Below are 144,179 nucleotides of genomic sequence, written 5' to 3'. Positions count from 1 at the left end.
TGAGCCAGTTACTATAGTACTTAATCGATAAGTTTACATTTTAAATATTTTTGTACTAACTGTGACAATGTTTCACACTGAATTCGGTGGTGGCTCGTAGCCAAACAATCAGAAGTCTCTCACAAACTATATTTTTAGGATCCCTTACCACTGGAGCGCTATTTCTTCTCCTGTCGTATAGTTCCACACGTAGCAGTTTTCGCTGTTTTTATTATACACCTTCTTTATATGGCGCACGAATTGTGGATGTGATCAGTTTGATGACGATTAATTAGATCATCTTCGTGCCTTACGTGCATGTCCAGAGAGTTTATTTTATTTATTGTGGGTCGTAGTCGTGACATACTCAGTGCAGTACATGCGGCTTCAATTCATTTGTGAGAAGGTCATTATTTATTCGAAACGAAAGTGTAAGACAATCAAACAGATATACACCGCTGTTCTTTAAAATAACAACTTGTTGTGGTATAGAGCGCAGCAGCAAGAATACATAATAAAATCTTTAGCTGACTTGGGAGTATACAACTTGCGATATTTGGTGCACAGAGATATCGCCTCGATAGTACCATCCCGATCGATTCAACCCTAAGCCAAAATCCGTCAACCGTAGCGGATGGCGAGAGGTCGCATGTTTGTCTATGAACAACCCATGACCCGGTGTTTTCAGTGGGTGAACGTCCTAGTCAGGCCTACTCTCCGGCTTTCACTGTACTGATGCAAGTCACGACAGCACGGTCAACATGAGGTCAACAAGGTGTCTTATTGAAAGATAACGTCACGGAGCCCACTAATTAGGGCGACATGCAGAAATGTAACGACTGTCACAATTATCGATTATGCGAAAAGCATTGTTGTGTAGTCGATGGCACCCCGTAGTAACATGCTAGGCCCCTACCATGATGATGAATGAAATATTCCGAAATACGTTCTAATCGGAGCTTCCACACACGGATATGTCAATCGTGATGCCGTAAAGGTAGTTTCGTTGGATAAGTTGAATCTAAGTCCAAGATCTTCATTCTTGTCGGAGCTACAGTCTTGTAAAACCGGATGTTTGTTTTTGAAACCCCACAAATTATCGCTGAATGCTCATGTATAAACCTGCCAGACAATAAACTTGCTTTACCTATGTGTATCTATAGTCTCATACTCACAGATAGAAGTAAAATTGCTATTGTGCCCAAAAAGCTTCAATGGCATCCGTAACTTTTGACATCAGCTTTATCAAATGGCATTTCTAGTTGCATAGCTTTGTACGTCTTACGCACCCGTTTCGGTTTCAATATCATTATCCACGTATTATCATGTATTTGTCCGTAACAGGACTCTTATTGTTGCTATTCTATCTCACCATTTTCAGCTGTCCTGTCCAAGTAGCTCACACAATGAAATATGTTGTACTAAAGCTCGGCAGTACACTCACATGGAGACAGCACTAAGTCCGCAAGAAACGGAAGCTAATGAGCTTGCATCACACTTCACACCAGCAAAATCTCAGTTCTTCCTAACGCTAATGTCTGGAATTTCAGTCCACCAAAGTTCTACTATTATCTCCGAATTCTCTGACACTGTGGCCTCCAAGTCTCCCTCGCTCCTCATCTGCTGCTCACTTCCTGTAGCACAGTCCAGTAAACCGAAAGACTTCTGCCAGCCCAATCTGCGTAGATTTATAGTTAAGCTGCCCACGTCGCAAAAATCTCACACAGCAGGTGACGAATAACTTTATTGATCCGAAAGTACGCATGATGCGTTTCGGAATTACTATTTCCATCTTCAGAAATCTAACCCAGTGCATTGGTAGCACAGGGACAAGAGTGTTCCAAGTTGTGTGTCTAGCATAAGATGGCAGGCTACTAATAGTCTGGCCTGCTCGTTCCGCCGACTGAGATCCCATTGAGCACGATTTTTTTTTTCGGGAAATGTGGTGCAGTATGTCCACATACACAAAAGACCATCCGCAAATTGTCAGCCGCACTGCTGTAGGAGTGGATACCCTACCATATGAACCTTGTAACCAGTACGTAAGCCCGTTGAAGAAAATGCATTTACGCCCGTGGTGATCACACAACCTCTTAAGAACCACGTCCCGCCTTTTGTAATGGGCAGTGAACCATCATAAAGCGCGACGCCTTCAATGCGATTATTGTCTTTGAACGAAAGTGCCATCTCTGTCAGTCTCATTGCGGAGTTCTTTCAGTTACGTTCTGTACTCTACTGTACTATACTGTAGCAGTTCTTTTTGTGTACTATCCAAGTTTCATCAAGCTATGTTACTTGGCAGTGTCAGATCATCCAAGTTACTTTCGTCCTTACGTTTTACTGCTTACACAATGCTAAAGTCAGTTCTTCAAAAGCATAGCATTGGGGGGAAAAATACTTGGCTCGCAAATATATGCCAGTCTTGGATAATAGGTTTCACGAGCGCAGAAAACACCCAGATGACGAACTAAGTGTTTCCAGAGGAAACAAGTTGAGTCATAGTATAAATTATGTTACTTGTAAAATTTATGCGACCAATAACTGTTGTTAACGAAAGAATAGTGTACTGGCTTTTTTTCAAGGACTTATTCGAGTGCAGCTTCAATAATTCTTTTACGAGTGCTTGGGATAGCCTCATAACACTTGCGAGCCAATTTATATGCTCTGACCTGCGGCTTGGAAGCTATTCTCTAGCGTCATCTCATAACCGGGAATTTTGGCAGACTTGACTCTCATATCTAGAGCTGCCAGTTCGGATAAATCGTTCACAGGGAGTGGGAAGCAGCATTCGTATGCTTGGAGACTCCTACAGTACATAAAAATTTCGCCTGCAGTAAATTACTTTCTTCAGAAGATTTCTTGCAAGCACCAGTAATTACAGCAACTAGTCACTGACAACCTGCCGTCGATATCTTGTGGTGAACAACATCCAAAAATCATTGATTTATCTCCATAGAATTAGTCGTTCTGTAAACTACTCCGAGCTGGATACTCTTCTTTTCCCTTGTTTATTTTTTCAGGGTTCTGTCCCTCGCCGGCCGGAGTGGCCGCGCGGTTCTAGGCGCTACAGTCTGGAACCACGCGACCGCTACGGTCGCAGGTTCGAATCCTGCCTCGGGCATGGATGTGTATGATGTCCTTGGGTTAGTTAAGTTTAAGTAGTTCTATGTTCTAGGGGACTGATGACCTCAGAAGTTAAGTTCTATAGTGCTCAGAGCCATTTCAACCATTTTCTGTCCCTCAACTTGTATAAGCTGAAGTTTTGTTGATTGTCTGTCTGTCTGTCCGCGTGTTAAGAACCCTCTTTCTCAGGGACAGGTATACGTTTCAAAATCGACGTTATGTCGTATATTAATGGCTATGGCCCCTTGACGGCGTAGAAGTTGTAAGCTTCTAAGTCATTTCAATAAAAAGACATGACCACTTACGTCACATATTTCGATACTCGAAAACTACTCGTCGAATCCTATAGCGTACTTCCCTTTGATTAGGGTCATGAATTTCGGCAAGAAGCAAGGTTTCACAGTAGAAGTAAAGTAAAAAATTCTGAAACTCGTTACACTCTAATTATATCAAATAAAAGTATGTTTTTCCCATTTGAATATACAGTGTATTCTTCATCCGTCAAAAGCGTATTTGAGGATCATTACTGCATGCAGACGTAAAATATAAATTGTAGTCATATTTAAGTAAGTAAATAAAGAATGTTTTATTAGTATCATCTCTCTACATACACAAACTGGAGTCCCCTACTCGCTTCTATTTGTATGGTCGGGCTAATAAGAGGAACTACTGTAGAGAGATGCCTACATGACTAATTTATAATTACAGGACAATACGCAGCATTATCTGTACATACTTACTGAATGAAAAGTTTGGTTTAAAGTATTGTGTTTCAGCTGCCTCTTTACTTCCTCAATAATTGTGGTATTATGACATACAGGAAGGATATCAGTATTGTACACTTTTACACTCGTGATCAAATAGCAGTCACTTTTGCCTTGATGACGGTTGCTACCCACTGTAGTATGGACTCAAAGGAACAATGAAAGTGATGGGGAGCCAACCACCACTCGTGCATACTGGAATTTTTCTTTGAGCTTCCGAAGACACTTTGTGTGTTGTATTGTTTCTTAAGTGCTGCTGTTGTGATCTTCAGTCAAAAGAATGGTTTGAAGCCTGCATCGCTCTTGCAGCCTACATGTATTTGTACATATCTACTGTAATCGGATCTTCGCCGCACCTTACATTTTTATTTCACCTCCACCCGCGCTGCACTGCGTTACCAAACTGACGATTCGTTTACGTCTTAGAACGTCTTTTAGTTGGGTGTGCCAAAAATTTCATTTTTTCTCAGTTCCATTAAGTATATCTTCAATAGTTATTCGATCTATCCATTCAATATTCAGAATTCTTCGTTAGCACCACATTTCGAAAGCTTCTGTTTCCTTAATCTCTGCACTGTTTATCGTCCCAATTTCCCTTTCATAATAGGATATGCTGTAGAAGAAACGTTCAAAAAATACTCCTTAATATTGAAACTCGAGAATAACAATTTTCATTCTTTAAAAATGTTTTTCCTGCTGGGTGCCAGTCGCCGTCTTATGACCTGCCTACTTCAGCAATCAACAGTTATCTCGCTGTCAAACAGCATATCTCAGCATTTATTATCTTATTTCATTATCGAGTTTCCACAGCAATCCCTGATTTAATTGGACTACATTTCTTTACCCGTTATTTTATTTGCGTTTTTCTTTGATACTGCCAGGGCACAAAACTGCTTTCCCAAGCCCTTCACTATCTTTGATGGAGCTGCATCGTTAACAGCAAACCTCAACTTCTCCCTGAAGATCAATTACCTTTCCAAATTTCTCCTTAGTTTCTTTTTCAGACTGCTCAGTGTCCAGGTTTAGTAACTTCGGAAACACCCTACTAGTCTGTTTCACTCCCTTCTCGGCTACTGCCTTCCGTCCTTGTGCTTCGTATCTTACAACTGCAATCTGTTTTTTGTACACATTGTGAATATTTTTCATTCCCTGAATTTTATCTATACTCGCTTCAGAATTTTAAGAAGCGCAATCCTATCAACATTATCAAAACTTTCTCTGCAAGTAAAAATGCTATAAATGTAAGTTTGACCTTATTTATCCAATTTCTAATACAATGCCTCGCGAGTTCCCGCATTTCCCCGGATGCCAAACAGATTCTCCCTGCGGTCGGCTCTTACATTCTTTTCTTTTCTTCTCTACAAAATATTGTGTCAGTATTTTCCAGGCACTACTTACAACTTATAATTAGGAGACATTTAAATCTGCCATTTTTGGTGTTGGCATTATTACATTACATTTCCTAACTCATCTTCATTTTCCTTCACTTCTCTATAATGTTGTTTTCAAACACAGTTATCTTCTGATAGTCTCTACATTTTCTGCTTTCCCTTCCTCTCTTAGTACTTCCTTGCCATCTGACGTTCTGGTATTTGTATGTCTGCTTTTCTGGAAATGTCTCATTAAGTATGTCTCTGGCAGTATCAATCTTCCCCCATAGCACATATGATTCTACAGCCTTTCATGTATCATGTGTTGTCAGTTTAACACTTAAATCTGCCACAGTAAACATATTGCTTGTATTTCCATCTTTGAAGTCCTCTTCCGTATATTACGTGAGATAACTGCTCATTTCGAAATCGTGTTAATTCATCACAGCAACTGAAAATCGGATCAACACTCATTCAACCCACAAGTAAGCGACATTAAGGATAAGTCATAAAGATTGACTGCCACTTAGAAAAATAAAGTTACTTAATTAATTTTTCGTATCTCGCAGGTATTTGCATGCAGTTGTGGCAATGGTAGGAGTACGTGCGCCATTGTAGTGCGTCACCCTTCTACTAAGGGGACAAGAGATTGGTAAAGTAGATATGCGCTGCACCATTTTGTTTTAACTCTGCTAGTAGCACAGTACGGTACTTTAACGTCCGAACTGGACGTTACGTTGGGTGGCGGTTGACGGAAGGTCGAAGTCATGATAATGATGACCACGACTAGCGCCTTGGTGAGTGGAAGCCAATTTGACGTTGGCGTTAGTTGAACAGTATTGAAGAACCAAACATTTGTTATTCGACAATACACAAATGATATCATGAGGTCCCAGGTTGCCCACGCAGCAGAAAGAAAACATTGTACGCCCTGCCAGGAATGCGCCGACGCCAGCTCACGGTCTGCTGATGTGGCGAGGCGACTACAGAAGTCATCTGTGGTGGCAGAAGCCTGGTGTTCTGCATGAAGGGCGCAGCAGTAGCGCCTGCCAACAGGAGCGGGAGGCTGGCAGCGAAGACTGCACGCAGTACGATTGCAGAGGAGCAGCTCCGCATTTGAGTACGTAAAGAAGGACACCAAGTAGCCTGATGGTGGAAGGCATCTACGTCCTTCCCCTCGGTCTCACCAAGGATGGCAATGCTGCAGCTAACAGCGTTAAAGTCCAAAGGGAAAGTCTTGCCGTCCCACAGAAGTTCGTACACTGTTAAATGAGCAGATAAAGATCCCTCCTCCAGGCCGGATGGTTGCAGATCTACACTGAAAAATTATATTTACAAGGGTCTGGTTCATGCTTGTAATGCTACCCTATTGTTTTCTGTGGCCCAGCTCGTAACAATGATGAGCCAGCGCATGGGGAAATCAAGCCATCTGAATCGTAGCTGCTCCTTCTTTCTACTTCGTTCATAATGAGGTGCCATGTTGGCCCAGTTTGGCTATGGGCTGAGTTAATCTAGTCGTGGCGCGTCCGTAATACTTGTACTATTAGCAGACTCCCCTCGCTGAAATTCGTCCAGGCTATTATGGCTTCACCCAGTTTCCTTGTTTCTTGCGTTGCCATCGAAATTACCTGCATTTTTGCTTGGCGGGCCCATGTACATTATTTGCATTAAACAGTATCATGATGCTAGGCTTTCATTGTGTACAAGGACTGCTATCATGTACCTAAAAAATAATAAAAAATAAAACCAAATAAAATTATAACAACCTCCTAACTCGGTCCAGTCACATTAATGTAGCCACCCACCTACGTTTTAAGTCCACTTTCAATAACCACTCACATACAGCTGGTAGCAGCACTAGCTATGAAGGGGCTGTAAAGCATGTCAGGGAGACGCGAAAAAACAGTGCAGTCATTGTCGTAATGCGGATAGGGAGCGATTTATCTGACACCCAAAGGGGCATGATCATTGGCTTTCGGGCCGAGGATGGAAGAATTTACGAAACGGCCAAGTTTGTAAACTGTTGCCCGCCGTGGTTACATGGATGGGAAAATGGTGCTATCCAAAGCAGATACCACGGGCCACAGATGACAGAGGTGAACGACGGCTGTGGAGAAGTGCACGGGATAATAGACGGGCAACTGTTGAGAAAGTGACAGCCCAGGTGAGTAACCGACAGCGCCTCATCAACGACCGTCCAGTGAAACGTTGCTGCACACGGACCTTCGCAGAAGGAGCCTTGTTCGGGCACCCATACCGACTACTGTACATTGGCAACGAAGATTGGAATTGCAAACCAATACCGCAACTGGACTTGCACAGGTGGCCACAGGTGGCCTTCTCAGATGAATCACGTTTCATGCTTCATTGAACAGATGGACGTTGTCGTGTACGGCGTGAAACGGTTGAAAGCAAACACCCTGCAACAATCGTCGAAAGAGTCCAGGCCGGACAGCATTCACTGGATAATCCTGTAATTCTAGAAGGCCCGATGCATCAACGCAATTATGCATGTACCTTGGGGATTATATCCCCCTTCATATGTAATAAGCCTTTCCTCGGCATGGTGGCTTCTACCAGCACGACAATGCAACGTGTACACAGTTCGCAGTGTACATGTGTTGTTCGAAACGTACCAGGATGAGTTTGCCGTCCCTCCTTGGGCACCAAACTCCACGGATTTAAACTCAATCGAGAAACTGTCGGACCACCTTTATCCGGCTATTCTTGCCTCAAGCGAAAAACCTAGCGCAGCTGGCGTCGGTACTGGAGTTGACATGGGTCCACATCGTTGTCGGTACCTTCCAAACCGTCACTGGCTCTCTTCCTGTGCATCTTGCAGCGGTCCGCGTTGCAAAAGGTGCTTATTCAGGGTTTTGATAGGTGGTCTCATTAATATGACTAGACATCATCCAGCCTGTTGTTCTATATATGGCTGTGAAACATGGAGTATCCGGAAACAAGACTTCCATAAGCTCCTTGTTTTTGAGAGAAAAGTGCTTCGGAAGATCTTCTGTCCGCTTCTAGATGCAGATACAGGGGAATGGATGATGAGATACAACCAAGAGCTTGAGGAACTATACCAGCAGCCCAACATAGCAGGAACTCTCAGAGCCAAATGAATGCAGTGTGCCGGCCATGTGGCCCGGATGGAGGATCACAGATGACCTCGGAAGCTCCTGGATTTCACACCTACAGGAAAGAGATCGCCAGGGAGACCCAAGAAGAGTTGGAGGGATGGGCTCTATGAAGATTTAAACCAAGTGTCAACAGATGTCAACGGATGGCGGATAGCAGCAATGGACAGGATACAGTGGAGGAAGAAACTTGTAGATGCATGCGGTCCACTGGGCCTGATAACGTAGTAGATATATATGCTTACATGCTTGACATTATGAGCCTTCAGTTAATATTCTTGTCACGACGATTTTTGTACAGTCAGTTCCACTAGAAAGTGTATGCCATAATTTTAAATGTAACGTCAACAGCGGCGCCTCAGGCAGTGGTCTCGAATCTGTATTCAATGAGCTTTAGCACTGTCTATAGATAAAAAGTGTGCGATTTGAATGTTTTGTTTTGGTGGCTGCAGCTTAAATTGAGTGCAAAATATCTGAAGCATCACGAGGCAGTGTTCCTTATAAATCATCCAAAGGTACCAGATCTTTCGTTTTGAGCTGCTGCTAAAATTCTTAGAAAGTCAAAGACATTCGTTGCGAAGTGTGTCGAATGGTATATAGAGGTTGGAAACGAGGATGATTTACTGGAGAGAGGGCTAACGTGCGCGACGTGGCTATTTGATCTCACTTACAGACAATTTAAAAGCTGAAAAATTCCGTTAAGAAACTATTTGGTTCGAACGAGGCAAACTGGTCGCTTCAAGAAGATAACGATCCGAAACATCGCAGCCGTCACTGCACAGCGCGGAAACAAGATAATGAGGTGTCCCCGATGGATTGGCCTGCAATGTCTCCGGATGTAAATCCGATCGGAAATTTTTGATCGTATATTAAGATGAAGATTAAAGGAAAGCCATTATAGTTCGAAGCTGCTGACACATAAAATCAGTACGATATGGAGATCGTTAGTGAGACAATGTGCAGAAAATCTGGTGAAAAGACTGCCAAAAACGTGCCAAGCTCTAATCGATAGCGGCGGCTACTGTATTACCTATTAGTGTTAATAAAATGTATTTTCATGTAAACATACACTACTGGCCATTAAAATTGCTACACCATGAAGATGACGTCATACAGACGCGAAATTTAACCGACAGGAAGAAAATGCTGTGATATGCAAATGATCAGCTTTTCAGAGCATTCACACAAGGTTGGCGCCGGTGGCGACACCTACAACGTGCTGACGTGAGGAAAGTTTCCAACCGATTTCTCATACACAAACAGCAGTTGACCGACGTTGCTTGGTGAAACGTTGTTGTGATGCCTTGTGTAAGAAGGAGAAATGCGCACCATCACGTTTCCGACTTTGATAAAGGTCGCATTGTAGACTATAGCGATTGCGGTTTATCGTATCGCGACATTGCTGCTCGCGTTGGTCGAGATCCAATGGCTGTCAGCAGAATATGGAATCCGTGGGTTCAGGAGGGTAATACGGAACGCCGTGCTGGGTCCAAACTGCCTCGTATCACTAGCAGACGAGATGACATGCATCGTATCCGCATGGCTGTAACGGAACGTGCAGCCACGTCTCGATCCCTGAGTCAACCAACTGATGGGGACGTTTTCAAGACAACAACCATATGCACGAACAGTTCGACGACGTTTGCAGCAGCATGGACTATCAGCTCGGAGACCATGGCTGCGGTTACCCTTGTCGCTGCATCACAGACAGGAGCGCCTGCGATGGTGTACTCAACGACGAACCTGGGTGCACGAATGGCAAAACTTCATTTTTCCGGATGAATCCAGGTTCTGTTTACAGGATCATGATAATCGCATCTGTGTTCAGCGACATCGCGGTGAACGCACATTGGAAGCGAGTATTCGTCATCGTCATACTGGCGAATCACACGGCGTGATGGTATCGGGTGCCATTGGTTACACGTCTCGGTCAAATCTTGTTCGCATTGACGGCACTTTGAACAGTGGATGTTACATTTCAGATGTGTTACAACCTGTTCCTCTACCCTTCATTCGATCCCTGCGAAACCCTACATTTCAGTAGGATAATGCACGGCCGCATGTTGCAGGTCCTGTACGGTCCTTTCTGGATACAGAAAAAATTCGACTGGTGCCGTGGCCAGCACATTCTCCAGGTATCTCACCAATTGAATACGTCTGGTCAGTGGTGGCCGAGCAACTGGCTCGCCACAATCCGTCAGTCACTACTCTTGATGAACTGAGGTGTTGAAACTGCATGGGCAGCTGTACCTGTACACGGCATCCAAGCTCTGTTTGACTCAATGCCCAGGCGTATCAAGGCCGTTATTACGGCCAGAGGTGGTCGTTCTGTGTTCTGATTTCTCCGGATCTATGCACCCAAATTGCGTGAAAATGTAATCACATGTCAGTTCTAGTATAATATAATTGTCCAATGAATACCCGTTAATCATCTGCTTATCTTCTTGGAGTAGCAATTTTAATGACCAGTAGTGCATATTTATGGTGATGTGTCTTATTTCATACAGATAACGGCGTACACTTTCTTGTGGCACTGATTGTATATGTCTTTTTCATTTTCATGGTAATATTCAAACCGTATTAATTCTCTTGAAGTTTCCCCCGTACTGAACGGCCGAGCGCACCTGCCAGAGTGTGGGGCGGTGGTCCTGCTGGTGGGAGCCCTGTATGAGCCCCACGACGGACGCCACCTGTCGCCGCTGCATTTATTTTCGGTGCGCCGCTGAGGCGCGGGGCGTGGCCACGCGGCAGCTCATTAATTCCTGTGTCAGCCGCGGAGTCCCGCGAGCTGCGCGAGTGATTTACGCGACGCGCCGCCGGAGCGCGCGCTGTCCCCACCTGGCGGCCCCTCCCAGCTTCGTCACTTCCGGGACGCCAGCGCACAAATTTCCGCCCTGTCTGAAGTTGCGTGTTCCACCTGTTCCTTCGCCGTTCCATTTCGTAGTTCCATCTCAGCTGGCTGCCACTGCATTACCTTCTGCCACACAGCAAGGATATAATGCATAAAATAGGGTGTAAAAAACATACGTATATAGAATTTTAGGGAGATTAAAGTACTCAAAGAAACACTTTTTCATCATCATCATCGTTTATTGCATTTACAGGCCTTTAAGGTCTACAGCAGAATAAAAAAGAATAAAACCACAATATAAAAAGAATACCACTAACTGTACATTATAAAAATTCGCAAAGGTACACATTGCCAGCCACTGTGGCCGAGCGGTTCTAGGCGCTTCAGTCCTGAACCGCGCTACTGCTGCGGTCGCAGGTTCGAATCCTGCCTCTGGCATGGATGTCTGTGATGTCCTTAGGTTAGTTAGGTTTGAGTAGTCAAAGTCTAGGGCACTGATGACCTCAGATGTTAAGTCCCATAGTGCTCAGTACCATTTGAATCATTTCAAAGGTAGACATTAAAAAAAAAGCACCAGTCAGTCACAAACTAAGAAGAGGAGTCATTTATTGCAGATGGCGGTCCATCGCTGTCGGTCTCCAGCCTCATCTTCTACTCCTATACCAATACCCGATCCTTCCATCACGTCCTCGTTCGTCCCTTTGGGAGTCTCCCAACAGGTTGGGAAAGGAGAACACGATTAGGGACGGATCCACCAGCTCGGAAGATGTGGGCCAACCACTGTAGTCTCTTCTGCCCCAATATTCGGACGATTTGTGGTTTTCCATACCACTGGTAAAGATCTTCTTTTGTCAAAAAAAATGGCTCTGAGCACTATGGGACTCAACATCTTAGGTCATAAGTCCCCTAGAACTTAGAACAACTTAAACCTAACTAACCTAAGGACATCACACACATCCATGCCCGAGGCAGGTTTCGAACCTGCGACCGTGGCAGTCCTGCGGTTCCGGACTGCAGCGCCAGAACCGCTACACCACCGTGGCCGGCTTCTTTTGTCCTTCGTTCCCATTTACCTTCCATGGTATTGTAGACGGGACCATCTGTCCTTCTAAGTAGCTTCCTTTAGGACTTATAAATTACCTTTTCAGTTGTTGCTAGAGTTGCTCAGCACCGGCCGTACTACTGCTATGTACAGCCGAATGTTGTTTTTTATGGATATCAGCCGTGATTTTAATAGATTATTTAGGCTGAAGAAAACGCGACTGGCGTTTGTTATTCGTTGCTGCACCTCTTTCGTCACTTCACTTTTATTGTCAGTATGGATCCCTGGCATTTGAATTCTCTTCTCTTACTAGTTCGAAGGCATGCCTGTCAACAACAGTGGAGGGGAGAGGAGCTTGATGTCGCAAGACAACGAGATAATTTGTTTTACTCTCGTTGACTACCAGCACTATTTGTTTCGCGTTGTTGAGCAATCGTGAAGTGGCAGCACTTACTTGCTAAGTATCACATCGTCAGCAAATGCCAGGAATGTGTCTGTTCCCACCATCTCAATTTCTCTATTTCGACCACTGTCGCGGCTTACTTTATCCAGTCTGCATGCCTGAAGTATTTGTTTTATATCTGACGCTACTTGCGCCGTGATTGCGGTATCTGGCTTTCCCTTTATCAGTGTCTCATCTGAGTGTGACAGACCTCTTTGACCCACAGAAGTTAATTGTTTCAGTTACGTCTTACAGTCCACTGCTACAACTGCCTCAGCCTACTGTGAAAGGGAGGTGTTTACTTCCTCTATCCTTTTTCCTAGCATTTAGACCTTTCGAGGCAACACTTGTTGTGCTTAACCGTTTTGATCATGTGCTCCAGATTTTCAAGTAATTTGGAATCAAAGCTTTTGTGCAGTGATTCCATATATATTACAAATTCGTCGATCAGCCATTGTACTTCATTTTTCAGCCTCTGTTTTTCTGTTTCTGTCCTATACTTCCCTTATATCAGGGTCTACTCTTCTCTGTCTTCTGCTCTCTTTCTAGATTTTCCAGCATCTATCTAACCAAATACCGGACTTCTCCCATATTTCCATAATTGGCGTTATTCTGCATCATGGTCGTTTTAGTCTTGCACGTTGAACCAGCGTCTCTTTGCTCCTAAATTATCGCTGTTTTCTGGATGTTAGTTGACTGCGTATCTGCTTATAAGATTTCAGGGACTAAGTACATGTGAAGCTGTTAACGATTTTGAGCACATCTGCTTTCATAGCTCATTCAGTGTATTTAGTGAGGAGTATGACGGCACGAAAACAAACACAGCATACCAGTGCGCAAACGCCCTGCAGTCACTGGTATTTCAAAGGCGCGCAAGCCGCGCAAACATAATGCAAATTCTTGGTCCAAAAACTGGACCATTCGGAAAATCTCTAGGTGAAATGGGAGTACCAGTCTTGTTCGACAGGTCTAATCCGGAGTCATCAGTAAAGTCACTGGGAACCATGGTGCATCCAGTACTTCTCGGATTTCATTACACTCATCCATGTTATGAATCCACTGTTTCGATGAAACCATCAGGTAATTCTGTGTAGTACAGAAGCTGTTGGAGGACGAACTTTGTACTCGTATTTCACCAACCAGAGATCACTTTACACCGTTCTAAAAATGCAGTTTACATCATTCGGCATAATAATGTCTTGATAAGCTTTTATTGTGGATTCTGTACTTCTTTATAGAGAATGAGACGTCATACGAAATAACGCCAAGAAATTCGCTAGTGTCACAGTTTGTTATTATAATTGCAGAGTTTCGGGCGATAATGTACGACTAAATTACTATAATATTTCAGGACACAAAAGAAGTTATCCTAAAATAAATATCCATCAAAATAACTACGCTGTTTTTCTCCCTGATAGGAGCATTACCACGTAAGAATCAACACGATAAGAAAGTGCTCAAACCAGTACCACACTCAGTAAAAGAGCGAGATGACAGACGTGAGACTCTCGCTCTACCGTTCTGGGAATGCTATGTGGTATATTACTGGCTTCCTCCGAAGTATTATAAATTGTCAATTGTGTATCTGTGTGGTAAGATAGTTGTGATTTTGGCACAGTGTAATCCGGCTAAGGGGACAGGGAATGAAGAGGTCTCATCACTTCAAGTGGAAATTCAGAAAAATTTCAGATTTCGTCATGGACATCACCATAATATCCTAAATGGAATCAGTTCCATTATCATGTTACGCAAGTGCAATGGAGAGGCGTTACAGCTTCATTTGAGCTTGTAGGATCACATAATGTCCGAAAATGGAAACAGTTCCATCATCAACTTACACAAGTACTTTAGTTCATTGATATATCATCAGTATAAAAAAATGAGTCTTGTGCTCACTAAAACCCTGCAACAAATTAATAAAAGGAGTCTACTCACTGTTCGATGGACTGCAGGAGTCTTATTCACTTTATTGCGGAATGCTTTACTGCTTTTAAATAACTTCGTTATGGTTTTGTTTTTAATGTTATGTGACATCATCATCTTTCCATAAGTTAACCTGAAAACATGTAGTTCTTAAAAATTGAAGACACACTGTAGGGAAAGTCACACATAAAAATTCTATTACGTAGATATCATATGATTATGACAGGCGTTGTACAAATATCCTATCTTAGGGCAACTGAAGACTGCAGTTATAGGAAGGAGGAAGGATATGCGATTACCGATTAAAATAGGAGGGACGTTCGTTATGTAACGCAACACAGTTTCTGCCTTGGCCAATTTCTATTGAAAAAATACGGAATTAGTTTCATGAAGTATCGGTAGGTGGTAGCGCTATTCGTAGCTTTCAAAATGGCGTCTGTAACGTTGATGTGTTCCTAGCAGCGAGCTGTCATTGCGTTTCTTTTCTGCGGGATACCAGAGAATCGCACATATTTATAGAAGCTCACAGAATGTCTACGGAGACCTGGCAGTCAACAAAAGCACGTCGGGCTAGGCGTCTCTCATCATCGCAAAAAGGTCACGCAAATCCGGCCGACTTTCTGCGTGTCAGATGGCCGCACATAGAAGTGACTCCTGCAATGTGGGGACGTGCGGACACTCTCATTTGAGATGATTGACGGGTCACGGTCAAACACCACAACTGGATGTCTCTGTTGTTAGTAAAATTTTTGAAAACATTATCAGCGATCTTATGTTAATAAGATAATAAAAAAACAGTCTCGATCGCAAATTTCTTTTAATCGGATTTACCGGTTTCAATCTTTAAGGATCATCTTCAGACTCCAGAACGGCAGGTGGACTTCCACGGAGCAAGCTGCGCCGACCAAGAACGCTGAATTGACTGCTCAGTTCAGCGTCGTACATCGGCGCAGCCTGCTCCATGGAAGTCCATCTGCCGTTGTGGAGTCTGAAGATTATCGTTAAGGATTTAAACCGGTCTCTCCGATTAAAAGAAATATAGTTATCTGTTGTTAGTGGTGACACATGCGATCAGCAGTTGTGGTATTCAAAGGTGTGTGCTCGTTGGGTTCCTTGCCGCCTAACAGAAGACTATGGGGAGCAGCGAAGAACCACTTGTCCGTAATTGCTTGCACGCTACGAGGCTCATCGTAACAATTTGTTTTCGAACATCGTCACAGGCGATGAAATATGAGCTCATCAACTGCAACCGGAAACAAAACGGCAATCCGTGGAGTGGCGCCTCCGAAGAAAAAGTTTAAAACCGCACCCTCAGCCGATAAAGTCACGGCGATGGTCTCTTGGGACGCTGAATGGGATATTCAGTTCGATGTCTCCCATCATAGTGCATCTATCAGCTCTGAAATGTATTGCTCTTCCGCAAGGAAATGGAAGAAATGATGTCAGCATGTTCGGAGCCACAAAAATGCAAGACAACGCAAGGCCTCGCAAATGGCTCCACGCGCTAGAGGAGCTCACAAAATTTCATTGGATGTTCTTCGTCATCCATCCTACACCCCAGATCTGGTACCTTCCGACTTCCATCTGTTTGGCTCAATGAAGGATATCATAAAACCTATTTACAGAGACCTGGAAAATCGTGAATTACTAAAGAAGTGTCTGCACAGTCAGACTCAAAACCCCAATGAGTCGTTCAGTAATCTTATATGGACTCGCTTACCAAAAAATGTTTTTATTGGAGTGAAGACACTAAGGTGGGTGGTCAGTGATGCTGTTATTGCTCTTAATGACGGCAACATTGGTAGGGTGAAAGTGCTACAGCTTATGGGAATTAATCCTGCGGCAAACTGCATCGGAGAACTTGAACGGATGGACAAGGTTCGCACTGAAAAATCAGGGTATGCAGCACAGTTGGCCACTAAGGAGCCCGGAAAGAAGAAAAAACTTGGAAAAATATAAAGAGGCTGATATACAGTACGGTGCAGGGTGCTTCTGAGTGACTAAAAATAAAAAAAAATTATGCATATGTTAAGTGAATTACAGCCTTTTGAAACTTTGGAAGCCGTTCATGAAAATTTACATTTTATGTTAAATTTTTCCCTAAATCTCAGAAACCACTTCGAGTAGAGTATTCAAATTTTCAGAGAGTAATGACACACATATCCTGTCTCTACTGAACTAAAAGGAGAACACAATGTTATGTATAATTAAAATTATTTAGCATTACGTACAAAAAAGTACACAAAATTTTAACCATGTTACTAAAAATTGTATTTCCGAAGGCAGTGGCTGAAATTCAATTATTGTAGTTCAGAAGACTCAGAACATACAGTTTAATGCCCTGTAAAAGATTCATGTCAATGGCTACAGTGGTTCCAGAAATACAGGGAAGCCAAGTCACTAAATTTAACACTGTCAGGATACGGCGTTCCAACTCCCCTTAACGCCGTCTCCGGGAAATGAAAAGGCATCACTTTTTATCATCCGGCAACGGGGTGACAACTTCCGCAGCGTTTCAAGGCGCCGTTTCTATTTCCATAGCAAAATTCGAGTTCCAGCTGAAATCACCCCATCGATGTTTTCTTTCGTATCGTTGCGATAAAAGCAGAGACGATCCATTCAGAAAACGTAGTGAAGGAAAAAACCGCGAGAAAAAAGTGCGCATCCTGTAACGACAAAGTCTCGTTACGTGAACAGCAAAAACCCTTACAAATGGACCGTTATTCACAGAAAGAGAATTTGTGCTTAATCAACCAACTACGTTATGCAGAACGCGGTGGCACTTTTGACAGCTACTCTCAGAGAATATTGAAAAAGCTTCTCGTGAAATGAACACTGATAATCCGTGGCAAATCATTAAAAAATATGGACTCCGAAAACTCGTTGAAACAATCGTAGTACTCACTGATCTGGAGAAGTCCGGTTGCGAAAAAAGTAACGTTCTGCTGCCCTTCTAAAATTTTTGTTGTATGTCTAGGAAAAACTTTTTCCATAGCTAAAAAGATTTTAAGTAAAAGGAAATTTCACTGTTTTCCCAAAAGACTCTCCAGGTTACTTCCAGTCTCGGGAACATGGGAAGAAGACTGCAACAAACGTAACTGAAGTATCTTATCCGAATAAGTATTGATCACACAGTCATTTTATTTGATAACTTAATTTGGCGATCAAAGCTTTACTACAGTTAATTAAGTGGTGAACAGATTTATCGCTGATCTATAATGGGATTTCTTATGTTGCATCTTAGGAAGAATCACATCCCAAAGTCTTTTAAGTTACAACGCATAAGAAAGGGAACAAATATCTCTTTTCATTGTACATTTTGTGATATATCTTACAGTACGAGAATGTAAACTTGAGTGCCAACAGATTCAGAAATTTTACAGAGCATTCTGGTGTTGTTGTAGATATTTCCACTTATATAAAATATTGTAACAGTATGGTTGCGTCGAATAATGGGAAAATACATCTATTAAACGCAGTAATGTTAGGAACATAAAACTTACTGTGTGAGGCAGGAACCGAGCAAGGTGCCGCTGGCAGTTGGCTGGTATTCCCAGGGCATGGGGTCAAAATTCCGGAACGGCGTCCCGTAATTAAGTTTGAGATTGTTACAGTAAATCTATTAAGCTGACTAACAGAACTGTTGCCTTGAAAATTAGATGGGCGACTTCCTGCGACTAGTGAAGAACAGGATGCAACCCGTCGGCTTTGACCAATGACCTCAGAATTTACCAGAGATAACTTATTACACAGATTTAACAGCAAAGACGAGTGTTCATAATTAAATAAATGTAGGAGAGAAAACAGATGTTGGACATGTATCACGTCCATAAATATTTCGAACATAATGTAAAAACAACAAAAAAAACAAAAAAAGGATTAAATGTAACATTAAAATTCAATACCTCAGTTGACATATAAACCTATATGTGTTGTATCTCGCACTTCAGTCGACCTATATAGGTTAACTGCAGTACGGGATACAAATTTAACGTACGTCGATTTCTTCGTTTTCGTTAGCATTAGTTATCCTATTCTTCAGTTGATCTATATTGGTCAATTGAAGTACGGGATACTAATTATACAGGTGTTGCTTCTTTCTCCTCCGCTACTACTAGCATTATGTTCTTACGTAGATAGTATTCCTAGCGAAGGCAAAAAGACCTACATATATAATATTTGTATCCCATATACCTACATAGGTCAACTGAAGACTATGATACTAGTGCTAACGAAAACGAAGAAATGGAGGTACGCAACACTGGCATCCTGTACCTCAGTTGAACTACGCGAAGGCAAAAAAAGCACACACACATAAAATTTGTGCCCCTTACTTCAGTTGAGCTACATAAGTAAAATTAAGAATGGGACAAAATAATTTTACCCTAATAGTATCGACTGAAAATTATCGTCTTGTTAGCGACGACAAGAAAAAGCCGACAACAGTAATATTTGTATCTCCTTCTTCAGTTGAACTATATTAGTCAAATGAAGAATAGGATACTACTAGCGAATGGGAAAATAACGACTTTTATAACATGTGTATCCTGTACTTAGATAGGATACTAGTGGTGGCGAAGGCGAAAAATGGTGACATATGTAATATTTGTATCCTGTTCTTCAGTTGACCTATATAGGTAAAAGATACCAATGTCACATATGTCGCTTTTTTCGTCCAGCTAGCACCAGTATCCCGTAGTTCAGCTGACCTGTATACGTCAACTGGAATACGTGGTACAGTGTTTTCGTATGTCTATCTTTTTTCCGTCAGTAGTACTAATACAGACTCGAAAAAACCGTAGCGATACTAGTAAAGGAGAGGGAAATAGAGCAACAACTGCAAAATTTGTATTTCGTACTGCAGCTGATGAAACCATACTTAACGCTGCACAACATAATACGACATAGAAATACATCAAAATAGACAAATGCAGTACAACATAAAAAAAAAAAATAAACTTACCATACGAAAAGTCCTGCGCAAAAGAAAAACAAAACTCGCCTTGAAAGACGTCAAGAAAAATCACATACCCGCATACACAGAAACACATCATAAAAAGCACACATACATACAAATATATGAACCCAGAAGTTCACATCAACGAAATGAAATCAAATAATATAAAATAAATCCACAGAAGAAAATTACCTAACATAAGAAAATGAAGAATGACGGATTAACCTAAAAAAATACAAATGATTATTTTAACTATCCTGACCAAACCCACTGTCCTTAATTACCAGTTACCCCCCCAACACGCATCCCAACCTGAAATTAACTACCAAATGCTGGAGGATACATTTGCCCAACATGTTTAAGAAACACATAAACGGGCAGTATGTATTGGGTACACTATGCCTCAATGAATATCAATATAAATGGCCATGTAATGCCGAAATGCGTCAGATTTTACGGCTGACCAACAACCTTATATACTATTGGTTCAAGCCCCAGTTGATGGAGATCTGAATTCAATAAGATGATTGACGACAAGATGATGAAAACCCCTATTCCCTAAATCCTTATATGAAGAAAAACCATCAGTAATAACTACAGCGCCCTCTGCAACATGATCTTCAATTAATATCACCAACACTTTCTTTGTTCGATTAGGAACTACTTTAAAAACTACATTATCACATTCGGAAGCTGAAATTACAGCCCCTCAAACCTATAACCCCACCGCACGTTCTCCCCTGTTGTACTTCGTTATGTCCAAATGAGATTCATCGATTTCGATTATAACACCCCCACCCCCCCTCCAAAGTCCTCCATACTTTACACATTCCCCACAAACTTCCCTGAAAAACGAAACCAGTCTAAAACGGTAGGCTCACTCATACGGCTTTCATGCACGCACAACCGCACAGGATACCTCAGACACCAACAGTATATAATTTTTATTAGGCCTATATCCTTCAAGGCCAGCTTAGATTTCTCAAACCATGTTCGTCGTCTAATTGAACGTCACGGTCCATCCTTGCTACACATCCACATAAATAAATCGTTTGCACGGCAACCAGACCAATTATCAAACTCATATGTTAGCTGCAATCATGACATCGAACGTAATCAACAAGATCGGACATTTACAAAAATCTAATGGTTGACATCATGTCTAAGCCCAAGGGGTATAAGTCTTCCATATTAATGGGAATGGATAAATTCATACCTACAAAGGAAAATCAAAAACTAAAAATTTTTCTAAATGAAGAACTATTCTTCCAAATGATCTCCTATTCACTAATAATGAAATTAAGTAACGAATGAATTGGAGAGAACCAATTATTTAAATGCATACTAACAATGTAGGTACCCGTGGTCTACGGGTAGCGTCTTTGATTCATAATCAGAACATCTTCGGTCCCGCGTTCGATCCCCGCCACTACCTAAATATTGATAAATAATCAGCACTGGCGGCCGAAGACTTCCGGCATAAGAAGTCAGCCTCATTCTGCCAACGGCCTTGTCAATGAGGGCGGAGGAGCGAATAGAGGTTCACGGCACCCTCTTGTCCTAGGGGTGGGAAATTGCCCCTAAAGGCGGAAGAATCAGCAATGATCAACAACATGAGGATGCAGAAGGCAATGGAAACAACTGCATTTAAGACACGTAACGTGTATCCACAGGACATGTGGCCTGTATTTGAAGAAGTGTCATGATGATCTCTCCATTGGCAAAAGATTCCGGAATAGTCCCCCCTTCGGATCTCCGGGAGGGGACTGCCAAGGGGGAGGTTACCATGAGAAAAAGATTGATTAATCAACGAAAGGATAACGTTCTACGAGTCGGGGCGTGGAATGTCAGGAGCTTGAGCGTGGTAGGGAAATTAGAAAATCTGAAAAGGGAAATGCAAAGGCTCAGTCTAGATATAGTAGGGGTTAGTGAAGTGAAGTGGAAGGAAGACAAGGATTTCTGGTCAGACGAGTATCGGGTAATATCAACAGCAGCAGAAAATGGTATAAAAGGTGTAGAATTCGTTATGAATAGGAAGATAGGGCAGAGGGTGTGTTACTGTGAACAGTTCAGTGACCGGGTTGTTCTAATCAGAATCGACAGTAGACCAACACCGACAACGATAGTTCAGGTATACATGCCGACGTCGAAAGCTGAAGATGAACAGATAGAGAAAGTGTTTGAGGATACTGAAAGGGTAATGCAGAACGTAAAGGGGGACGAAAATCTAATAGTCATGGGCGAATGGAATGCAGTTGTAGGGGAAGGAGTAGAAGAAAAGGTTACAGGAGAATATGGGCTTGGGACAAGGAATGAAACAGGAGAAAGACTAATTGAGTTCTGTAACAAGTTTCAGCTAGTAATAGCGAATACCCTGTTCAAGAATCACAAGAGGAGGAGGTATACTTGGAAATGGCCGGGAGATACGGGAAGATTTCAATTAGATTACATCATGGTCAGACATATATTCCGAAATCAGATACTGGATTGTAAGGCGTACCCAGGAGCAGATATAGACTCAGATCACAATATAGTAGTGATGAAGAGTAGGCTGAAGTTCAAGACATTAGTCAGGAAGAATCAATACGCAAAGAAGTGGGATACGGAAGTACTAAGGAATGACGAGATACGTTTGAAGTTCTCTAACGCTATAGATACAGCAATAAGGAATGGCGCAGTAGGCAGTACAGTTGAAGAGGAATGGACATCTCTAAAAAGGGCCATCACAGAAGTTGGGAAGGAAAACATAGGTACAAAGTAGGTAGCTGCGAAGAAACCATGGGTAACAGAAGAAATACTTCAGTTGATTGATGAAAGGAGGAAGTACAAACATGCTCCGGGAAAATCAGGAATACAGAAATACAAGTCGCTGAGGAATGAAATAAATAGGAAGTGCAGGGAAGCTGCAGGAAAAATGTGAAGCTGCAGGAAAACTGTGAAGACATCGTAAAAGATTCGATTGTCGGAAGGACAGACTCAGCATACAGGAAAGTCAAAACAACCTTTGGTGACATTAAAAGCAACGCTGGTAACAATAAGAGTGCAACGGAAATTCCACTGTTAAATGCAGAGGAGAGAGCTGATAGGTGGAAAGAATACATTGAAAGCCTCTATGAGGGTGAAGATTTGTCTGATGTGATACAGGAAGAAACAGGAGTCGATTTAGAAGAGATAGGGGATCCAGTATTAGAATCGGAATTTAAAAGAGCTTTGGAGGACATCCGGTCAAATAAGGCAGAAGGGATGGATAACATTCCATCAGAATTTCTAAAATCATTGGGAGAAGTGGCAACAAAACGACTATTAACGTTGGTGTGTAGAATATATATCAGTCTGGCGATGTACCATCTGACTTTCGGAAAAGCATCATCCATACAATTCCTAAGACGGCAAGAGCTGACAAGTGCGAGTATTATCGCACAATCAGCTTAACAGCTCATGCATCGAAGCTGCTTACAAGAATAATATACAGAAGAATGGAAAAGAAAATTGAGAATCCACTAGGTGACGATCAGTTTGGCTTTAGGAAACTTAAAGGGACGAGAGAGGCAATTCTGACGTTACGGCTAATAATGGAAGCAAGGCTAAAGAAAAATCAAGACACTTTCATAGGATTTGTCGACCTGGAAAAATCGTTCGACAATATAAAATGGTGCAGGCTGTTCGAGATTCTGAAAAAAGTGGGGGTAAGCTATAGGGAGAGACGGGTCATATACAATATGTACAACAACCAAGAGGGAATAATAAGAGTGGACGATCAAGAACGAAGTGCCCGTATTAAGAAGGGTGTAAGACAAGGCTGTAGCCTTTCGCCCCTACTCTTCAATCTGTACATCGAGGAAGCAATGATGCAAATAAAAGAAAGGTTCAGGAGAGGAATTAAAATACAAGGTGAAAGGATATCAATGATACGATTCGCTGATGACATTGCTATCCTGAGTGAAAGTGAAGAAGAATTAAATGATCTGCTGAACGGAATGAACAGTCTAATGAGTACACAGTACGGTTTGAGAGTAAATCGGAGAAAGACGAAGGTAATGAGAAGTAGTAGAAATGAGAACAGCGAGAAATTTAACATCAGGATTGATGGTCACGAAGTCAATGAAGTTAAGGAATTCTGTTACCTAGGCAGTAAAATAACCAATGACGGACGGAGCAAGGAGGGCATCAAAAGGAGACTCGCTATGGCAAAAAAGGCATTTCTGGCCAAGAGAAGTCTACTAATATCAAATACCGGCCTTAATTTGAGGAAGAAATTTCTGGGGATGTACGTCTGGAGACAGCATTGTATGGTAGTGAAACATGGACTGTGGGAAAACCGGAACAGAACAGAATCGAAGCATTTGAGATGTGGTGCTATAGACGAATATTGAAAATTAGGTGGACTGATAAGGTAAGGAATGAGGAGGTCCTACGCAGAATCGGAGAGGAAAGGAATATGTGGAAAACACTGATAAGGAGAAGGGACAGGATGATAGGACATCTGCTAAGACATGAGGGAATGACTTCCATGGTACTAGAGGGAGCTGTAGAGGGCAAAACTGTAGAGGAAGACAGAGATAGGAATACGTCAAGCAAATATTTGAGGACGTTGGTTGCAAGTGCTACTCTGAGATGAAGAGGTTAGCACAGGAAAGGAATTCGTGGCGGGCCGCATCAAACCAGTCAGTAGACTGATGACCAAAAAAAGCCTCATACAATGTCTAGCTCTGTGTTTTAAAAACACGTGTATTTATTTCAATTTAAGATGATAGCACATATCCACAGCAGACAACCGATTTATTATCTTTGGCTCGAAAGTAAAGATATTAATATCTATGAGTAACCTACGACGTCTTTGGTCAAAGCCGATAGGTTGTATCCAGTTCTTCAGTTGATCCGACTTCCTTTACTATCCATGTCATATCCGAACTTGCCCCTTTCTAATACCATCAATGCCAATCGTCAGAAAATATTTATCAGTCTTTCGTTAAGTTAAGATGTGTCTAAAGATAATTCTCGCAAGTATTAAAAGTAATTTGCTTCAATGCGGCTGCTGAAATTAACATAGGCCTTGCCTACAGAAGACAGTGGAAACGAAAGTGTACCACGACAACTGCAGAAACTAAACATTCTTGCAAGAACTTCTGCAGGCACGTCGGCGAGAAACCTCGTTTCCCTGTGTTTTCGAAAACTAAGTTTCTTTGGCCAATGATCTCCCTCATGCTTACCAGATGTCGGCGACACTACAATTTCCTTTCTTCTAAGCTTTCTTCATGTCAAATTCCGTGCGCTCTCTACACCTTCCTTGCTCATTTACGTTAGTCACTCTTTGCTTGCTTGTTTTAGTTTATGTTGAGTTCCCAGTTCTCTGCCGCATACTTTATAATCATGTCTACAATTGTTCTCTACTGATGTTATTGGTTTTCATTTTCTCTGGTAGAGTTAAATTTTGGATACTATCGCATAAAATGATAACAATCACAAACTCTTTCTTTGAAAGACTAACCATTTTCAGTTTCCAGACTTGAACAAGAAAAAAATCTACATTACAATTTTAAAATATGTGACAATTTTGCCAATGCGTGAAATTATAGCTACACGTAGTAGGTAGGATTCAGTGAATAAAGAGTCCACATTTTAGAGCTACATTCTTATATTTCAGAATTTGTAGATGCCAATAAATGGCCGCAGCTAATTGTGAATCTTATAATACTCTTTGATGTTGTTGAAACGGAAAGCAGTAAATGATACGATTCTAATTCGTCTGTATTTGAATCACCAATAGTCTTACGTCAACAACAATTTTTATTAGTTCAATAACGTTAGGATTAAATACATTGTGTTCAGTGATGTCCCCTATCGCTGCATTTTTATATTACGAACCGACAATGAAAAATCAAACATGTCTCTCACAAGCCTCTTCTTTGTGTGGAACGGTAACATTGGACAATGTGTACAATTGATATGCTTCGATGCCCAGGAGCATCCATACGGATTCGGCTACAGGGATTTGCATTTGTGCCTTGAAAACGAAAGGTGTGCACCTGCCGAGATGTCTGCGATTGTCGAAGACGTCCTCCGGTTACAATAGTACAAGATGTCTGAATAATTTATACCGCTGAAAGAACTCAGGGTTTCACAAGAGTGGACTTATTCCGTGCTAAGCTGGTGTCAGTATGGTATTGTTCAAACTTTGTATTTACCGGACCAGAAATATGGGAATGATGAGCGCCGAAACGCGTGTATTTTCTCTCCCTTTCTGAGATTTGCTGTAGTTCTTTATACATCGTCATACATGCATATCTTGAAGTGTTCGCCTCCGTAGTGCAGCGGTTGCGTAACCACTTACTGAGCAAGGGGGGCCCAGGTTCGATTCCCGGCAGGGGAGTGGGTGTTACGTGTCCTTTATCATCATTGTCATTACCACAGACACGCAAGTCGCCGAAGTGGCGTCAATTTAAAAGACTTGCAATACAGTGGCCGAACCCCGAAGCGGGTATCCCTGCCAATAAATGCCACTCGATCATTTCATTTCATCTCGGAGTGTACGGCTTTCCAGATTATCGACAACAAGTCTTTGTCCAACACGACGTTTCATTTATTTATTTAATAGAAATAAACTCCAGTTTTAAGGAACATACGCTCTAAAGATCCCAATATCGGCAGCACACGTTTGTTTCGGATCTGTAGACATGATTGCCTTTTAGCTTGGTTCCCCTTGTCCCTCACAATCATCAAAATCACTTCTTCATTAGCTGTGTAGGCTGATATGCCAATCTGTTACGACACATGACAGTTTATGGACATTCCAGTTCACCCACAGCACTGAAGAAGCTTACGCCACTAGTACATATAAACGAATGATGTCTGAATTCTGGTGCGAAGAGTGTGTTGGGGGAATAGAGTGAGAGAGAGAAAGAGATAGAGTGTTACCGCTTAGTTCTTAAGGATCTTGATCAACTTCTGTAAAGAATGGTACACGTAAGACGTAGAACCAGGAAATGATTAACTAGGGGAACGACAGCCTTAGTCATCGTAAATGGAGATCAGAAGGTGATAACTTCTAAGGTTAACTACGGAATGCCTGGAGAAATTTCAGCCAAACTCACTTCCTGGAAATGTGTGATGATGTGAGGTACCGTTAGTACCCACAACAGTGATGAAGAGTGAAGTGGTGGCAGTTGTGTAGTTTGAGACCAAAATAATCGGAAACGAATTATGAAAGTGTTAAGGCTATAGTCATCGGAGTTATTGGGCTGATTCAGCCGCTTGATCATCTTAGAACTGCGTATTGCCCAGCGTACTGTTTTGTGATATCAACATTGACCTTGATATCCCGTTTTCTATTTAATTCTATTGCCTGAAGCCAATCGTAAGAAACAAAGGGATGCTTGGGGAGAAGTAACGTGTGTCTCAGAAATACGATGTGCTGACTTTAGTAGCGCAATTGCAAGCCCGCTTTTTGATAGGATACATTAGAATGTCTGGTCGCCACGTAGTCTCAGACGGAGCGGTACCCGTGTTCGGCACGGCAAGATTGTAAAATAAATTGCAAGGTCAGAGAAGCCTTGGAAAAACCTCGTTAATTACATAAAACTAAGACCCCCTACTTCCGAATAAAAGAACTGGGCCGCAGTCAGTGGGCATGTCGCCCTGTAAGCGTCGCTTGGAGAGGGACTGCCTAGAAGTGTTGCAGGACCGTAGTTTTCTGCAGCCCCATTTGGAATATAGGTGCGTGGACTTCATATATGTTACAAAATTAACGGCATTTCTAGGAATGAAAGTCTGTCATTCTACTACATCGCAGATTTAGTATTGCCGAACACTATGGAAAATAATATGTGTTTGCGAATTTTGCACCTTGTTTCCATGTTCCTACTTCGAAGAATACATTGTGAGCGGTTTTCCTGATTGTTTTTGGTGCTAGCCGCCAAGGTCTTCATAGTTATTTTCTTTTAATGTAACTCAGATTTTTTTATCTTCAGCAATAACCTAACATTATCGGTGTATGGATAAAAATAATTCTTCTGAACAACACGGTGAATACTTTGGACTGATTAATAACAAATATATCAATTTAAATCATTGAATCGGATTAGAGGCATTCATATTAATGATATGTACCTAGCATACAGTAATGAAATACGCTCATTATTTTGGTATCAATCCTAGCCACTTACAAATATTCTGTGTATACCTATCACTCCTTTGAGATATAATTTTTTGTGTCTCCTGGCAGGTTCGGTTCTTTAGGTACTATATCTTCCAAAATTCACCAAACGAGCTATATAAATATGGCACTTTAGAATCTTGCCCTCTTTTTAGATTAATTTCTACAAGCGCCTGTCTGTACCATAACACAGTTGTCATTTCGTCACTGTCCAGAAAGACGCAGCTGTTCTGTACACTATTTTGGAATCTGCAAATTGTATGAATTTTTTGTTTATTTTTGTGAATAACTGTTACAAGTCCAATAACGATCTTTTGAGGTGCTGACGATTTTAATGAGCTGGTCTCCACTCGTAGGCTGTGAATTTGACAGACGGGAGCCTGGCACACTTAATTGCAAAACTGAATCGGACACATGGCCAACATGTAAACTGACGTACATCGATTTGCTTGTGTCATATTTGACTTCAGATCCTCGATCAGTCTGTCTCCAGTACCGGCGCAGATCTCTGTGGACTCACAAGTGTGTTCTTTTAACACAAATAAAGTTACGATGTTACAGACTTCCAGCCAACCAGTTGAAAACAGAATTAAAAATTTTTTAACCAGTTTTCAACGCCAACTAGGGGCGCCTTCTTCAGAAGAAACTTTTACAATTACCTAACAATATCACAGGAAGGTTCATTAATAGCAGGTATGAATAGGACAAATACTTAATTTGAACAAGTTAAGTTCCATAAAAATACTCACATGTGGTTAAAAGGAAAATATGAGCGAAATCTCTCCAGTCAAGACGTTAAAACCACAACTAAAAATTTACCACCTGGGTTCATAACAGAGATAGTCAAAATTTTTAAAAAACGTGTAAACATTCCTCTAAGGGCACTACAGTGGTATAGGCCACGAGTAAGTAACAGAGACTGCGTGAGCAGGTCGTGCCAAATAACGACGTGAACATGATACAGATTGTACCATCGTAGCAGAATTTATAGAAGCTTAACAACATCTGCACGAAATTAGTTTAATAGCGATTAACGGATTAATAAGATGTGAATTATACAAGCAAGGGAGAGGGAAAAAGTATTTAAGGGCTTACAGGGAAACGGGTAAGCAACTTTACCTGTCAAACATCTTTGTAAAAATTTATATTACGCGACTGCAGTTGTTCATTTAACATGAGGTCATCCTTCAGAGGAAAATGATTGAAGATCTGTATCTCTTCCACAATATTTAGTCTCAAACCTTTTCTTTCACAGTGCAAAATTCCGATGTCATGAATCTCCATAGGTTTGTGGCCTGAGATCAACAGGTGGTTGGCAAAGGCTGAGTTACTAATGTAAGAATCAATTTTCCCTAAAAGATGCTCTTTGGCAGAGAAAGCACGACATGTGTCACAACTGATTTTATGGATTCCTGACTTCTGGAGGGGAGACCGTTCTGATTTTAAGTTACATGTAAGGTAAGCCGTTGTTAGTAGAGAAGGCTACATTGCAGTTATATTTGGTCCTGAGTATTCGAATCCTATAAGATATTGGCCCTATATACGGAATGGAAAAATATTTTTTTCTTTTTGTCAGCTTCATTGTTAAGAGAACTGCTGAGAGTAGTAATTCTGGATTTGGTCTTATTTCTGAAAATTTTATCTGCTATAGTCGGCTTATATTCGTTATTAACTGGAATGGTTTTTAACAGATACCAACAACATGACGGACTCGCTATGGGTAATCTGTTAGCAACTGTCCTAGCAGAAATCTTCATAAATTCCTTAGAAGAAAATTTCTTTAAAAATTTTTCAGCTTCGACTTTAGCTATTTTATGTTATTTCCGATGCGTTGATGACATTTTGATTACTTACAAAGGCCCTGAGTCTGGCACTGACCATCTGTTTAAAATCTTTAATGAACTGCACGAAAAAATCACCTTCACATGTGAGCGCGAAAGTGAACATCGTCAGTTAAATTACTTTGATTTAACATTAACTCTAACTGACGATAGAATAGCCTTTAACATTTTTCGCAGAGAGAGGCATACACTGACCAGCCTCTTCAACGCATCCTGAATCCCATAAAAAAAAAAAAACATTTTTTCACTCAGCCATCCATAGAGCTGTTTCCACACCTCTGTCTGCCGGAAATCTTGCAACTGCGATCAATCTGTTAAAAACCATTCCAGTGAATAACGATTATAAGCCGACTATAGTAGATAAAATTTTCAGAAACAAGACCTAAGCCAAAATTACTACTCTCAGCACTTCTCTTAATAATGAAGTTAACAAAATGAAAAAAAAAAAGAAATTTTCCATTCCGTATATTGGGACAGTATCTTATAGGATTCAGCGATTTCTCCGGAACAAATATAACGGAAATGTAGCCTTTTGTACTAACAACAGCTTACCTTATTTGTAATTCAAAATCAGAACGGTCTCCCCTCCAGAAGTCAGGAATCTATAAAATCAGTTGTGACACGTGTAAAGCCTATTACGTAGGCCAAACAGGTCGTGAATTTTCTACCAGATACAAAGATCATCTTTTAGTGAAAAATTGTTCTAACATTCATAACTCAGCCTTTGCCCACCACCTGTTGATTACAGGAAATTCATGACATCGGAATTTTGCACTGCGAAAGAAAGGGTTTGAGACTATATATTGCGGAAGAGTTACAGATTTCCAAACATTTTTCTCTGAAGGATGGCCTCATTTTAAATGAAAAACTGCAGTCCCGTAATATACATTTTTTCAATGGCTTAAAGCCGCAACTAAGAGATGTTTGACAGCTAAATTTGCTTATCCGTTTCCCTGTAAGCCCTTAAATACTATTTTCCTCTCCCGTGCTTGTATAATTCACATATTACTAATCTGTTAGTAACTATTATATTAATTTCGTGTGGATGTTGTTAAGCTTCTATAAATTCTGCTAGCAGATTCCGCCATCTGTACCATGTTCACATCGTTATTTGGCACTGCCTGCCCGCGCAGTTGCTGTTACTAGTGGCCTACACCACTGCAGTGCCCTTAGAGGCCTATTTACACATTGTTTTAAAATTTTGACTATATCTTTTATGAATCCAGGTGGAAACTGTTTTAGTTGTGGTTTTAACGTCTTGACTAGAGCGATGTCGCTCATATTTTCCTTTTAACCTCATGTGAGTATCTTTATGGAACTTAACTTGTAAAACTATAGTATTTGTTCTATGCCTACCTGGTATTAATGTACCTTCCTAAGATATTGTTAGGTAAGTTAAAAATTTCTTCTGAAGAAGGCGCCCCTAGTTGGCGCTGAAAGCTAGTTGAAAAATTTTAGATTCTGTTTGCAACTGGTTGGCTGGAAGTTTGTAACATCGTAATTAATTACGGTTGATGAGTAGAGCTATGTTCAAAACATCACAAACAAAGTGATATTCAGGGTACACTTAATTTTCTAATTAGTACTTTACATATCTAGAAATGTCGATAGGAATGTTTCAAGACATGTACAGTACGTGCCAACTCTTAGCTTGAATTTTGTGACCGGTGAAGTGGGAGGAGGGGGGATGGCTGTGGATACTGAAGAGAGACGACGTGGCGGATTAATCGATTGTACATTAGCTGCAACTTAATATGTGAAATCTTACTGGGGATTCATTATGGGTCTTGCAAGTTTTAATAATAATTGCTGAATCTTTACTATGAGGGAGGGACAGACAGAGAGACAGAGAGAAAGTGTAACATTATGTGATTGCCTTATCATTTTAAATCATTCACTAATCGAGCAGTCGCTCGGTAACAGTTAGCAAATAATGTTGTGAAAATGTAAAAGGTGAACGACCTGTGACGTAACGAGTTTATTGTCGAAGCCCCGTCGCTATTATCCCAAGTCAGAGGGCGAACACGGCGGAGCTACGCAGCCTCACGTAAATTACAACGTAAACATATTTTGAGGGTTAATTCAAACGATTGTAGGCTAAAATCAACCGTACTTAGAATTCTACTGCAATAATTAGAACACATTAACTTGTAGGGAAAATGTTCTTCCTTTTGTATCATATAACGCGCACGATATGCTCGGATGGAGTAATCATTCACGTCTGCAGTAAACTACTCGCCCCAAGCGTAGTACGGTCTAGTTAACAGTTGTGTACTGTTAGTCCATGGCAGTCTCATTCTTTCGTGGTGTCTTATTTTTTATAGTAATGAGAGCAATTTTAAATGATTAATTTAGATTTTCTTTGAACGCAGGATTTAGTGTGTGCTAGCTCACCTCTCTAGTGATGTCGCCACACTGCTCCTCGTACAAGTTCATCAGTCGTGGCGAGGGCTAATAAATCCCCCTTGCTGCGATTAACCTCCTCATCCTCCGGGATTGGTGCCTCGGCTTCCATCAGCCTTTCATCTGTAGGCCTTTGGTGGGAGCCGCTCTATCTGATCGGAAGCAGTGAAAGGCGCCTTTGGAACACAGCGCGAGCCTTGCAAACGGACACACTTGCCGCGAGTCCACAGAGGAATGAGCGACTATTGGAGAGAGAGCGATCCGGTATCGGAAGCCAAGCATGACGCAGATCAAACCGGCGTACATCAGTTTACATGCTGGGCGTACGTCCCATTCAGTTTTGCCATTATGTGTATTACGCATCCATCTGACACATTCACGGCCTGATGTAACTGTATGTGCGACTGGAGACCATTTCATTAAAAGTATCTGCTCTTCAAAATAACATGCCACCTATCGATATATGTATCGATCAATGACACTTTAACTGCAAGAAATCTATTCCCAAAAAACTGAAGGCAGATTATAATTTCTCAGTCTGTGAGTATGAAATCTGTGTAATAAACATTGACGATGTTCTTCAATAGAGCATGCATTACTGATACCACTATTAGAACGGTGCGGAGTTCACTGGTCTTTTGATACCACTCACTCCAAATATATTTACGACAGCTGTCACGACCTTGCACTAAAAGCCTTGTATGTCTGGCGGCAACAATACCCCTATTACAGACATCGAGGTTGACGCCTATTCGCCCACTTTATCTTCAGGTCTCAAGAGAAAAATGAGTGTTTTCATTACACTTAACACGGCAAGGAAAATTACTCTCCATATAGCACCACTAGAGTTCTATGAGCGTCGAGCTCTCTCCCAGACAAGTTCTGTTTCTTACCCTGTAAGTACTAAAATCTGTTTGATAGTGTGGGGGTAAAAAATTCTTAAAACTACTTGCACTCATATCTGCACACATATAACTAAGCCAAAAGTAATTGCGAATATACTTCAATCTTTTCACATAGGTGACAAATCACGTGATATCACCAAATATTGTGTCGGTCCATCTTTCGCCAGGCATAGCGCCACTCGGCGTGGCATGTACTCAACAAGTCGTTGGAAGTCCCCTGCAGAGATATTGAGCCATGCTGCCTCTATAGCGATCCAAATCTGTGAAAGGGTTGCCGTTACTGGATTTTGTACGCGAATTGATCTCTCGATTATGTTCCATAAATGTTCGACGGGACTCAAGTCTGGCGATCTGGGTGGCCGTATCATTCACTCCAAAATGTTCTCCAAACCAATCGCGATCAGCTGAGGCCGGGTGACGTGGCGCATTGTCGTCCTAAAACTTCGACCGTGTTTTGAACATGTTAAGTTTCCAAGCAATCGAACATAGCCATTTCCAGTCAATGATCGGACCAGAGGACCCAGTCCATTCCATGGAACCACAGCCTACATCGTTATGGAGCCAACATCAGCGTGCACAGTGCCTTGTAGACAACTTGGGTCCATGACTTCGTAGGGTCTGCGCCGCTTTCGAACCCTAACATCAGGTCTCCCCAACTGAAATTGGTACACACCTGACCAGGTCATCGCTTTCCAGTCGTCTAGGATCCAACCGATAAGCGCACGAGAAGCGCTGCAAGCGATGTCACGCTCATAGCAAAGGCACTCGCGCCGGTAGTGTCTGCCATAGCCCATTAACACCCAATACTGCCGCACTTTTCTAACTGATACTTCGTCGTGCATTCCACATTGATTTCTGCAGTTATTTCACGCAGTATTGCTTGTCTGTTAGCACTGGCAACTCTACGAAAAAGCCGCCGCTCTTGGTCGGTAAGTTAAGGCCGTCGGCCACTGCGTCCCGTGACGCTGAAATTTGGTACTATCTGCTCTCTCTTGGCACTGTGGTTCTCGGAACAGTGAATTCCCAAACGATTTCCGAAATGGAATGTTCCATGCGTCTAACTACAATTAGCATTCCGCGTTCAAAGTACCTTTTAATTCGATTTGTGCGGCCATAATCACATCGGAATACTTTTCACGTGAATCACCTGACTACAAGTGCCAGCTCCGCCAGTGCTCTGCACCTTCATACCTACTGCAAGTGATACTGCCGCAATCAGTATGTGTGAATCGTTATCCTATGACGTTTGTCACCTCAGGGTACATAGCCTTCCTAGATCCCTTATCGCTGTGGTCGAGCGATTCTAGACGCTTCAGTCCGGAACCACGCGGCTGCGACGGTCGCAGGTTCGAAACCCGCCTCGGGCATGGATGTGTGTGACGTCCTTAGGTTAGTTAGGTTTAAGTAGTGCTAAGTCTAGGGGACTGATGACCTCAGACGTTAAGTCCCATAGTGCTTAGAGCCATTTGAACCATTTCAAGGTCCTTTATGGTCAGATTTTCACACATGCTTTATCGATAACTAAACGTAGTGACACTGTGAAAGTGTGAAACATATAGATAAATTATACTCCCAGTTACGAATGTTGTAAAGTTACTATTCGCTGCAGTAAGAGAGTTTGCTTGCTGCGCCATCAACGCTCTGATGATATGTAAACTCCCGCATTTTGCTGTCAAGTGCTACTGCATGCTATTAATTAAATTATTCTGTATATTAACATGAAAATCACTTCCAATTATTAGCTAAAAGTTATTTGACCAACAATATTCTTATAACTATTTTGCAGTGAGCGAACACGAAAAAAGATACTTCGAACTATATTGTATACAGATGACCATTTATGACAACGTGATTCTGTTTTCAGGCAGATTAATTTTTAAAAACTCCTTACTAAACTACGAACAGTCTCTCTTCACAACTATATTAATTACACAGATATCGGTATCAATTTCGCTTCTTCAAATGGAACAACGCTGTTTCTGCCGCTAGCGTCGCAGTTCTAAAAGAGACGAATTAAATGTCGTTCCACTCTTCAAACCCTGGTTGCTATCTTCAGTGTCATTAATGAGTGCTGTCGACACGGGATCTCGTATCGATTTTATATTCCTAGATTTCCAGAAGGCTTTTGATACCGTTCCTCAAAAGCGACTATCAATCAAATTGCGTGCATACGGAGTGTCGTCTCAGTCGTGTGACTGGATTCGTTATTTCCTCTCAGAGAGGTCACAGTTCGTAGTGACAGGACGGTAAATCTTCGAGTAGAACAGAAGTGATATCTGGCGTTCCGAAAGGTAGTGTCATAGGCCCTCTGCTGTTCCTCATTTACATAAATGATCTAGGTGATAATCTGAGCAGCCCCCTTAAATTGTTTGCAGATGACGCTGTAATTTACCGTCTAGTAAAATCATCAGACGATCAATTCCGATTACAAAATGATCTAGAGAGAATTTCTGTATGGTGCGAAAAGTGGCAATTGGCACTAAACAAAGAAAAGTGCGCGGTCATCCACATGGGTACCAAAACAAATCCGATAAAGTTTGGGTATACGATAAATCGTACAAATCTAAGAGCTGTCAATTCGACTAAATACCTAGGAATTACAATTACGAGCTACTTAAATTGGAAAGACCACATAGATAATATTGTGGGGAAGACGAAACAAAGACTGCGCTTTGCTGGCAGAACACTTAGAAGATGCGACAAACCCACTAAAGAGACAGCCTACATGACACGTCCGTCCTCTGCTACCTTACCAGGTAGGATTGACCGAGGGCATCGAAAAAGTACAAAGTAGGGCAGCTCGTTTTGTGTTATCGCCCAATAGTGGTGAGAGTGTCACTGAAATGATACGCGAGTTGGGGTGGCAGTCACTGAAACAAAGGCGGTTTTCTTTGCGGTGAGATCTATTTACGACATTTCAGTCACCAGTTTTCTTTTCCGAATGCGAAAATATTTTGTTGACACCCATCTACGTAGGGAGAAATGATTATCATAATAAAATAAGAGAAATGAGAGCTCGAACGGAAAGATTTAGGTGTTCCTTCTTCCCACGCGCCATTCGAGAGTGGAATGGTAGAGAAGTAGTATGAAAATGGTTCGACGAACCCTCTGCCATGCAGTTAAGTGTGAATTGCAAAGAAACCATGTAGATGTCGATTACTATCTTTAGCCCTTAGACTTCATCTGTTTTGAACATGGTAGTAGTGGTTAGTTGGTATGGGATCAAACTGCAGAGGTCACCGGTTCCTACGCTTACACACCACATAATCTAACATAAACTAATTTACGCTAAGGACAACACATACGACCATACCCGAGGGAGAACTCGAACCTCCGACGGGGAGAGACGCGCGAACCGTGACAAGGCGTCCAAGACCGCGCGGCTGCCGAGCGCGGCTTTTGAACATGATACCAATTGCTTTCTTATGCGGAAACTCATGATTGCATGCCGAAACAAGGAAATAAGTCGCGTCAAATAAAGAGGAAACAGAATCTGGCAGCGCCACGGTACTGTCACAGATGAAATACAGCTCTCATTCTTTGTGTTGTCCACTTGTGTCGAGTGCTGGGTAGTTTGGGAAAATAAATGTGTTTCACAAAGTAAGAGTAACCAGAAGTGCTGCTTCCTTAGGGAAAATGCAGAAAGAAAGTAAAGATAATAGTTCAGTACTACGCAAAAAACTATCCCGATAGACGGTGTCTAACAACAATGACAACTGAGCGAATGTGCAAAAAATTATTATTGTACGAACAATTGAATACTTCATAGGGAATAAGGTGTAAGCTGAGTGGACAAAATACAGTGTAAACATTAATAAAAGCGAAAAACTGCACCGTCGGATTCCTAACTCAAAAAGGAGGAAAGAAAGGTCCTATAAACATGTGCCTGGAAATGTATCGTTGCCTTAGTAGATGGCGCTGACGAATGGAAGTTACCACTTGCCTTGTCTCTCGTGGGTGCTGCAGGCTGTATAATTGACGCAGCGCACTGTAATTAGCATAATGATCCAGTATTCATGTCGGAAACAAGTCGATATGGTATTTGTGTTCGGTTAAGCAAATGGAAACGGTACAGAGGCAGCACAGCTATACCAAAATAAGTACGGGTCCTTTCAGACAGGAAACGTGGTAGTATGTGCATACACCAGAAGTGGAGGACCGGGTTGTACAAGAAATAGAGACGAACCATAGCACAAGCTCCAGATAAGTGGCCCGCCAACATGGCGTATCCTGCACGACACTCGCTACTATCCGTACTCTGTACATAAGAAAGTTTGAATTTTTTTATTTCCACATAGCCTCACAAGAAAAGAACTCCGGCAAATGTTATTGCTCATATCATTAAATTAATAATAAAATCTTATTCATGGTTGTCAATCAGCAACTGTTAAGCACGCTTTAAGAATAGAGATAATCAGCCGTCAGCTGCACAATTTTTTTGCTAAAGTAACTTTTTCACTAGTTGTGGCAAATTAATTTGCCATCCTCAGGACTGTATACAATTAAGTTTATATCGGAAAGAAATCGTAAAGTAAATTCTGGACGACAGCGTCCTTCGTTAAAAAAGTAATTTATATAGTACCGTCAAGCAGTATTATTATTACGACAGCACGATGATCCACGTAAAAAAGTTTTTTAATGAAGATCCAATTTTTGTTTAACGATTGATTTTCGATGTAGGCTTAATTTTACGATCTTCTGAGGACGGCAAATTAATTTACCGAAAGTGGTCAAGAAGTTAATTTAACAAAAAGTTCGTGCATCTGACGACTGATTTTCTCTGTTCTTAAATTAACAATAACCAGTGATTTTCACGTCAATACACAGAATAGTTGTAGTACTACTAAGAAATAGTGCGTGGCAATAATAAACAAGCACTGATGCCGCGAAGTGAAAACTTTTGAACTGTAGCGATTAGTGGCTTATCAACATACCCAGTTGGCAGCATAATATACATGTATGTTTCATACTTTCTTTCTATTTAATGTTTCTATCACTGGTAATTATCCCAACGGGACAGAGAATGGTGTCTCGTTTCAAAATATTCTCAGTCGGTGAACAGTTATGTAGCTACTTGGGTTACACCATTCAAGGGTAACTATATAGCACGTTATGCAAACACTGAGAGAAAAGGAAACGGGAGTGTATAAAGAAAGTACCTCAGTATAGTCACAGTGAAATCACAAAAATCATGAATCAGTGGGCCTCGCTGGGGTCGAAACGTTTTCTTCTGGCGCAGTAGCTCAGCGCAAGATACTGCATTAGGCAGACATATGAACTTCCTTGGTCCTACCCTTCCAGAACAATCCCTTCAGAGGCGTTCTCGTGCCACTTCGATCGTAAAGATGTTGGCAGACGCTCTGGAGAGAACGCAATGATATTCCAAAATTTCCCTGCAACAAACTTTAGAATTTCTGTTCTAAGCGTGAAGTGGTGCGATTACATCAGCAATTCAGATATTCCCTCAAAGACGGCATCTTCACTACCGAGATGTCTGTTGCATCCAATCAGGATGCCTCATTACCACATTTCGGCGCCTCTGTCTCTCTCTCTCTCTCTCTCTCTCTCTCTCTCTCTGTCGAAGAATTTCTGCGTGTAGACGTGAGGCAGCGTAAGTTTGGCCAAGGAGGTTGTTGCTCCAGGAATACATGTTCCAAGACAGATGCGCACGTGAAGGATGGATTTATCTGCATCAGCGGCTCTAACAGTTACGAGCTGGGAAGAACGGAGTATCGAGTAACATAAAATAGTAATAATAATAATGATAATGATTATGATGATGATGAACACGATAAACGCTTGAAAGTATTACCAAATTAATGTTTGGGAGGAAAGGAAAAGAGCTTTAGAAAAAGACGCTCGTGCAGCGATAATATTTCTAGCATAAAGAGAATTTAGAAAAACGACAACACTTAAATTTATTTGCTTTAAATGACACCGAATAAGCCTTTGACTCATCATTTGGAGTACACTATGGACAAGTGAGGATACCGGATGCATCTTATGAAAGTAATCAGTTGAATGCATGAAGACAGGAAAATAATCATCGACGCTGGAACTTCAAAAAGAGATAAGATAATAACAAATCATTGCGTCAGATTCGACTGTTGCATGTTACCAGCTCTTTTTAACATATGTACTAAAGACTCATAAGAAACTAGAAAAGGAAGACCATGAACGTATGAGGTTGGAAAGGAACTACCATCAGATTATGTAGCTGTGTTGCAAAATATAGCTGTACTAACATATGTACTAAAGACTCATAAGAAACTAGAAAAGGAAGACCATGAACGTATGAGGTTGGAAAGGAACTACCATCAGATTATGTAGCTGTGTTGCAAAATATAGCTGTACTAACATATGTACTAAAGACTCATAAGAAACTAGAAAAGGAAGACCATGAACGTATGAGGTTGGAAAGGAACTACCATCAGATTATGTAGCTGTGTTGCAAAATATAGATGTACACTTACAACACTCTATGTATAAGTTATGTGGTTGGAAGTAAACATTAAATTATAAAAATATCTGCTATTAAAACAAAAGCTATGGCACTATATCGAAAATCCCCAGTTGGATCTAACGCGGTTATCGAAATTAAGGTAACTGAGCAAGACTCTAGTTTCAGTTATTCAGGCAGTGACGTAATTCTGGACGCAGTCAGAGGCATGGAAAAGAAACCAACAAATTTCCACATATATAAAGGAGTGCTCATAAGAGTCTTCAGGCGCATTTTCTCTGGTGCTTCGGCAGATATTCGTTGTTTTGTTTTTGCAATGCATAGCTGGAGTCAGCCCACACAAATACTGCTCATCGTGGCTTCCATGCGACGACCAGTATCAGAGGCATGCCTCGGTTTTCCCAAACTGGTTTTTAAAGTCAAATTTTACGTGCTCGTTCATTGGAGCTGCCCCAAGTTAATCAAGTGACTTATTCGTTAAAAAAAATATGGTTCAAATGGATCTGAGCACAATGCGACTTAACTTCGGAGGTCATCAGTCGCCCAGAACTTAGAACTAATTAAACCTAACTAACCTAAGGACATCACACACATCCATGCCCGAGACAGGATTCGAACCTGCTACCGTAGCGGTCGCTCGGCTCCAGACTGTAGCGCCTAGAACCGCACGGCCACTCCGGCCGGCACTTATTCGTTTCATTGATATACATTAACAGGGACAGTAAAACATGAGGAATGACCAGTACTGCTGCAACGTTACCACCGGCCGCGCGGGGTAGCCGCGCGCTCACAGGTGTCTTGCCTCGGTGTGCGCGGCTTACCCCGTCGGAGGTTCGAGTCCTCCCTCGGGCATGGGTGTGTGTGTTGTCCTTAGCGTAAGTTACTTTAAGTTAGATCAAGTAGTGTGTAAGCCTAGGAACAGATGACCTCAGCAGTTTGGTTACGTGGGACCTTACCACAAATTTCCACTTTCCGTTACCGCCGCCCTGGCCCATGCTGACTGCCGCCGCCATGCAACAGCGCTGTCCTCACCCTGCCTGAGTACTGATTATTCTTCCAGGTTTTTTTGTTCCGGTTAATTAGTACCGTTGAAACGGATTTGGCACTAGATTAATTTGGCAGCGATGTAGCGAATGGGCGTGTAAAATTTTGCTTTCAAATCATTTTGTTTGTAACGGGTCGCAAATCGACGTTTTCCGTCGACAGTGGATGTCGCATGAAGGACGAAATGAGCAGTATTTATTTGGGTTGACTTTCGTTACACATTGAAAAACTAAATTTCAAATATCTACCGAAACACCAGAGAAAATGTACCTTACGGCTCTTATGAGAGACATCCTACGTACACGTGGAATTACAAAGAAACCCTTCTATTAAAGTTAGCAAAGCAATAAAATTGAAATTTTAAGAAATACAGGCAGTGCCTGCGCTACTTTATGACAGTGTATCTTCGACTGAGGGAGAAAGAGATTAAAAAATGCACTGTGAGCAGAAATAAGATGTATGAGAACTTTCAAAAGATGTTCTAGTAGTAACCGCACAAAAAATGATTATGTCAGGGCAGAACAGGGAATATATGACTTAAATGAGAAACATGAAAAATACAGGGAGAAATGGAGACAACACATGCGGATCGATGAAGACAAAATTCCAGTCGTCCTAAATAATGATCAGGAAGAAGAGACGCAGGAAGCCCGAGAGAGAGATGGAGTTAATTACGTGAAACCCCGACAGGCGTAATGACTTAGGCCTGAAGTTCAAGAACAAGAATAACTTACAAGCATCGAAAAAGTGATTGACACAAGTACGTTTGCATGCAGCAGTGGGGATCATGTCACTGCAATGATTACCTACTACAAGCTACAAGCGGTTGCAGGTTTCTGTTACATATCATGCTGCTACAGATCTACCAGTGAGACAGCTGTACACTATCAGGTAAAAGCCAACACACTGTAAATAATTTTTGTTCATTTTTGAAAGAGTAAATCGCCATTTGACTGTGTGTTGCTGTACGTATCTTCTGTCCTAACTAGATTTCAGTTTTAGTGTCATTACCAAGTCCGATGCTAGAAGATGTTAGACCACCGTAACATATTATACACATTTGTTAGTCTTGTTTATCTGCTTTGGACTGCCTTAACATATATGACATGATGATGTACTAACAACTTTTAGCATTGTTCTTGATGATGACATATATCTAGATACTGCACAAGATAAATATAGTAATACAGAGTCAAATGGTAACTCACTCTTTTAAAAACTATACCATGGCTCTGACTGAATATCAATGAAAACTTTTTACACCGTAAATACATTCTAACGACAGGGAAAGAAAACGTCTGGATGGAAATCAGCCAATGTGATGTGTAACAGTTCTGTCACTAAATGTAACTGGGTTTCTCTTTTGATGCTAGTCAGTTTTCAGGATGAGCATTACTGCAAAGGGCATTTGATTCTACAGCATTATGTCAGGGTGAAAATACTAAATAAATTAATTTTACTCTCTTAACAACATGTGGGGAGAGTGGGTTCTTCCTTAGCTCGGGTATGAGGTAGAATGAAACAGCATTTTTACATAAGATAACTTTTATTGCAAGTTTCGTACAACTGTTTCCTTACTCGATGTTCAGGCTCGGAAAACGGCAGCTGTGTCGTTTGCGAAGCCTTCTGCTGCGGCAGATTACGCGTCGCAGTGTGTATCTCGTGTCGCCGTCTCGCCCAGTTCACTGGAGACGCGCAGCGCGAGGTGGCCCATTTAATTATTGCGAGCGAAGTCGTGCATCAGATGGTGATACCTAGGATGTGGCGTCCCAGTGTTTGTCTTCTCTAAGCAGCCGCGTGTGTTGTGCGTCGGCCAGCGGTGCGGCGCGGCCGGGGAAGGCCATTGTCCCAGACTCGAACAACGGACACCCGCTTGCCAGTCTTCGGCTGTCAGATCTTCATCCTAGCTCACAGGTGACTGCTGATGTGAGGCCGTCTCATTCCCGTGCTCACGAGTCACCCGGGTACGTAAAAATCCGTCTTCAAATACCTTTTAACTTCTGTCTTCTGGCGCCGAGGCTGCTGCTTGCTATTCCATTACAGCGGCAGACTTGGTGGGTCTGTGTATGATGTAGTCTCTTCTTGCATGACGGTCTTCAGCACTGAAACTTACTGAAAAATACTGCTCCTCTCTTCTCTTTTCTTCGTCTGTCGGGCCCACTGTGTCTCGCGTATTTATTCACTTCAGTTTACTGGAGGTGAACGACTTCACGGTCATTGCCTCTTCTGTCACGTTGAAAAGCTTCTCAAAGAGGCTTCTTAACGTCGGTCATTGGCTCTTGGAATGTAGGCGAGGGCCTTTGCTCACATGTAACAACTGACAAACACATGAGCCAGTCGGGCGATGCCCTGATGGTTGAATCGACAGCGTCCGCTTATGTGGAACTTGCTGACTTCATTTTCATTGTCTCTTCTGCTCTGCTGTTCCGCCCGCTGTTTGCCAGTGTGTAATTCTTCTAAACTAAACTAAGTTTTTCATTTATATTCTAATTTCTACTTGACTTTGATTTCACTAATTTGTTTACTTAAGTACCACTCAACATTCCTCCATTCTTTGGAGAAATTCGCCCTCGAATTTACCACTCAACATTCCTCACTCTTTACATGGCAAAAGCACTAACACAAGCAATTAAATCTCTCGTCTTAGACGATTACACACGTTTCGCATTAAGTATGTTGAAAATACTTTATCACTTTAATAAAGCAATGGATGCTCATGAATCACATAGTTCACACATAAATCGGTGTAATAAGTGTAACAAATCTTGATGACAATAGATTTTTTACCTAGAAAATTACATAGCAACACCTGTTTAATCTACCCTATATTAATGCAAGAATATCTATTCTACAGTATTGATTATTTTAACATGAGACTGTTTAATAAAGACTGAAGTACAATAAATAAAATTAATACGCTAATGCTCACAAGTAACCACTGAAGTACACCAGTTAAGAGTGTGGTATCCAGTTAATAGGGATTTGATGAAGTGGTATATTATTATTTGGCTTATTTTTTCATCTTAAATAAAAGAAAACTGTAGAAAGCAGAAACACCAACACAAAGGTTCTAGATATACCCGTTCCTAGCATTATAATTTTATTTTTGTGTTCACTTTTTAACTTTAAGACATGTTACATCATAACATTGGCATCAATTTTGCCTTTCTGTAAGTTTATGGACGTATCTAATGACTTCAGAAGGGAACTGTCAAGGGATTCATTGAGGTAGGATAGGTTTTGTGTAGGAAATGCTTGCATGGCGTTTTCTGAAAAAAGTAAACAACATGGTTATGGACCTACCAACAGAGCAAAAACTAAAACAAAGAAAAGAAGGAATACATTGTTAATGAAAATATCTACCTGTTTCTATGTTCACTTGTTTTCTTAAAAAAACCATTATTATTTATTAATTATTTACATTAGTATATTATCCACAGTCTACTAAGATTCAACTAGGACATTCGCACCCTTGGTCGAAGATTGTATGGTGCCATGTCTGTATGTTGTGCTGGTGTGGCCACTCTTTTTCCTTTTCGGACACTTCCTCCACCCTTCGGAAAAGCAGACACTATTGTTGAAGGAATTACATCTGGAGCGCCCTTAAAAGGTTTTAAACGACTTACATGGACAATAGTAGTTCGGGTGGGCAGTTGCAGTTTAACGTTGACTGGTGACGTCATCTCAATAATTTGATAAGGAGCTCTGTAGTTTGTTGCGAATTTCTTCGTTTTTCCTTTCCAATGTATGGAGTTGACAGCATCACCCACTGACCGATTCTGTAATTTGGATAAATTTGTATTAGATTTTTGAACCTTTTTCCATACATCATTCATCATTCGACCGAAATCTTTTACTGTTTCTCCGACTTTTCCGTTTTTCTGCCTGATTACATCAAAAGGGGACGGCATTTTTCTCCCATACACCACTTCATAAGGTGACATGCCAGTTGCTTCATGCGTTTTGGCGTTGTATACCGACACCATTATTGGTAAATACGTATCCCAATTAGAATGTTGTTCGTTAATATAAAAACTAAGCATCTTGTCAAATGTCCGATGAACTCTTTCTGTGCGCCCGTTGCACTGAGGGTGTAACGGAGTTGTGCGTAATTTACGTATTTTTAGTAAGTGGCATAGCTGTTTCATTAATTCAGACATAAAATTAGATCGCTGATCTGTGATAATAGCTTCAGGTACGCCAAATTTAAGTATCCAATTGTTAACTAAAGCTTGGGCAACTGTATTTGCTTGCTGATCTGGGAGACTCACCATAGCTAGATAGCGTGAAAAGTGATCTATAATCGTAAGAACATACTTATTACCAGCAGGTGTTTTATGAAATGGCCCATAGAGATCGACTCCGTAGATTTGAAATGGACATGAAGCCTCGGGGAGCCTCTGTAAGGGTATTTTTAAACGAGAAAGTTCAGTTCGTTGTGCGCACGCAGTGCAATTACGAACGTACTGCGCAACATCCTGCTTTCTGGTTTGCCACCAAAATCGCTCTGCTACACGTATTTCAATTGTCCGCTATCCACCGTGTCCTTCAAGGATATGATCTTGGGTCTCTGCTATTATATCTTGTCTAAGGTGTTGGGGAACAATTATTCGCGGTCCAAGTTTTGTTTTACGGCATAATACACCATCCTCAAAGCAAAATTGTTTTTGAGTTGCGTATTTTTTGCATTCTGTATCCTCATCTTGTGCCTTTCTCCAGTCCTCAGTATCTCGGCCTGTTGCTTCCAAAAGTGCTATTTTCCGACTTAGACAATCTGCATTCGTGTGTTTTTTGCTTGGTTTATGGATAACTTCGAAATCCATTTCGGAAAGACATAGGGCCCAACAGGTAAGACGACTAGATGGATCCTTTAATCCAAGCAACCATTTTAAAGCTGCGTGGTCTGTAATAACCTTGAATTTTCTACCATACAAGTAGCATTTAAAGTATTTGATGCCATAAATAACACTTAACAATTCTTCCTCCGTTGTGGAATAATTTCTTTCTGCCGTTGTTAGTTGTCTCGAAGTGTAGGCTATGGGGTGTTCCGCGCCATTAATATTCTGACTCAAAACAACTCCTACTGAATGACCACTTGCGTCACAGGATAAAGTAAATTCTTTATTATAATCTGGGTAGGCTAATACTGGACTGTGTGTTAACTTATCTTTCAGGGTCTGAAATGCTGATTCACAATCTTCAGACCAATGAAATTTTGCACCCTTTTTCATTAATTGTGTTAAGGGTCGGGCAAATTCAGCAAAATTTTGAACATATTTTCGGTAAAACGATGCGAGACCCATGAAACTTTGTACTTCCTTAACGCGTTGTGGTGTTGAGAAGTACTTAACTGCCGAAATTAATTGAGGATCTGTTTTTAATTTCTTTTTCTCCAATTACATGGCCCAGGTATGTAACCTCTGTCAATGCAAAACAATATTTTTCCATATTTAATGTTAATTTAGCTTTTCTAAGTCTCTGAAAAACATTACGCAAACGCACAGCACGTTCATTAATGTCTTTGGAGAATACAATAATATCGTCTAGATATACACAACATTGCTGAGTTTTGAGTCCTCGCAATACTCCATCAAGTAGTCTTTGAAAAGTTGCTGGTGCATTTTTCAAACCGAAAGGCATTCTTTTAAATTGCCAGTGGCCTCCAGGGGTAGAAAATGCTGTTTTATGCCTATCTTCAGGTGCAACTTCCAATTGATGATATCCGCTACGTAGATCGACTGTTGAAAAGTATTTACTGTTACCCAAACTGTCAATGATATTTGTAATGCTTGGAAGAGGATAAACATCTGAGATAGTTTGTTTGTTAAGGTATCTGTAGTCACAACAAAATCTATATCGTTTCGTACCGCCGGGAGACTTCTTTGGAATAATTACAATATTTGAATTATAAGGCGAATCAGAATATTCTATAATTCCATTTTTTAGATGCTGTTGTAAAAATTCATCCAGTACTGGCTGTAAGTGATGCGGAACTCTATAAGGCTTCCTATATACTAGGGGGCTATTTCCTGTTGGGATCCTATGCTGTGTGATATCTGTTGATGGCAGTGGACCTTCTGCATTAAATAAATCTTGGAACTCAACTAAAACTGCTTCTATCATGTCTATCATTTCCTTTCAAATGCTCAATCTCCTGGCGTAATGCGGTTTCATAGGCGTCTGGTTTCTGACCATCATCAATATTTGACCAAATGAAATCTTCTTCTTCAAAAGTACTGACTGTAGCTACTAATATTCCCTTATGCAACTCTTTGTCCTCCACTCCGAAATTGTCAATATGTACCGATACTTTTCTTTCTCCCTCAACGTCTTGAACCCGTACAACACTTCTACGTACAAAACAATGTGATACATCTAATTCCTCATTTTCCTCTAGTGGCTCTATTAGACACACTGTAACTGTAGGTACATCGGGGTCAACGGTCATCCAGAATAGTTTTCCTGAGCCAAATGGTATCTTATCCGGCGAATCAACCTTCAAGGACGTTGCACGCAGTGTAGTTGATTTCGCCTTCCGGTTGGGGAAATCTTGCGACAGCGGGCCCTTTGCAGCGGTGTCACCTAGCTGAAACACTGCTCCGCTAAGTTCTACAGTTTGCTGTCTGAGGTCGATTTTAGCGTGATGTTTATTCAGGAAATCCAGCACTAGGATCGCGTCGTACCCGTCAGTTACCTTTGTTACCACTTCTACATCTTCTTGAAATTGTACACCGTGAATATAGAAAATCAATGATGTACATCCTAATGACTTTACTGTACCTCCTCCTACCCCACTCAATCTGTACCTTGGAGGGTCATATTTCTTTTCTCCAATGCATTCACTACTCACTATTGATACGTTTGTGCCTGTACCCACCAGTATCCTTGTCTCTTTATCCTGTATGGTAGCAGATAACCAGCATTCCGCCTTCACATTCGCCTTAATGGCATGAAATTGTCTTGGGAACGCCTGGCAGCGGCTCCGACATGTCCGTTGGAGTTTAACTGAATTCTATTTCCTAAAACTTTCTTAGACCGGCATTCCTTGAATGAGTGACCTATTCCTTGACAATTAGTGCATTTAGGTTGTCTGCAATCTTTTGCTATATGGCCCTGTCGATCGCACCTAAAACATCGTACTCCTGCTGAAAATACATTTCGCTTCTCCTTGTATCTGGTGGCAATGTCTAATTCTTCGAAATCCGTCGCCACAGATACAGCTTCCGCTAAATTTTTAGGAAACTCTGCCCTGACACGACGGGACGTTTCAGGAGGTAACCCACGTAAAAATGTATCCAGAGCTCTATCTTACGCCTTTTGTAAAATAACTTTATTAGCTTCAACATTAGTTGTCAACTGATAGGTATTATATTAACTTTTCTTATCCTATCTACAAAGGTTTCTAACGACTCGGTTTGCCTCTGAGTGATAGTGTTTAACTGTTCCCTATAAAATCTACAGCTGTTATGTTTTTGAAAACGTTTAAGCAATCCTTTCTTCAATTCCTCAAATGTTGGAGCATTCCGTAATTCTTCATTGTATAATACGTGTGCTTTAGCCTCTCCTAGCAATCTTAACTTTGTCATTTGTAAGAACTGTTCATCTGACCATGATCCTAACTTTGCAGCTGCTACTAAATCATCAAAAAAGGCTGTTATGTCCTCGCCAGGTTTACCTGCAAAAAGAGTTGCTAAGGCTGCTGCTGAGGAATCTAGGGTGGGAGGGATTGAATTAGTTCGCCTACCCTCACTCAACTGTTTAAATAATGTATTATTATCAAAGCTGTGCTATCTGATTAACTAAGCTCTGAATAGCTTCCTCAGTAGAAACCGCATGTGGTGGTGACTCTGACTTTGTACAGTTTCGTGTCATCATTTTACAAACTGTTAGTTACACAATCTAACTACACTGAATGAAAAAGATGTTTAAATATTTTCGGCAAACTCTTAAAATTGTGAGAGAAAATACACTTCTAAATAAAGAAAATATTACGACTGCTATGCAAATCCCTATCCTTTCTCACATTAAACGATACTAACTGTGGACCTTTAGTGACTGTCATTCACACCTCATGTTGAGCCAAGGATTTTTTCTCTGACACCAAATGTAACAGTTCTGTCACTAAATGTAACTGGGTTTTCTCTTTTGATGATAGTCAATTGTCAGGATGAGCATTACTGCAAAGGGCATTTGATTCTACAGCATTATGTCAGGGTGAAAATACTAAATAAATTAATTTTTCTCTCTTAACAACATGTGGGCAGGGTGGGTTCATCTTTGTCTCGGGTATGAGGTAGAATGAAAGAGCATTTTTACATAAGATAACTTTTATTGCAAGTTTCATACAACTGTTTCCTTACTCGATGTTCTGGCTCAGAGAACGGCAGCTGTGTCGTTTGCGAAGCCTTCTGCTGCGGCAGCGGCGTGTCTGATTACGTGTGGCAGTGTGTATCTCGTGTCGCCGTCTCGCCCAGTTCACTGGAGACGCGCAGCGCGAGGTGGCCCGTTTAATTATTGCGAGCGAAGTCGTGCATCGGATGTGATACCTAGGATGTGGCGTCCCAGTGTTTGTCTTCTCTAAGCAGCCGCGTGTGTTGTGCGTCGGCCAGCGGAGCGGCGCGGCGGGGGAAGGCCAGTGTCCCAGACTTGAACCATGGTCTCCCGCTTGCCAGTCTTCGGTCAGCTGTCAGATCTTCATCCCAACTCACAGGTGACTGCTGATGTGAGGCCGTCTCCTTCCCGTCCAACGATTCACCCGGGTACGTAATAATCAGACTTCAAATACCTTTTAACTTCTGTCTTCTGGCGCCGAGGCTGCTGCTTGCTATTCCATTACAGCGGCGGACTTGGTGCGTCTGTGCATGATGTAGTCTCTTCTTGCATGACGGTCTTCAGCACCAAAACTATCTCAAAACTACTGCTACTCTCTTCCCATTTCTTCGTCTGTCGGGCCCACTGCGTCTCACGTATTTATTCACTTCAGTTTACTGGAGGTGAACGACTTCACGGTCATTGCCTCTTCTGTCACGTTGAAAAGCTTCTCGAAGAATCTTCTTAACATCGGTCATTGGCTCTTGGAATGTAGACGAGGGCTTTTGACCACATGTGACGACTGAGAAACACGTGAGCCAGTCATTGCCTCTTCTGTCACGTTGAAAAGCTTCTCAAAGAGTCTTCTTAACGTCGGTCATTGGCTCTTGGAATGTAGGCGAGGGCCTTTGCTCACATGTGACAACTGAAAAACACGTGAGCCGGTCGGGCGATGCCCTGACGGTTGAATCGACAGCGTCCGCTTATGTGGAACTTCCTGACTTCATGGTCATTGTCTCTTCTGCTCTGCTGTTCTGCCCGCTGTTTGCCAGTGTGTAATTCTTCTAAACTAAACTAAGTTTTTCATTTATATTCTAATTTCTACTTGACTTTGATTTCACTAATTTATTTACTTAAGTACCACTCAACAGATGCACATCTACAGTCAAACAAATGGTTATCGTTTCAGAACAATTGGCTGACTGATTCAAGGGAAACTACTTCACAGACTGAGCAAGTCAATCATACGTTGTTCCATATCTGGCTCTTATGAAAGGAGTTATTCATTTTGGCACTGATTCATTCATAGTGATGTTGTATGCTCTCCTGAGGATATCGTACCGAATTCTGTCCAATTTGCGTGATAGATCATCTAAATCTCGAGATGACTGCAGGGCCCTGCCCACAATGTTCCAAATATACTCAATTTGGGAGTGGTCTGGCCACCTTGCTTGCGAAGGTATGGTTTGGCAGGCATCAAGACAAGCAACAGAAACTATGATCTTCCTGTGATGTAATCCAAGGATGACTTGCTATGAAGAGGAAGAAAACGGAGCGTAAAATATCGTTGATGTGCCGCTGTGATGTAAGTCTGCCGTGGATGAGAACCAATGGAGTCTTACTATGAAATGAAATGGAACCCTAGACCATCGGTTATAGTTGTCAAGCCACAAGGCAGGTTACTAGTTGGTACCCCACTGCATACACGTCTTCGCTGGTCTTATTATTGGTATTGGTATGTTATAAGCTATAAAGTTTTCTTTTTTCAACTTTGGTAACGTCATCGCTAAGAAATAAACTGCGAAGTATCGCGTAACTGGAGTAACCGAGGGAAGCGTGAGAGGAGATTTTTTATTACATACCTCGTTCAGAGTGCTGAAGGAACTAACTGTCTATAGCATTCGTAGGATTGGTTCAAATGACTCTGAGCACTATGTCACTTAACAGCTGAGGTAGCTGAGGTCATCGCTTCCCTAGTACTTAGAACTACTTAAACCTAGCTAACCTAAGGACATCACACACATCCATGCCCGAGGCAGGATTCGAACCTGCGACCGTAGCGGTCGCGCGGTTCCAGACTGAAGCGCCTAGAACCGCTCGGCCACTCTGGCCGGCTTCGTAGGATTGCTGGAAGCGCACCGGACGTAAGGCTGTGGATCACTCAAAAACGTCTTTTCAAGAGAAAAGAGAAGTGGTAGAAAACGGAAATAGAACAGAGTACGTCATACTAAGAAACTGATATATGCACATACACATTCGTTAAAATTTACTTCTAGACACTATGGTACAGAAAAAGTACGACTGACAATGCATCACCTTACTAAACTGTCCAATATCTATTTGTAAACAAAGCAAGTTCCAGGAGACTGTAGATGCGGCATCATTGAACTACCGGAGAAAGACACTCAAACCGAAAGTAGATATTCTAGAGTTCTCACGTTTCTCCTAGAGCCAGGCAAAGTCTTTTGCGACATTCGTCTAAGAAGGACACATGAAGCAGCAGATTGTCTACCACGAGCAGAACACGTTCGATTTCGAAGTGGGAGATAACGGTTCGAACAAACATTCGTTTTGTGAAACGACATAGAACAGCCCGCCTGAATCTACACCTAAACTTCGTTCATTTAAAAAAAATAAAAGTATTTGACAATACCCACCGAGAATCATTGCGGAATATTATAAGCCTACGTCTTATTCATGAATTTTCAGAATCCTGTACAAGATTCGAATTGCTATATGAGAACAGGAGGCGGGAACACCCCTTTCTTCAGGACTCTGACAGGCGTCAGACAAAGATCCTTTTTGTCACCATCCTTTTCACATGAGCCGTAAATCTCATAATGAGGAAAAGAAACTATGGACACCTCCAACATGAGCACACATTTAAATTAACAACATAGCCATACGGACCTGGATTTATCTGGTGACATAGTACTTCTGGAAAAAAACACCACTAATTTTACAACTAATTACTACCAAACAGGATGGAATGGCCAGTTCTGTAGGGCTAAAAATAGACTGTGATAAAACAACAACAATGTCTATAAGAAGTGGAACTGCATCTACTCAAATTATGGTGAAATTAAGACACTACAAGATGTTGACCGACTCCTGTATCTCGGGAGTCTCATTTGTAATAAAAGGGGCTTAGAACCAGACATCGCCAGGGGAAATGGGAAACCTTCTGCATTCTTCCAGCAGACTCTGTAAGTATGTATATAATGCTTCGGCTGTACCCTTCTGTCATCTTACCAGTGGCTACAGCTGCGTGAAAGGCCCAGAAAATATCAGCAAAATCAGCACAGCATCTCAACGTTTTGTCATCAACATAACTGAGGCGAATTTTGAAGATCAGCTAGGGCGACCACGTTTCCAATGATGAAGTACTGAATGGAAGTCATTTACGCAGCCTGCATAAAATCGTTGCTGAAAGAAGCTCAAGGTTGCCGGGCATTTTTCACGAGTGAAAGATGGAAGATTCTCCAAATGAGCAGTATTGTGAAAATTAACGGACGGATACAGACGTAGATGAAGACCTTGTAACAGCTGGAAACGAACTTTTTCAAAGGATCTTCAATGCATGGACGTGAACTGGTACAAAGCTGAATGCCTGGCAGCTGTTCGGGTTCGATGGAGGAAATTTGTTGCCCGATATGCAAACTGGCAGTGTAGAAATGAAGTGTAACAAGGAAGTACACAATCTGTACAGTGATAGTAGATCAATGAGAGTAGAAACTGGATAGCAGTTTACAGCTGTGTTGTGGACCGAGACTCGAACTCGACAACTTCGCCTTTAGCGAGCAAGTGCCATACCAACTTAGCTCAGGAAGTACGATACACTACCCTTCCTCTAAGCTGTACTTCCAAGAGTACCTCGTCTCCTACCTTCCAAACTTCAAAGACGTTCTCCTGCGAAACTTTCGGGACTAGCAGTCCTGGAATAAAGGACATTACAGGGACATGAGGAATAAAGTATATTGCAGGGACATGTGGAACAGAGGATATTGCAGGAACATGGCTTAGTTACAGCCTAGGGGATGTTCCCAGAGTGAAATTTTCACTATGTAGTTAATTTGGTAGAGCAGTTTGCCGTGAAAGGCAAAGGTCCCGAGTTCGAGTCTCGCCTCTGAGCACAGTTCTAATCTGCCAGGAAGTTTCATATCGACGCACACTCCATTACAGAATAAAAATATCAATCTGGCCCTGTGAGCTGCTCTGGGCTTGGAATGGCGGCTTCCATCGCCTGCCATAACCAATCAAGTAACTCGATTTTATGAACGTCTCTACGGCAACACTTAGAAATCATCACAACTCTGAAGGCGACTACTGAATTGGCCATCACTCTTTTGCGCTTCGCATTTTGAACCAGCAGCTGTGCTAGTCGGCATGCGAGTTATAACCATGATGAACTATTTGACGAGACATAGACGCTATCCTGTTTATCTGTATGTGTTTGAGAAAAAATGAAATAATTATCTGCTATTAGTGTCATACTGAAACACTCCACCTCAGCGTTACGCAAAGAAGACACGCTGTATCACAGCACATGTTTGCTCACACCACATCTAGCTAGTCGGGAAGCTTAACGGCAGTGAGGAGGCGCTGTAATCCGTTGAGAGCACTTCTGCGTCTTACCGCCAGGCTAGATCCACGAAATGCTACAGTGTCGAGCCTGATGCCAAATGCAGCCAACGAAGACCATCTAAGTTGAATTAGGATGCAGACCAGAAAGTCAATTGGTGTTCAGCACGTACCTTACAACTTTTGCATCTAAGACACTAATATAGTATTTAAACCATGTTTCTAAAATTTAATAAACAGAAGTACAAACGTGTATATGTATGGTGATGGTTATCGGAAACACTTCACCAAGAAAAGTTGACCTGTGCCCTAAAGTTAATGATGGGTAAAATGCAAGTGCCATGGCAGAGCACATAAAACACTCTATATACAACAGTCAAAGGGCATATTTCCTATCTCTTCCTAAACCTAATTGACAGTATTGGATATAATCATCAAATTCATTCATAAAGAGCTTTAGTCAATGCATTTATTTTTGTATTTTTTTATTATATTTTACATATCTATGTACATTTTTCAACAATTATTGTTGGTCTTAATATATTTCTTACAGTACTGTAACGTTGGGACAGACAGGCATCGCTTTAGTTATCTTTTGTAACAGGTAGCAGAGTGTTGCAGAGGAGCAACACGTGTATAGGTAAAAAAAAGAACATAAGTATCACTGACTGCTTATTTGAGAGAGTCACAGGCTTCGATTAAGTCAAATTAAAACGTAGTGTTACTAACAGGCCGTTTGTTTTAGATAAGTAACTTACTCCCCGCAACTGGCCAGTTTCAGGCGTGTGGATAAACTGTAAACAAGTGCGTATCCATGACATCAGGCTCTTCGTTTTCACCAATGCGCATTGTATAAATCGTGATGTTTTTCTTTAAGTAACCTCCGTTTGTTAATGACGAATTTTCACCAAGTCTGATATTTAAACGTCCGCACGGCATATTGAATCAAATAATAAAGGAAACTTGAAACTACTAGTAAATTACTTACATTTTAAACTGTGAATCAAGCAATGAGCGACTCCCTTTCGAGAAACACGAACCAATACCAGATTATCTCCAACATAAGTATAAATTAATCAAATAATACATGAACAAAAAAATAAATTCCCAGTGGAAGATGGCACAATGTGGGAAATTTGTGTCAAAAGCTTCACTCAGAAACTTCAGGCGATTCTTACATTTCTATGGTGCAGGAAAAAATCCCCACTGAGTGCCGGTTTCCCTTGGTTCTTAACCCACGTACGTAAGAAAGGGAATGAAATCCCTGTTATCAGTTATTAGTGTCAAAATGCGTACTCGAAAAATGAAGCATGAACACTATACCATACACTTGGTGACTATCAGGCCGTGTTTAGGAAAGGCAGGACAGAATCTTTACTGAAAACCACCTCACAAATCCACAAAGGCAGTCACATTGGAATTACCTTTTCAGACTTCAAAAAAAGATCTGATTCGATAGGCACTGTTAGCGAAATAATAAAATAGAAAGGAAAAGAACAGAACTGAACAAATATTCATCAGTTAATACATAAAAATTTAAATTTACAGGCTAAATATCTTAACAATATAGCAGAAATCCATCAAATACATGGATTAATTCCCCTATTACTCAATCTTGTATTGGAAAAAGTTAAGTGGTTGTAGAAAAAAGGGAAATAACGACAGGCAAACTACATTGAGAGAAAATTCATTTGTAGTGTTCACCTTCACAAATGATCTAGAAATTCTCTCAAACATTAGCAAAAGAAACGCGATTCAATCTTCAGAAAATATTCAGGAATATGCTGCCGAATCTGGACTGAAAACCCCACACATGGAAGGAACTGCCCGGTATCTAGTGGGACAACCTGCAGTTACACTTTTGAAAAATATCTGACGTACCTAAATTCAAATACGTAGTGGAAATTGTCCCAATTCCAGGATTAAATCAGGAAGCAAACAGGGAATCTCTAAATTGCAGAATCCTACAGGATCACATGAATCAGATACAGGGTTTGCATGAAAACTAATGAATTACATTGTTTTCGGACGTGACTACACTTCCCGTTCGCTCCATATGGTTTCGATAAATGAAGAAGTCACTCTCAAAAGGCACTTGACGTCATTACACTTACCTGCAGATCGTATCGTCATTTTGGTGTACCCCTGTCTATAGACACAAGCGTAGCCTAAACACAAACCTCCAGAAGTCACTCAGATCGGTTCCAAACGTTGTGTGTCGATAGAGTATCAACCTAAACACAGACTTAGTTCGTGCTATGCGCTATCGTCCAGCAGAACGGGCGTAAACGTTAATCAAAAGTAGCACCACAGCTACGGAGCACAGGAAAGGCGTATCTGTGAATAATTGTTTTGTAGATCTCTCGTAGGTGACTTTGTAGAGTGTGAGATCGTCATGCCAAAATTCCTGCGTTCAAACTCCCCTGCTAACAATTTTTCAAACAGTTGAGCCAAACTGAAAGTATTCAGACATTTATCTCTTTACTTATTCTGATCATCACTAAACTGACACACAATATTTTTAGCGCAACACAATCTGACTTTCAATCATCCACACAAAAGAATGGCCCTCACTAACAATATCATATACCTTTCATGAAACACTTACCTCCCAAAAATCTTCGTTACTCGAACCACTGCAATACAGCGAGCGCCAATACTGCCAGCTAAATAAAAGATTCTAACTTCTGAAGGCACTAACTACTGATAGGTATAGTTAGCAAATGAAAGATTTTAATGGAAAACAAACAATATATTTACCTTAATAATGTTCAAAAGTCATCAATTCATGACATCCATCTTTACAAATTTCCATTTTCTGGCGCACACATGTCCAGATCGTCCGCTTATAGTGACGTTTCAAAACTCTGGCATCTCTGTCTCCACATCCACCACTGCTGGCAGCTCACCTCCAACTGCCCAACGCTCCGCGCTGTTCACATCCAACTGCCCAACACTACAATAGTGAATATGTTATGGCTAAAGTTGTTATATGGTAGAACTTTTCCTGAGATGTAGAAGGATTTTTGGAGTTTGTAGCAATGTTATTTTGACAGTCTGCGTTCGCAAACGTATGTAGTATGTCGAACATGTCCCATAGAACAAACACTACTCGTGATGAAGCGGCTAGTGCATTTATAGTTTCACAGAATCTACGTAAACTGTCGGGACAGTACAATAAAGAAACAACTGCATCACATGTGTGGAAGTATTAATAATAATAATAATAATAATAATAATAACAATAATAATAAAATCTCACAACAAGAAGCAATAGAGCAATTAGACGAAAAAAAGCTGAAATTACAAGCATTGGCCAAACGACTCAGAAGATACAAAAAAAGTGAAAATAGAAGGAAACAAAACCAAACATTCAACACAAACCAAAAGAGATTTTACCAAACGATGGATAACACACACATTAAAATAGACAATCCACCAAACATAACAGACATGGAATACTTCTGGAGCAACATATGGTCAAACCCGGTACAACATAACAGGCATGCACGGTGGATACAAGCAGAAACAGACTCATACAAGGTGATACCACAAATGCCTGAAGTGATAATTTTGCAACATGAAGTCACCCGAGCAATTAATTCTACGCACAATTGGAAAGCCCCTGGAAAATATAAAATAGCAAATTACTGGCTAAAGAAGTTCACCTCAACACATTCACATCTAACTAAATTATTTAACAGTTACATTGCAGACCCATACACATTCCCTGATACACTTTCACATGGAATAACCTATCTGAAACCTAAAGATCAAGCAGACACAGCAAACCCAGCTAAATATCGCCCCATAACATGCCTATCAACAATATACAAAATATTAACTTCAGTCATCACACAGAAATTAATGACACATACAACACAGAACAAAATTATAAATGAAGAACAAAAAGGCTGCTGCAAAGGAGCACGAGGATGTAAAGAGCAACTGATAATAGATACAGAGGTGACATATCAAGCTAAAACTAAACAAAGGTCCTTACACTACGCATACGTTGATTACCAAAAAGCCTTTGATAGTGTACCCCACTCATGGTTACTACAGATATTGGAAATATGCAAAGTAGATCCTAAATTGATACAGTTTCTAAACATAGTAATGAAAAACTGGAAAACTACACTTAATATCCAAACAAATTCAGATAACATCACATCACAGCCAATACAGATTAAGCGTGGAATATACCAAGAAGACTCATTAAGTCCTTTCTGGTTCTGTCTTGCTCTGAATCCACTATCCAACATGCTAAATAATACAAATTATGGATACAATATTACTGGAACATACCCACACAAAATCACACATTTGCTATACATGGATGATCTAAAACTACTGGCAGCAACAAATCAACAACTCAACCAATTACTAAAGATAACAGATGTATTCAGCAATGATATAAATATGGCTTTTGGAACAGACAAATGTAAGAAAAATAGCATAGTCAAGGGAAAACACACTAAACAAGAAGATTACATGTTGGATAACCACAGCGACTGCATAGAAGCGATGGAAAAAACAGATGCCTATAAATATCTAGGATACAGACAAAAAATAGGAATAGATAATACAAATATTAAAGAAGAACTAAAAGAAAAATATAGACAAAGACTAACAAAAATACTGAAAACAGAATTGACAGCAAGAAACAAGACAAAAGCTATAAATACTTATGCTATACCAGTATTGACCTACTCATTTGGAGTAGTGAAATGGAGTGACACAGACCTAGAAGCACTCAATACACTTACACGATCACAATGCCACAAATATAGAATACATCACATACATTCAGCAACAGAAAGATTCACATTAAGCAGAAAGGAAGGTGGAAGGGGATTTATAGATATAAAAAACCTACATTATGGACAGGTAGACAATTTAAGAAAATTCTTTCTAGAGCGAGCAGAAACTAGCAAAATACACAAAGCAATCACTCATATAAATACATCAGCTACACCACTGCAATTTCATAACCACTTCTACAACCCTTTAGATCACATAACATCAACTGATACAAAGAAAGAAAATTGGAAAAAGAAAACACTACATGGCAAGCACCCGTATCATCTAACACAGCCACACATAGATCAAGACGCATCCAACACATGGCTAAGAAAAGGCAATATATACAGTGAGACGGAAGGATTCATGATTGCAATACATGATCAAACAATAAACACCAGATATTACAGCAGCATATTATTAAAGATCCCAATACCACAACAGATAAATGCAGACTTTGCAAACAACAAATAGAAACAGTAGATCACATCACAAGCGGATGTACAATACTAGCAAATACAGAATACCCCAGAAGACATGACAATATAGCAAAAATAATACATCAACAACTTGCCATAAAACATAAACTAATAAAACAACACGTTCCCACATACAAGTACACACCACAAAATGTACTGGAGAATGATGAATACAAATTATACTGGAACAGAACGATTATAACAGATAAAACAACACCACATAACAAACCTGACATCATACTCACCAATAAAAAGAAGACATTAACACAACTAATTGAAATATCCATGCCCAACACAACAAATATACAGAAGAAAACAGGAGAAAAAATTGAAAAATACATCCAACTGGCTGAGGAAGTCAAGGACATATGGCATCAGGATAAAGTCGACATTATACCAATTATACTATCAACTACAGGAGTCATACCTCACAATATCCACCAGTACATCAATGCAATACAGCAACATCCAAACATATATATACAACTACAAAAATCTGTATTTATTGATACATGTTCAATGACTCGAAAGTTCCTAAATGCAATATAACATATACCGTACAGTTAAAAGGAAGTCACGCTTGATCAAGGTCCGCGTCACTGTCCATATTTGACCAGACATAACGTCTGAGAATATAAAGAAATAATAATAATAATAATGGTAATAACTGACTGCAGACGACAGCGCCACCGTACATCAGATGTGGGTGTTGTGGATAGAGTGCCGTGTTTGTTATCCAGTCTTCACGCAATAGGTAGTGTTGCTCTGCGACGTGAATCCGTATAACGTTATTGACACTTTCACTGAATTGTTACATAGCGACTGTTGTCTATGTACAACAAAGGAAATAACTGAAAATGAGAGAAAGTGTGCACCATTCCTACTGGTAATAATTCATCACGCTAAATAGTTGAACAAAATTGTCATCAGCGGAGTTTGAATGTGGTACGTTTGGTACGACGACCTCGCACTCTACAATGTCACCCAAGCGAAGTCTACAAAACAATCACTCACACACAGACTTTTCCTGTGCTCTGTGGTTCTGGTGTTACTTTTAATACACGTTTACGCCCGTCCTGCTTGACTACAGCGCATAGCACGAACTAAATCGGTGTTTTGGCTGATACTCTATCAACGTACAATGTTTGGTACCGATCTGAGTGTCTGCCATCTGAAGGTTAGGGTGTTAGCTAAGGCTTTGAGCTGGCATTAAAATCCAGAAAGAATGAGAGACTGTGGAAAAGTTATTGGCAGAAGTGTGTCAACGACCATGAGTCCTACCTTGAAGAATTTTGTTTGTAGAAGTATCTCCAGTTTGTAATGAAATCATTTCTTTACGGTGATATCTTCAGTTTGTAGTGACACCTTCAAAACATTTTTCCTAAACAGTTGTCATTACGTTTTATAGAAACCCTGTGTTACAGAAAGAACAAAGACACTAAGACTCAGTAATGGAAGTCGCAAGCATTGTACACATCAGAAACTTTGATAACTGGAGCCTCATCACTAATTCAAGACACAGCAGAGCAGGAAAGTAGAAGGCCAGTAAAATTTTGGCCCAGTCTGTTTAAGAGGAATATGAACAGGAAAAAAACATACAGAGAAAATGTTCGGATACTACAGGAAGAGACGATTACAATTTTACGGCCACACTGTCAGAATGAATTAGGACGAACTGACCCAAAATGTTTTCATCCTCTCACATGAACGAAATTTAAGAACTACTGACAACGTAGTAGATATGGTATATGATGGTTCAGAATGCTTGTCTAGAATGATCTAATTTTCAAGTAAACTGAGGACTAGCATCAACGGAAAGCAGACAATGGAAAGAAGGAAAATTTTCAGACAGATGAAGATTTTTTTTGTAGAATTAATTGAACTCATTAGGCTCAGTTTCACATAAGAATATAAATAAAAAATGTTATTTTTTTAAGAAACCTACCTATATGCATGCATTGCATTATTTCATTGCCTGTAGAATATGTCCGACTGTTTATTTCGGTAATCAACCAAGATCTGCCACAAAGGCACTCAGGAGGAAAGCGACCATTGTGGGTAATTTGCGTAGTTTTCAGTTTGCTGAACTGGTCACAGGTGAAGGAATTGTAATGCACAAAGAACTAGAAACCACCATTCATTCATTTATTGATCCATTTTTACGCATTCCGACATTAACAACATCACAATCAGCATATAAAAATGGATACATATGTAATAAAAATGTATGGAGGCACTTAGGACTAACGAATAGCAAAAGGAAGGTACATCAAATAATTACAGATAAAATACTTGTAGCAAAATGAAACCATACTGTACATGAAGACTAGAAACACCCATAATCTTCCAAAAGAATACCTACCCTGGTTCAGATAAAAACCATAGGCTTACATAGTTACACAGCTGACTTGCAATGAACATGAGCTGACTGGCAGAATTCAGATAGTAAGTACAATGAGGTGCAACGGCATGATAACTATTCCGTGAATGTAAAACTGCCAAATTCCGTGATTCACTTTTTTATAATCTTTGTGAACATATTGGGCAGAGCAGTGATCATAAGGAACAATATAAAAATATTTTTAAGAACTGTCTTGATCGCATAAAAACACTTTTGCTCATAAATGGTGACCTGTTTGGACACGATGTCGATCGTCTTCGGACCGTTCTCTGTAATTTAGAGTAAAACAGAACAGAGGGAAACATGTAATGTAATAAACATTAAGTTAAAGTAATTACACGCTGTTATACCCAGTTACGACGTATAGAGACGATGGCACGGAGCAGGATCTGTGGATGTGACTGCTAACACGTGCTGCTGCAGAAGTTGTTGGGACATCTTGGGTTGTCCAGTCTGGAAGATAGAAGTACAAGCCTTGCGGCTACGCCTTCAGTAATAACATATATTGGAAATAAAACACTGGCTTTCCGGTGGACTTATTTTTTTCCTACATTAAAATGATTTCAAGACACTGGCTGGATGTCTTTTTTTTTCAGTCGCACACACATTTACACGATATATACATTGCACGCATTTATACATCTTACGGTAAACACATTCACACACATATTCATTCATTTTTTATTTATTTTTTTATTTTTTATTTCTTTTATTTCAAAAATATATATACACAAGGTGTATGGTCTTGTTATTCTCGTTTGTCGTCTGACCATCTTGTGGAGGGCTGATAGTGGACCCTGTGTCCAAGTTCTCGTACAAGGTTGTTTTCTGAGTTATGCGTTCTTTCGTAGAAGACTTTGGCAGTGGTTCTCAAACGGTCCCTCAGGTAGGACACCCCTGCTAGCTGGTGAAGCTCGTTCGTTGGGAACCGGTGTGGCAGGTGGAGTGCCCTTTTCAGAGAACGGTTTTGAATTCTTTGTAGTTGTTGTATGTGGGTTGGAGCAGCATTGCCCACGCAACAGCAGCGTAGTTTGGGAGTGGCCGCACCGATATAAGGTACGATATCGCCCCCAGTCTTGATGGTAGTGTTGATGAAGGATTTAGTAGTGGGTAAAGCACTACCATTCTTCACCTGTCTTTCTCTCGGATGTTTTCTGTATGAGGGCGCCATGTCAGACGCCTGTTGAGGGTCACACCCATGTATTTCGCTGTTTTTGACCGTGGGACTAGAGTGTCCATTATGTCGGTGGGCTGGAAGTTAGGTGGAAAAGGTCTTCTGCAAATAGCTATTACCTGCGTTTTCGTGGCGTTGAAGGACAATCGCCATTTCGTCGCCCGTTCACTCAGCGTATTGCACGCTTGTTGCAGTCTTGCCTGGAAGTGTGTATCATTCATACTTCGGGAGTAGATGGCAGTGTCATCTACATATAAAAACAGGTGTGTTCTGGCCGTCGAAGGTAGATTAGATGTGTACAATGTATATAACAGTGGTCCCAATACCCTGCCCTGAGGTACTCCTGCTTTGATGAGTGTGGTGGACGATGTACTATCTTTAGTGCAGACATGAAACGTCCGGTTTTAGAGGTAGCTTTTCAGGAGTGTCCCGTGTGACACGAGGATCCCCCCTATCTAGAAGTTTATGCAGGAGGCTTTCGCTCCACACGCAATCAAAGGCGCCTGAGACAACAAGAAATACAGTCGCGAAGAATTCCTTCCTTCCTATAGCGCCGAATGCTAACACGTGGCGGAGTCGAGCTTTTAAATAGCAGAAGTTCCGCCCAGTGGCCTTCACTCTATGTGAACTTCAACTAATAGGATGTAACGTCCGTGCCACATGTCAAACAGCATGAACGTAAATCTTAATACTATGGTAAGTTACACCTATATTACCGATTATGTGTTCTACGGTTAAAATTTTACACTCTGTGATGTGTTAACACGTTAGTGGACTGCCCTCTTCCGGTCTTTGAGTAAACCAAAGATGCACTGCAGGACGCCGCTGGTTACCTAGCGACACAGACGACTTATCGATGGTGATCAAAGATGCTACACTGCTGCCCTACTGCATCCGGTTTGGCCGTGCACGATCTTCATATTTAGGCTCGAACTTGTTTGTCGTCCTTCAGCGTCTAGCGTTAACAGTGCAAGAAGTGTCATATGCTGTAGAAAACTAATGAAACCATCGTTCTGCATCGCCGTAAATATAGATACATTAATAATACGTGCGGAATTCTGTGTAATCTTCGTTTTGAATTTAATTACAAATATTTGTTTTGCAACAGTTTTCTGTGTTGGAGCTAGAATAAATATGTAATAACTTTATATACAAGTGTAAAATATTTCATGAAATTCATGATCGTTAATATGTAGGAAAATATTTCTCATCCAAGTCGTCAAGCAGACAGAAGAAGTATCTTCCTATCTTTTCATTGAGTAATACTGACTGATATTTTTTGTGCTGTGAGAAAATTTCAATTTTTCTGTTATATTTAGCAGTGGACATTCAGGACCTTTGTCTAAAATGTTCATGTTATCTTCTTCTATATTACGGTATATGATCCGAAGATGATACAGATCAGATCGAAATCGATCACCACTCATGATTAAAAGTGCTTTATGCTGTCGACGTAGTTCTGCAGAATATTTTATTGCTTTTTATGTCAGAAAATATAATGATTATTGACAAGCTAAAGTTGTAAACTAGAGAGGAACTTGGTCCTGGAAACATGGGTTTCGAAGGGGGCCTTCAAAAAATTAATCCAGCAACACACACGACTCTCAAATGGATTCATACACTAATATCTCGTAAGTCCTATCACTCTAATTAATACAATCTCCTATAAGAAAAATAATTGTCAGAGCACAGCCTACACCTCTGGAAGCAAAATATAATGTAATTTAACTTAAAGAAGTCATATTTTACAGCCACGTAATTTTTGCGGTATTATCGAGAAATCTACCACCTAAACAATATATAGCACAGAAAATAATTTAATAACGAATGGCTATGATATTTCACTTTATGGAAAGATTTAAAATATTGGATTTTTCTGATACATTCACGTCGCGAAGATCTTTTGAGCGCCGAAGACTGTTCTTCGTGCAGCATGGGGCTACCACATCGCCGGATTCACTGCTCATCTGGTTTCCGGATGGCCACAGAAACAAGAAGATTGACGTCATGCCACGTGTCATGCGGCGAATATGATAACTGAATGAAATAAAGGAATCATAATGAATGTCGTTAATATTGTACGCAGTCTATTTTTGGCCACGACAGCGTCCACTTCTATTTGTTTACAAGAGTTCTTATTTTTATTCCGTTGTATGATCGCCCCTGTAGCCGAATGATTAGCATCACTCCCTCTGGTGTTGAAAGACTCGTGTTCGATTTCTGGTACATTCTCGACCTTTTCTCAGATACAGAAGTGTGATACGCGACCCAGTGAGCTCTTGTGAGGCCAAACGCGGAACTACTTTGATAACGACTGGAGGGACTGGCGACATGATAATCATATGTCTTACAATCATACATAGTACCTCCTGCAACTTTACGTCATGTGGCGTAATGTTGTAAGCTCAGATGCAAATAAACACAGCTGAAGCGAATACTTAAACGTCCATATTTTCTGACGTTCACATTAAGACGTTGGTTTCCAAATTCACTTATCATGATAGTTTTGATCAATTTACTCCGTTGAAGAAAGTATATGTTGCAAGAAGTGATAAGATTAAGAAACGGTATGTGTGATGCTAAAATATTTATACGACACACATTAAAAAAACAGTATTTTGATGATTCAGAGAATGGAATGATCTATTAACTGAATCTGGATGGAAGAAACGTACTCCTATAATCGGAAAAAAGGCCACAACGTACTGGGCGAGGCAGATAAAAGGGGCCCAGACGAGTGGACACGATTGGACGTGAATGTTTGTGTATAGCCACATCCCGTAAGCACATACCACGTATACACCCACCAAGCGATCCACACGGGTTCAGAACGAAGCGCGGACTGTGTCAGTGTGAGCGCAATAGTGCAAAGGGGACGATGGTACTCACAATGGAGCAGCAGCTGTTCGTTGTGGAAAGTTTCGTAATAACACAGTCAGAAAAGTGTGCCACGCAACGCTTAGTCCGAAAATGGCGTCAGACCGGATGTTTGAAAAAGTCAGTAATCATTTCGAAACGTAGCCGCACATCATAAAATGCTTCAGAGTTCTACCAAATCGGCCGGCCGGAGTGACCGAGCGGTTCTAGGCGCTACAGTCTGGAACCGCGCGACCGCTACGGTCGCAGGTTCGAATCCTGCCTCGGGAATGGATCTGTGTGATGTCCTTAGGTTAGTTAGGTTTAAGTAGTTGTAAGTTCTAGGGGACTGATGACCACAGCAGTTAAGTCCCATAGTGCTCAGAGCCATTTTGAACCTACCAAATCAACTGTATTTCTTTTAAGTGTCTGTTTCTACCCTGAAACTCTGTTCTCTGTGCCACTTTTATTTGTCCCATCGTCTATATTAACTTGGAAAACTTATACTTTCAAATTTAACTGAAAGCGCAAAGTCCAAGTTTTCACAGAATTTAGCGGAGGGCCAGGTTAAATATTATCGTACGTTGTCTAATCAACAGCCACATTTAACAACCACATTAGGACGACCTCTTCAAAGAGTCTTAAGATTTTCTTTCTTTACGTAGTAATCCTGGGCCGCACACAGAACTGACTTTAGCACTTGCTGGGTTTCTGTGACGTGAATGTAACAGAAGAAATTATCAAACATTTAGCAGTTTTCCATTATACGAAACGTTACTACGATAAAATATTAAATTATTTATGCACTGTACCACGTGTCGTGTAGGCGGAAAAGTTCTCGGTCTTATGGCACAATTTCTGCATCACTACGTAAGTCACCTGCCAACCTCAAGATATCTCTACATCTGCTTATGTACTCCGCAAGTCAGCGTACGCTACACGGCGGTGGTTACCTTGCACCGCTACTAGCCACTTCCTTTCGTGTTCCACCTGCGAATGCAGTTGCTTCCGTATGAACACTAAGTTCTCTTATCTTCCTGGGCCTTGACTGAAACGTACTTTGGTGGCAGTAGAATCGCCCTGCAGTCAGCGTCAATTGTCGTTCCTCTATATTACCTCAATAGTGTCTCACTAAAAGACGTCTTCTCTCCAGTAATTCCCATTTTACTTCAGGAAGCATCTCCGTAAAACATGCGTGCTGATCGAACCGACAGGCAACAAATCTGGCAGCACGCTTTCCAATTGCTTCGATGTCTTCCTTTGATTCGATCTGGTGCGCTCCACACACTCGGATAGTACCCAAGAACGTTTCGCGCAGCCGTTCTAAGCGCATTCTTCTTTAGAGATGGAATATGCTTTCCTAAAACTCTGCCAACAAACCGAAGTGGATCTTTCGTTTTCGCTGCTACCGTCCTTACGTGCTCGTTCTATTTCGTATCGCTTGCAAAGCTACGCATAGGTACGTAACCGGCGCGACTGTGTCCATCAGTATACTACTAATGCTGTACTCGAGCATTACGTGACTGTTTTCCTTATTCATCTGCGTTAACTTACATTTTTCTACATAAAACCTGCCACTCATCACACGAACTATAAATTCTGGCTAAGTCATCTTGTATCCTCCTGCGGTCGTTTTCGTTCATATACCACAGCATCATCTGCAAAAACGCCGCAGTATGCGGCTCACCCTGTCCATCAGATCATTTATGTACACAGATAACAAGAGCGGTCCTATCGCACTCCCCTGGGCCACTCCTAACGATACCCTTGTCTCTCTAATGAATACCGCCGTCGAACACTTAAGAAATCTTCGAGCCACTCACATATCTGGAACCTATTGCCTATACTCTTCCCTTCGTTCGCAGTCTGCAGAGGGCATCATGGTAAACACGTTCCGGAAATCTAGGCATATAGAACTTGCCTGTAGCCTTACATACATGATTAGTAGGGTGTCAGGCGAGAGAAGGCCAAGTTGAGTTTCGCTTGAGTGATGTTTTCTAAATCCATGCTGATGTGTGGACAGAAGCTTTACTATCTCAAGGAATTTTATTATATTTGAACTGAGAATACGTTCGAGATTTCTGCAGAACACCAATTTAAGGATTGTTGTTGTCGTCTTCAGCCCAGAGACTCGTTTGATGCAGCTGTCCATGCTACTCTGTCTTCTTCTTTGCTTCTTCATCTCTTAGTAACTACTGAAGGCTACATCCTTCAGAATCTGCTTAGTGTATTCATTTTTTGGTCTCCCGCCACGACTTTTACAATCCGCGCTTCCCTCCAGTACTAAATAGGTGATCTCTTCATGCCTCACAACGTGTCCATCAACCGATCCCTTCTTTCAGTCAAGTTGTACTACAAAATTCCTCTTCTCCCCAGTGCTATTCAGTACCTCCTCATTAGTTAAGTGGTCTACCCATCTAATCTTCAGCATTATTCTGTAGCACTACATTTCGAAAACTTCTTTTCTCTTCTTGTCTAAACCATTTAATGTCGATGTTTCACTTCCATACATGGCTGCACTCCACACAAATACTATCAGAAAAGACTTCCTGGCACTTAAATCTATACTGAGAAACGCTTTCCTTAGCGTAACCGGTCTACATTTTATATCCTCTCTACTTCGACCATATCAGTTATTTTGCTCCCCAAGCCTACTACTTTAAGTGTCTCATTTCCTAATCCAATTCCCAAAGTATCGTCTGATTTAATTCGACTACATTTCATTATCCTCGTTTTGCTTTTGTTGATGTTCATCTTACATCCTCCTTTCAAGACACTTTCCATTCCGTTCAACTGCTCTTCCAGGTCCTTTGCTTTCTCTGTCAGAACTACAATGTCGTCGAGAAACCTGAAAGTTTTTGTTTCTTCTCCATGAATTTTAATTCCTACTCCAAATTTTCTTTTGTTTCCTTTACAGCTTGCTCAATATACAGATTGACCCTTATAACTGCCACCTTCAGAATCTGAAAGAGAGAATTCCAGTCGACATTATCGAAATCTTTCTCTAAAAAGTCCACAAACGCTAGAAACGTAGGTTTGCCTTTCGTTAATATATCTTCTAAGATAAATTGTAGAGTGAGTATTGCCTGGCGTGTTTCAACATTTCTACGGAATCCAAACTGATCTTGCTCGAGGTGGACGTGTACCATTCGTATGTAAAGAATTCTTATTAGTATTTTGCAACCGTGACTAATTAAACTGATTGTTTGGTAATTTTCACACCTGTCAACACCTGCATTCTTTGGGATTAGAATTACAATGTTCTTGTAGGAGTCTAAAGGTTTTTCGCCTGTCTCACGCATCTTGCTCACCAATTTATAGAGTTTTGTCATGGCTGGCTCTCCCAAGGCTGTCAGTACTTCTAATGGAATGTTCTCTACTCTGGGGCCTTGTTTCGACTTAGGTCTTTCAGTGCTCCGTCAAATTTTTCATGTGGTATCATATCTCCCATTTCATCTTCATCTACGTCCTCTTCCATAGCCATAATATTGCCGTCAATGCCTCGTCCTTGTAAAGTCGCTCTATATACTCCTCCCACCTTTCTGGTTTCCTTATTTGCTCAGAACTGGTTTTCCATCTGAGCCTTTGATAATCTAACAGGTGCTTCTCTTTTCCTTTTCCTGTAGTCAGTATCTATTTTACCGCTAGCGATATATGCCTCTACATCCTTGTATTTGCCCTCTAGCTATCCCTGCTTTGCCTTTTACCACTTCCTGTCGATTTCATTTTTGAGACGTTTGTGCTCCTTTTCACCTGCTTCATTTGCTACATTTTTATATTTTCTCCTTTCTTAAATTAAATTCAATAGCTCTTCTGTTACCCATGCATGTCTACTAGCTCTTGTCTTGTTATGTACTTGATCCTTTACTGCCTTCACTATTTCCTCTCTCAAAGCTACTCATTCTTCTTCGATTGTATTTCTTTCCCCTATATTTTTCAATTGCTCCCTAATGCTCTCTCTGAAACTCTAGAACATCTGGTTCTTTCAGTTTATCCAGGTTCCATCTCCTTAAATTACTACCTTTTTGCAGTTTCTTCAATTTTAATCTACTGTTGATAACCAATAAATTGTGATCAGAGTCCAGATCTGCCCCTTTCAATTTAATACCTTGTTCCTAAATCTCTGTCTTACCATTATATAATATGTGAAACGTTCATGTGTCTCCAGGTCTCTCAGGTCTCTGCCACGAATACACCCTTCTGTCATGTTACTTAAATCATGTGTTAGCTTTAATTAAGTTGTGGTGTGTGTAAAATTCTACCAGGCGGCTTCCTCTTTCATTCTTTACCCCCCAGTCCATATTCACGTACTACTCTTCCTTTTCATCCTTTCCCTTCTACCGGATTCCAGTCCCCCATGACTATTAAATTTTCGACTTCCTTAACTGTCTGAATAATTTATTTTATTGCATCATACATTTCTTCAGCCCCTTCATCATCTGCGGTACCAGTTGGTATATAAACTTGTACTACAGCGGTAGGCTGTATTCACCTGACCAGAAGTCTTGTTCCTCCTGCCACCGAACGTCACTAATTCCCACTATATCTAACTTTAACCTATCCATTCTCCTTTTTAAATTTTCTAACCTACCTGCCCGATTTAGCTATCTGACATTCCATTCTCCGATCCGTAGAACGCCAGTTCTATGTCTCCTGATAACGACACTCTCCTGAGTAGTCCCCGCCCGGAGACCCGAATGGGGGACTATTTAATCTTCAGAATATTTTACCCAAGTGGAAGCCGTCGTCATTTAACCATAGAGTATAGCGGCCCTCGGGTAAAATTACGGCTATAGTTTCACCTTGCTTTCAGCTGTTCGCAGTACCAGCACAACAAGGCTGTTTTGGTTAACGTTACAAGGCCAGATCAGTCAGTCATGCAGACTGTTGCCCTGAAAAGGCTGCTGCCCCTCTTCAGGAACCACAAGTTTGTCTGGCTTCTCAGTAGATACTTCTCCGTTGTGGTTGCACCTACGGTACGGATATTTATGTATCGCTCAGGCACGCAAGCCTCCCTACCAACGATAAGGTCCATGGTTGATTTGGGGGGGGGGGGGGGTGTCGGTATGTAAGGGATATAGGACTCTAAATTTTTCTACTCAACAATCACCTGCGCTTTCTTCCATTCGCTTGGAACATAAATGCAAGCTAAGTAAAGGGTCAATGTTGCAGCGTAAGCCTAATCTCTGTAAAGGCAAACTGGTGCTTTATTTCTTTTATTTCTTTTTGCTGCCTCTAGTTGTTTCTCGACTCAACGGATGCTTGTTACTGTGTCCTCCATGGGGGAGTTTATATCACGTAAAGCAATGGCATGTTTGTACGACTGCCCTGGATGAATATTTTCTTCAGCGCTAAATTTAAAACTTCGGCTTAATTTTTTGTCTTCCGTCGTCACACCCGACTGGTGGACAAGTGACTGAGCAGAAGCCTTCGATATGAATATAGATGGACTTCTCGGCAAGTTGTTGTCACTGTGGAAGCTGTATGCTTCGTGCGCCGATCTTCTTACAGACGCACGAGTTTCAAATTACTTTAGTCACTCGACATTTTCGAGTTCTTTTTTCAACCGAGAGTGCCACAATTTCCACTTAATCAGCAATTTCTGAGTTTTTTTATTGAACCACGGTCGATCTTTTTCGTCCTTAATCCGTTTACCCGGTACATACTTATCCACTGCGCGATATACAGTCAGTTGAAACTTGGCCCACAGTTCCTCTATCTCCATCATATATGGACTGATTGATGTCCATTCATTTCCTAATTGGGATGCTAACAACCGCTTATGTTCTCTTTCCAGCATATGTTCTTCCCTAGTCCAAGCCTTCTTGTCGGTTTTATTAATTGTAGTACACTGCATATGACTGTAGCCGCCTTGCTGCAAATCTAACAGCCTTAATTATGCTCACGGGCACCCTATTTTGTTCAGCAGCGGACCAGTATAGTTTCATAATATCTGATTCCAAATCTGTTATGGTTCCACAGCTGTTAATTACTGGTAGCACCTTTGCAATAGATTCACCACTTAAATGGCTACTCATGAATACTAATTTTCTCCATGCCAGCCGTGAGTTCGGTCGGCTACCTCACATACTTTCGTATATACACTCCTGGAAATGGAAAAAAGAACACATCGACACCGGTGTGTCAGACCCACCATACTTGCTCCGGACACTGCGAGAGGGGTGTACAAGCAATGATCACACGCACGGCACAGCGGACACACCAGGAACCGCGGTGTTGGCCGTCGAATGGCGCTAGCTGCGCAGCATTTGTGCACCGTCGCCGTCAGTGTCAGCCAGTTTGCCGTGGCATACGGAGCTCCATCGCAGTCTTTAACACTGGTAGCATGCCGCGACAGCGTGGACATGAACCGTATGTGCAGTTGACGGACTTTGAGCGAGGGCGTATAGTGGGCATGCGGGAGGCCGGGTGGACGTACCGCCGAATTGCTCAATACGTGGGGCGTGAGGTCTCCACAGTACATCGATGTTGTCGCCAGTGGTCGGCGGAAGGTGCACGTGCCCGTCGACCTGGGACCGGACCGCAGCGACGCACGGAGGCACACCAAGACCGTAGGATCCTACGCAGTGCCGTAGGGGACCGCACCGCCACTTCCCAGCAAATTAGGGACACTGTTGCTCCTGGGGTATCGGCGAGGACCATTCGCAACCGTTTCCATGAAGCTGGGCTACAGTCCCGCACACCGTTAGGCCGTCTTCCGCTCACGCCCCAACATCGTGCAGCCCGCCTCCAGTGGTGTCGCGACAGGCGTGAATGGAGGGACGAATGGAGACGTTTCGTCTTCAGCGATGAGAGTCGCTTCTGCCTTGGTGCCAATGATGGTCGTATGCGTGTTTGGCGCCGTGCAGGTGAGCGCCACAATCAGGACTGCATACGACCGAGGCACACAGGGCCAACACCCGGCATCATGGTGTGGCGAGCGATCTCCTACACTGGCCATACACCACTGGTGATCGTCGAGGGGACACTGAATAGTGCACGGTACATCCAAACCGTCATCGAACCCATCGTTCTACCATTCCTAGACCGGCAAGGTAACTTGCTGTTCCAACAGGACAATGCACGTCCGCATGTATCCCGTGCCACCTAACGTGCTCTAGATGGTGTAAGTCAACTACCCTGGCCAGCAAAATCTCTGGATCTGTCCCCCATTGAGCATGTTTGGGACTGGATGAAGCGTCGTCTCACGCGGTCTGCACGTCCAGCACGAACGCTGGTCCAACTGAGGCGCCAGGTGGAAATGGCATGGCAAGCCGTTCCACAGGACTACATCCAGCATCTCTACGATCATGTCCATGGGAGAATAGCAGCCTGCATTGCTGCGAAAGGTGGATATACACTGTACTAGTGCCGACATTGTGCATGCTCTGTTGCCTGTGTCTATGTGCCTGTGGTTCTGTCAGTGTGATCATGTGATGTATCTGACCCCAGGAATGTGTCAATAAAGTTTCCCCTTCCTGGGACAATGAATTCACGGTGTTCTTATTTCAATTTCCAGGAGTGTATGTTCTTGCCTACCGTGTAAGTCTGGAATTTTTTCAGAGAGAAAAAGTGTTTTCCGTCTAAGATTCTATCATTTTAGGACACAGATCCCGGTGTTGCACTCGTTTCTTTAACCACAAATCGTTCCGAAACGGTTGCTGGCGCTCCATTACATTACGAACTTTCGTCTGCATTGCTCTCATTTTTGTTCCTCATTTTGTCGGATACTAACAAGAGAATGGCTCCGATCATTGCGGTTGCCCCACATCTTCCCTCAATCTGTCTTTTTCGTTTTTGAGCGAGACGAACTCTTCTGTCTCTGCAACTTGTTCACGTTCAGTGCCGTCTGATATTGGTCGGTCCTCCAGATTATGTACTATTTGCGAGAAACAGATTAGCTAACATCTTCAACCTTCTTTCGCCTTTCTTAAAGAGAGGTATTGGTTTCCTCTACCTTTTCCCGATTAGCTTCGTCCTGTGACAGTCTGGATATACCGGTTTTCATCGTTTACGAAACTTCTTCCACGTTTCCGTCAATTGATTCGAATTTAGATCGACCTTTCGAAGTCTTAGATATGTGGTCAAATTGCTCTCCATTTTCCTCGCTTCTTTCCTATTGTTGTCAGCTTTCCTTTCTGTTTACCGCATCCTTTCATATCTCGTTCAGCTTTTTTCCTATCTTTTTCAGCATCAATTTTTTAATTTCTTTTTATTTTGACGGCAGAGTGGAACGTCTCCCATGTCTCCTATACTTGAACTGCTCTGCCTTTCGTTCGCTTCTGTTTCGCATGTAGTTCTGTCTTCACTCTGCTCAGCTCTGTGTTTTCCTGGGTCCCTGACAAACTACCAGCAGCTGCCGCCTCACACTCGGATGCTTCTGCACCGAAATTCTCTGTATCCACTGGGCTCTGGTGATCTTCCTAGCTTCCCTAACGTGCACTCGATCTGCTCTGTCCATTTTAAATCTCCTCTGTCCATTTTAAACAACATAAACTCGAGATCGTTGTAAACAAGTGCTCTAAACCCACATGGAATATCACAAGCAAAATAAATAAAGCTTCACAGGCAAAGTATCAAATAAAAGAAACCTCCTAACGTACAAATGATTAAGAATACTTCGCGCAAGCAAGGCTGCAACTGCTGAGCAATGGTCTAGCAAACAAGACTAGAGCCGCAAATGGTCGCTACAATAATTTTTTTTTGTTTCTTTAGTTGTCCCTCTTTCTAACTGCGAGATGAGCGATGGGACACAGCGTCTCAGAGGCAGTGATGAATTGGGGATTTTCCCGTACGACCAATCCGGTGAAACATCAAATCTGCCACATCGCTTCGGCCGGAAAAAGATCCCACAGAAACGGAACCAACGACGAATGAAGAGAATCGGTCAACGTGACAACGGTGAAACCCTTCGGCAAACTGCTACAGATTTCAATGCTGGACCATCGAGAAGTGTCAGCGTGCGAATAATTCAAGGAAAAATCATGAATATGGACTTTCGGAGCCGAAGCCCCCACTCCTTTATGACTGCACGACACAAAATTTTACTCCTCGCCTGGGCTCGTCAACACCGACATTTGACTATTGATGACTGGTAACATGTTGCCTGGTCGGACGGGTCTCGTTTCAAATAAACGTGTACGGGTATGGAGACAACCTCGTGAATTCATTCTTCAAGATGGTGGCGGCTATGAAATGGTGAATGGCGTGTACAATTGACATGATATGGGATCCCCGATACGTCTAGAAACGACTCTAATACGTGGTGGGTACGTAAGCACCATGTCTGATCATCTGCGACACGTCACACCCCCAGAACAGCTACAGAGTGGCTCCAGGAAGTTTAAAGGCTTCCGCTGGCCACAAACTCCCCAAACATGAACATTATTGAACATATCTGGGATGCCTTGCAACGTGCTGTCCAGAAGAGATCTGCCCCCCCCCCTCCCCCAGTCTTGCTAGTTTCTTACGGATTTATGGACGGCCCTCCACGACTCATGGCGTCAATTCCCTACAGCACTATTTCAGACATTAGTCTAGTCCATGCCATGTCATGTTGGGGCACTTATGCGTGCTCTCGGGTCCCCTACGCGATATTAGGCAGTAGTATCAGTTTCTTTGGCTTTTCAGTGTAAATATTGTGTGTGGTAACGCAACAGTCAACTTTCAAACTATCATCCCCATGAAGGTAAAACGGACGATTATAATTTTGTGCACTGTCATGATTAGAGCCGTCTGCCTCCCTGGTAGAGTGCCATACTGCCTCAGCTACCATAAGGTGCACGTACACTGAGGTGACAAAAGTCATGGGATACCTCCTAATATCCAGCCTGGAGTAGTGTAGCAACTCGACGTAGTTGGATTCAACAAGTCACTGGAAGTCCCCTGCATAAATATTAAGCCATTCTGCCTCTCTAGCCGACCATAGTCCATCCACCCGTGGGCTAGCGGTAGCACCTTTGATTAATAATCAAAACGTATTTGGTACCGGGTTAGAATACCGCCACTGGTTAAATATTGATTAATAATCAGCATTGGTGGCCAAAGACTTCCTGCATAAAGAGTCACTTTCATTCTGCAAACGACCTTGTCAAAGATGGCGGAGGAGCTGACAGAGGTTCAGGGCACTCTCTTGTCAAAGGGGTGGGAAACTGCCTTTAAAGGCGGAAGAATCAGCAATGATCAACGGCGTGAGGATGCAGAAGAAATAGAAACCACTGCATTAAATACACGTAATATGTATCCACAGGACATGTGACATGGAATTGAAGAAGTGTTATGATGATCTCTCCTTTAGCAAAAGATTCCGGAATAGTCCCCCATTCGGATGTAGAGGGGGATGAAAATATAATAGCCATGGCTGACTGAAATGCAGTTGTAGGGGAAGGAGTAGAAGAAAAGGTTACAGGAGAGTATGGGCTAGGATCAAGGAATTATAGGGGAGATTGATTAATTGGGTTTGGTAACAAGTTTCAGCTAGCAATAACGAATACCTAGGTCAAGAATCACAAGAGGAAGAGGTATACTTGAAAAAGGCTGGATGATACGGGAAGATTTCAGTTAGATTACATCATAGCCAGACAGAGATTCAGAAAACAGATACTGGATTGTAAGGCGTACGCAGGAGTAGATACAGACTCAGATCACAATATAGTAGTGATGAAGAGTAGGCTGAGGTTTAAGACATTGGTCAGGAAGAATCGAAACGCAAAGAAGTTGGATACGGAAATACTAAGGAATGAAGAGATACGCTTGAAGTTCTCTACCGCTATAGATACAGCAATAGCTCAGTAGCTAGTACAGTTGAAGAGCAATGGCCATCTCTAAAAAGAGCCATCATAGCAGTTTGAAAGATATATACAAAGACGGTAACTGCGAAGAAACCATGGGTAACAGGAAAAATACTTCAGTCGATTGATGAAAGGAGGAAGTACAAAAATGTTCCGGGAAACTATACCATCATCCACATTATTCCGAAGACGGCAAGAGCTGACAAATATGAGAATTGTCGTACAATCAGTTTAACAGCACACGCATTCAAGTTGCTTACAAGAATAATATTCAGAAGAATGGAAAAGAAAATTGAGGATACATTACATGACGATCATTTTGGTTTTAGGAAAGCTAAATGCACGGGAGAGGCAATTCTGACGTTTCGGTTAATAATGGAAGCAAGACTAAAGAAAACCAAAGACACGTTCATAGGATTTGCCGCCCTGGAAAAAGCGTTCGACAATATAAAATGCGCAATATGTTCGAAATTCCGAAAAAAGTAGGGGTAAGCTATAGGGAGAGACGAGTCATACACAATATGTATAAGAGTGATAGTATTGGAAAGGGTGTACGACATCTATTGTTCAATCTGTATATCGAGGAAGTAATGATGGATATAAAAAAAGGTTCACGAGTGGAATTGAAATTCAAGGTGAAATGATAGCAATGATACGATACGCTGATGGCATTGTGATCCTGAGTGAAAGTGAAGAAGAATTACACGATCTTCTGAACGGGATGAACGGTCTAATTAGTACACAGTATGGACTGAAAGTAAATCGAAGAAAGACGAAGGGAATGAGAAGTAGTAGAAATGAGAACCGCGATAAGCTTAACGTCAATATGATGGTCACGAAGTAGATGAAGTTAAGGAATTCTGCTACCTAGACAGTAAATTAACCAATGACGGGCGGAGCAAGGAGTACATCAAAAGCAGACTAGCTACGGCAAAAAAGGGCATTCCTGGCCAAGAGAAGTCTACTAATATCAAATATAAGCCTTAGTTTGAGGAAGAAATTTCTGACAATATACGCCTGGAGTGCAGCATTGTATGGTAGTGAAACATGAGCTGTGTGAAAATCGGAGCAGAAGAGAATCGAAGCATTTGAGATATGGTGCTACAGATGAATATTGAAAATTAAGTGTTCTGATAAGGTAAGGAATGAGGAGGTTCTGTGGAGAATCGTAGAGGAAAGGAATGTGTGGAAAACATTGATGAGGCGATGGGACAGGATGATGGGACATCTGTTAATACACGAGGTAATTACTTCCACGGTACGAGAGGCAGTGCAAACGGCAAAAACTGTAGAGGAAGACAGAGATTGGAATACATCCAGCAAATAATTGAGGACGTAAAATGCAGTTGGTACTCTGAGGTGAAGAGGTAAGTACAGGAGAGGAATTCGTGGCGGGTCGCATCAAATCAGTCAGGAGACTGATGACTAAAAAGAAAGCCGTCCATAATTCTGAATGTTGTGCCGGTGCAGGTTTCTGTAAGTGAACTGACCTCTCCATTCTGTCCCGTAAATGTTGGATGGGATTCATGTCACCCAATCTGAGTGGCCAGACCATTCGCTTGAAATGTTCAGAATGTTCTTCAAACCAATCGCGAACAGCTGAGGCCCAATGATAGAGCGCATTTTCATCCATAAAAATTCCATAGTTGTTTAACGACATGAATTCCAAAAATGTCTGCAAATGGTCGCCAAGTAGCCCAACGTACAGTGGACCGAGTTCATTCCATGTAAATGCAGCGTACGATACACTACTGGCTTTTAAAATTGCTACACCACGAAGATGACGTGCTACAGACGCGAAATTTAACCGAAAGGAAGAAGATGCCGTGATATACAAATGATTAGCTTTTCAGAGCATTCACACAAGGTTGGCGCCGGTGGCGAGACCTACAACGTGCTGACATGAGGAAATTTTCCAACCGATTTCTCATACACAAACAGCAGTTGACCGGCGTTGCCTGGTGAAACGTTGTTGTGATGCCTTGTGTAAGGAGGAGAAATGCGTACCATCACGTTTCCGACTTTGATAAAGGTCGCATTGTAGACTATCGCGATTGCGGTTTATCGTATCACGACGTTGCTGCTCGTGTTGGTCGAGATCCAATGACAGTTAGCAGAATATGGAATTGGTGGGTTCAGGAGGTTAATACGGAACGCTGTGCTGGATCCCAACGGCCTCGTACCACTAGCAGTCGACAGACATCTTATCCGCATGGCTGTGACGGATCGTACAGCCACGTCTCGATTCCTGAGTCAACAGATTGGGTCATTTGCAAGACAACTACCATCTGCACGAACAGTTCGAAGACGTTTGCAGCAGCATGGACTATCACCTCGGAGACCATGCCTGAGGTTACCCTTGACGCTGCATCACAGACAGGAGCGCCTGCGATGGTGTACTCAACGACGAACTTGGTTACACGTATGGAAAAATGTCATTTGCGGATGAATCCAAGTTCTGTTTACAGCATCATGAAGGTCGCATCCGTGTTTGGCGACATCGCGTTGAACGCACATTGGAAGCGTGTATTCGTCATCGCCAAACTGGCGTATCACCCTGCGTAGTGGCATGGGGTGCCATTGGTTACACGTCTCAGTTACCTCTTGTTCGCATTGATGGCACTTTGAACAGTGGACGCTACATTTCAGATGTGTTACGACCCGTGGCTCTACCCTTCATTTCAGCAGGATAATGCACGACTCATGTTGGAGGTCCTGTACGGGCCATTCTAGATACAGAAAATGTTCCACTGCTGCACTGGCCAGCACATTCTCCAAATCTCTCACCAATTGAAAACGTCTGGTCAATGGTGGCCGAGCAAATATCTCGTCACAATACGCCAGTCACTACTCTTGATGAACTGTGGTATCGTGTTGAAGCTGCATGGGCAGCTGTACCTGTACACGCCATCGAAGCTCTGTTTGACTCAAAGCCCAGGCGAATCAAGGCCGTTATTACGGCCAGAGGTGCTTGTTCTGGGTACCGATTCTTCACGATCTATGCACCCAAATTGCGTGCAAATATAATCAGATGTGAGTTCTAGTATAATATATTTGTCCAATGAATACCCGTTTATCACCTGCATTTCTTCGTGGTGTAGCGATTTTAATGGCCAGTAGTGCATTATGAAGCCACTATCAAGTTGCAGAGTGCCTTGTTGACAACTTGGATCCATGGCTTCGTCGTGATCTGCGCCGCACTCGAAACCTACCATCAAGACTTACCAATTATAGTCGGGACTTATCTGACCAGGTACCTGGTTTTTGCAGTCGTCTAGGAGCCAGTCGACTTGGTCACGAGCCCAGGAGAGGCGCTGAAGTTGTTGTGCTGCTAGCGAAGGCACTCGCATCGGTCGTCTGCTGCGGTAGCCCATTAACGCCAAATTTCGCCACACTGTCCTAACTCATACGTTCGTCGTACGTCCCACATTGATTTGTGAAGTTATTTCAAGAAGTATTGCTCGTATGTTAGCAGTGACAACTTTACACAAAAGCTGCTGCTCTGGGCCGTTAGCCGGCCGGGGTGGCCGAGCGATTCTAGGAGCTATAGTCGGGAACCGCGCGACCGCTACGGTCGCAGGTTCGAAAACTGCCTCGGGCATGGATGTGTGTGATGCCCGTAGGTTAGTTAGGTGTAAGTAGTTCTAAGTTCTAGGGGACTGATGACCTCAGAAGTTAAGTCCCATAGTGCTCAGAGCCATTTGAACCATTTATTTCGGCCGTTAAGTGAGTGCCATCGGCTACTGTGTAGTACGGGGGGGGAGGTAATGCCTGGAATTTGGTACTCTCGTCTTACTCTTCACACCGCTGATCTCGGAATATGGAATTCCATAAGGATTTTCGAAATGGACTGTCCTATGCGTCTAGCTCCAAGTACCTTCCCACGTTCAAAGTCTGTTAATTCCCGTCGTATGGCCATAATCACTTCGGATATCTTTCCACATGAATCACCTGGGTAAAAATGACAGCTCTGCTAATGCACTGTTCTTGTGTACGTTGTGCACGTGACCGCCATCTGTATATGTGGGTATCTCTATCCCATGATTTTTGGCACCTCAGGGTAGAGTTAGCAGACGTCGGTGTCGGTATGAGGTGGGGATAGAGTGGGTAGATGCATTTCTGACGGAGTACCGGCGCTGACAGCCACCTGCTGGGTAGCGGCTGGCCCGGGAGGACAGCTGCCGGTCCCCCCCCCCTCCCCCTCCCTGCACCCCCCACAGCTATCGACCAGGTTTTCCGGGCGGGCGCCCGCCGTGTGGACGGCAGCAGACAGCGGAACCACCCACTCCTCCACCCCTTCTTGGAATGCCACACCTCATGCATTATGTATGCCGCACATCTTTGTGCTGCGTCTGCTGATAAAACTTGAAACGTTTCCCGCCCCCCGCAACTCCATTTCTCCCCCACCCCTCCTTCACCGCCACTCCCGCAACCCGCATGCTGTTCCCACACTCCGCAGTTCACTAATTTGCATGTACATACTTACAAGTCATGAATAATTAAAACTTTTGTCATTATATCTGGCTGGCTGTGTGTGCGTGTATTTCTGGCAGTATCGTCTCCGTGGGAGGCAGCCGTAATTTTAAAGAGCAGTGTCGACATTATTGCTAACGGTGTCGTCCCCGCCACATTTTATGGCAGCGTCTTCGGTGCTCACCAAAATGCCATATTTGTCTGCGGCGTGATGCCGCAAGATAGCGGAAATTTGCAGGACCGCTGTCGTGTTTATATAGTCAAAGAGCCAGCCTGTGTCGTGCATCGGCGCGGGGAGTGACATGGTGAATCGGGGGAGGGCTGTCCTGACATTAAGGGGGGAATATCTCCGGTAGTGGCTCTCTTAAAACCGTGATACCATGGCCAATTTCACCCTCCGCTTTCCCGCAGCTTTTCGTTGGCGTCTCGCCCCTGCATATCAAAAGCGGCTTACAGATCCTATTACGCGCGTAAGCTCTTCTTTCCACAAAACTCTTCCAGAATCATAAATCTAGATAACTGCCTCATCAGACACTTCTTGTCTTTTTCGCAACAGTATTTGGATAGCTGTTGTTTTACATAAAAGTTAAAGAGTAGGGAGTTGTGTAGTGTGTGTAAGTAACATGCTTATTACGCGTCTTATTGAAGCGTATAAGCCCATCTTAAATTTAATGCCAACTACAACCATAGCAGTTATTGAGGAAGAGTTTCTCAAGGGCGAGAACAAACTCCGCATCTCTTGAATAATACAGCTATATTTCCTAATTGTTTCTTTCTGTAGTGAAAGGATTAAACTATACAAAGTGTTGATAAAGTGTGGTTCATCTTCAGCACTCTGAAAATCGCGTATATATTAACAGCCCTTTTCCCTGTTTCTCATAACTCCTTACTTAAGTATCAGAACAATGCATGGAGGTAACATTCGCAGTGCGCATTTTAGTTAGAAGGCAAACAATTAAATCCATTAACTTCTTGTAACACTTGTCTGCAGCCAGTATGAATTTTTTAAATTACGTCATTTTCAGGTTTTAGCTCCATCGATATTTGTTCAATATCAGGGCAACACCTGTTATCGCCGACAAAATTAACCTACTGTCAAAACTTGTGCTTTTAATCACATTGTTGGAGTATTTTATTCTTGGCGCGTAAGAGACATAAAAAAAGTAATTCAAATGTGTGTGAATTCCTAAGGGACCAAACTGCTGAAGCCATCGGTCCCGAGACTTACACATCATTTAAACTCACTTATCCTAAGAACAACTCACACACACACACACCCATGCCCGAGGGAGGACTCGAACCTCCGGCGGGACGGGCCGCACAATCCGTGACATGGCGCCTCTAACCGCACTGCCACTGCTCGCGGCTAAGGGACATCATCGCAGTGACCACGGTAGTAGCTTGAGCTAACAACTGTACTGTATTCATTCGGCCAGTTGATTGTGAGTAGTTAGTCTTACGTAGCGGATGTGCGGCCGTAGTGTGGAAAATTTGTTGGGTTGCAAATCTTCGGGGAGCAACATCTCTAAATCACGTGTTCAAGACATTTCAAAAAATGATTTCAAAAAAAGAGAGCTGTGAGCAAAGTATTTTCAGCACACATTGACCCCAGAGTCAGAAAAGCGAAGAGTGAACGACTTACGCGACTTGATTGAGATATAAATTGGGGACAGTTCTTTTCTGGAAAAAATTGTTTCTGGTGACGAGACTTGGTGTTTTCAATACGGAACTATGTCAAAACGACAGAGTGTAGAAATTCAAATGAAGGGTCAACGCTTTGAGCTCATCACCGACATTCAAGCCATGTAACGGTTGAACTGGACAACATCAGTAATAACGAATTTCCTGGCAGTTTCATATGAGTCTACGTTATACGTTGTACAGTAATGTGTGGATGCGAGGCTTATGTAGAGCAACTGAAGCATTAAAATCCCCATACCTCATTTTCTGTATCTTTTAATAATGCAGTCTCGAAAAATTAGGATTGACAGGGCACAGTTACATCTGTTTACACATTTCTTAAATATTGCATCATCATGGTAATGTTTTTATTGACATGCATCCCACAACAGAGGCTTTGCCGAGAAAGGAAATACAAACATGTCTCTAATGTGTTTCATTCTAAGATACACTACAGAAGAATAATCCGAATGCGATGGAAATCGGCGGAAGTAAAGTACACGTGCAGAAGGACAAGTAATTACCATTTCAGAAACATCGGATAATTTATCCAGGAGAAAGTACTTCATGAATTAAGCTAGTCAATAACGCTTTAGTCTACTCTGGCCTTATGCAAGCAGTTAATCCGGTTCGTATTAATTAACAGCGTTGCTGGATGTTCTTCTGAGAAATATCGTGTCAAATTATGTCCAATTGGCGCGTTAGTTCGCAAAATTCCTCTTTGTTTGGAAGGCCATGCCTATAATGTTTGAGAGTTTTGAACTGGTGAGATATCAGGCGTCCATACTGGCCAAGACAGGATTTGTCTAGCACAAGACAAGCAGCAGAAACATTCGCAATTTGCTGCTGGGTATTACCTTGCTGAAAGGTAATCCCAGGAAGGCTTGCAATGAAGGTCAACAAAACAAAGCGCAGAATATCGTCAATACTGCTACGGTGCAAAAATGCCACGGATGATACAAAGTGGTCTTGCTATGAAATGAAATGAAATGGCACGGTACCTTTTGGTTGTCTGAGCGTATGGCAGGCGACAGTCCGGTTGGTATCGCACCACTGTCCTGGGCTCTCCAGACACGTCCTCGGTCTGGAAACTCATTTCCTGGAGTATTTAATGATGAGTCCCGCTGCGAACTGAGCCCCAATCAACTGTGAAGATGTGACTGGAGACGTCCCCGACTGCAGTGGTATACAAAGTACACAGCCACCCGCTATACTGTCCGACAACCAGGACTGACTGGTCCGGGGTGTCACTTCTTTTTACAACAGGACTCCGTTGGTTGGCATACGCGGTACCTTAACAGCAGAGCCCTATGTAGACGATATTCTCGCCATATTTTGTTTCCCTTCTTGGTATGTCATCCTGCAGTTACATTTCAGCAAGTTAAAGCCCACTGGATACGGCGTGAATGTCTACTGCTTGTCTTCGTTCTTGCGAAATACTTCAGCAACGTCGCCGAATCTTTCCATAACTGAGATCGTTTGGAGCATTATGGACAGACTCCTCCAGCCACCTGGGAATTTTGACGCTCTAACGCGCCAATCGGATAGGATTTGGCACGAAATAGCTCAGAGGGACATCAAACAGCCCTATCAATCAATGCCAAGCCGAATAACTACTTGCACAAGGGCTAGAAGAATACCAACGTGGCCGACCGCGGTGGTCTAGCGGTTCTAGGCGCTCAGTCCGGAACCGCGCGACTGCTACGGTCGCAGGTTCGAATCCTGCCTCGGGCATGGATGTGTGTGATATCCTTAGGTTAGTTAGGTTTAAGTAGTTCTAAGTTCTAGGGGACTGATGACCACAGATGTTTAGTCCCATAGTGCTCAGAGCCAATACCAACGTGTTGTTGACTAGCTCAGTTCATGAAACATTTTCTTCTGAATAAATCATATATTTTTTCTGAAATTGTTATGTGTTGTTGATGTGTGTATTCTTGTTGTGACGTCTGTTGTCTCACTTCAACAATATGAACAGTCTGTACATGCTCAAATGTGAACTCAAGATTATTAATATCTGACTAGTTCCTCACGTACTTGAACCGTTTTGCCATTTCCTCGAATTTACGATTTAGATTGTCATTAATCCCATACCGTAACAATTTCTAAGTTCTCTTCGTGCCGCTTGAAATTTTGTTCCTGTTTGCTAGTAGATTCGTTGTTCTTGTCATGCATTTCGTCGTAACATTTTTAATATCACCATGTTGAGCTAGTATTAACTGTGTAACATTAGTACTGAAAGAGGAGAAGACAAAAGTATTTTGCTCTTTAAAAGTAGAAGCAATACCTGAATCTCTCACGACAAAGTAGAACTACGTTATGGTATTTTAATAGCCTGAATTTCGTGGAGTTCCATGTAGCCATCACGCATGATCGGAAAATAATATCATATACTTTGATTATTCACAGTATTGTTCGAATGTTTCCTGATACCATTGTCCTGAGAAGTATTTCCACACCATGTCTGAAATTTTTCGAAACGTCATTTGAAGCTACTTCTATTGACATGTCCATTCCTGCCTGTGCTCTGGTTTACATTGCCATTGTATCAATAAAGAAAATCGCACAAAGTACTGAAGAAATATCTGAACACAAAACTGTTAACTTCACTGCTGCTAAATAAATCCTGAATTAGAAAATTACTGAAATAATAAGTTTTGAACTAACGCAAAGTAGCGCACAAGCAACAAAAAATGCTAAACAACAACTACCGATCAAGAGCTATTGCATAAGATTTTGTAAATTCAGTTGCAAGATGAAGCATCTCTAACTGCAAAATCGTCCAACGAAACGAAATCTTGGCAGACAGGTCAACAGGTGAAAGTGGTTCGTAATTATTTTTGTAAGTTCTGAATGGGAACGTAAGGAAACTGAAAGAGGAACAGTTTCCTAAAAACTGTTCTTCAGTGCTCCTGTACGGAACTGACAATTTACCTCCTCTTGCCATTGCAGCTGCATGGTCAGCAACATGCCGAAATATTTCAAAAGCAATACAGTGATCAATGTAGTGTGCGATTCATGCAATAATTTCAACAATCACTGCCATAGTTTACACACAGATATTGAATGATCAGGAGGGATTTGGTCAACTAGCATTAAAAGGGCTAAAAAGTGAAAGAAACTAATAAAGTATATAGACTATTATATTTGCAATATATTATTTAACCACCGACAAAATTTACACGGACCTTTAATTATTCCACAATGGCTATACTTAATAAGCAAGTTTCCAGTCACAACGAAGATATGAATATTATTCTCTATGAATGCACACACAAATCTGATAAAATCCCACCAGCATGCAAGCAACCACCAATGATGAGCAGCAAAAAGGCAAATTACCACAAATCCTCAATTAATACCAAAGTTTCCTCCGGCACTACTAGCACGATCACAGCAGGCTGCGACCTCTCACGTCGCGCGACTTCAGTAGTGGGACAAGCTAGTACCACCCCTCTCTGCATTGTTGCCAAATTTATTCAAGATGCCGGATCGAAGAAGGCAGCAATAGATATGGAAACGTCGCAATGACATCATGTCGGGAAGTTCAAATTTTGGCTTTGAAACAGGTCACTTGGGCTACTTCCACTACTCTAAGTTATCCGACTGCCACCTCTTTCTTGAAATTAGCGGGGAAAGGGCTCAGCCCATGCTCGGCTGCTGGATAGGATGGACATAAGGTAGGCTTTATTTAAACGATTTGATGCAATAGCTCCATCCAGTGTGTTCATCATGAAGTCCAGAGCCCAACTAACCTAGTATACAGTACAGCCAGCAGAGGGTGCTGTTGTCCTATGGCGGTCTGGGGTAGAAATGGAGGGAAAAGGACTCAGCCTGTTCCTGGAAGAAGTGTACTTTCTTTATTTTGGAACAGTTTATTTAACGATGGATTTCACGTAGTTCATTTATCACACTGAAACAAAACACTCGCTCTGACATGCTTGGGGTCACAATACACAGCCTACAGACCTGGAAACTACTTGCAAATCACCGAAATAATGCAGTACAATGACGTACAGACACGAAAACAACTCATAAGTTGTCAAAATAACGCATGTAAAACACTCTGCAGACACGCTCACTAATTCTAAACTGTCGAAATATAGCAGTACACAGCATACAGACCTACAAATTACTCTCAAACAACTCGTAAATTGCCAAAAAATAATACATGTAAAATACTCTACAAACACACTCATAACGCTTGAACAGCCGAAAATAATGCAGTGCACCAACACTCATTGCACATAAAAACGCTTACAAACTATTGTCATCTGCAAGGTGTCAGAGGCTCCAATGCATGCACACACCGAGACCACTGCAAGTCACTGCTGAAGCTTCATGTGGTAGCTGTGTGGTCTAGGGCATCTTGTCATGGTTCGCACGGCTCCCCCTGTCAGAAGTTCGAATCCTCCCTATGGCATTGGTGTGTGTGTGTGTGTGTGTGTGTGTGTGTGTGTATTGCCCTTAGTGCAAGTTTAAGTTACATTAAGTAAAGTGTAAGCTTAGATACTGAGGACCTCAGCAGTTTGGTCCCATAAGACCTTACCACAAATTTCCAGTTTCACAGCTGGACAGACAAATGCAGGGGTGTGAGACATTGCTCTCAGGCCACTGTTGCCTACAGCCAGCAGGTAAAAGTCGTGTCTGTATACAGTTAGAATTCTTCAAGTATTATACTGACATCACAGGTCTATGTAAATAAAAGTCAAGTCACCCCTCTTAATGCATTATAGAAACATGTGGCAATACTTCCCAGAACATCACACGGTGTATTGTTCCTTGCGATCCTAATGTGACATGCAAGATGCCTCTGGGCCATGTGCACATGTTCACCTAACCACGATGGCTGAGACGTACCTGCCAGTCCAGAGCCAAGAGAGATGTTTGCATAGTGGCTCACCCTCACAGATGCAGGTAAAAGGTTCTCAATGTTATACTGATGTCACAGGTCACGCTACAGAAATCTGTTGCAATGCTTCCCAGAATAACACATGTTGCATTTTTGCTAGCGATACTAATGGGAATGCGAGCTGTGTCTAGCTGTGTGCATATTTACCTGCCCAGCGTGGCTTATACATTGCCACGAAATGCTTGTTTACTGACTCACCATCGTAGGTGCATCTAAAAGGTTCTCATTGTTATACAGACGTGTCATGGCTATCTAAATAAGAGCTAAGTCGACCTCTCGGAAATTGTAAAGTATTGCAGAAATACTGAACAGTCACTTTTGTAGGAGCTTCCATGATGTCTCAGCTTGTCCTAACAGAACCTGTTACGAAAATAGCCCAGAATAATATTGACTGAATCTTCCTGATGGTGCTAACGAGACATTACGTCTTACCCTTCCTGGAAATCGTTAAGTCCTGCTTTCAACAAACATCTTGGAAACGCAAACATTGTCACTGCAGGCTCCTAAGTCCCAGCACAAAGGATATCTTGCGAATGAATGGAGCATTCTGATCGGCTCTTACTGAATTCACCCGCCAAATTACCGATGCTGCCGGTGTGGAAGCATTGCCGCCTTTTTCTTTCTGCAGATGAGACTTTCAGTTGCTAAACTATTTTGTACAGACCGCCATATTTCACTGACAGTTAAACCCTGCAAAAGTGGCCTACAGATTGCCAAATACAGGAAGACTGTTGCTCAGTTACACTTCCTTGGCACAGAGGATGGAAGCTTGAAAATTATAGCTTAATACCCGACCAGATGATATCGATGTAGTAGACATAAAATTCGTATCCTGTCGAAAAAAATCGCCCTATTTGCTTGTTTCAGATAGCTATCGACTGCCAGACACTCGTTATATACCGCAAAGACAGACAGCATAAGCACATGCACTGTGGGTATACTCCTTACAACACTAGATATTCTCCTGAAAAGTCGTGCTGTAATCCAGGACAGCCTATGGTTACAAGTCCCGACGTGTGACCAGCGTGCCTTCGGAGGCCACAAATCACTCTCTGAACTCCTGTACAAAGATGGTCTCGTTTCCCATTGGCGCAAAGCCGTAACTGTTTTTGGCCCCGACCTGCATGCTTGCTTGCTTTCTACACCCATCTCCACACTCTGGGATTACAAGAACATATGTAATCTCACCTGGTTCACCAGAATATCATACAATTTACGTGATACCTCTCGATACCAAGCACATAGCATTATCGCTTGCATAGCAGTAGTATCGCTCACACAGTATAATCCGAAGATACAGACTGGAAATTATTTCTCTAGGAAAACGAAACTTCAGTGAGTCGTAGATTGCTGTAAACCACTGAGTAACGAAACATATACCGTCTGCGACCTTTACGTGAAAATTCGAAAAAAATAGAGGAAACTAATATTTCCACTCACGAATATCGATGTCTGTGATGCAACATATTCCAAATCATCCTTATAATTTCCAAAATCAACTAAGGTGTTTCTCATGTCTAGAGAACCAGCAAATATGTCTTCCACCCCATCTTTCACCTGTTACATGGGCACACCACAATCGATGTTCTCCCAAGTAAATAAAGGCGCGGAAATTTCAGAAGCAGTCAGCTGGACAATTTACGTGGGAGAGAATAATGATCCAGCACAAACCCACATCTATATTGAATCTTCTCAAATTCCCACACGATCACGAAAGCTGTCCATACTAAGTTTGTTGTTGTGGTCTTCAGTCCTGAGACTGGTTTGATGCAGCTCTCCATGCTACTCTATCCTGTGCAAGCTTCTTCATCTCCCAGTATCTACTGCAACCTACATCCTTCTGAATCTGCTTAGTGTATTCATCTCTTGGTCTCCCTCTACGATTTTTACCCTCCACACTGCCCTCCAATGCTAAATTTGTGATCCCTTGATGCCTCAAAACATGTCCTACCAACCGATCCCTTCTTCTAGTCAAGTTGTGCCACAAACTTCTCTTCTCCCCAATCCTATTCAATACCTCCTCATTAGTTACGTGATCTACCCACCTTATCTTCAGCATTCTTCTGTAGCACCACATTTCGAAAGCTTCTATTCTCTTCTTGTCCAAACTAGTTATCGTCCATGTTTCACTTCCATACATGGCTACACTCCATACAAATACTTTCAGAAACGACTTCCTGACACTTAAATCTATACTCGATGTTAACAAATTCCTCTTCTTGAGAAACGCTTTCCTTGCCATTGCCAGTCTACATTTTATATCCTCTCTACTTCGACCATCATCGGTTATTTTACTCCCTAAATAGCAAAACTCCTTCACAACTTTAAGTGTCTCATTTCCTAATCTAATTCCCTCAGCATCACCCGACTTAATTTGACTACATTCCATTATCCTCGTTTTGCTTTTGTTGATGTTCATCTTATATCCTCCTTTCAAGACACTGTCCATTCCGTTCAACTGCTCTTCCAAGTCCTTTGCTGTCTCTGACTGAATTACAATGTCATCGGCGAACCTCAAAGTTTTTACTTCTTCTCCATGAATTTTAATACCTACTCCGAATTTTTCTTTTGTTTCCTTTACTGCTTGCTCAATATACAGATTGAATAACATCGGGGAGAGGCTACAACCCTGTCTTACTCCTTTCCCAACCACTGCTTCCCTTTCATGCCCCTCGACTCTTATAACTGCCATCTGGTTTCTGTACAAACTGTAAATAGCCTTTCGTTCCCTGTATTTTACCCCTGCCACCTTCAGAATTTGAAAGAGAGTATTCCAGTCAACATTGTCAAAAGCTTTCTCTAAGTCTACAAATGCTAGAAACGTAGGTTTGCCTTTTCTTAATCTTTCTTCTAAGATAAGTCGTAAGGTCAGTATTGCCTCACGTGTTCCAACATTTCTACGGAATCCAAACTGATCTTCCCCGAGGTCGGCTTCTACCAGTTTTTCCATTCGTCTGTAAAGAATTCGCGTTAGTATTTTGCAGCTGTGACTTATTAAACTGATAGTTCGGTAATTTTCACATCTGTCAACACCTGCTTTCTTTGGGATTGGAATTATTATATTCTTCTTGAAGTCTGAGGGTATTTCGCCTGTCTCATACATCGTGCTCACCAGATGGTAGAGTTTTGTCATGACTGGCTCTCCCGAGGCCATCAGTAGTTCAAATGGAATGTTGTCTACTCCCGGGGCCTTGTTTCGACTCAGGTCTTTCAGTGCTCTGTCAAACTCTTCACGCAGTATCTTATCTCCCATTTCGTCTTCATCTACATCCTCTTCCATTTCCATAATATTGTCCTCAAGTACATCGCCCTTGTATAAACCCTCTATATACTCCTTCCACCTTTCTGCCTTCCCTTCTTTGCTTAGAACTGGGTTGCCATCTGAGCTCTTGATATTCATACAAGTGGTTCTCTTCTCTCCAAAGGTCTCTTTAATTTTCCTGTAGGCAGTATCTATCTTACCCCTAGTGAGACAAGCCTCTACATCCTTACATTTGTCCTCTAGCCATCCCTGCTTAGCCATTTTGCACTTCCTGTCGATATCATTTTTGAGACGTCTGTATTCCTTTTTGCCTGCTTCATTTACTGCATTTTTGTATTTTCTCCTTTCATCAATTAAATTCAATATTTCTTCTGTTACCCAAGGATTTCTATTAGCCCTCGTCTTTTTACCTACTTGATCCTCTGCTGCCTTCACTACTTCATCCCTCAGAGCTACCCATTCTTCTTCTACTGTATTTCTTTCCCCCATTCCTGTCAATTGTTCCCTTATGCTCTCCCTGAAACTCTCTACAACCTCTGGTTCTTTCAGTTTATCCAGGTCCCATCTCCTTAAATTCCCACCTTTTTGCAGTTTCTTCAGTTTCAATCTGCAGTTCATAACCAATAGATTGTGGTCAGAATCCACATCTGCCCCAGGAAATGTCTTACAATTTAAAACCTGGTTCCTAAATCTCTGTCTTACCATTATATAATCTATCTGATACCTACTAGTATCTCCAGGATTCTTCCAGGTATACAACCTTCTTTTATGATTCTTGAACCAAGTGTTGGCTATGATTAAGTTATGCTCTGTGCAAAATTCTACAAGGCGGCTTCCTCTTTCATTCCTTCCCCCCAATCCATATTCACCTACTATGTTTCCTTCTCTCCCTTTTCCTACTGACGAATTCCAGTCACCCATGACTATTAAATTTTCGTCTCCTTTCACTACCTGAATAATTTCTTTTATCTCGTCATACATTTCATCTATTTCTTCATCATCTGCAGAGGTAGTTGGCATATAAACTTGTACTACTGTAGTAGGCATGGGCTTTGTGTCTATCTTGGCCACAATAATGCGTTCACTATGCTGTTTGTAGTAGCTAACCCGCACTCCTATTTTTTTATTCATTATTAAACCTACTCCTGCATTACCCCTATTTGATTTTGTATTTATAACCCTGTAATCACCCGACCAAAAGTCTTGTTCCTCCTGCCACCGAACTTCACTAATTCCCACTATATCTAACTTTAACCTATCCATTTCCCTTTTTAAATTTTCTAACCTACCTGCCCGATTAAGGGATCTGACATTCCACGCTCCGATCCGTAGAACGCCAGTTTTCTTTCTCCTGATAACGACGTCCTCCTGAGTAGTCCCCGCCCGGAGATCCGAATGGGGGACTATTTTACCTCCGGAATATTTTACCCAAGAGGACGCCATCATCATTTAATCACACAGTAGAGCTGCATGTCCTCGGGAAAAATTACGGCTGTAGTTTCCCCTTGCTTTCAGCCGTTCGCAGTACCAGCACAGCAAGGCCGTTTTGGTTAATGTTACAAGGCCAGATCAGTCAATCATCCAGACTGTTGCCCCTGCAACTACTGAAAAGGCTGCTGCCCCTCTTCAGGAACCACATGTTTGTCTGGCCTCTCAACAGATACCCCTCCGTTGTGGTTGCACCTACGGTACGAACATCTGTATCGCTGAGGCACGCAAGCCTCCCCACCAGCGGCAAGGTCCATGGTTCATGGGAGGCCATACTAAGTATTAGTTAGCTATTCAGTGGTCTAGAGGACGACATTGTTAAGTCAGCTACATTCTTGAATCCAAACAGGCCTCTCCAATCGGACAGCTCCTACTGTTAATCAGATACGTGAATCATTCCCGTCACAGGCCACTGGCGCAGACAGAACCACCCTAGGAAACCATCCACATACATATCTTATCACTGGACTTACAATTAAATGTTACGACCATGGTCTCAATTGGACGACCTTCGACAATGGGCGAAATACACCCATCTGACAGCTGTGGCTCTGGAAATAGAAATATCTGTACCATTCTTATGACCTGACATACTTTCCCCTTTGCGTTCAGGGTATTCCACGTCAAATCCATAAACTCCTTACGACTGGCCTTAGTCATTCCCTTTCCACATGTTGGAACACACACACATACTTTAAAAGCCTGGTGCTCAAGGTGAACCTATCAGGCATCCCCTACTACTAAGTATATTACTCCGCCAGTAACTGATTGCTGGCGATACAAAGCAATACTGACTGAAAACCAGCGATGGGTGAATATGTCCCACAAGTTTATCCTACGAGTGCTACCACTGTATCTTAGAAAGAGAGGCATAAACGTCTTAAAAACCGCCATATGTTAAAAAACACGATCGCAACAACCATATTACTATCACAATCGGTCTTGGTTCTACAGGTGCACACAAGTATTTATGTTATAAGGTACACCGGCTTTATAGATTGACGTATGGCATTACCTGTGAATGAACTGGTTTTTCCAGACAAATACTGTGACACTTAATATAGACAGTCGTCGCCAGAGTGTATATTATCAGATGAACAATGCGGTTACATGACGCCCAGGATGCAGCCTCGTGATAAAATCAATGAATTTTGAAAGTGATTCAGCTAAGGAACGTGGTATGCAACCGTTATTTGCAACTCCCTCATGCCGCTGCTAGATATTTCTCCAGTATTTGTAATGCATTCTGTCTTGATGCCATGTCAGAGGATTGGTGATACATCCACTGGGCTATAGGTGAAGGTTCGTTGAGAAGGATTACAAACAGTAGATGGTGTGCTGATTGAGGTCGTAAGAAATGTACCCATTCTTTTCAGATCTTCACTGTTATGCTCTCCAATAGAAATGCTGTCTGGAATTTGGAATCAAGTCTTTCCATTCAACCACATAGCTGCATTGTATCCAATGGAGAAGTCGTTGAATGATCACAGCCACTAGTGAATCATACTTCAGGCACTCCCATATCTCTAAACTGGGAGAAGGACGAGGATTTTGCTACCGCATTGTGGTGCTTCCGCAAACTACAAACAGGTACTAGAGATCCGCGTCCTCAGGGCCCATTCACGTCTATCACCCCAACATGCTATATTCGTTATTCTGTACCATCAAACAGGAAAACATTACGAACTATTAAGGCTCCACTAACTTCATCTGATAGAGTACTTGATAGGATTTTTACCACATCCCACTTTTCCCATACATCGAAAATAAATACCGTATGCATACCTGCATCGAGCGCATGTGATGATCCAGTGAAACATACAGGTATTGATCCAGTGCACAGACCAGTGTTAAGTTGTATCGGCTGTACTGTAGGAGGATGATCATATCCCACAAACTATACTATAATTCGCAAGAGACGCTCCCTGTGACCCTGTGTCGTTGTTTGTAACATTTTTTTATCTGCTGTAATACGCTTTGTACACTGCCATATATTTTGTATTTTCCGCCACGACTTCGAGGTCTATGTCAGGTTCTAAACCGACATTAACATGTTCTGATCCATTGCTTCTCACAGAAAACTAGACACCGCAGGGTGTAAATCATGTTGTTACTGCTGCTACCATAACACGCCACACACACACTAGATGATTTTACATAAAAGACAGTTACAACATAAGGAAACTGGAAGAGTTTGGCGGCGTTGTGGAGTGTTTCGAAACTGCTGTCCAAAGGTGATTGACGAAGTCTGCATTTAAACTCATCTGCCACATTGACAGAATAGATGATTGCACTGTTTACCATGCCGACTGATTCCTCATATTGCAGCGATATACGCGATCACTGTTTCGGTGCTAGCCATCCCCAGAACGTGAAGGTGATGCCTCTCCACCAAAGCTTTTTCTCCACCCCCTCAAACAAGCGAAGTCAGTCACTCATTATGTGGTAACCAGCAGCGTACCAGTGGATGGGTGGGATGGAAACGTCACCGTCGATGTTCCGTAATAATAAGCATTATTGTTAATAGTGCGAACAATTTTAGCAATTTTACAATAATTTCAACACTAATCAATGATGTAACAGTATGTTTCCCAATTTCAGTATCATCGCTAAACCGCCCCTTCTCTACTTTGCGAGTGTCATTGCGAATTTAGCACGTCCATTCCTTGTTATTTCTCGAACATATGCATCATCAAAGTAAACCAGACAGCGATCTATATATTTCTAGCACCTCTAGCATAGTGCATAATTTATGATCTGTCTCTATGTGGATGTTACAGGGCATCCTCACAGTCGTAGGATAAAATAAGAGACTAAAAGATCCTCTTCCACTGTCATTGACCAACCCGCCCTGCAACACCGTTACCAATTTAATCACTAAGTGACCAGAAGTAGATCGCTACATTCCGTGTCTCATGAATGAATGGAGCTTTCCGATTCCGCGCCCATCCAAGTGCACAAGATTTCTCCAGATGCGCCCCTATCGAGCAGATTAGCACCACTTACCTGTGTATGGCAGTAGATTTTCAAGTGTTGAGATGTAATAACAGACGGATAACCAGAATAAGAAGCAGGTGCTTTTTATGCATGATAGAGCGCCAGACGGCTGGAGTTCGAAGCATTTTAAGTAAATCAACTACGCTATCAATTTTAAAATATTCTTCTAGTGTTTGGGATCAGTACCAGGAGGGTATTGGTAACAGATAACATAAACACACGCACTCCTAAGGCTACACGGTTCTGCACTTAAGACAGGCTATAATGTTAGATCGCTTCAATTTCCGACCTATTAGTCATGTGGAGTGCAGTACTGTTAATGTAAGAAATATATTTCCAGCGCCTGACATACATCCTCCTTGCTGGTTTCTCTACGACAAACTATAGTAACAAACTGTAAAATGAAAAAACTACTTCCTTAAAATTTTGGCTCTGTGTGATACATGTGCAATGTATCTTTCCAGAGATGTATAGCGTTCACTGTTCACATCCGATCACGGTTCAGAAACTGTACTATGCCCGCGTCAGTCCTATATAAAATGATCGTTAGTAACGGAAAATACCTCTTACAAGGAAACAAATAAACGCATAGCAGCGGAGTCCTACGTGTGAAATTACACGCCATGAGGCCACTACCTATGTAAACAGCACATCTCTCCAACAGGTCTATAGACAGGGATTGTAGTATCTCACACACACCTATCGCTAACTTACAATCATCTTAGTTATGAAACTGAAGTCTTGATTTTTTACCCAAGATGCGTTAGGGAAATGGAGTACATCGCATAAATCCTCATTCGTGTGGAGGAATGTGTAGAAACAGGATGATCACGTTTCATCACTCTTGAGATGGAATTCCTCTAATTACCAAGAGGTTAGCTGTTATCGATCGCAAGTAAAAAAAGTAGACAGTGCTCTAAGTCACACACAGAACACGTGGTTATATACGAGTCAAACGCAGGCTATGTCACGCGACTGTTTCATCCTGACAGAACAGCGGAAAAGTGGTCAAATGACCTGCAGCAATATCTCCCTCTCTAGAATGCATAATCAGTCTGCCATTACATCGTACCTCGTTACAGCTCCATCTCAATCGATCACCCTGTCCACTCTCTGTTATCCATTAACGCAGATGTATGTAAGTTCAGAAGCAGATGGTTCTCTGTTTCCCTGAAAAGCGTCAAATGCAGTGAAAAGCGTAAAATACAGCAGTCAACACGCGTGTATCACTGTTACCTCAATAGACATAAAGTAGAATGCTGTCACGACGGAAAAAGGTGACTGTTTTCATGGCTCCCTTCGCTTCCATGTCGACGTTTTCTCGGATTCCTCTTGTTATCGCGTACTTGTTCCCATGTACAAGAACTTTTCTGCACCAACCAAAATACACGCAAGTGCTTCCTCAGCTTTCCTACATTTGTGTATTTTCCCTCAATTTATAGGTATTTTCCGTCTTTTTCCGCAATTCCATCGATTTTTTTACGTCACTTCTACCTATGCGATCATGACATATCCTCTCGTTCCGTGTTCTAAAATTCCTTGTAAATGTAGTGTAGCTGTCAACACCTAGCGAAAATGCACTATTTTTCTGATCGGGAGGCGTAGTATAGCACTGTACTCGATTGCATCCAGTCGTCTCCCCCCACATATTCCACATTTGCAATGAGTTTACTCTGTTTTCTAAATGTCTGTGTATGTGCAGGTGTCGCGATAATAACATCTCGGGCTCAGAGTTTCTGTATGCAGACATCACAACAACGAGAGCAGTATCGTCTATACGATTTTTTTCCTACCACAGTAGTCTACTCAAACACGAAAGCTCCACCACCAAGAACAGAGTCATTTTCATTATCCGATGCGTCATGGTATGACATCTTTACAGACTGACGCTTGTTTCAATTAGTGTTAGTTTAAATTTGTAACTAATACCTTTACAATTCACAAGTACTATTGGCTTAAAAAAAAAAAGACAGAAAATTTTGCTGCTGGTTCACGTACACCTCTTTAGTGGAACTCTGAAAGACGAATACACAGACATGTAACTGATAAAAATTTCAGAAAAATCGGATGATTTATTCAGCAGAAAGAGATTCACAAAATGAGCTAGTCAAAAACACATGGCTCCAGATCTAGCCCTTGCACAAACAGTTGCACGGCTTCGCATTCATAGATGAGCTGTTTGATGTCCCTCTGAGCTATGTCGTGCCAAATCCTATCCGACTGGTGAGTTAGAGCGTTAAAATTCCAAGATGGCTGAAGGGCACCGTCCATAATGTTCCAAACGATCTCAGTTATGGAAAGATTCGGCGAAGTTACTGAGCAACGTAACTTTTCGCTGGAATGCAGACAAGCACTAGACATTCACGCCGTCGTGTCGAGTGGGCATTATCTTGCTGAAATGTAGGCGCAGGATGGCATGCCAAGAAGGGCAATAAAGTATGGCGAGAATATCGTCGACCTAGCGCTGTGCAATTAAGGTGCCACGGATGCAAACCAATGGAGTCCTGTTGTAGAAAGAAATGACACCCCAGCCCAGTCACTCCTGGTTGTCGGGCAATTTCGGCGGGCGGCTGTATGGTTAGTATACCACTGCAGTCGGGAGAGTCTGCAGACACATCTTCGTAGTTCACTGAGACTCAGTTCGATGCGGGACTCATCACTAAAGACAATTCTACTGCAGCAAATGAGTTTCCAGACAGAAGACGTGTCTGGAGAGCCCAGGACAGTGGTGCGATACCAACCGGAATGTTGTCCGCCATATGCTCAGACATCCAAAAGCTACCGTGCCATTTCACTTCATTTCATAACAATACCCATTGGGTTATCATCCGTGGCATTTTAGCACCGTAGTGATATTGACGATATTCTACGCTTGGTTTTGTTGACCTTCATTGCAAGCCATCTTGTGATTATCTATCAGCAAGATAATACCCGCCTGCAAATGGTGAGTGTTTCTGCTGCACAAGCAGCACTAGTCAAACCAAATCTTAGCAGGTATCTCTCTCCAGCTGAAACTTTTGGAACATTATGTGCATGATCCTCCAACCACCTGGGTATTTGGCAACCTAATGCACCAATTAGACATAATTCGCACGATATCCTTCACAAGGGCATCCAAGAACGCTGAATACCAAGCCGAGTAACTGCTGTCCGCAGCTCGTGGTCGTGCGGTAGCGTTCTCGCTTCCCACGCCCGGGTTCCCGGGTTCGATTCCCGGCGGGGTCAGGGATTTTCTCTGCCTCGTGATGACTGGGTGTTATGTGCTGTCCTTAGGTTAGTTAGATTTAAGTAGTTCTAAGTTCTAGGGGACTGATGACCATAGATGTTAAGTCCCATAGTGCTCAGAGCCATTTTTCGAGCAACTGCTTGCGTAAGGGCCATTGATGGACTTACGCCTTATTACTTGCACAGTTTATGAAGCTCTTTCTCCTGAATGAATCATCCAATTTTTCTGGTAAGGTAATTATTTGTTCTTTAGTTCCAACGATTTCCATCCCACTCGGATAATTCCTCCGTAGTGACTCTTAGAGTATAACACACTGGAGACATGTTTGTATTTCGCTTCTCGACGATGCTTCTGTTGTGTGAAGCATATGAATGAGAAGATAACCATGATGCTGCAGTATTTAAGACACAGATGTAACTGAATCTCGTAAATCAAAAAATTTGGAGACTGGATTAATAAAGTATAGAGAAAATTAGATATGGGGATTATAACGCTTCAGGTGCTCTACATAAGCGCCGCACTCGCACATTTCTGTACAACGCACAATGTAGAGTAATATGGCACTGTCAGGAAATTCGTTATTTCGGATATAGTTCAGTTTGACCGTTATATGGCTCGGAAATTTGACGCTCTAACTCACCAATCGGATAGATTTTGGCACGACATCGCTCAGTGGGACATCCTACAACTCTAGCAATCAGTGCCAAGCCGAATAACTATTTGCACAAGGGCTAGATGTGGAACAACGTGTTGCTGACTAGCTCAGTTTGTGAATCTCTTTCTGCTAAAACATTTTCTTAAATTATTATCAGTTTTTTGTCTGCGTATTCCTCTGTCAGAGTCTACTAAAGAGGCATACATGTGCTAGTAGCGGCTGAAAGTTGCTATTTCTTGAGCCAATAGTACTTGTGAATTCTGTCCGTAGTAATTACAAATTTAAATAAGACTAAATGAATGAAGCAATTGTGAGTCTCAAAAAGATGTCCTACGATAACGCATCGGAAAATGGAAATGACTCTCTTGTTGATAGTGGAGATTTCGTGTTTGAGTAGAGAATTGTGTGGTGATAGGCAAAATAATAGTACAGACGATACTGCACCTTGTCAGCGGAGGTGAAGGGTGTGTTGAAAGTTGGACGGCTATGTTCTTCTGTGTGCACGCACAAACACTGAGATATTATTATCGCGAATAGTAGCGAGCGCGCAGTTGTCCAGTGGAGTCGGAAGTGGTCGGATGCAGCGTGCGGCAGAAAATGGTTCAAATGGCTCTGAGCACTATGAACTCAACATCGGAGGTCATCAGTCCCCTACAACTTAGAACTACTTAAAACTAACTAACTTAAGGACATCACACACATCCATGCCCGAGGCAGGATTCGAACCCGCGATCGTATCGGTCGCGCAGTTCTAGACTGAAGCGCCTGGAACCGCTTGGCCAGTCCGGCATGTATATATCCTTGGGGACCATGTCCGCCCCCCACATTCAGTTTGTTTTTCCTCGGAACGATGGTATCTACCACCAGGACAATGCGAAGTGTCACACAGCTCGCAGTGTGTGAGGGTGGTTCGAATATTACCAGGGAGAGTTTGCCGTACTCCTTTGGCAGTAGAGTCTCCGGATTTAAATGCAGTTGGTCAGTGTGTACGCGCCATGGGACCTCAACCAAGAGGCCTAGCGAAGCAGCCGCGGCATTGAAGTCGGTATGGTTCTGTGTGCCTGTCGGTACCTTTCAGAACCTGACTGAGTCTCTTCCTGCAAGCCTCTTGCGGTCCACGCAGCAAAGGTAGTTAATCGGGCTTCTGGCAAGTGGCCACACTAACAGTGTATAACGCCGCTTAAGTTGCTGCTCCACCCGAACATTTCTTCTATTACACACAGAATGTAGTGCACCTTCGACATTTCTTGAAGCCGATCGTCTATCAAGCTAATACGATATACTTACAGTTTTAAACATAGCTGTTACTCAGCAACCGTATACTAATTTCAACACAGGATTATACATAGGGTTATACGGCCGACTGGTTGGGAATACCCATTTGGCCAAGGACAAAAAGTTATTTGCAACCGGTTGGCTGTATAGTCCTGTGTTGAAAGTTGTGTGAGGGTTTCTGTGTAATAGCCATGTATAAAACTGTAAAATTTATACCGACCCAGGTGTCTAAGGCTGTGTCAAAGTACAAAGGTGTAAGAAGAAAATTGTTAAACACAGGTATGGGGTCAATTCTAGTATCCGATTCCAGTCGTCGGCTTTCAGTAATGACATGATACCCAAGGCAGACAAGCTACATAGAGGCAATTTTTGAAAGAAAGTGATCATACTTGTAAACAAACGACTGTGGCGTACGATAAAACTACATTCACTGAACACTGAAGGTAATGAATATAAATAACAGAAAAAGGGAATTGTACATGCCTGAAATAAATTATCGCAACTTATGCGACAAAGAAGAGCACAGAGAACATTTAAATCCATTACAGTCATAGTGTTGTGAAATAGAATTAATTTTTAATAATAATTATTGAATCTAACGGAAACAGTACACAAGTAAAGAAAATTCACAAAAAAATGGAGTCTAAGAAATATCTGAATCGTTAACTTCAATTTAGATATATAGGTAAATTATCGTCACCGATTCCAAAAATTACATGGTACATTATTTAGTTCGTTTTTCCAGCTGGAATGTGCACTGAAGTGTAATAATATTTCGGCATTTGTAATTGTTCTCTGAGCTTCTGCGGAAAAATGACTGATATTAGAATCGGTAGCTAGAATGGGTCTGTATAGGTTAATTCTAATTACCGATTCCAACCATTCCAAGGTTCGTTATTTAGGCCGTTTTGAGAAGTGTGTGCACTTGAGTGTTAAAGGATTTCTGCATTTTGTTTTACTCTCTTCACTACTATGACAAAGAGAAAATTTGGAATCTGTACCTAAAATATTTGTTACTTTTTCGTAGCGGTACTCAGATCAATAATAAATCTAGAAATACTATAGATTTACTGCAAAAATATCCAAAATTATGAACCGTTGAATAGTTGGAATCGGTAACTAGAATTGACCTCCTATATAGGTCAACTCTAGCTACCGATTCCAAACATTCGGTGGTCCATTAATCAGGTTGTTTTTTTAGCAGATGTGTGCACTAAAATGTAGCCTGAAAGGATTTCTGTAGTTGTAATTGCTCTCTGAAGTACTGCGAAAAGCTTACTAATATTGGAATCGTTTAACTAGAATTGACGTATATAAAAGGTTAATTGTAATTGCCGAATTCAATTTTTGTTGTTTCACCGTAGTAGTTTTAGAGAGCAATTATAAATGTGGAAATATTACTTTTCAGTGCATACAACTCCCGCAAAAATAATTTACATATTAATCATGGAACGGCTGGGATCTGTAAGTGGAATTTACCTGTATAGGTTAATTGTAGTTATCGATTCCATTACTCGTTAGTTGTGATCTGCCGACCGCTGTGGCCGAGCGGTTCTAGACTATTGAGTCCGGAACCTCGCTGCTGTTACGGTCGCAGGTTCGAATCCTGCCTCGGGCATGGATATGTGTGATGTCCTCAGGTTAGTTTGGTTTAGGTAGCTCTAAGTCTAGGGGACTGATGACCTCAGACGATGAGTCCCATACTGCTTAGAGCCATTTGAACAATTGTTGTTTAGTTGTGATCTGGCTTTTCTTTTAGAATTTAGTGTGTCGGTACCTCCACATTTCATGCTACAGTTTCATGTTTATCGTTATTCATTTCATTTTCCCGTTCTTCTGTTATAGTTTAATTTCTCCCCGCCCAAAACCTCAACGTTTCTGAGCTTCTCTCGTTACGTTCAATAATGAATAATAAAATTAACGCCACATTATAATAGTATGACTTCACAATGCGCTTTACTATAATGTAGCTTAAACGTTCTCTGTGGTTTCTTACTTGCATATATAATGAAAATAATTCTTATCAGACACAAATATTTATTTTTTATTCTTGATCTTATTTATTTTCGTTATCTTAATTCGTTTCTATATAATTCATGAGTAAGTAAATAACTGCTTGAAATATGGTTGTAATTTTATCGCGTGCCAGATTCGTTTGCTTACGAGTATGATCCATTGCTTTCATTGGTTGGCTATACGTAGACTCTTTGCCTTAGATATGACGTCATTGCTCAAAGCCGACAAGTGGAATCGGGCACTAGAATTTATCGCAGGTGTGGCTATCAATTTTATTAAGCATTGCGAAGAAAAAGACTTTCCCCATTTTAAGATAAATTCAATTTTAACGTCAGACAGTGCGTTAAAGATCCAAATACTTTTCAGCACCTAATTAAAAAAATAATTTCTGACAAAATCAGTGCTTTATACAAGAAAAAGGACAGATTAAATGAAAAGGAATTGAGCTTACTAAAATTATTAACTTAAATTTTAATTTTCAAATTGATGCATTTTGGGCTTTTATAAATGATGTGTTGGATAACTATAAGAACTATGTTGCAAAAAGACACGAGAAGAAACTGGTTAATCTCAAGAGCATTTTACTAGTAAAAAAAGCCTGTTGTTATCGGTTTTCAAAAGTTTGAACATAAATTTTTCAACAGAATTCTGAAGACTACTGAAATACATGCTACAGTAGAAGAAACTGCCTTGCTGGGAAAAGGACTTAAATACAATGTTATGCTTTACCTTACCTATCAGATAAAAATGTTGCAGAAAATATGATTGTAGGTCTTAAAATAGGCCTTGATAGCGTTAAAGTAGACCCTTCTTGACAAACGAGGGTAGCTCATGAGGTATGTATTATTTTTTGAGAAACATACAGTTAAAAACTCCTGTCAGTATGATTGCGGTAAGAAATTGATTAAAAATATTAATGTCAAGCTACAAGAGAACAATGCCCTTATAATGAATTCTGACGAAGGGAATGCTGTAATCATTGCTACTCAGAACCAATATGTGTCTAAAACATTACAACTGTAGGAGGAGAACAATGTTTCGGAGCTAGATGTGGAGTTGATAGTAACGAGTACAATAATGTTTTCTCTATTCCATTTTTAGGCCCAATTTCGTATAAAATTTATCGACTTCTGATTAAAAATATGGATTCAAAGGTACCTTTTCCAAGAACAATAACTTGCAAAAAAAATTTCATTCACATTCTCAAGTCCTCAGTTGCTCCTATACAGAATTCAAGAGTGTATAAAATCACTGGTGATACATGCCCCGTTTATTCTGTAGGACAAACTGGAAGATGTTATTGTATAGGACCAAATGCAAGTCTTTTAGCGTCAGGTAAAAGGAACATTGGCTCAAATGGCTCTGAGCACTATGGGACTTAACATCTGAGGTCATCAGTCCCCTAGAACTTAGAACTACTGAAACCAAACTTACCTAAGGACATCACATAAATCCATGCCCGAGGCAGAATTCGAACCTGCGACCATAGCGGTCGCGTAGAAGGAACATTAATTGGGAAAAAGAGGCACTAATGTACGCAAATCCAATTTCGCTGAATATCTGATGATTTCCGGATACAAAATGAAATGCGTTGAAGAAATTTCCATTTTACGTAGAGAAAAGAAAGGTCATAGGCTACATGTGCTCGAAGAGTTGTAGATTTTCAACCATATTTTTAAGAATGAAGCCCTCGTCTTCACTGAACAGTTACACCTACGTAACAAAATTTTTTTCAATGGTTTCACTCCACTGCTTGCGGAATGTTGATTCCTCTGTTTTTACTGTATTTTTCTGCCTCTAGTTCAGAAATATGATTTTCTTCTAATCCTGTAGATATGTGCTACTAAACTTACCGTTATCAAATATTTTATGGATTGTACAGCTGTTTATAAATTTCTTTCTGTATTATTTCGTCCTTTAAGTAATTGCAAATTCTGTAAATCCTAATAGATGACTCTTAGTTGTACTTCATCTGCTTGACTATTGTGTATTTTCAAAAATACACTGAGCCCTCTTTCTTTATATTTTGTTTATGAAATTAACTGCCATTTTACAATTAATTCTGTTATAAAGTTCCAAATGGCACTTGTCCTTGTCCGCGCGCCATAGGCGGCGCAACTTGTATTGTTTTCGTGGCATCAATGTCAGCCAGTGGGCCGATCAGCCTGATGTTGCTCCTAGCTAGGCACACGTGGGAAAGGCTGGAACATATGATTTTATTTTTGACATGAGCATAATTGCTCTAAATTCTGATCATAGCTTTTTCGCATTGTAAGTTTAAGTAGGTAATCTTTCGACGTCATGACAACAGTCATCTTGGTTAATGTGTTTTCTGTGATACTTAACTTTCTATGTATTATTTGATAGGGTTTATCCAAATTTTATTCTGATAAAGACATCATCAGTAGGTGTTGAAACATAGGTCATTGTACGAAACAGTTATTTGCAGCCGGTTGGCTGTACAATGCTATGTTGTAACATGATGTACATATGCAGTCGAATTGCTTCAAGCGCTAATGTTCACCCAATTTTTAAAGTGTGAGAGTTTTTTTTTTTAGTCAAATTCTTACCAGTACATAGTTGTCTGTGGCAGCAGGGAATGAAACGTTTCCCGTGGAAGAAATCCAGAGCTCACTATTCGGTAGTTCCTTTACAGCGATTCTGCAATTCAGTTTTCTCTCTACGCTCTTGTTTACTCCTGCTGTATTACCACTGGCGAAGCGACGAGAAGTGGAAAAGAAGATCGGCGACTTCTCGAAGGTGCTCCATAGATGTTACTATCGTCTCGTAGTTCTCCAAAGTATTCTTTGCGATCTCTCGCTCGCCAAGGTACGCCACTGTGGTCTCCTTTGACGTACTACCATACGCGAAGAAACTGAAACTGTATTTGTACTGATTGTGTAAAGTTTCCGAAACGCACATCCTTCTGGTAGATTTGACTTTGTTTTTCAACTGCGTTATGTCGATGACTAAGAAATGAGTATGACAGAGGAGTGGAATTCTTCATTTTAAAACTTTGCAACATCGAGGAGGAACCGATGTGGTGGCACGGTTGGGTCCACCCAGGCCATGGGCTCCTATTTTCTAGGATATTGGTTCAAATCCCAGTTGAGTCATGCAGATTTTCAGGTTTTTCGGAGTCCCCCTAATTCACTTCGGATTATAGTTCCTCTGAAAAGGACGCGACCCGTTTACTAGCTTATCCTGCCCATCAAAACTAGCGCCCCGCCTCTGATAACGTCGTTGGCACGACGTGAAACCATAACCATTCTTGCCATCACAGAGAGAAACTTTACCCTCTACTTCCAAATATCAAGAAGTGGAAACGGAATGATTTACTTGCTGATGGTATAGCACTTAAGCCAAATTCCCTGCACTGACCTAAACTGTAATTTTCCACCTCGGTAACTCCGCAGTAAGCAAGGAGAATTGCTAAGTGAAGGGGCCCGGGTTCGATTTCCGAACGAATCGGATATTTTCTCCACTGGTGGACTGAGTGTTCCCGTGTCCTTACGTTTGTATCGTCATAAATGACACCCCACTGTTGAGATGACAGTATAAAAGACGATCTTGTTTCCCACTTTATAAAAAGACACGCCGATTACCATTCGCAGATGAATCTTAGCGTACCAGAGTATTGATAGCGCACGCAGCTGACAGTCACTTGGTCATTGTGAGTTGTTCTAAGCTGTACGGAACTTATCGTGTTTGCCGTGCCGCACACGCAACATCTCGTATCCTCACACTGTTGCCAGTGCTCTAGGTGGGATACGCAAACTAGCTGGATTCAGTGCTAATAGGTACAGGGCAAAATAGGTCCAGGGCCGCCTTCACGTGGTACCATCCCGCAGCTTGGGACGTCGGAACTAGCACAGGTGTCATTAGGGTCCCCGAGCAAGAAGAATGACCCCCGCTTGTCATCATGGATGACGACCGAGCAGGACAGAAGACGCCAGACTACAGGGAACTTACGAAGAAATGCAACAAACCAACGCCGGGCTAGCAAAGGACATAAAAACGACGAGCAGAGCTACAAATGGAGAAAAAAAAGGAAAAACGAGGAGGGAGAATGCTACGAGTACAACAGTACGAGGCACTGAATTCATCTCAGGCTCTGAGTGCGGGAACGATGGCTGTAGAGGTGATTCTGTGATCAATGAAACTGATGAAGCGACTTCCCAAGGAGAAATAGAGAACTAGAAAGAGACTATAGGTAAAAAGGGGAGAAACCCCTTTGACAAATTGGGGGAAAAGTGACAAACCGCTTAAAAGAGCACAACATGTTGAATCCCAGCAAAGCAGGCAGACATTCGTGAAACAAAATAAATCTGATAACCTCAAAGAGGAGGAAAGGTGTACCGTTTCCTCTTCTCCGAGGTTCTCGACCAAAACCGGAAAGAAGGAAAAGTTGATAATAGCTAACGCAGGCCCACTAGCATTAAAAAACGTCACAAATCTAATGTAGACGACAAAGGATCTGAAAAATGCGTCAGCGGCAGCCTTAGGTCGATCCATCAAGATGACTGTATTAAATGTAATGTCTTCCGTATGGAAGACTAGGAGCAAATTTTCAGATTCTGCCAGGACATCCACTGGGCCTTCGGTACGTACTAGGAAACAATATTAAAGAAAAGGAAAAAAAGTGGTGCTCAAACATTTACAACTCGAGGTAGCGAAAACAAGGTTAAAGAGGATCTGATGCAGCAAGATCACCAGATACCCAAGTCCAACAGTACAAACGAGAGGAAAGGTCTTTTACTACAAGATGCGTGTTGAAGACTACAGGCCAAGAGTTGAACCAGAGCAATGTAAGCGTTGCCAGCGATTGGTGCACACAACTAACTACTGCTGGCTTATGTCACAGAGTGTCATGTGTGGAAAGGAACACTACAACACAGAGTGTTGATTAGAAAAAGAGGCCCCTTCAAAATGTGGCAACGATCTACAAACTCTTCCTGCTTCATATAGAGGGTGAGAAAATTTTCAAAACGCGCTGGACAGTACGCAGCCTCCGAGGAACACTATCAGACAAGAATTAACCTCAGCACCAGGAAAAAACCGAGGCAACGACTCGACACCGAAAAAGAGGCCACCACCGCTATAAAGAGATTCGATACAAACGACTTCCACTACATGAAGACAAACACTCATCAATAACGTAGACCCAACAAACTCGTCGATCACATGCCATCACAACAGCAAACCGGCTAGAACCAGAGCGTTTATGGGTGGACATAGAGTGAGCCATGCAAGAAGCATACAAATTAGCCTCTGCAATAACAGTACGAAACACAACCTACCACAAACAGCTGCTACCTTTGATAGAACAAGTAAAGTACGAGAAAAGCCATTATACACAGTATGACAAGAAACCAGAAACCCTAGGCACAACAGGAAGATGCACCACTTCCAAGAGGATTTAAGGAAATATCTTTGTGAAAAAAAAATTAAAGCATGGGAGAAGAAGACGTCCTACTTTCTACTACAAAGACGAGCTGAATGGTGTGAGTTAACGGGCATTGTGCTCTAATTTAAATATATGGCCGAAAGAGTCAGATTACAGGAATTGTGAAACAAACCCTGTCGTCCGGGACCGGATGGCACAAAGAGCGCAGATTGGCCACGAGATGGGGAAATTCACAGGTGTCTATTGTCTATTGAGGCCTAAGCGCTGTAGTGTGCGAGTGAGACAGACAAGAACCTGCGTCATAGGGAAACCCAGTAGAAGGCTTTTGTGCCCACGGATATGTAGCAGTATTAAATATTGGCGACCCTAAGATCGGCCCTAAAGGGAAATATTTATGAAAACTATTTAAATCTTTAGTAGTGCAGGGAATGAAGCCACATTAATTTAAAACTGTCGTCCTCCATAAAATTTCATAGTGACCCCAATAGAACCTGAATATTGATCATATCTATAATATTTTAGAATTTACTGTTAAAGTGAAGTTAACAAGTCTTGTAACAAAGACCTGAATGCTAAAATCTGAACTCTTCGGTCGATCTTAACGACCGACATTTCATATAGAAGAGCATCATTAAAATAACAAATGGTTCAAACGGCTCTGAGCACTATGGTACTTAACCGCTGAGGTCATCAGTCCCCTAGAACTTAGAACTACTTAAACCCAACTAACCTAAGGCCATCACACATGCGCGAGGCAGGATTCGAACCTGCGACCGTAGCGGTCGCGCGGTTCCTAACTGTAGCGCCTAGAACCACTTGGCCACTCAGGCCGTCTTAAAATGACAAATGGTGTAAATATCAACTCTGTAACTTTATTTGTTTAAAATATATAGCAAATTTAAGTTATCAGTATTTTCAGTTAAGCATCAGATCATCATTTCCTACACACAAAACACACTGAACGAAGACAGCATGACTCCTTATTGAATCATTAGGCAATAGAACACTTGTTGTATAGTTTAATGCATAATACTTACTTTTGTTCTTTATTTATTTAACAGAAAGCACACTGGTGCAAGGCTGCTGGCCGTGACTATTAAAGTTAAGGAGGAAATTGTATTGGTTTCATGTAAAAGAATTTAACGTTCATTATGTAATGTATATTATTGTTACTTTAATTAGAACGTGAGAGTGATCAACCTTTGATTATTTAACTATGTTAAAATGTAAATTAATGTAGAAGAATCTGTGGCCAATCACATGGACGGCTTCAGGAAATGGAACTGCCCCAGTCAGTTGAACGACGATATTCGGCGCGCGGGAAACGCGGCCGGGGACGGACAGAGGACAGTGCGGGTGCAGACGCGAAATGGACAGTTCGGCTGGAGATTCCAAAGGGTACAAAAATGGTTCAAATGGCTCTGAGCACTAAGGGACTTAACTTCTGAGGTCATCAGTCCCCTAGAACTTAGAACTACTTAAACCTGACTAACCTAAGGACATCACACACATCCATGCCCGAGGCAGGATTCGAACCTGCGACAGTAGTGGTCACGCGGTTCCAGACTGAAGCGCCTAGAGCCGCACGGCCACACCGGCCGGCTCCAAAGGGTACAGTTCGCAAGCAGACGCGAGAGCGGACGGTCGGTCCTTAGGTAGCTAAGAAGTGAAACGACTTAGAAAATTTCGCGTTGTATAGAATCCCGAGACTTAAGTGTCTGAGAGTTGAACAGGCACGCGCCTGGTGTGAACTCTAGTTTTTCGCATAGTTAACGAGGTGGAGTAGTGGACTTGTAATCTGTGATGAGATTGTGAATGATAGAACTCTGTCTCGAGTGTAAGAGTAACTCTAAATACGCCCGCCCCGTTGGCCGTGCGGTCTAACGCATGGCTTTCCAGCGGGAAGAAGCGCCTGGTCCCCGTCGCGAATCCACCCGGCGGATTTGTGTCGAGGTCCGGTGAACCGGCCAGTCTGTGGATGGTTTTTAGGTGGTTTTCCATCTGCCTCGGCGAATGCGGGCTGGTTCCCCTTATTTCGTCTCAGTTACACCATGTCGGCGATTGCTGCGCAAACAAGTTCTCCACGTACGCGTACACCACCGTTACTCTACCAGGCAAATATAGGAGTTACACTCGTCTGGTGTGAGACGTTCCCTAGGGGGTCCACCGGGGGCCGGACAGCACGGTATGGGGCGGCGGAGGGGTGAAGTGGACTGCGGTAGTCGTCGTGGGGTTGTGGACCACTGCAGATGCGGCGGGGACGGAGTCAGTCTCTCCGTCGTTTCTAGGCCCCCGGTTAACATACAATACAATACAAAACAATGCAACTCTAAATACGATCACTTTCGCTATTAGCTTTCTTTCTGAATAAACATTATTCTAACCAATTGCAACTGTGTGGCCTACGTTATTTATAGGTCGATAGTTTAGTTCCTGATATTATTATTACTGTTATTACATGTTATATTAACTTTTTATTCCGCAAACTTGCCATCAGCCAGACAATTTAACCAAAAGATCACAAGTGTCTAATTTAGGGCATGTAATGCGACTCGTGCGGTTCAACCCCTAGACGAAATTGACCCAAGACGTTTCGACGGAAGAGAAACCGCATGTGAGCCCAAATATCTTTGGGATGTTAGCTCGCAAAGGGGACAGGTGAAGACGAAAGACACCAAAACAAACACTGCTCAAACCACAGCAGATCTTCTGTGCAAAGCAAAGACCTTAGTAAAAAAAAATATTCGAGGATTAATCATGACTGCTGTATGAACAGTTTGACATTGTGCATTTGGAATGCCTGTTTGCTAACTCAGTATTTCGCTGACAAATAGAAAGAAGCCAAGGTCATTCCGATACAAAAGAGAGCCAGAGATCTAACAACCACTGCAAACCAACGTCCTGCAAGTCTCAGAAGCGTGAAAAAAATATTCGAATGATATGGCCGGAACAACAGAGTTGGACCCCCGCCATGACGTATACTAGGAATCCATCCTAGTATACGTCATGGCGGGGGTCCAACTCTGTTGCGAATAAATGACCATATCACAAAGAGCATTGACCGGACAAAGTCAAGATTCGTTATATATATGTTAGGGATGACAACAATTTGAGACTTGTGAGTCCTCCTTGATGCAAAACACTTTCTTATTTGTTTACTAATATATATTCCCCAAAATAACTTCAACTACAAGTATCGCCACCCCTTTCCAATTTCGTCTACGTGTCACCCGAAATAGCACTACGGCTCCAAAAAGCAGATACCTACGGATTTTCGATTTTGTGAGAAGGGCCAACTGGAATTCATTATATGAATCTCAATTAGTGCGTAGCATCACGCAAGAAATAATTATAGCCAGTGGATATGAAAGCACGCGCTAGCCAAAATCATTCTGAATAGGCATCGCAATGGTTTACGTAAATTGGATCGGAATATTGAATTAATACAGTAATAACATGCCGTAAAGCTACATTCGACAAACCAAACAGGTCTTCCTATAATACGGAAGAACATTTTTGGGCAATAAACGTCCACCGACACTCCTAGTGAGTCACTGTAACACAGACCATAAATTTAGCAGCACCGTTATATGTTGGTATGTATACTTTCCACACGTTGAACTGACGTTGACTCAATTATCAAAACGGTACACTATCACTGCTGCCACTGTGTCACTACAAACATGCAAGCTAAAGTTTGCGATCGCGTTTCAGAGGTTCACCGGTTACAAATGCTTATTTCACTTCTTAACTTTATTAATTGTAGTACAGTTCCTGTTAGCGCGAGTAAGAGTGTACTATAGGTAACTAATTGTACCATTTTTGTTTTGATTACTTCTAAGGAATTTTCACGTAATCGTGAGACTACTGCAGTCTTCTGTTGTGCACCTAACGCCCTATCAATCAGTGATAAAGACTGTGCAAATGTGTATCTAACAAATAGAAATAAAGAATAGAGCCTGTAACAGCAAATGTAATCAAAAAGAACACGTCAGTGACTCATCAGAAATGATAGCTTTCTTGTCCCTATATCGAAATAACAATACCTATTTTCACTCCTACTCGAAGAGAGAGAGAGAGAGAGAGAATTGATATTGAAAAGTGTGTGTGTGTGTGTGTGTGTGTGTGTGTGTGTGTGTGTGTGTGTGTGTGTGTGTTGAAAACAAAGGAAGCCTGATCTTACTTCTGTTTGATAATGATACTAGAAAAACTAGCATAGCGGTACACACTTTCAAAAATTCACCACAACGCAAAGAACTTAGAGCTGTAAATGTTATTGTTACATGTAAAGGAGTCTACTGGAGCACACTTCTATGTGGCACCAGAATAAGATAAGAATACTAATAAATTAAAGTGAAACTAGGGAGCTCAAATGTTACCATTAAATGTGAAAGGAGTCTACTGGAGCACACTTGTATGTGGCACCAGAATAAGATAAGAATATTAATAAATTAAATAAAACTAGTACACTATAAACGATGAATGTCTCTGAAAGGCTCGATAAATGGTTCAAATGGCTCTGAGCACTATGGGACTTAACATCTGAGGTCATCAGTCACCTAGAATTTAGAACTACTTAAACCTAACCTACCTAAGGACATCAGAAGCGCCCAGAACCGCTCGGCCAGAGCGGCCGGCAAAAGCTCGATAATGTGGATCGCTGACTGCGCGAAAGCAGACCAAGAGATGCTGCTTCTAGTCTTAGTTGGAGCAAGAGAGCGCTGAGCGCACAGTTGTAGGTACCTGTCTGTGAGCGAAAGACGATGGAGTAGCCGGTTTTTGTGGTGTGCTATGTGGATCCACGAAATGTTAGATTAATTTAGCTATGTCAGTATTGTTGAACATGGAAGTGGAAGACTTCATGCAAGCAAGGTGAAGATGTTAAATAATCATGATGTTTGAATTAGCCAGCGCGTTAGTATAGATGTGTTGGCTGATAATTTTTAATTGTGGAGTAACCCCAGAATGTACGTAAACCGTTTTGATTAGAGGGTAGTTAGAGATTTCACTTTGGTAATGTTTCTAAGATTTGTTAACAGAGCTCAATGCAATTTGATGATACGCATTTACAATGGTTTAACGAGGTTAGATAATACTTTCTGTTTAAATTTCATTGTTTGTGAATCAACTGTCAGAAATACAACTTCAATTGTCACATGTGTTTTGAAAAGCCAAACTTAACTTGCAAAATAATTTTGCTAAAAATCCTCTGTGCTAGTAAATCACCGTAATGGATACCGCCTCTTACTTCGGGTCATATATTTTATAAAGAAGTTGGATTTTCTTCAATGTTCTCGTTTATCAGCAAAAAAAAATTCATGTGCATTTCAAAGTACACTCCCGGAAATGGAAAAAAGAACAAATTGACACCGGTGTGTCAGACCCACCATACTTGCTCCGGACACTGCGAGAGGGCTGTACAAGCAATGATCACACGCACGGCACAGCGGACACACCAGGAACCGCGGTGTTGGCCGTCGAATGGCGCTAGCTGCGCAGCATTTGTGCACCGCCGCCGTCAGTGTCAGCCAGTTTGCCGTGGCATACGGAGCTCCATCGCAGTCTTTAACACTGGTAGCATGCCGCGACAGCGTGGACGTGAACCGTATGTGCAGTTGACGGACTTTGAGCGAGGGCGTATAGTGGGCATGCGGGAGGCCGGGTGGACGTACCGCCGAATTGCTCAACACGTGGGGCATGAGGTCTCCACAGTACATCGATGTTGTCGCCAGTGGTCGGCGGAAGGTGCACGTGCCCGTCGACCTGGGAGCGGACCGCAGCGACGCACGGATGCACGCCAAGACCGTAGGATCCTACGCAGTGCCGTAGGGGACCGCACCGCCACTTCCCAGCAAATTAGGGACACTGTTGCTCCTGGGGTATCGGCGAGGACCATTCGCAACCGTCTCCATGAAGCTGGGCTACGGTCCCACACACCGTTAGGCCGTCTTCCGCTCACGCCCCAACATCGTGCAGCCCGCCTCCAGTGGTGTCGCGACAGGCGTGAATGGAGGGACGAATGGAGACGTGTCGTCTTCAGCGATGAGAGTCGCTTCTGCCTTGGTGCCAATGATGGTCGTATGCGTGTTTGGCGCCGTGCAGGTGAGCGCCACAATCAGGACTGCATACGACCGAGGCACACAGGGCCAACACCCGGCATCATGGTGTGGGGAGCGATCTCCTACACTGGCCGTACACCACTGGTGATCGTCGAGGGGACACTGAATAGTGCACGGTACATCCAAACCGTCAGCGAACCCATCGTTCTACCATTCCTAGACCGGCAAGGGAACTTGCTGTTCCAACAGGACAATGCACGTCCGCATGTATCCCGTGCCACCCAACGTGCTCTAGAAGGTGTAAGTCAACTACCCTGGCCAGCAAGATCTCCGGATCTGTCCCCCATTGAGCATGTTTGGGACTGGATGAAGCGTCGTCTCACGCGGTCTGCACGTCCAGCACGAACGCTGATCCAACTGAGGTGCCAGGTGGAAATGGCATGGCAAGCCGTTCCACAGGACTACATCCAGCATCTCTACGATCGTCTCCATGGGAGAATAGCAGCCTGCATTGCTGCGAAAGGTGGATATACACTGTACTAGTGCCGGCATGGTGCATGCTCTGTTGCCTGTGTCTATGTGCCTGTGGTTCTGTCAGTGTGATCATGTGATGTATCTGACCCCAGGAATGTGTCAATAAAGTTTCCCCTTCCTGGGACAATGAATTCACGGTGGTCTTATTTCAATTTCCGGGAGTGTATTATGGCCAACATTGCACACTGCTGAGCCTGTAGCTAGCATTCATATATATTTCATGAGTGTCCAGAACATACCGCTTTCCACCACTGCCGCTTTAGAGGTAAGACAATTAAATTTATTTGTTATGTGCACAGCGACCAAAAGTTATCAGTTTTGAACAGGGTCAGATGAATCAGTGCCCAAAGGGCTGAATGTATTTTGTCGTGAATGTATTATTTAAGTGTATCGTTCCTTAAAAAAAATGAAATAATGAACTTCACGATTACGTTGAATGAGTGTCTCATCTGTGGAGCGAGTACTGAACTCGAATTGTCGCGTTGAGTGTTGTAAGTGTAAGTGGTGTGCTTACACCGCCTTATTGTAGCAAAACTTTACACGAATTGATTGGGCAATGCAACTTACAATATCAATAAAGAAATACAGTCACTGTAAAATACATTCAGCCCCTAGGCACTGAATCCTATGGCCCTGTTCAAAACTAATTACTTTCAAAAATTCTACTGGTACCTTGTTTTCACGATTCCTTTATTATTCATGATTTTATTAGGTGGCCCCACAGGGAGGAACTTGCAGGTCGGTTCTCCTACCGTAAGCTTAGGCCATGAACATTTTTCTGTTTTCATACGCATATGCATGAAACCAACAACTGAAAGAACACCATTTATTTTGACATATGTCCAGCGGATCACATCCCTTCTGTGGTCTGGCAATCGATAACTCTGACATTTTTTTATATAATAAGAATTTGTGTCCTTTTTGTATATAGCCTCGATGTATCTTACCGTGAAATGTGCCATTTTCTTTGATGTTATGCTATTCCACTTTGCCATTATTGCACAGCCTAGGCAAGATAGTATTACTACCGACATTTATGCTATTGTGTGATGAATTATTAGTACATTTTTGTTAGGTTAGTCACTTTTTGTACTGTATAATGTTGCCATGTTTCATTTATGCCCAGTCGTGTGCTATAATTTGCTGTATATCTCTTGTACTTGATGATCTAACTAGTTTATTTGATTTCACCTATGAAGATTTAAGTAATTAATGAACCCTCTACCTCATGTTCATTGCATATACTCATCCATTTAGTATATTTGACAGAATCAATGTACCAACGACTCATTGAATCCAAACGAGACATTATGCTCATAAATAGAAGCTTGTGGAAGTGCAGGAAATGCTGTTCATACAAAGCATTACATAAGTAACTTACATAGAATAGTGAACACCATTGACACCTCTCACACTGTTTCCTGGCAGAGTTTTATAGCTATTTTCCTACACGTGTACTAGCTAAATTAGGCAGATTGCCTGTAAAGATTTAGGATTAAGGATATTTTTTTCTGTATTTTGTGTTAGGTGTAAGAGTATTGTTAGATTATTTACTGAGTGTTCATGCAATGTGCTGCACCAGATTTTTCGTATAATGATGGAATATTGACGTTTAATGAGTGTTCATGCCCTGAGCTGCACTCTATAATAATGAGGATTATATTGATTTACTCATGATTTTTCTATAAGGACAGTGTATGAAGTTAATAGGTAATTTGTGTATATTGTTTCCTCTCTAGGAAAATCTATCTTACCTTGTACCACATGATTGCAGTTGTTTGTGGGAGACTATCACAGAAGCTTTACACCTAAAAACATTTTTTCACCATTCCTTATAAGATTGGATATGATACTGCCTTCTTATGTTAGCATGTCTGATTTCTTTTTTTTCAGGTTACTAATCACATATACAGGTTCTATTTCTGCAATTCATTTGCATCTCCACATATGAATCTCATGATTTACTGTGATGTGTTACATTTATCTACTCAGCAAGCTATATTTCACTTAGTACTCCGGTCTGTAGGCCTGCATATACCATAATCTCATTTACTTCTTTGCTTTTTGACTCAAGACCAATTACGACTGATATTTAATGATTTTCTTTAGAGATAAAGTGCAATGCCCATATCGATCAATCCCATATCCTTCCCTGTACATATGCGCATTGTTAGAGATATAGGTCATTTAATATACACTTTTATGATACCCCAAGGGTGCTACACAGCCTATAAATATTGTGTCCTTACTCACAAGATACCATACTCTGCTTCTGTGATTCTGTTTGTCTAATATGTATTCATACAGGCCACACAGAGCCGTACTTCTATATAATACTGCTATTTATGCACTTTGTTCTTGTAAAAGCCGTGTCGAGTTATATATTCTCGACATGAATTATGCATAGGCCTCTGAGTGCCGTATAAAGTTATAGTTAATTACACACTCCTGGAAATGGAAAAAAGAACACATTGACACCGGTGTGTCAGACCCACCATACTTGCTCCGGACACTGCGAGAGGGCTGTACAAGCAATGATCACACGCACGGCACAGCGGACACACCAGGAACCGCGGTGTTGACCGTCGAATGGCGCTAGCTGCGCAGCATTTGTGCACCGCCGCCGTCAGTGTCAGCCAGTTTGCCGTGGCATACGGAGCTCCATCGCAGTCTTTAACACTGGTAGCATGCCGCGACAGCGTGGACGTGAACCGTATGTGCGGTTGACGGACTTTGAGCGAGGGCGTATAGTGGGCATGCGGGAGGCCGGGTGGACGTACCGCCGAATTGCTCAACACGTGGGGCGTGAGGTCTCCACAGTACATCGATGTTGTCGCCAGTGGTCGGCGGAAGGTGCACGTGCCCGTCGACCTGGGACCGGACCGCAGCGACGCACGGATGCACGCCAAGACCGTAGGATCCTACGCAGTGCCGTAGGGGACCGCACCGCCACTTCCCAGCAAATTAGGGACACTGTTGCTGCTGGGGTATCGGCGAGGACCATTCGCAACCGTCTCCATGAAGCTGGGCTACGGTCCCACACACCGTTAGGCCGTCTTCTGCTCACGCCCCAACATCGTGCAGCCCGCCTCCAGTGGTGTCGCGACAGGCGTGAATGGAGGGACGAATGGAGACGTGTCGTCTTCAGCGATGAGAGTCGCTTCTGCCTTGGTCCCAATGATGGTCGTATGCGTGTTTGGCGCCGTGCAGGTGAGCGCCACAATCAGGACTGCATACGACCGAGGCACACAGGGCCAACACCCGGCATCATGGTGTGGGGAGCGATCTCCTACACTGGCCGTACACCACTGGTGATCGTCGAGGGGACACTGAATAGTGCACGGTACATCCAAACCGTCAGCGAACCCATCGTTCTACCATTCCTAGACCGGCAAGGGAACTTGCTGTTCCAACAGGACAATGCACGTCCGCATGTATCCCGTGCCACCCAACGTGCTCTAGAAGGTGTAAGTCAACTACCCTGGCCAGCAAGATCTCCGGATCTGTCCCCCATTGAGCATGTTTGGGACTGGATGAAGCGTCGTCTCACGCGGTCTGCACGTCCAGCACGAATGCTGGTCCAACTGAGGCGCCAGTTGGAAAAGGCATGGCAAGCCGTTCCACAGGACTACATCCAGCATCTCTACGATCGTCTCCATGGGAGAATAGCAGCCTGCATTGCTGCGAAAGGTGGATATACACTGTACTAGTGCCGACATTGTGCATGCTCTGTTGCCTGTGTCTATGTGCCTGTGGTTCTGTCAGTGTGATCATGTGATGTATCTGACCCCAGGAATGTGTCAATAAAGTTTCCTCATCCTGGGACAATGAATTCACGGTGTTCTTATTTCAATTTCCAGGAGTGTATTTTGTGATACTTTCTCAGCTTTGATATTTACGCTATGTGAAACTAGGCCACCTTGAGCCAGAAAGGCGTTTTCTGTCACATTCTTCTATTAAGGTCGGCATTTATGTATGTAAAAAGGCCACTTGGAGCCTCTGATTGGTATTTTCTACACAACTGATATTTTCTATACACTTGTTTTAGTTATTAAGATTTGCAGGTATTCCAAGGACAAAAACACCTGGAGCCATTCAATTCTAGATTTTACTGTTAGGTTTTTTTAAGTACTTATGTCTCGATATTGAATATACAAGGCCACTGAAAGCCACAGAACAAAGTTATGAACCAGTGATGTTCTGTGGAATGTTTGGTTATTCTGTGTCTTGTTGGCATCCTGATGCTACACTTATTGATGCTGTCTTATTCAGAGTTCACTATCAATTTTGCCTACTCACTCTGATGTAAAGCATTGTTGCTTCATCCAGTCTGTATTTTCATTGGGATACTGAACTTTTACTGATCATATAGATTACTCGTTGTTGACATAGGTAAAAATGGACATATTTCACTACCTTACCTTTGCTACCTTCTCATGCCTTCCGTTATCCAGTCTCTTACCCCTGTTCATGGTATTGGAGCAATTTACTACTGGTGTTCAAACTTCAGCATAAATGACTATATATGTTGTTTGAGTCTCAGAAGAGTCTCTACTGTGAAGAGCAGTGATGATGCTGTTCATCATGTTCCTGATATTATGATCATCGCCCACTACAGTTGTTGGTAATTTGGTGCTGAGTATCTCTTGTAGCTCTCCACATAACTGAGAAAAATTATACAGAGTTCACATGTACTGGTATACTGAATGCAACTACATTGGTCACTACTAAGTTGTTGAACCTCCACAAAACAAACATATATGGACTTCATGATGCAGTCACTTCAACATGCTCATAGGCTTCAGCAATGACTCTTCCTTTCCCCTGCCCAATCCTATACCAGTATCGTGATGGTTAGGATTGTATACTGATTCTGCTTTACATGATTTATTTGTTAGCAACCTTGTTTACATGACAATTTACTCATATTACAACCAGATTACGATTTATACTAATGCACCTGAGCACTATAAATTCTTTTGAGTTTAACGATGTTATAGTGTTACATAAATTTACCACACATTTGTTGTACAAGCTACTTCCAAATATGTGCCACATTTGTTAAGCCCCACTGGAGAGTTGTGAAAGGTGTCTACTGGGGCACACTTGTATATAGCACCAGAATAAGAATATTAATAAATTAAAAGTAAACTAGTGTACTACAAACGATGAATGTCTTTGATAGACTTGGTAATGCGGATCGCTGACTGTGCGCGACCTCAGAGACAGCGATGCTGCTTCTGGTCTGAGATTGTAGTGTTGGAGTAAGAGATCTTTGGGCGTACAGCTTTCGCCAGCGCGTTATAGGTGAGTTGGCTGATAATCTGTAATTGTTGAGTAAGTCCAGAATGTATGTAAACTTGTAACGCCGGAAATGCATATCATCCTATTTCCATTTATTGTACTATAAATTTGTTTTACTTATTTTTGTTACCTGAATATATAACATTTCTGTGTCTTCGTATATTGTAATTGTTTTACTATTTGTATATATATATATATTTACGCATTTATGTCTATGTATAATTGGTTTGTTTCGTAAATATTATTTGTATTTTTACGCTGGGTCTTGCCTAGGGAAAACTGCTATCGAACGATTACATCGATAGGTCGTGTGAAGAATCAAAGTGTGTAGGATCTTTGGTAGTGTTAACTCTGTCGCGTGGAGCGCGGGCAGGGCATAGAGGGTCTGGCTGGAGTAGCGAGTGGAGCAGGTGTGTTGTGTGACGCTCCCGCGAGTTGCCGCGCTTTCGGGGTTTGGCAGCATGTAATTGCGCTCGACTTGCGATGATAGTTTCTGACATGGTGTCGCGGACGGGAAACATTAGCTAGCGCACATCAAGAGCCCGTTTCGTCAATTGACCGTGTCGAGAAGAGGGCGCGCCAACATCCAGCTTCTGCAACAGCGACGGCCGACAATGAGTGACTGTCGCCATCTCCTCGATCGACGGCTTCAAACCTTCAATCAACCAACAAGGAAGACTGCAAGCACGTAAAGTTTTAGAACTGTATGGCAGACCTCAGCTTTTAAAACTGTTCAAATCACAAAATTACAGCAACTTAGCATGAACCTTTGTTGCTCATTGTCCCAATTGCATTGCCAAGCAGGGTCCCTACCTTTTCCGAAATGAACCCGAGTGTCGTTGAAATTCAAATATAATTCGATTTCACTGCTTTAATTTCAAAGTTCAGTTAAGGCATTCATAGCTGGCTACAATATTTAGATTACACAAGCACGAATTAAGAGTGCAAGTTTTGTTACCGTATTTTAGCTTACCTGTGACTGCAGCTCAGCTTGGTACGTACTAAATTTTACTATTGTTAATTGTTCAGAAACATTTAATTCAAGTTCAAAGTTAAATCCCTTATTTCTAAATTGCGTAGATTCAAGTAGCTTTTGAAATGATTGTTGAGGTAGTCCAAGACTAACCGTATTTTACTGAATTTCGATGTGCTTCAGAAAGAAAGCTCACTATTAACTTCAGTCACTAAATTCACTTTCGGTTTTCCTGTTTTATTAATTCTTTTGCTAAATTAAGTCAGAGTGTAGCGAAATTTATTACTTCTGACAAACTTTCAGTTTTTCACACTACACGCGTCAACCTTCAGTTGCCACACTTCTAGTGCTAATTATATGTGTAATAACCTTTCTTTTTCAGTTACTATAGTAATTGTCCTTAGGACTGGCGACCGTAATTTCCCCCAAATCTCAAATATCTAATTACCGCTAGTTAATTGTTAACGTAACGGCCGCACATTTACTTTCTTTATTAACTTTACCCCTTTTCAAAATTAATATCTACCTGTTTCATTAGCATTTTTCCTTTCATTTAGATGTAACCCTTTCCTCCCCCTTTACCGACAGTTTAACTTTGGTGGCGATTGTTTTTCCCAAATTTCCATTAGGTACACGCGGTTTAATTTTTCACTGTCATTAAGGTCGATAAGTGAGGGGGAGGTTACAAACTGTTTTGATAAAAAGGCTAGTTATATATTTCACTTTGGTAATTCTTCTAAGACTTGTTAACAGAGTCCAATGAAATTTGATATTTACATTTACAATGGTATAATGAGGTTAGATAATACTTACTCTTTGAACCTCATTGATTGTGAATCAGTTGTGAGCAATGTAACTTCAATTGTCATATGTTTTTCAGAAGCCGAATTTAAAATGCAATATAGTTTTGCAAAAATATCTCTGTGTTAGTAATTCACCAAAGTCAATAACTCTTGCCTGTCCAGGTCATACATTTTTTTTAAAGAAGTTGGATTATCAGCCAAAAAAATTTCATGTCCTTGTGTTATGGCCAGCATTGCACACTGCTGAGCCAGTAGCTAGCATATTTATATGAGTTCAGAGTATATCGCGTTCCACAGTTGCTGTTCCAGAGGTAAAATAAGATGTTATATGCACAGGGACCAAAGTTACCAGTTATGAACAGAGCCGGATGTTTCAGTGCCTAAGAAGCTGAATATATTTTGTATTTACTATTTCTTTATTGGTATTAGGAGTTGCATTGTCCAATCAGTTCATGTAAAGTTTTGCTAAGAATAACACAGAGTAAGCACAGACTTGCGCTTACAACACGCAGCACGACAATTCGAGTCCAGTACTCGTTCCACAAATGAGACATTCATGCACCGTAATCGTAAAGTTTATTATTTCTCTTGTTTAAAGAGTGTTACACATGTAGTATACAAGGTGTTCGGAAATTTCCGTTACAAATTTCTAGGATTTGTAGAGGGAATGAGTACATACCTTTCTGAATAGGCACCCATATCCAGGAATATATCTCCCTATTCTACGACTGTTCCAATTAAAGTGTTTAACTCATCCCCTTGTACTTGAGGATTTAAATTAAGCGTGACGGAGTACGATTATTCGCTAACAATTTGATAGGAAACATAGTAAAACACCCATTTATTAGTTAAGCACATTAGTTAGTGTTAACATTTAAACTTTATGTGTTTACATAATACCAAAACAAAAATAAACTCAGCGTACTGTACGTACAGAACAGCACTGATACATAACAACGGCTCGATGTGGCCATTACCAGTGTAGTTACAGACACTGTACCTACGAAGTGCGGTCTGGTACACACTCTCCGTCCTACCTGACGTTCCTTCAGTTTCTAGTGCAGCGGCTAGAACTCGTGCCAGCAGATTTTCCTTTGACTCTGCTGAAGTCTCGTAAATTAAACGTAGCATGCGACCCCTCAAGAGGTAGTCCACAGGAGTTAAATCTGGCGATCGTGGCTGCCACGTGGTTGGACGCCCTCGGCCAATCCGTTTTTCACCATATAAGTTAATTTGTTGAGATGTCTCCCAACCACACGTGTGGCGCACCATCGTGGTAAAACCATATTCCCTGATGGACATTTAGGTGATCGTCTGACGCAGTACAAGTCATCCCGTCTACCCTATTGCATGCCAGCACGAGCAGCTCTGAGACTTACCTGTTAGCCTCAGGAGACCGCAGCTCGTGGTCTCACGGTCGCGTTATCGCTTCCCGAGAACGGGGTACCGGATTCGATTCCCTGCGGGGTCAGGGATTTTCACCTTCCTCGAGATGACTGGGTGTTTGTGTTGTCCTCATCATGTCATCATCATTCATGCACGTGGCGAGACTGGACTGAACAAAGGCTGGGAATTTGTACGGGCACTGATAACTGCGCAGTTGAGCGCCCCACAAACCAAACACCATCTTCGTCATCTTACCCTCAGCAGACATAAACGTGTTACACATCTGAACTGAAACGGTCATGGTACCTTTCCGGACATGGCTTTCTATTCAAAATATTATATACTCACTTCTCTCTATAATTCCGAGAACTTTGTAACAGAAATTTCTGAACATCGAATATGAGTGAAAGACTTCGTAAGTGTAATCTTAATGTAGAACGTACGTTAGCCTTTCGCTTGTAGCGCCCAGAAGGGCAATGGCGCTGTATTCCCACTTCAGTGCGGTTGGAGGTGAAATGCAGAAAATTGTTAATTAACGGAACTGTCATGTAACATACTCTAGCCTTCGGTCATGCACGTTACTGTAAAAATTCAGTGAGGCAGCACAACCACAAGTCTGTTAACAGCATCGAGCAGCACAGCATTCGTAGCAAAGCAAAGCTCGAAGTTCACACCCTAGTGTGCCAATCGGGACCGACCGACCGCCGTGTCAACCGCCACCAACGACGTCATCGCATGCGGCGTGCAGGAGCATGATGTCAGCACACCACTCTCCCGATCGTTGTCGGCTTTCTTGCCCAATCAAGGATGGGGCAGGGAATCGACCGTGCCCTTTGAAAGGCACTATCCCGGTATTTGCCAGGAGGTATTTATCGAAATCACGGGAAACCTAAATCTGGATGGCCCGGTTTAAACCATCGTCCTCCCGAATGCAAGTCCAGTGCCCTAACCACTGCGCCCGTCGCTCGGTGGGACGCAGTCTTAGCTGATTAAATTTCTGTAACCCAACTCGGATGCATACAATTTCTATTAAGTACTGCTATGCCTCAACCATGGCGCAGTAGCCGCAAACCTAATTATTAGCAGTTATTTCAAATAACACAATTAAAATGTCTCCAATCAGAATATTAAATTTAAAAGGATATAATACGAGGAGTAATGTGTCTCTCGGCAAAATAAACTCGTGAGAGCTGATTATAACCAACACTATATTGTCAAACACGAACAGAAACAAACATTTGAACCTACAATCGTAAGCACTGGATTCACTGTCGTAACACCATTCAGGAAACACGTAATGACAAATATGTGAGAAAAATTAATCTTTACACCTAAGGAGAGGCAATGACTCTAAATTCACCGTAAAGCAAAGCGAAATGCTTAATACCTAAATCACTAATCAGTTCCAAACTGCTCTGGATTAGCAACCACTTTGCTCCTGTGTCAGATCGATTGAGTGAACATCTTACTTAAAATTTTGTGCTAAAATTAGCGAAATGAGTACGTTTATTTTTCTAGTTGTCATGAAAACTGTCAAAAATGTGCTATGTTTACATACCAATAAGAAACAGTTGAGGATCGTAGTTCATTTAGCAATAACGTACGGTAGTATTAAGTATAGTTACAGAATATTGGTTATTAATGTCTTACCACAGCATGATTTCGAGATAGTTCTGGATGAAATGAATGAACGGTGACACTTTCACACATTTATTAACCTAACTTCATACAACAGATAAAAGGTAAAACATCGTTAATTCGTGTTTGTTGTGACGATAAAATCAATTGTAATAAGATTTGAAAACTGTATTTCTTCTGCCATGAATTCCGTTGTATTTCAAGAGGTCATAAAAATATATTAACGACACATATTTCCACAAAAAAGACGAGTAAGATTGGATTTAAATTCTAGGCCAAATTTTTAGAACTGTAATCTTAGCCACTGCGCTAGTTGGTCTTACGCTGAGCAAGTACCATGATAAAGTCATGTCGAAACTTTGACCGTCATTTTCTCGTAAACTACTGCCCGTTCGCACCTAATCCAAAATAAGTGTCCATTTATTTGCATCCCTGTATCACCCTGTCACCTGTCGACTATACTGCAGAGTTACCTGTGCTATATCACCTTCTTAAGACTTTTCCAGATGGTTAAGATTTTAAGAACCCAGTTTTCAAGTTTGAGACAACTTCCATTCAGCACAGCCTTTGACACCGTTACTCCATTTTCGATTTGTGTGTCCGTGTTCCTCCATTAGAATTTTCTCTTATTTCGAGTCTTGAAAATGCTTAAGTGACTTCCTACAGGTGATTCATGATAACACATTTCTACAGGGTGTAAAGTTCTGCACTAATGAATTTATATTTGTTAATGGATGTTCAAAACGTAATGTTTGTCTTACCGAAATTTACCGTGTGAGGTGTTGTTGAACAAATTGTGTGCTTTATCTGTTTTACTGTAATCCAAAGAAAAATTACACAACTTAATCTGGAAAATCAGTATGTAACCCCTACAATGAAATCAGTCCCTCTGGAATTTACTCAGTCTCGTTAGTACCGAGTTCTATAGTCCTGTGCAATAAACTGATAAAATTCTGTATGCAAATAAGCAATGGAATAAATTTTTCATATCTCTTGAGTCGCAACGTGTGTAATCTTGGTATTCGGTTCTCTCCTCAGGAAGAATATAAAATATTCAGTCTTTGCTCAGCGAAGTGCAATGCTGGCCGTAAAATAGCTTCCTTCAAATAATCTAATTAGATTAGTTGATAAATTAATAACCTTTCAAATATTCAGTGATAATTTTGGATACTGTGTCAGTGCTGTGGAATGCTGGCCGCATTAAAGTTGTTACAAACATTAATACTTTTCTGATTCTGGAACATTAATTTTTTTTTCTCACTCTGATTAAAAACTCATTTCTATTTAAAAAAATTCATTAGATTTAAATAAATACGATGTGGAAGAGGATGAGTTACTGATAAGGGGATATGCTAAGACCGATTGTTTCACTTTGAAACTTGTATTCAAAATATAATTTCTCGTTCACGATATCTGGTATGAAAAATTTTACGTTAACTTCAAAATCAGTGAACTTCTGAACTATTCTACAATTCTCACTTAGTGACGTAGTTAACAATACCTGGATTGTTACATGATAAAAGTTCTGACATCGCTTAACAAAACAGATTATAAAATTTAACTTCCTTGTATCAGGTTTACAAAATACACAAAATATTACAAATCGGATATACCTAATCAACCTAGAGATTACATCTGATGGAAGATACTTGGTTCCTACATTCAAGGTTCGGTACTGTTAGAATTAGCAAAAGCCACATTGCATTGCTGCATACTTAAAACTATACAATATTTCATTACCTTACAAAACTGTACTATGGTCCGTCCATAGTCTAGCAGCTAAATTCGCACAGCCAGCCACTAGCTGAAAGTCTACATTCTACCTTTAACAGAGTGCAGCAGCAACTGACTCTGCGCTCCGAGCGCCCCTACTTAACAATCGATTCTGCCCCTCAGTCAACATCTTTGGTTCAGTGGTGTCAACGATATAATCTCTTCTAGATGTAATAACCAGTGGTGGTTCAGTGGTGTCAAAGATACAATCTCTTCTAGATGTAATAACCATTACACGTCATTCTTCATGAAATATATTACAAATTCGGGCACAACATACATGTGGACCTCTCACAAGGGTGTCCAGAAATTCCCGCTACAATCTTCCAGGACTTGAGTGAGTACATAATATTTCTGATAGCAGCCCACGGCAGAAAATGTACTGTTTCCGTTCGAAGACGGTTTCAATTCGGACGTCTAACACATCCACGTCTGCTTGAGCAATTGAATTAAGCGTGACGCAGTACAATTATTAGGCAACAATTTGTATTAAGACGTAAACATTACGTGTTTATATTATTCCAGAACAGAAGAGAACACGGTATACTGTGCGTACAGTACAGTAGTGATGCCTTACAACAGCGGCTCGATGTGACTACCATCACCGTTCTTACAGACGTTGTAATGCGAAGCATGTTCTAGTATACGTTCTCCATCCCACCTGATGTTTCTCCATTGTCTAGTGCAATGCTCAGAACAGGTGTCAGCAAATCTTCCTCTGTCTCTGCAGGAGTATCGTAAATTAAACTCTGCATATGACCTCACAAGGGGTAGTGCACAGGAGTTAAATCTCTACAAGTAAAATCTGTACAAGTCTTCTAAGTCTGTAACGGGAATTACTGAACAGTCTGTATGTATGGCACCAACTCCTGAAGAACTACTATTTTTGTTTTTGTTTTTATGGTAGTGAGTGGTGAAGGTTAGCAGCTCCTGCTTCCATGGGTATGGTTTAATATTCTCACCCTTCTGTAATCTTCCATTGACACTGCGAGTTTCGCTGTCGTGTCTTCGCTTTCTTTTATCCCTGCGTTATAATATAAGTAAAACAGTAAGTATTAACAACAATATTTTTACTGGAAATAGCAGCACTCGACAGTGCTGGTTGCACACGCTGGCCTAACATGCTTAATAAACTGTATTGTTTCCATGCTTCCATTTGAAGATTCCGTTTGCCTTTGTCATCGTTGTTCGTATGTTGATGACAGATTATTCTTGCGGCCTGAAGATGACGCTCTTTCGCATCGAAAGTGGTAGCATATTTTGAATTACAGTTTAGGTGTTGGTTTCAATTTTCATTATTCAAGTACTTCCACGTTTAGGAAATCACTCAACCAAAAAAAAATCAACAACAGGTCGTAGTATGCAACATACAAGCGAAACGCGGCCACAAAACCAGTACACAACGACTGCCTAGCATGCGATCTGCACCAAGGAAGAACAGCGTTCTGTTACATGTTTCCTGAGCGGTGATGCATGTCTGTCGCTGCACCGAGTGTGAGTACAGTATGAAGTTCTGAAATGGTGTGATTTCCGTGACTGACGCTGAGCGCCCGGTTCAGGCACACCGCGTTATGACACCGGATCCAACGGTAATACACTCCTGGAAATGGAAAAAAGAACACATTGACACCGGTGTATCAGACCCACCATACTTGCTCCGGACACTGCGAGAGGGCTGTACAAGCAATGATAACACGCACGGCACAGCGGACACACCAGGAACCGCGGTGTTGGCCGTCGAATGGCGCTAGCTGCGCAGCATTTGTGCACTGCCGCCGTCAGTGTCAGCCAGTTTGCCGTGGGATACGGAGCACCATCGCAGTCTTTAACACTGGTAGCATGCCGCGACAGCGTGGACGTGAACCGTATGTGCAGTTGACGGACTTTGAGCGAGGGCGTATAGTGGGCATGCGGGAGGCCGGGTGGACGTACCGCCGAATTGCTCAACACGTGGGGCGTGAGGTCTCCACAGTACATCGATGTTGTCGCCAGTGGTCGGAGGAAGGGCCATGTGCCCGTCGACCTGGGACCGGACCGCAGCGACGCACGGATGCACGCCAAGACCGTAGGATCCTACGCAGTGCCGTATGGGACCGCACCGCCACTTCCCAGCAAATTAGGGACACTGTTGCTCCTGGGGTATCGGCGAGGACCATTCGCAACCGTCTCCATGAAGCTGGGCTACGGTCCCGCACACCGTTAGGCCGTCTTCCGCTCACGCCCCAACATCGTGCAGCCCGCCTCCAGTGGTGTCGCGACAGGCGTGAATGGAGGGACGAATGGAGACGTGTCGTCTTCAGCAATGAGAGTCGCTTCTGCCTTGGTGCCAATGATGGTCGTATGCGTGTTTGGCGCCGTGCAGGTGAGCGCCACAATCAGGACTGCATACGACCGAGGCACACAGGGCCAACACCCGGCATCATGGTGTGGGGAGCGATCTCCTACACTGGCCGTACACCACTGGTGATCGTCGAGGGGACACTGAATAGTGCACGGTACATCCAAACCGTCATCGAACCCATCGTTCTACCATTCCTAGACCGGCAAGGGAACTTGCTGTTCCAACAGAACAATGCACGTCCGCATGTATCCCGTGCCACCCAACGTGCTCTAGAAGGTGTAAGTCAACTACCCTGGCCAGCAAGATCTCCGGATCTGTCCCCCATTGAGCATGTTTGGGACTGGATGAAGCGTCGTCTCGCGTGGTCTGCACGTCCAGCACGAACGCTGGTCCAACTGAGGCGCCAGGTGGAAATGGCATGGCAAGCCGTTCCACAGGACTACATCCAGCATCTCTACGATCGTCTCCATGGGAGAATAGCAGCCTGCATTGCTGCGAAAGGTGGATATACACTGTACTAGTGCCGACATTGTGCATTCTCTGTTGCCTGTGTCTATGTGCCTGTGGTTCTGTCAGTGTGATCATGTGATGTATCTGACCCCAGGAATGTGTCAATAAAGTTTCCCCTTCCTGGGACAATGAATTCACGGTGTTCTTATTTCAATTTCCAGGAGTGTAGTTAAAGGCACTGCGATGGGAAAGCGCTGCTTGACGGTGGATGAAGTAGCCATAGACTTGAACACTAGTCAGGGCTCAGCACATCACATCATTCGTGAAGTGCCTAAGTTTCACAAAGTGTATGCAAGATGGGTGCCACGGCAGCTCATTCCAGAACCGGTGCTTTCATACTCTGCCACATCCGCCATACTCACAACACGTCGCTCCGAGTGATTACCACGTGTTTGGACGACTCAAAGAGGTGACGGGAGGAAAGAAATTTCTTTCCGAGGGAAAGGTGCAGCAGGCAGCGTACGACGGTCTGCGCACACGACCAAAGCAATTTTTGTTTCCTTCCCTACGCGCTGGAGGAAGTGTGTTGAACGATAGGGAGACTCTTTTTAAAATGGTGTACTTGTGTTCAACATTTGTTCAACAAAAAATGTAACAAATGTTTTATATCACTTCCCGTCCTAGTAACGCACGTTCCGGTTCTTCATTTATTTAAGTACACTACGAATGGAAAGTTGCCCGTATCAGTTTGTGTATTCCCTTTAACCATTATTATCAGGGGTGCCTTTTTTTCCAATGATGGGCACACCTGCAAAGTCAGTACTTTTTGGATGGAGCTTGCCCGTTCCTACAATTCCTTCTAATATGTTTGACCGCCCCGTACCGCCAACGTTGTCCGACCTCACTGCTCTGTAAACTCCAAACGTTGTATCAGTCATTTACTTTAGCAGCTGGTTTTCTTCATACTTCTCTTGTTTTCACCTTCTGTCATATACGTACGTTATTCCCTGCGTCTACCGTACGAAACTAATTTCTTAAATGCTTTCGATTGTTTACAAATTACTGCCATGTCTATCTTTTGGTGTTAGGTCATCCAGTACGTGGTGTTTAATTATAGTCTCAGTACGTGGTAGTCATAGCTCTTGTCGTTTCCGTATTCTGTTTACGCAATTTTCCATTGCTCATATCAGATTGTGGAGGTAAGTTCGTACTTCTAACAATTGAAGTATTCCTCTGTCGTATTACATAACAAAAGTCTTACATCTTGACGTATATTCTCTTTGAAGGGATTGGACAGATTAACTAATAAATTTTCTATAACGAATTGCACATTATCTAATGTTTCCTCTCAAATATTATCATTTGTGTAGCAGAAAACTCACTTAAACACAGACCGATTTCCAGTGTTCGCGGTTGCAACTCACCAGCCACTAACAGCCAGGCCTGTTGAGTTTCTTAACCTTCCAGGGTAATGATCCACACAGCCATGTAGCCTGCTAAATTGACTAATGGTCTGATTAGATTTCCGCATCGTCTAGAATCTCATTAAACGCACTACGAATATCAGCGACAGCCAACTCTTCTTTCCCCTCCAAACTTTATGATGATTGGTTTGTGCAAATTTCAACGTATTTGTGCAACTAACATAACATTCCCTTACGGTCCCTACGGAAAAGCTCGTACTGGACCTCATCTTCCTTTGGATACGCCGGATTTCTCACGATACCAGACGCCCTTTCGAAACATAGCATAGATCACTCTGCACAACTCCTCCAGATATTTTCGCTCAGCTACTACATTTGTGCCGCATAACGGTGTGGAGCGCGTTGTGGATGAAGTGAGTGCTGGTTGACACATTCACACATTTCACTAATTAACTTCATACAACAGATAAAAAGGTAAAACAATGAAATAACGCTTTTCTCGCAGTAGTGAACTAAACGCAATGTAAGAGTAATAATAAATTTATTAACAACTTCACAAAAAAATTCTTTACAGGGGTTTACAAATTTCATATCACAATTTTGCACCCAATAAAAAAGTTGATAAATCTTATTTTAACCATACGGTACGCCGACTCTTCAACCTTTTTCGGAGTTGGTTCGATATAGAAAAATTTAATAGTGGATCCGCATTACAATATTTAACGGCTGTCCAAATTCAAACGCAATGATCAAACAAAACAACCCAACCAACAACTATTGCCATATAAAATGCAATAATGAAGAAAAGCCCTTTTGCGAAGCTCAAGGGCGGCTAAACGTAAGTCCGCAATACTTCTAATCTGGAACACAAAGCAGCAAGCCTCACTATAACCAACACACGGTACAATAATACTTCAGGTTGGTTACGATTTAACTAGCAATTAGTGAGAGTAAATTACAACATCCTATATTTGGCGATAGTTTCAAAGCGCGTAACAATATCTTAAGTAAGGCAGTCCTTAAAGTAATTATCTGACCAACACAAGCCACGAACTAACAAAATTCATTGTTGTGTGCTTATAAGAAACTGTTCTCTGTTATATGCGTAAAGCGTCTTTCGAAAAAGCCAGGACTTCAGAAACGAGAAAGTGATCAAGGGTTTATACAAGCGCCAAGAGTAATACCTTTGAATAGGATGGCGCATAAAACAACGCAAACAATTTCAAGGCACGCTAATAGCAGTCTAATAATGGAACTCTACCGTGTTCCTAAACAAGAACAAACAGGCGTCCACATGCTTAACACTGCGTCATTAGGCACTGAAAAGTATGTACTAGTTCAAGGTAAGCATTCCAGCGGTAAACCAATATCCAGGCAGAGTGACGTACTGATATCTGTGCAGCAAGATATGCTCCGGAACAATAATCTCAAGAGTTACAACGTCAGCTCACACGACAACTTGAACAGAGAGAAAAATACGTGGTGTGCCTAAAAAGTTCATTGATCGCTATCAGACAACAAACAAAACAAAATATACAAATGTTCGTATTGCTCTTCAAAATAATCGCCCGCCCCGCTACAACACACTTTTGACAACGTTCTTCCAGTTTCTGGAAACTGTCAGCAAAGACCTCCTGTGGAATCGATCGCAGAACGTCTGTCACACGATCTTTGTTGGCACTGACGTCCGCACAACGTTCACCTTTCATGGCTGCCTCGAAGCGGGGAAACAGGAAGAAGTCCGCAGGAGCCTAATCAGGGGATTTTGGAGGGTGTTCAAGAACAGTTACCACCTTCTGCGCCAGGAGTTGGCGCACACGGTTCGTGCAGTGTGCAGGGGCATTCAAAATGGCTCTGAGCTCTATGGGACTTAACGGCTATGGTCATCAGTCCCCTAGAACTTAGAACTACTTACAACACCCAGTCATCACGAGGCAGAGAAAATCCCTGACACCGCCGTGAATCGAACCCGGGAACCCGGGCGTGGGAAGCGAGAACGCTACCGCACGACCACGAGCTGCGGACCTTCAGGGGCATTGTCATGGAGCAGCATCCATCTTCCAGTCCTGTGCAACTCTGGCCGAACCCGCCGGGTACGCTGTAGCAGTCGGTTCAAAACGGACGGGTAAAATGCAGCATTAATGGTCTGACCTGCAGGAACAAATTCCTTGTGGATGATACAGTTGTTGTCGATGAAGGCGATCTGCAGTGTTTTCACCTTGGATATTTGCAGACGGCTTTTCATTGCTCGCGGGGAGGACGGGGAACATCATGACATCGATTGCCGTTTTGATTCCGGATCGAACTGGTAGCACCAGGTCTCACCTCCCATGACGTTGGTGTTCAGAAGCAATGGATCCAGGTCACACAATGAAATGGAATTACCAGCAGTTACCATCCGTCTTGCTTTCTGCTCGTCTGTGAGCTTGTGCCTCTGCTTATCCAAATCATCGCGGACAATGGTGTGCACAGTGTCTTTGTTAATGTCCGGTTCCTCCGCAGTCACGCTGGGAGTTCATCGCCGATCTTCTGCCAGCATTTATCGCACTTTCTCGATCTTTCCTGGGGTTCTGCTTGTCGTTGGCCGCCGGCCGGTATGGCCGAGCGGTTCTAGGCGCTTCAGTCTGGAAACGCGCGACCGCTTTGGTCGCAGGTTCGAATCCTGCCTCGGGCATGGTTATGTGTGATGTTGTTAGGTTAGTTAGGTTTAAGTACTTCTCAGTTCTAGGGGACTGATGACCTCAGATGTTAAGTCCCATTGTGATCAGAGCCATTTTAACCATTTTTTTTTTTTTTAGTCGTTGGCCGACCTCAACTTGGATGATCATCAGTTGCTTCCTTCCCTTCACGGAGACGTTTAACCCATTCGCAAACACATTTTCAGGTCACGGCTTCCCTCCCGTACACCTGCACCAACATTCCATGCGTCTCCGTTGCAGTTTTCCTCAATTTATAGCAGAACTTGAAGTTTACACGTTGCTCCATTGCGCTGTGACACTTCCTCTCACACTGACTACGCTCAACTGGTCGCAGTCTTTTTACACAGCAGTGCATTCCATGTATCGACCCATGCGCATGCACGCACATATGCGCCAAGTTGCCGTGCAGATATGACGCCATTCACCGAACTCTTTAGATACGCCACGCATACCTTCTTTCGGTGCGGGCGCGTTCTTCCTGGTGTGAACACCCGCTGTTTACAAAGTTATCCAGTGACTAGTGATTCACCCTTTTCACTGAGAGCCGCACGGTATTAGCCGAGCGGCCTTGGGCGGTGCAGTCACGGACTGTGCGGCTGGTCCCGGCGGAGGTTCGAGTCCTCCCTCGGGCATGGGTGTGTGTGTTTGTCCTTAGGATAATTTAGGTTAAGTAGTGTGGAAGCTTAGGGACAGATGACCTTAGCACTTAAGTCCCATAAGATTTCACACACACTTTCTTCACTCAGAAGAGTTAAAGCCAAAACAATACTTCATCCTTAGAAACATCGTTACACATACAACTGCAGAAAGTGAAACAAACAGATCAAGTTACGCAACGTTAAATCACAAGCTTCAACATAAAACTGCCAAAACCTGACACTAAGTATCGAATAGTCAGTTGAGACGCAACAGGATCAGCAACGTAATTTCAAGTAGAAAATGCGTAGTCTGCTGTGACCATCATTACTCAACAAAGTTCCTAAATTTTACAGGCAGTAACGTGAGTCGATCATTCCGTATAAACAAAACAGCCACTGCAGCATACTTAAGCTTTCTACCAATCTTACAGTAAAACAACTGCAAGACGTACACTTGACAGCCAAAAAAGTGGGTCACTGCGAATACAACCAACATATCGTAGCTGTGTTGCACGTCCTCTAAACACCAGAACCCCATGGGATAGAGTCGTTTGACTACACACAGTGGGTACCACAAGAGACTACCAGAGAACAGTCTTTATGGCAGTCAGTCTAAGAGTCAATTAATATCGTGATACAAAACATATTAGAAAACACGTTATTAGCGATGAGACACCCCATAACACTCATAAACTAACCTTAATTACAAGTGACATTCCAAAAGTTCTGAGAAAACGGATTATTTTACATACATCGTACAGTAATACTTCGTCAAAATTAAATACTGGAGACAATATATGAAGTTACAAAGCTGTATGGCAATTGGAAAAAGGTTTCTCGTGCTCGAAAAGGTTTTCCATCCACGTGCTGAACGGCGAGTGGCTCTGGAAACTGGATAGTGAACGAGCCGGTAAAAAAAAAAAAAAAAAAAAAAAAAAAAAAAAAAAAAAAAAAAAAAAAAAAAAAAAAAACACGATTAACAGCAACAAGCAGTCTACAGAAATTTCAACATTAAAAGCAAATCACCAGTAATATCATTGTTCTCGTAACACATCAACAGCTACGTGTACACAAATTTGAACATTAAATGACATGACCAACGACGTCGTTCTGGATCTGGATTCAAACCCAGCACCTATAGCCATTGCTAACTAAGCTAAGCTTTCGTTGTGCCCGATCATTAGGCGTGAAGTATAGACGTTTGCACAAGTATCAGTTATCAATTCAGATCCTGAAAATAAATGACGAAAATGTTTCTACTGAACTGGGAATCCTGTCATAACAGTTACCTTCCTGGGAACTACCTCCAACGACGGTTAATATGGTGTCATTCACAAGGAACAAGGTATGCTCATGTTTAAAATTGGAATGCCATCGTGTAAAGCTTGTGACAGGGATGCGAACCCAGCATCTAATCTGATTGTTAACGAAGTACGTAAAATCAGAAGTTAAATATAAAATGTTTTCACCAATAGCGAGATGTTGGAACCATAAAAGACGTTAGAATTGTGTTTACCTGACTGGGATTCGAACCCAGCGTCTAGCACCGTCGTTTTCTAGCCAGGAACAGACGATAAATAGCTACTGTTGGTTCACCAGTAGCGAAATGTGCGTATGTTTAGCTAGACATCAAGCGCGGAAAAGTTCTGTGCTGAATGGAATTCAGACCCCGCACACGTGGTCATGACGACACTTTAACTATCAAATTCTTTTCCAATAATAGCTAGGAGCGGCATGTTTGTACTTTCAATGATGTGATGGAAAATACTCTGCTGGCTAGAAGTTCAACCCACAACATATCGTCGTTGGTGATCACAACGAACACAATGTCAAATCCAAATCCATTATCGCCAGTAGGATGGAAAGGAATGTTTGAACTTGAAAAGATGTTATGAAACGTTTGATCTTGTAATGTTGTGATAAAAAGCTCATCATGTGTCTGTGAGTTGGAACGAAGACGTTACAGCTGACAACGCACAAAGAGACGTCTAAAATTCAACTATTTTTCACTAGTAGTTCGGAGTGCACATGCTAGGGCTTAAAATGAAATAATGAATATTTTTTGCTGATCAGTATTCTAAACCAGATAGGTGCCTTTCGAGGAGGCCTAGAAGAGTTTGCAATCTTGGGGAACATAGTGAAATCGAATTCGAATCCCAGTCAAAAAAATGGTTCAAATGGCTCTGAGCACTATGGGACTTAACATCTATGGTCATCAGTCTCCTAGAACTTACAGCTACTTAAAGCTAACTAACCTAAGGACATCACACAACACCCAGTCATCACGAGGCAGAGAAAATCCTTGACCCCAACGGGAATCGAACCCGGGAACCCGGGCGCGGAAAGCGAGAACGCTACCGCACGACCACGAGCTGCGGACTTTCCGAGTCCAGCACAACAAATTTCAACGTCTCAGTTTCAAATAAAGTAAGAGCCTTGTGATCTTACATGGCCATTGGTTCATTAAATAAAATAGGTTTTCTAGTTTACGACGGCTTGCTGGTGACAGAGTCTTTGCCTTCCGGGGTTTCTCCATCTATCACAGCTCAAACGAATGCCGCTCTGCCCCAGTCAGCAGCGAAGGGATGTTATCTTTACTGCGGATATTTAACTACTGAGCTTACTGGCGTTCTGCACTTGGCGTTACTAGGGGTGAAGGAGAGTTATTTGTGTCTGTCAAAAATCCACGCCTGACGTAAGATGTGAACCTACACGTTTTACACATCAATACAAGATTAATCCACCAGACCACAGAACCTCCTGCCAAGCACATAATTATGAATTTCAGAGTATTCATTTAGACGTAGATGCAGATGTCAAGGGACGGGTAACAGTAAGGAGGGTGGCATCTGGGAATGGACAGAAATGCAGAAGTGCAAAATACACTCCTGGAAATGGAAAAAAAGAACACATTGACACCGGTGTGTCAGACCCACCATACTTGCTCCGGACACTGCGAGAGCGCTGTACAAGCAATGATCACACGCACGGCACAGCGGACACACCAGGAACCGCGGTGTTGGCCGTCGAATGGCGCTAGCTGCGCAGCATTTGTGCACCGCCGCCGTCAGTGTCAGCCAGTTTGCCGTGGCATACGGAGCTCCATCGCAGTCTTTAACACTGGTAGCATGCCGCGACAGCGTGGACGTGAACCGTATGTGCAGTTGACGGACTTTGAGCGAGGGCGTATAGTGGGCATGCGGGAGGCCGGGTGGACGTACTGCCGAATTGCTCAACACGTGGGGCGTGAGGTCTCCACAGTACATCGATGTTGTCGCCAGTGGTCGGCGGAAGGTGCACGTGCCCGTCGACCTGGGACCGGACCGCAGCGACGCACGGATGCACGCCAAGACCGTAGGATCCTACGCAGTGCCGTAGGGGACCGCACCGCCACTTCCCAGCAAATTAGGGACACTGTTGCTCCTGGGGTATCGGCGAGGACCATTCGCAACCGTCTCCATGAAGCTGGGCTACGGTTTCGCACACCGTTAGGCCGTCTTCCGCTCACGCCCCAACATCGTGCAGCCCGCCTCCAGTGGTGTCGCGACAGGCGTGAATGGAGGGACGAATGGAGACGTGTCGTCTTCAGCGATGAGAGTCGCTTCTGCCTTGGTGCCAATGATGGTCGTATGCGTGTTTGGCGCCGTGCAGGTGAGTGCCACAATCAGGACTGCATACGACCGAGGCACACAGGGCCAACACCCGGCATCATGGTGTGGGGAGCGATCTCCTACACTGGCCGTACACCACTGGTGATCGTCGAGGGGACACTGAATAGTGCACGGTACATCCAAACCGTCATCGAACCCATCGTTCTACCATTCCTAGACCGGCAAGGGAACTTGCTGTTCCAACAGGACAATGCACGTCCGCATGTATCCCGTGCCACCCAACGTGCTCTAGAAGGTGTAAGTCAACTACCCTGGCCAGCAAGATCTCCGTATCTGTCCCCCATTGAGCATGTTTGGGACTGGATGAAGTGTCGTCTCACGCGGTCTGCACGTCCAGCACGAACGCTGGTCCAACTGAGGCGCCAGGTGGAAATGGCATGGCAAGCCTTTCCACAGGACTACATCCAGCATCTCTACGATCGTCTCCATGGGAGAATAGCAGCCTGCATTGCTGCGAAAGGTGGATATACACTGTACTAGTGCCGACATTGTGCATGCTCTGTTGCCTGTGTCTATGTGCCTGTGGTTCTGTCAGTGTGATCATGTGATGTATCTGACCCCAGGAATGTGTCAATAAATTTTCCCCTTCCTGGGACAATGAATTCACGGTGTTCTTATTTCAATTTCCAGGAGTGTATAAGGGTGAAATGCTTGCAAAGTATTGCTTACGTAGATGTGTGCCACCGTTCGTTTTATTTTAGGACCGAGAACTAAGGAAGAACTGTTTTCAGAACGAAGAATGGGTTATAGGGAAGGGGAAATCAAATAATACGGTTTCATAGGTGTTGAGGGGAATGATAGAGAGTAAAGACAATTGCGTCAATGGAAACCGATAGATTTGTTTGTAAAATTTGGGGGAAAGGAATAGAAGGGCACTTGCGGCGCTAGTGTCAGAGAGAGAGTGTGTGAGAGAGAATAGAGGAGATAATAACAACGAGTAAACATAATATGAATGGTTAGCGTATTGTGTGGAGGACGGAGGGTGTATTCATGGAAGCAGGGTATTTGAAGTAACAAAAACTACTGTGACAGAGTCCATCTACGCTTATTAATTTGTAAGTATCTAGACAGGGTGTAAATGAAATCAAAATAGAATATTTAACAAACTGTATATTCAAAAGAAACCCACTTTAATTAAAAAGGTAACTCAAAGGAAAACTAACCCATACTGTATCTTTTCTGTTGCCACGCGATCTTTCACTAGCTCCCAATGAGGATAAATGACGAAAAAGAAGACATAACAAAACATTTGAAGGGCTCTAATATTTTATCCAGAATCCTTCATTATTTTGTACTTCTATCATGCGTCTTGGCGTAGAATGTATAAGCCGTCGGACGTAACAGCCTGAAGAAGCAACTTTCTCCCAGGCTTCCAGGACGCAGTCCCAAAGAGCGTCCGCAGTAGTTGGTAGGTTTCGTTGCCAGTTCTCTGTTAATGTTCTGGCGACCTCAGGCCACATGTTTTCCAAGGGGTTCATATCAGCCGCCCATGGCGGTCGTCCATGACGTTGACGCCAATCGTGGAGAGCCGCTGCTGAACAAGTGCAGACTTGTGAATGGGAGAATGGTCCTCTTGCAATGTGACGTCCCCTTCTGCGTGCAGCATTCGCACTGACGGAAGCATCACATTTTCCAATATGTGGGCATACTGCACGCTGTCCAGAGTCCCTTCTATCCTGAGAAGAATTCCCGCCCCTCTCGCAGAAATCCAACCCCACCAGGTAACAGATAGCCGGCCACTTCTTCTCGTCGTGGTTACATATTCGCGTCGATGGTGAGTCCCTTGCGGCCTGTAAACGATTCATTAAGTCGTTACTGGTGGAAAACACCTTCTCATCATTGAAAATGACGTTGTCCCACGACGCCTTCTGATGGAGCTCCGCAAATGCTAGCCGGTATAAAACGTTGTCTTCTCTGAGCTCTTGTTTCACGGCGGATCGTCGTGCATGCAGTCCAGCGTCCCTCAGCCTTCGACGAATCGTGTCACTGGAGCCGGGGAAGTTGGTCTCCCGCCGCAACTGCTTGGCGTTCAGAAAGGGATTTTCTCTGCTCCTAGACACTAGGTCCCTGTCTTCCTGCTGTGAGCTCACTCTCTTCCTGCCTGAGCCAGGAACCTTGTTGGTGGTGCCTCTTTCAAGGTAGATCCTCCACCATCTCGTTGCAGTGGTATGTGATACGCCATACCGTCTGCCAGCTTCTCTGATAGAACATCCTCCTTCTTCAATAAGATCGACGACTCTATCTCGAATAGACCTCTCCCAGTGAGCCATTACGGCAGACTTCTTGCTGCTCTGACACTAATGCCAGGAGAGGAGATAAACATATTTACGTCAAACGGAGCGGCAGAGGCAGAGGCAGAGGCATGCGGTGCCGCCGTGCTGGCTCGTCCCGGGCTGCTGGCCCAACAACGCCTCCGCCAGCTCGCTCACTTCCGTCTCGCCTCGGCCAGCCTGCCTGGCCCGTAGCTCGCGAGCCGCTGCTAGAACAGACCCGGGCCGAAAGGCCACGATCACCCCTTGAAGGATCAAAAGTTACACCTCACCTACCCAAGTCTGTAGCATAAACTAACGCAGCTACAGTTACTATGCTATAACATGTGGAGGCACACGTACAGTTGACGATTCATTCAAATACTTGACGAACAATACATTCAAAAACACATTCATTTTGAACATAGCTACCACAAAATATTTCACCTAGCTAGCAATAGCATGACGCAGGAAACTATTCTTTCTCGTAAGCGCTCTGCATTAGATGTAGCCTTAAGAAAACGTGTATTCAACCACGACAACTAAGCGTAATGTAAAAGTAAACAGTTTTGTCGGCAGCTTCTCCAAATAATGGTATTTGCGTAGTATATAATACACGTTTTGTGCACTTATAACAAGTACTCAGTGTCTGTGAAACAATACGTGCTGCAAGACGGAAATTACTTTCTGCTGAGGCACTTCATTTACATCTCAATGATACACGACTACTAGAGAACATTGCTCTTTACGGCAGTCAATCCACTTGTAAATTAACACCATGACATTGCAGATATTAGGCAACACGTTACTATGGATGAGAAAGGCCTTAAGGTTTGCAACTAAACATGCTACTCAAAGCGACTATTGAATAAGAATTTGATAATTAACGTGTCTTCATAATCATATGTGCGGCGTTCGACTCGCAGTCAGCATAGACGTTTTCGTCGCCTTATTCTAGTTAAACGTGAGCACATATCGCTAATGATGGACCAAAATTGGACATTTATCGTCTGTTCCTGGTTAGACAACGACGGCGGTAGGCGCCGGGTTCGAGTCCCGGTCAGGCAATACAACTTCAGTCGTCATTTAAGGTTCAAACCTCACTACTGGTGAAAAACTGTGATATCTACATTCTTATTTTACGTACTTATTCAACAATCCGATTAGCTGCTGGATTCTCATCCTTGTCACCAGCATTAAATGATGGCATTTCAATTTTAAACATGTGCATCCTTTATTCTTTGACACTGCGGCAATATACAACGTCTTTCGAGGTTAATTACCAAGAAGCTAATTGTCATGTTACGGTTCTTGGTTTCGCACAAACATTATCGTCATTTACGTTCAAGTTGAGAATTGATAACTGATACTGGTGCAAACGTCAATATTAGACGTCTCTTTCTGCCTAGTGATCGAGTGTCGATAAGGCACAAAGCCTTGCTTAGTTAACAATGGCTTTACGTTCTGGGTTTGCATCCGGATCCAGAACGAAGACGTTGGTCATGTCATTTAAAGTACAACTTTGTGTACAAGTAACTGTTGATGAGTAATGTTAACCATGATATTACTTGTGATTCGCTGTTAATGTTGGGATTTCCGTTGAGTGCTTGCCGCTGTTAATCACGTTTGCTTTTAACTGCTTAGTATTATATAAAGTTGATGCGAAACCACTCCCCGTTGAACGTTGAACGACGTTCAGCATGTGTCGGATAGACCTTTTAGACAGCAAAGAACTTGTTTCCAATTGCCATACAACTTAATAAATCAATATACTTTCTCAAATATTTATTTGTGCCTAAGGATTACTGAACGATTTATGTGACAAAATTAGTTGTCCCATAACGTTTGAAATGTCACTTATTGTAATTAAGTTTAGTTTACAAACTTTAAAGACTGTCTGATCTCTTCTGTACTATTGTGGTGTTACTTTACATCTGGACGAACTGTCATAAAGACCGGTGTTCTCTAGTAGTCTCCAGCAGTACCCATTGTGTATCATACAATGCCTGTACTGTGGAGGGTAGCGACAATGTGTAACACAGATACGCTATGTTGGTTGCATACATTCAGGTGCAGCCTACACGTTGGAATTCAGGCGTGACCCTTTTTTTTTGCTGTCGAGTGTACATGAATCCAGTTAATAAACAAGAAAAACACAGTTACACAGCCGCTCACGGTTCATCTTCGGGTGCTCAAAGTTGAGGACATACCCAAAACAGCCGTGTGACTTGCCACACAATTTACTCGGGGCACACGACCACTGACTATCAAGTTCTAAAGATGCTTTCAGGCCACACAGAGTACCAAAAATTCAAGAAATTACCAAGATTAAATATTTCATAACCACACGCCGAAGTGGAAAAGTTCTCACCGAAATGAAGTGGTTTCTCCGCTAGGAAAATAATAAATCCAACTCTTCCTGGTAACTCCAGTACATGCAGCCACATGGCGTAACTGCTTCGATGCCCAACAGCTCCTGCTACCAATGCTTACCGCCAATGGCAAAATTCAGCTTCCTGCAGCAGAGCGGCCCCTTGCCCACAGATACCGGGCACGTAAGGCTTCGACGAGGCGTTAACACTTTTCCTACACGAAAACAACAACTCGTCTACCCAAGCGCATCAACGTCTTAAATACATTTCCCAACGACTTTCCTGCCTGCAGAAGGCACCACAGCTCCAACAAAGACAAGGGTAGGACCATAGACAAGCCGCCAGTTTCACTGGCGTACACGGCACAATTTTCATGCAGGCAATCAATTAATGAGTTACATTAGACAACCACATATTTAAAGAAATTTTCGTTTCGTTAGGTGACCAGCTGGTCGATCGTCACAAGAAACAATGGGCGCAGGTAAGCTCTTGTAACCATAGGATTTCGCATTAGTTTCACATCGGCCACTAAATAATACCATTAGATCTTGTTCATCTGAAAGCAACGTATTAGCATTTCGCATTACACCAAATTATAGCCGCCCAACGAATTCGCTTAAGTGGCGTCCACTTCGTTAGTGTAGTGCCATCCAAAGCTGGTCTCTTGGGCTAACATGAGTGTAAATTCCTCAATGAACTTAATACAATGACAACCTTATTACATGAGCTTCACCTTACACAGTGGGGCACATGCCTTGCAACCAAATTCACTTTAGAATCCTGTGCTTAGTTTAAAATCTGTTGACTAAACCAAGTAGAAAGGTAAGGTGAATCAATAAGTGTGGAAACTATTACCATCATAGCTCAAATGCACACTGGCATCGAGCGGCCCAGCAAATATTACAGAACGTTAACAGAAACAAAAGGATATTCAAAATTAAAACTGTACTACAAACTGTTGCATAAGGCTAACATAACTGCTTACAGTGCTGTGTCTGAACACAAGAGCAGGCAAGAGTATCGAAAGACATGCATCTATCTTGAAATTCTTTCATTTCTTTACGAGTTGCGATATTGTAGTCATATTATTATCATTACTAATACGGCAATAGCATGACTGCTATTCTGCTGATTTTTTTTCAGTATCGGCAGCATAATGAAACTGGAGAGAGGATTGGAGCAAGGAACTTTTAATTCATTTTTCATATTCAGTAGTCTCGATCAGCTAGCAACGTTGGCTTTCCTTTTCCCGCGCTGTCCTTTGAGCTTCGAAGCATGGGTCGGTAGTTTGAACGACTTGGAGAAACCAATATGGCTCTTCTTATTCACCTAAGTAGTAGTACCAATCTAAAACTCAGTCTCTCCTGCACGTTTGGCTCTGTAAAGAGGCCTCCCTGACGACTCCCTTAGTAAATTCCCTCCAATCACGAGTCGCTCCGCCAAGTAAGGAATGTCTGCTTGAACGGCAGCTAGTTCGGTGGCAGATCCGTGGCCCCGGATTGGCTGGCGAAAAGTGCACCAATTCCCACCCCCACAAGTCCTGGCTCCGCTGGAACAACGGCTGTAAGTGGTAAGCAGTCGTGGAGAGTCGGTGGCGAGATCCAGAAGAAGACGGTTGCAAGCTGGGAAGCATGCGTGCTCTTGCTAGGTTCAGAAGTGGATTGAGGCGCGAATACATATTAAAGTGTTAGGTGATGATTAATTTAGGGAGGATTTGCGCGTCATTGATTTTATTTCTTCCTCATTTTGCAATTTTGTTTTTGGACTTGGCATCAGAGCCTGGTCGGATGCAGTATGCAAAATATACGTGGGACTCACAGTCACTACGTTCGTTATAATTCAACCCACTTTGTAACCACTTCACCTTCAGCGAATGTCTTTCTTTTTCCAATACTCCGTGATATTAGTGAACATTTCATAACGGTCTTTTGTGTGTTAGGTTTTCTCTCCTTTGGTGCCCACGTGTGAACAGAATCAGAAGTAGCAAGGCCAGCGGTTCTTTTTATTCGTATTCATAAATCAAGGTGTGGCAGAATGCGCTTTATTAATTTTATTAGTTTACCGACGGGATGTAGCTTTAATAACGTGCACGCACAAGCAGCTCGTAGTTTTCCTTTTGAATATATTTACGTATTAGCTATTGGATCCCGCCTCTTACCTTTCACTAGTTATTAGAGTAAATTCTTTTCTGCATGGTCAGCTTCCACCTATCCTTATCCACTCCGAACTCTAGTATTTTGTGTTACTGCAGTATTTAGGCCACATCCACACATGCCCCCCCCCCAATCTTGTATTTACATCCATATGTAAAAAATATGTAAACTTAATAATTATGCTTCGTTTGTACAAGTGAAATTTCGATTTATAATAAATTGTTGTGCTTTTAATCCGGCTTTCAATGAAAATTGTTAACCCAATTTATAGAGATAATGACTGAAATGTTAGCATTCCAAAACCCCCTGATGAAAATGCCCCTATTAAGAAGGTAAAATTAATTGTAAATTCGATGAGTAGTTTTTGTTTGATCGTGGTGGATATTTTTTATGCAGTCAGATAGAGAATCCTTGCGCCAGGCTCAGGTCCTTTCTGATGCGACGATGACTCTTGTATGTGGTTATCTGTATGAAATTCAACTCTAGTCTTCCTTTCTAAATAACGGAAATTCACAGTGATAGGACAGTTGTGACCAG

This window comes from Schistocerca cancellata, chromosome 1 (assembly GCF_023864275.1).
Source record: "Schistocerca cancellata isolate TAMUIC-IGC-003103 chromosome 1, iqSchCanc2.1, whole genome shotgun sequence".
NCBI classification, from domain to species: Eukaryota; Metazoa; Arthropoda; class Insecta; order Orthoptera; family Acrididae; genus Schistocerca; species Schistocerca cancellata.
This window is presented reverse-complemented; position numbering follows the sequence as displayed.